The sequence below is a fragment of the Eleginops maclovinus genome, chromosome 22 (assembly GCF_036324505.1).
Source record: "Eleginops maclovinus isolate JMC-PN-2008 ecotype Puerto Natales chromosome 22, JC_Emac_rtc_rv5, whole genome shotgun sequence".
Classification (NCBI taxonomy): Eukaryota; Metazoa; Chordata; class Actinopteri; order Perciformes; family Eleginopidae; genus Eleginops; species Eleginops maclovinus.
In genome coordinates, this window is record NC_086370.1 from 3,271,113 (window position 1) to 3,415,291 (window position 144,179).

General features: G+C 40.3%; 5 protein-coding genes across 7 annotated transcripts; 2 read left to right on the plus strand and 3 right to left on the minus strand.

Moving 5' to 3' along the window:
* Window positions 1-1,302: 1,302 nt before the first annotated feature.
* piezo1 (piezo type mechanosensitive ion channel component 1 (Er blood group)) lies at window positions 1,303-95,931 on the minus strand. Its single transcript, XM_063874920.1, is given in 55 exon segments — window positions 1,303-2,739; window positions 2,880-3,021; window positions 3,197-3,380; window positions 4,521-4,600; window positions 4,688-4,810; window positions 4,933-5,105; window positions 5,302-5,394; window positions 6,031-6,219; window positions 7,397-7,544; window positions 7,669-7,827; window positions 7,957-8,018; window positions 9,268-9,420; window positions 9,575-9,722; window positions 9,925-10,060; window positions 12,635-12,893; window positions 12,971-13,174; window positions 14,184-14,372; window positions 16,324-16,582; window positions 17,594-17,770; window positions 19,564-19,670; window positions 19,757-19,929; window positions 20,212-20,280; window positions 24,261-24,405; window positions 24,529-24,623; window positions 24,737-24,805; window positions 25,236-25,318; window positions 26,670-26,759; window positions 27,116-27,281; window positions 27,487-27,583; window positions 28,929-29,172; window positions 29,390-29,546; window positions 29,703-29,807; window positions 30,906-31,110; window positions 31,286-31,486; window positions 32,142-32,267; window positions 33,746-33,922; window positions 34,707-34,873; window positions 35,325-35,419; window positions 36,317-36,475; window positions 37,277-37,425; window positions 37,693-37,874; window positions 41,341-41,446; window positions 44,934-45,114; window positions 45,833-45,912; window positions 46,064-46,170; window positions 47,037-47,109; window positions 47,316-47,414; window positions 48,501-48,672; window positions 52,247-52,460; window positions 53,326-53,547; window positions 53,550-53,595; window positions 57,630-57,771; window positions 57,953-58,118; window positions 66,991-67,086; window positions 95,566-95,931. Coding segments are annotated over 55 exon segments (7,836 nt in total). The 5' UTR covers window positions 95,630-95,931; the 3' UTR covers window positions 1,303-2,610.
* Window positions 95,932-98,023: 2,092 nt separating this feature from the next.
* On the plus strand, window positions 98,024-106,592 carry cdt1 (chromatin licensing and DNA replication factor 1). The gene is made up of 10 exons (XM_063874250.1): window positions 98,024-98,623; window positions 99,146-99,295; window positions 100,188-100,462; window positions 102,121-102,315; window positions 102,479-102,624; window positions 102,780-102,880; window positions 103,568-103,756; window positions 103,924-104,076; window positions 104,223-104,424; window positions 105,762-106,592. The coding sequence occupies exons 1-10, from the start codon at window positions 98,060-98,062 to the stop codon at window positions 105,923-105,925; spliced, it is 2,139 nt and encodes a 712-aa protein (XP_063730320.1). The 5' UTR covers window positions 98,024-98,059; the 3' UTR covers window positions 105,926-106,592.
* Window positions 106,593-107,647: 1,055 nt separating this feature from the next.
* Window positions 107,648-113,586, minus strand: aprt (adenine phosphoribosyltransferase). Its single transcript, XM_063874163.1, has 5 exons — window positions 113,400-113,586; window positions 112,593-112,696; window positions 112,166-112,299; window positions 109,546-109,624; window positions 107,648-108,481 (listed from the first exon to the last, which is right to left on the minus strand). The coding sequence occupies exons 1-5, from the start codon at window positions 113,486-113,488 to the stop codon at window positions 108,342-108,344; spliced, it is 546 nt and encodes a 181-aa protein (XP_063730233.1). The 5' UTR covers window positions 113,489-113,586; the 3' UTR covers window positions 107,648-108,341.
* A 1,656-nt stretch (window positions 113,587-115,242) lies between these two features.
* tk2 (thymidine kinase 2) lies at window positions 115,243-121,992 on the plus strand. Of its 3 annotated transcripts, none has more exons than XM_063875120.1 (10): window positions 115,244-115,504; window positions 116,610-116,647; window positions 116,865-116,939; window positions 117,330-117,383; window positions 117,835-117,924; window positions 118,314-118,387; window positions 118,735-118,823; window positions 119,577-119,656; window positions 119,766-119,846; window positions 121,272-121,992. In XM_063875120.1, the coding sequence occupies exons 1-10, from the start codon at window positions 115,324-115,326 to the stop codon at window positions 121,356-121,358; spliced, it is 849 nt and encodes a 282-aa protein (XP_063731190.1). In that variant the 5' UTR covers window positions 115,244-115,323; the 3' UTR covers window positions 121,359-121,992. The 3 variants fall into 3 exon arrangements, with proteins under 3 accessions (XP_063731192.1, XP_063731190.1, XP_063731191.1); XM_063875121.1 differs by having other exon boundaries at window positions 115,267-115,504; window positions 116,532-116,647; XM_063875122.1 differs by lacking the exon at window positions 118,735-118,823 and having other exon boundaries at window positions 115,243-115,504.
* A 7,074-nt stretch (window positions 121,993-129,066) lies between these two features.
* si:ch211-189a15.5 (uncharacterized) lies at window positions 129,067-139,861 on the minus strand. Its single transcript, XM_063875158.1, has 6 exons — window positions 139,499-139,861; window positions 138,307-138,416; window positions 137,804-137,924; window positions 136,940-137,080; window positions 130,943-131,462; window positions 129,067-129,908 (listed from the first exon to the last, which is right to left on the minus strand). Exons 1-6 carry the CDS (start codon window positions 139,823-139,825, stop codon window positions 129,463-129,465), a joined length of 1,665 nt encoding a protein of 554 aa, XP_063731228.1. The 5' UTR covers window positions 139,826-139,861; the 3' UTR covers window positions 129,067-129,462.
* Between the last annotated feature and the right edge of the window lie 4,318 nt (window positions 139,862-144,179).

Below are 144,179 nucleotides of genomic sequence, written 5' to 3' on the forward strand. Positions count from 1 at the left end.
AAGACCACGTTTGACCTGAAGGTGGCGCCAGAGGAGAGACCGTGTTTCATGACTTCTCTTTAACGTCATTATTTTAGCCGGTGTTCACAGTCTAATCTCTGCTTGCCAACATTTGAAATATACATAAAGTTACATTTAAACGGATACAAACTGTTGTGGGGAAAGAATATATATATGTTTTTGCTTCCACATCAGCGTTTAGTGAGAGTAAAGGGGTTCAGGAGTGTTTAACTGACACATACCATAATATTAAAGAATCAGGCAGGAGGAGTTTTCACCATCCTACACACACCTGTTCATCCCACACATGTTTACACACCCTTCAGCTTCAGTGACAGCAGCACGACTGAGCAGCAGGTGAGAATTAAACCCATATTGGATGTTAAGAGTTACAGAACAATAGTAAATGAATCCGTCTTACTGTGTGTAGCAGGAACACACACATTGTGGAACCTGTACCTGGGTGTTCCACATGTTCTGTGTTTCCTTTACAGCACTGATTTTAAAAGACAGAGTAGAAATGGAGATAGCAGAGTCAGCGCTAAAGAGCTGAGGTATATGTTGTAGCGATGTTTGTGAAGATGATGAAGACGTCTCCGGAGACACCAGCTTGTATATAATAAGGTGTATTACAACAGCACCAAGACGGGCAATACGAGGTTCCCAGAGCCAATTGTGGAAGTCCCCCCGAACTGTCGTTGTGCATACAATTTATAGAAGCAAGTGTGTGTGCGTGTCCAAAGTGTGTGTGCTCACAGGAGGTAACCAATGACAATGTATGCCTCACTAAACGACATGTGTCGTTCATAGGGGCCCCCTAACGTAAACAACCTCAGATTGCCCACCATATGGACCCTGAACAACATCTTCCCTGCACTCTCTATGACCTCAGAGAGTAACTAACTGATCAGATTTAATACACCACCGAGCCTCAGCTCATTTCCACAGGTTCATTCAGAGAGAGCTCATATGTTCAGAGACAAACACTGTCGTGGAACTGAGGCCCTAGAAGTGGAGAAACCCCTCCCAGAGATCAAAGTACACCTGGGTCTTTTTCAGTACATTAAGAAGTCTTGTTTAAAAATATTTGACAAAGTAAATAGTTACTAAGTTATTACTTTCTTATTTAAAGGGGGCCTTGTCTGCCTTATCACATGTATATGAAATGGAATAGAGATCAGAAGGTCACCAAATTGGGATTAGATGATCACAGAGGCAAAGCATTCAATAAAGGAAAGCTTTGATCTTAACTTTTACCTTTTGTGTAATATATACACTTAAACACACAGATTCTAGCAGGAATTGGAAAAAGAAATCCCATCGTAAAATGGTGTTTATTCTGAATTATAGAGCGACACCCTCCAAGTGTTGGTGCTTTCCTTTTTCTGCCCCTTTAAGATGAACCCTTATTATTTCCTGTCAGAGCAACAACAACAACAGGAGTGAAACAAAGCATAGAACTTATTGAAATGATTTGTGGACATTTTGTCGAATGAACTGAATGACATTTGCAGCGACAACTGAATCATATGATCACGAATAAGCCAAAACAATCTAACTACATCTTAGCTCCTTTTCATACCTGAGTTCAATAAGTTCATAAGACACAAACCATGGGGACAAATACAGTATATGTCCCAGCTATGTGCTTCACTTTTAAGTGTTCCCTGGAAACAGTTTTCTTTCTCTGTATGCAGCTATCAACATAGTGTTTCTTATTTGCTTGTGTTTTGTCTATTTGCATATGTTTTATTTACAGTGCATTGAGCTCTCAGGGCTACTAAGATACATTTCTTCAAAAGGTTCCACACCACCAGGTCTGCGTGACAGACGTTTCTGAACCTGGAAGTTAAGTGTTCATGCCATATGTTGCATTATTTTTCCTGTAGGGGCCGGGAGCTGAAAGAGCTGCTTATAAATATTCCAAACTTAGAATATGGCTACTTCTTGAAACCTTAAAGGCACTTAAAGGCGGACATGTTTGGTTAAACCTCGGTTCATGATGTTAAGTCAGAGTAACTTGGCTTTTGCACACACAATACTTTTACAAGGACTCATGATTTCAAAGAGATTTGTAAGTTTGATTGACAGCAAAGTACATTTTCAAATCAGCATCGACAAACTCATACAGTATCTGCAGACGGTGTGACCTACAATTAGTTTCAAGCACACAGTCTCTGGACCTGCATGGCTCCAATGCAGAGGTCTGACTTCTGTTCTGTTTGACCTTTGACCTCTGCCCATTGACACAGCCCAATTTGACTGCTAAGTTGGCCTTTCAGGGGCGGTATGTCCAAATCCTGCAGGACAGACATCCAGCTGCTCTCCATCTCACCCACAGAGGGACAGCACTCTCAATAGTCTGGAGTGTGAGGTGGTTTGATGAACATGCTCAGGCAGCAGAGAAGTTGCTACAGCAACAGAAGGCCAGCAGAAGAAGATGTTGATTAGGGTCTCCTTTCATGTGTCTCCGAGGCTGTAAGGCCATGCTGGTACGGAGTGTTCTCTAGAAGCCCTGCTCTTGTCGTCCTCTGGACATCTCAATGTGCTTCAGATATCACTGTGTTCTTTTACAACCCAACATGATCATTCAGTCAGTCATTCAGTCAGTCAGTATCTGTCCTGCTCTCGACTGTACATGTCCCTGGTCCATTTGATCATAGTCTCTGGAGATCGATACAGGAAGATCAGTTTGGAGTAAAGTTCCTCTTCCAGCTCCAGCTCTCCTGTCTCACGCACCTGGATCACACAGAAAACAGTTTGGTGAAGATGATATCAAAGAGAGGATCTTCCAGCGCACAGCATGGCAACAACAGAGTTGATTAAAGAAGAGTTTGAAAGTGTGTCCCGAATGTGTGTGTTAATGTGCATACACTGACCAGGAAGATGTCTGTGCAGAGTTTCAGGATGCGGTCCACACAGGGCAGCTCCTCAAACATGATGGAGTGTGAGATCTCGCTGAAGAAGCCTCGCACAAATTTCCCAATGACTAAAACCACGGACACATACAGACCCATGATCCTGGAGGGAGGGGGAGAAAAAAAGGACATTTCATCCAAAGTGAAGACAGTGATTGTCAGATTACATATTTGTTCTCCGTTTACATCACAAGCAGATACAAATATCCAAGACTATGGAAGATACTAAAAAGGTTATTTCAAACCCATGTTTCTATTTGTGATTGTGGATTCCTTACCCATATCCAGCCAGGAAACCCAGGCTGGGGGGGCTGACTTTGTCATTGAAAATGACCATGGGTAGAACTCCACATGGGGAGGGGGCACAGTCTGCAATGGCAATGTCCCACCACTCCATGTTCCCATTAAGGGACCTGTCACTCTTCAGGGACAGTGTGATGTTCAGGAAACCGTCTTCAGTACCTACAGGACAACATGTCAGTGACAGAAGAAGAGTGTGAATAACACGTACTGTACTGCATTGTACTATAGTAACCTGTACTGTAATGTAGTATATTTTACTGCATTGTACTGTACTGTGCTGTAATGTAGTATACTTTACTGCATTGTACTGTACTGTACTGTAATGTAGAATACTGTACTGCATTGTACTATAGTAAACTGTACTATAATGTAGTATACTTTACTGCATTGTACTATAGTAAACTGTACTGTAATGTAGTATACTTTACTGCATTGTACTGTAATGTAGTATACTTTACTGCATTGTACTGTAATGTAGTATACTTTACTGCACTGTACTATAGTAAACTGTACTGTAATGTAGTATACTTTACTGCATTGTTCTATAGTAAACTGTACTGTAATGTAGTATACTTTACTGCATTGTACTGTACTGTACTGTAATGTAGTATACTTTACTGCATTGTACTGTACTGTACTGTAATGTAGCATACTTTACTGCACTGTACTATAGTGGAATGTACTGTACTGTAATGTAGTATACTTTACTGCATTGTACTGTGCTGTACTGTACTGTACTCTACTGTACTGTAATGTAGTATACTTTACTGCATTGTACTATAGTGGAATGTACTGTACTGTAATGTAGTATACTTTACTGCATTGTACTTTGCTGTACTGTAATGTAGTATACTTTACTGCATTGTACTGTACTGTACTGTAATGTAGCATACTTTACTGCACTGTACTGTACTGTACTGTACTGTACTGTACTGTACTGTAATGTAGTATACTCTACTGCACTGTACTACTGTACTGTACTGTACTCTACTGTACTGTAATGTAGTATACTTTACTGCACTGTACTGTACTGTACTGTACTGTACTGTACTGTACTGTACTGTACTCTACTGTACTGTAATGTAGTGTACTTTACTGCATTGTACTTTGCTGTACTGTAATGTAGTATACTTTACTGTACTGTACTCTACTGTACTGTAATGTAGTGTACTTTACTGCATTGTACTTTGCTGTACTATAATGTAGTATACTTTACTGCACTGTACTCTACTGTACTGTAATGTAGTATACTTTACTGCATTGTACTTTGCTGTACTGTAATGTGTTATAACCTCTGACCTTTATAAAGCTGAGAGACTGGTTTGGCCTCAGCTCCATTGGGGGCTCGGATGTAGTTAGGGAACATATTAGGAACATGCCTGGGGAAGAGGCAAGATACCGTCAGAAACATCTCCACTGTAACATTAACTAAAGCACAGGAGCTTCCTGTCAGACAGTAAACCTACACAGGCTCAGAGCGGTTGCCAACCAGCAGTGAGGCCAACTCTGCTCTGACTGGGTTCCCAGGTTCCAGGTCTATAGAGTGTTTGTCAAATGTGTGTTCCACTGTCCCTCCTTTACCGAGGTCCCTGTCAGAACCAGAGACATTCAGAGAGAAAGAGGGGTGAATAAAATCAGCCTTTAGAGACAGGAAGACACACTAAGACACTCCCAGAGAGAGGGGTGTGTTATTAGAGAGCAAAGGCTTCACCTCTGGAAAGTCCAGGCCAGACGTAGTGTTAGGTCCACTGGACTTCCAAGAAGTTCTTTAATGACTTCCTGTCTGCTGGGGGGGCTGATCCTCCACACGGATCCTGAACTACCTTCAATCATGGCCGTCACAATATCGTCATAACTGTAGAGCGTGATGAACTGCATGGCCACCTACAAGCACACACACAAGATGATTCATTAAAAACAGGTATACAGAAAAGCAGGACAAACACACACACGCCCGCCCGCCCGCCCACCCACCCACTGATCTGATAATTGTTTGTATTTACATAAATGCTCAAACATCAGGAAAAACAGACAATAACAGTGCATACAGAAATGTCAATGAACGGAAATCTGTACGCACCGCATTGCCTCCAAATTTCTGGGTCAGCTGGTCATATTCAGCCTCTGTGAAGGGCTGGATGGACTGCTGCTGCACACTCATGGTGAACAGGGACTAGACATACATAGAGGAAAATAGAGGATTATGCAAATTGTATACAATGTCAAGCTGTGTCATTTGCATTTCACATTCGCAACTTTATTCCATGTGCCTGTCTGTAGACTATAAAGAGTCATTGTAACTGGATTGATTTCCACCTGTGAATCTTTGCACACTGTAACCCTACTTCTATGAGCACTATGAGTGTTGACAGTATAGGATCTATTGGATTTCCCGCCTTCCTGGCAATTGTGCATGCCTATTGATCAAAACAAGTACAGCCTAAAACATACGAACAGAATTAAATAACTGTGTCTACTTTAAACGCCAAGGTCTTCTCAAGGCCTCCAGCTTTAACACTGACTTTTTTATTTTCCTAATTATGTATGGAAATGCATCACATGCCAGTTTAAATCGCTTAGTAGAAGTAAATTCACTTATTGTGATGCTCACCAAGATAAATTATAAAAGCATCAAAAAGTCTTGTCAAAAATAATCCCTGTATGCTGTCCATTGAACACACTGCAGACTATTTTATCAAATATAGAATGTATATGCAGCTGCTCTGCCACAGCTATAGCTTTAAAATAGTCATGTTTCTGCTGCAAAAAAAAAGAGACAGCAAAAAAATCTGCTATAAAAGTCCATTACCTCGTATCCTCCCAGCTTGACGGTCACTGTGACATCGATGGGGTGGTTGACCACACCCACCACTGATCTGACCAATGAAATGAAGAGTAGAGGAAACCAAATGATGCAGATCAGAAAGAAGATGATGAGTCCACCCATGCCATATTTCACCATCTTCTTCTTCTTCTGTCCTTTGGGCTGTGGGTATTTCTGAGGGCAGAACATGTTGTATAACGATCAGGCATTCTGTTAAATGACTAAGTGCCCTGCTTTCAGCTTCAAAAAAGAAAGTGATGTGGGAAATAAATTCATATTAATCAGTGATCACAGACAGGTGTGACATAGTATGAAACAAGGTGGTTATTCCTAGAATAATGTGCTCATTATTTATTCCTTTTCTGGCTAGGTGAACAAATCCACATTTTGAAAAGCTGAACATCAAAAGTCCCGCCCTTCTACTTCCGACCCGTGGGACCTTATTTCGGAAAAAATATGTATGGTAGGCAAATCCCATTTGAATTGTGCCATGAATTACACATATGATGTTTGTCAATTTAAAAGATAATTTTGCAAGTCAAGAAAAAAAGAATTGTCGTAAAACTGTGAAGTAACACTTATTTTTGTGAGAAACCGCTCAATGAACTACATCTCTGGTCTCGCCCAATACACGTCACCAACACCAAAAGCGAAAGAACGAGCAAGACCCATTGTTGGTACGCCTACAACTTGGTGCAAAGCACACAGGCATCTTGTTAAAGTTATCTTCATATCTCTTATGTTTAGTGGAGGGAAAAAATGATGACATCAGTTCTGACATCACTTACGCGACTCTTGGATATGTAGTATTTCTAGTTGCGTGTTTTCATAGTCTTATATTTCAACAGTTTTACGACAAACTGTGATTTTCTTGGAAATTATTTTTAACACTGACAAACATCAAATGTGTAATTCATGGCACAATTCAAAAGGGATCAAAAAACTACACTACATATTTTTTTCAGAAATAAGGTCCCATGCTGGTCCACCGGAAAGGGAGGGACTTAGGCTCTCTATTGGCCTGGTGCCATTTGATTCCATTAGAACAGGACACCCATGTTAATGTGATCAGTCATAGGAGCTTCAGTTGAAGTGAATGAGTCTTTATGTTGACAGCAGCTAGCGTGGCCAGTGTACTCCTGATAAACTACGGAATTATTGTTTGTGTACACTACTCATGCAAAAAGCATGTAAACCCATGTTACGTTTTTAGCAATGAAAAATAATGTTGCACATATACTGTATACCACTTTAGTTTGGTGGGAGCTTTTGCCCTTTAATTTAGTTTCATTTATGCAATCCTGAAAGTCATTTGATCTGCTCTCATATCACTTTCCTCATCTCTTCATACCTTCTCTGTCTCACGGCTGCATTTGATGATGAAGATGTTGGCATAAATGTCCTCTACACACATCCAGTTTGACAGAGACAGAGTGGTGTCGGTCCAAACCCAGTCCATCACTGCTCGCAGCTCCACCAGAAACGGCACCAGACGAAACCTACACACACAAACACAACATCCATATCAGACTGTAAATACACTTCATGCTGATCCCTTATAACCCCCTCCCTTTCCATTGGGTCATCGTGTGTGTCAGGCAGCAGGTGGCTTTGTGTCCGTACCCTTGGAAGAGGAACAGGTTGAGGTGGTTGTATTTCTTGGTGAGGAAGTTGCCTAGGATACGAGTGGGGTATCCGCAGCGGATCTGATACGCTGACAGGCCGAAGTAAATACACTTGACAAAGTACCAGAGCTGGGCCACAAAGTTCTGATTGAACTTCCTAAACAGAAACAAGGAGAAACAAAGAAAAAGAGAGCTTGTTAAATCCACTTGAACTCTGTGATTTAGTGACAAAGGAATACCATGAAGATCCAATAATACAATAAACACGTGAGTAATTTTCCTTCACCTTTCAGTGACAGCAGGCAGGATGAAGAACATCCACAGGTGGATCCCAAACACAAGGATCACCTGAAGGAAGGGAGAATGGAGAATAGGAAGGGGATTAGGAAGAAGAAGAGGATATACTTTATTAATCCCCAACAGGTAAATTACTTCTCACTCAAATTACACACATTGGTTGATATACTTGAGCACCATGTGCAGGATAGGAGAGGGAGAGTGAAGGGGAAGCCAGTTCGCAAGTGCCAAGAGCAGCAGGGGTCTCAGTCAAGGGCACCGTAGCAGTGGCCCAGGAGGTGAACTGGCCCCTCTCCAGGTACCAGTCCACACACTGTATTTGGTCAGATCCCAAACCTAGTTAAATGTATATGCCAAGTTTTGATGAAATATAGGAATCATCAGCAGTTATGTAAGGGCATGGACAGGTGTGTTACTCTATGAGATGTGATACTGGCTGGTAGCGGACATGGCAGGATTTCAATGCAAATCTATTCGCACGTTTACAGGTCAGAGCAGGCGCTTAACCAAATTAGGGCCAGGCTGAGAGCATTTCCACAGAACTGCTGGTCCAAATAACTTCATACACAGCACTGCACTGCCTCGGGTCCTCAGCAACACACACACCAAGTGTGAAGTAGATCAGTGAAAGGGCGGAGGAGATAATCGAATCTCAGATACACACGTAAACACACAGAGATGTCTATTATAATAGAGTGATGTTTTTACAAAGAGGAGCAAGGTAACTCTAGACATCTTGACAAATACTGCAGGCCTCGCTGGGCGTCCTTAAAAGTAACTGTCTTTCTAAGAAGTAATTGAACGACATGAATTTACAGATCAAAACTTTCAGGAACTAGATTTACAAAGGTTGGGGTAAATAATTGATACAGCATAGTATGGCGATACTTAGCGTGGCGATATTGTATTGAAACACGGACGCCAAGTATCGATATTTTATTTTATAAACGATATTATTGTAAATCCAAATTAAAGTTTTTGGTAACATTTGCTTTTTCAATCCAGTAGATGGCCATGGATAAAGTCAGCTGAGAGGGAAATCAGAAATGCTCCATATCGCAATATATGGTATGGCAGTACTTAGCATATCGTAGAATCGCAATACTATCGCATCGCGGCTTCAGTATCGCGATAGTATCGTATCATTGGGACCCTGGGGATTCAGACCCCTACTATTTACAAATAACGCTTAAATACAGGAATTAAAACCCACAATCCACCTCCTGATTCCTCAATGGAAGAACTTGGAACACAGAGATAAAAGCATGAATTGTAATATTCTGAAAAGCATGAAGTGAACCTGGAAGATGAGTTTTCCTAACACAGCCTTGCGCAGGTACAGCGCTCTGTCGATGATCATGGTGCTGAACTGGATGAGCAGCATCACCAGGAAGGCCTCAGGAACCTGGTCCTCTGACAGGGTGGAGGCTATGTCGGCTGCTGCACTGTGTTTCTGAAGAGGGGGGACACAGATATTTGTTGATACAAATATGGAATTTCACATAGTATTTTTTATATATAATATACAGTATGTATAGACTTTATGTTAACATGACTCCCCTGAAAGGGAAGCCTAACATCTCCATCCCTGCCCACCCATTTCTCACCCCAAAGGCCCAAAAGCCAAAGACGATGATGATGAAGTCGATGACATCAGTAAGGAACATGAGCGCATAGACATCTGTGGCAGCCCGGTACTCAGCATGAAGGATCCCCCCGAAGAAGATCTGCGCCGGCCTGTACACACTCTGAATCCTGCCGAAGGAACACCATGGCATCATTAAACACTGCACTACCGTCTTCATTCTTCATAGGAATGCAATTAAAATATTTGAATAAATCTGAACCAACATTAAAAACAATGAACTAGTTCATATGAGTCGTTATCGGTTAAACTATGTTCTTAGATGGTGAGTGTGGTGACTCCTGTTATGGTGACATCTTATCCCCCGCTCACCCAGAGATGCAGACATGTTTTATCTTGTGTCCCATAGCCAGCAGTTTCTGACTGGCTTCCTCTCTCCTCCTGCCTTTCTGCTTCCTCTTCTTCACTGGTTCCTCAGAGGGATCTGCACTCTCAGCTGTGGCCTCCTCTGAAACACAAAGAACCACAACCAAACAGAATTAGCACAAACAAAAAATAAAGTCCACATTTTTGAAACCCTTTTCAGGAACCTTTGGCCCCTACATGCTATGGGACACAGCAGTAAAAGTGAAGAGATAAATACCCATTGAGTGGAGCCCCCAAACTGGCACATATACTGTCAAACTTTAAGGATGACCTTTCTTATTTGTGACAGCAGAAAAACCTGTGAATTTAAATAATACTTTTCCCTTCCCTCTCTTCATAGAGTATAAATTAAATGCATATTCCATGCGTTTTGGGTGGCTGTAAAGTGTTGTGTCTTGGAAAGTGCTTAGTGTTGTAGCACAGTTGTGACACGTTGAGGTGTGTTCTATTTCCATCTCTACAATCAGTTGTGAAAATTCTTGCAGCCAACAATGACAACATGCATGTTAGCTGTCAGTGTTAGCTCCAGGAACCGATGAACGTGGCTTACATACATTTACAACCAGAGGTGGGAAGTAGTGGAGTACAAATAATTCGTAACAGTTCTTAACTACATTTTTCTGGTATCAGTACTTTACTCCACTACTTATTTTTACTTTTACTTCTTACATTTTTAATGTAAATACCTGTACTTTCTACTTCTTACAGGCTCATCACTTTAGTTTTAATCTGTGGTTGGGGGGTGATCATTATTATTTAGAGTCATTGTGTGCCTAATGATTTTAACATGGTCCATTTATCCATCATTTCCTGGTCTTCTCTAAAGAAGAGGGAGCAATGAGAACTCAAGTCTATTCCCATCATCCTCTGAACTGGAAGCAACCGCACCATTTCGCAGCTAGCAGAATAATGGCGGACGTAAGGGTAGAAGGGCAAGAGCCATAGAATGGGGAGGAACTTAGTGAAAATACAGAGAGCAGCGGAGATATTAATCCCCCCACCCATGGCCATACATGAGGGAGATGTTCGCTATTATCGGCGCACAAAACCATTCATGGCGAATGCGATGCAAATTGTGTCGACCCAAAACCCAGGAACTTTAAGCTTTCATCCCTTTCCCCATGTTGGTTTTCTTTGCTTGTGTTCTAAATGACGGTTGTTCACCGTTGAAACATTCATTAGCTAACAATGACATGATTACAATTTGTTATAGAAGGTCTTTGATGTTGTATTAAGGCAGGTCCATTTACCAGGTACTCTATAAAACAGGTGGTAGTTATCTGTACTTTTTACTTGAGTACATTTCAAAGCCAATACTTCTTTACTTTTACTTGAGTAAAGAAGTTTAGTCAGTACTTCTAATTTTACCAGTGTATTTTTAAACACGAGTATGTGTACTTTTACTTGAGTAAAGGATGTTTGTACTTTTGCCATCTTCATTTACAAAATAGCCACACATTTAGCAATCCGTGCAAAGGCCTGTCCTGGTAGAGACTTGTAGAACATCAAACAAGCAACGACATCGCAGGTTATGCAATCATGATCATTTTCATCATAGATGATTTTCTGCAGGTTAACACTGATGTGCATCTACCAATGTCAGATGTAAGAGTTAATCAGTAAATAAATGAAATATGATATGTACATTTTTACGTGTTTATTTAGATTTGGTTGACATGTTAATGAAACAGGACTATTGTTGTTGATCGGCTATTATGTATTTATTGAGAGCTTGCACCTGGCAGGCCATTACTGTAGCTGTGTCCCAATTCATGGGCTGCCAGAGACCCATGGTTCCCTCAAGTGCTCTTTATGAACAGAGGTGTAAAGTAACTAAGTAGATTTACTCAAGTACTGGACTTAAGTACAATTTTGAGTGACTTATACTTTACTTGAGTATTTCCATTTTATACCACTTTGTTCTTCTACTTCACTACAATTCAGAGGTGAACGGTGTACTTTTACTTTTTACCTTCAGTTACTTTACAGATTTGGATTACACTCTGGTACTTAAGTTCACAATCTGCGTACTTCTCCCACCTCTGTTTATGAAGAAGGAACTTCCAAAGAGACTATGACCATATAAACAGTCCTGGGTAGAGACAAAAGGCTTTTCCAGAAATATTAAGTTATAAACTTATTTTCATGGCTATTGAGGATCTAAATGTTCAGCTTGTTACATTTAATCCAGTTTGTACAAAAAGTCATCTGAACACGTCTCAAGGCGAAACTGTTCCTATCTGCTTGAAGAAGAAGATCCTTTATTAATCCCCAAAGGGAATCTCAGTTTTTCACTAAAAAGCCACACAAGGCGCAGTGAATAGCTGGTCATCACGTAGAAGGGCAAATCATGATGAACATTACAAATTCACCCAACTGGCAGTGATGTCCGATTGACTTTTATAAAGGACCTGATTCCAAATTCCAACATTGGAGAGAAGGTTTCCATCCCTGTTAGATGGTCCAACGAGCATTTAGGTTGACACATACTGGACCTTATCTTAGGGAGGATGTATTTTGATCAAACAGGCAGAATGATTGTGAGATTAGAATTGACTACAAACATCCATCTTTGATTGTGTTACACCTACATGGCATCATTAACATCACGAGTCACAGATCTACCCTCTCATCCACACATGATGGAGCCGCTCACCTGTGCTGCGCTGGTTCTTGGGTTGTTTAGCTTTCCTTCTGAAGCGGAGACCGCTGCTTTTCTTTGGGACTTCCTCTATAACCTGCTCACTGTCTGCCTCCATCTTATCCTCCCTTGGCCTGCTGGGAAGATTCACAATGTCCTGGGGCCCAGACGGAGGCTCCTCTCCGTCTTTGGAGCCACTGGGAGCTGCTTCAGCTGCAGGAGGCTGAGAGGGAGCAGCAGAGCTGGTACTGGGCTCAACAAAGTCCCCAGAATCCTAAAGGGAAAACAATTGATCTTTAAAAAACTAAGAAAAGCTCTCTAATGCCTTTAAAAAAATGTGTTTGCACCAACCTTTTCACTTTGATCACGTTGAGTGATTTCCAGATTCTCCAGTGTGGATGTAGAGCTCACTCTGCCCTCCTCCTCCTCCTCTACTCTCCCCTCCTTCCTCCTTCCATCTTCCTCTCCTTCTTTCATTTTTCCTTCTTCCTTACAGCTCTCTGGTGAGGGGCTCTGCTCCTCCAGGGGGCCTTCGTGGTCCCAAAGGCCGTAACGCTGTACACATAAACACACATAAACACACACACACACACACACACACACACACACACACACACACACACACACACACACACACACACACACACACACACACACACACACACACACACACACACACACACACACACACAATGGAATTATATTGAGCAGGAAAATTCCTGAACATTAGAAACATCAGTCTGAGCACAATTTTCCAGATTATACTAAACTAAAAATGAGGGCTAACTAGATCTACCTACAAGAATAACGATCATCAGTAATTGGTGAGTAAATGCTCACACACTTTTTTTACCATGAACAGGGTGCTTTAATCTCAAGTCTCTGCATTCTTAGCAGTGTGGAAAAGATCATTAAGGTAATAATAATAATAAAAAATACATGTCATTTACAAAACGCTTCACACAGTGCTAAAAGACGCTTAAAGGCGCTAATAAAATAATGAACTGCAGGATTTGCCCTTAGCCAGCCATCTCAGCTACTGATATCAGTTCATAGTATCACTTAAATAATCATTTGAAGTCCTCTTTAACGTTCTTTTACAGTCATTATTATGCTTGCAAAACATTTTATTTCACGCTATCATTGTATTTCGGCTGTGTTTCAAAAGAAACGTATATGTCACATGCGTGTTTTATTGGTTAAACAGAGTAAGCAAATTCAAATCACATTCACACTTCAGTCGTGATATTGATAGATAAGCTACTTACATAAAATGAAAATAAAATGAAAACACAAAAGTTAAATGACAAGCCTGCTTTGATTAATTCTGTCAGAAGTCGTGAGAACTGAACTGTATCTGTAACCGCTGTGAGCTCTGTCCGTTGGCTGTCTCTAGAGTCAGGGCATTCTGTCACCTATAAGGGTGGATTAGTAGGAAGAAGTCTTATTTTTTTTACTGTGAAATGTACAAGTGGGTATATTTTGAAAGGTGGAAGGTGGCTAACCCCTGTTGTTGTTACCATGTACCACAACTTTAACCACGCTGCGATGACTCTGAACTGACCATGAGCAGGGACCTGTGGAAGAACAGCGCCAGCAGCTGCAGCAGGTCATATTTGATGTAGTTGTCCGTCTTCTCCAGGCCCAGGATGCAAGGAGGGAAGAACGGCTTGTCTTCATTCAGATTCATCTCATAAACACTGTTCCACGGGAAGAATCCAAACTGGAACAGGTACTTCACCACCACCATCACCTGGAGACAGAATGGCAGTCAGAGCATCAGTAACCATGGTGACCCCGTCACAGCTGCGAGCAAATGTCATACTACTCTTTCAGATCATTACTGTGATCAGATATTGAGTGGTGGGAGTTCTCCCAGTAACTTATCACCAGTAATATGACACACTGCACTGTGAGGAACAAACAAGAAGAGATGCTGGAAAATAATGACAGTGAGGTCGAGAGTATGGTTGGGTGCAAGTATCAGAGCAGGCTAGCCTAAAAGCAATCTTCAATCTTTATAAAATAAGATAAGATAAGATAAGATAAGATAAGATAAGATAAGATAAGATAAGATAAGATAAGACGTACTTTATTAATCCCAAACCGGGACATGTTTTTTTTTTTTGCAGCATAAAACAAAACAATGCATTGCATATAATTAGAAATGAAAGAAATTAGAATACAATACAAATAGAAACAAACCGGCATTAGAGAAAAAAATATATATATACAGTCGACTATGAAGGTAAAGAACCTATAAACTGTCTGACAAATAAACACTATTGAAGTTAACACAATAAAAAGCAAGATATTATATACATAAGAGGGAAATCTCACTTCCTATGGTTATTATTTCATTGCCAATATTGTTAAAATGTATTATAAATCAAATATATCTATTAGCTATTTTTTGGGTTACCTCCTAAATCTGTCTGATTTTAGCTTCTATATGTACTATGATGTTGAATGATACTCATTAAGTTTCTCTGCATGTTTTTAATGTGAAGCAGGTAGTGTAAAGTGCATCTGCCAGAGCTTCTTCATTGAAAACAGCCGTCTGCTGCTTCAAGAAACGATCCAAGCGAGACCGAAGAATAACAGTAGATTTGTGCTGCCAGATAGCTCAGCGGTTGGAGCTGGCAGCCCGTATGAGAAGTCCACTGCCAACATGTCAAAACACTGCGGTTTGGAACCACACTGCTGCATTGCTGCTGTTGCAGCACATGACTCACTCACTCAGAATTATGTGTCCTCTAAAACCAAAATATGAACTAAAAGACAATCAATATCTCAGTGGAGCTGAGGAATTTGAATGGTTAGTTAGATTTTATGTGATTGGTGGATCTTGGGTGACTCCAAAAGTGTCACAGAGACCAAAAGTAAAAGTACTAAAACCACATTGTAAACTTCTCCATTACAAGCAAAAGTCCGGAGTTGAAAAGTGAAGTACAGAAGTATTATCAGCTAAATGTACTCAAGCATCAAAAGTAAGTCATTAAGTAGTCATTGTGCAGAATGCCTTATAACGGTGCTGTATTAATATATGACTCTGCTTTCATCATTAGAATATACATTTAAGAGTTTTTAAATTATGTAATTCGTCCATGTGGAGCACATTTTGGAAAATACTGAGTAAATGAGTAATACAAATATATAATTTAAACACATGTATTAAGTAACTTCAAGTGTCAAATAAATCTAGTGCAGTGAAAGTACAATATTTCCCTCTGAAAATGTAGTGAAGTAGAAATGCAAAGTAGAAGAAAAGTACACCAAAATTACACTTATGTACATTACTAAATGTACTCAGTTACAGGCACCTTAAATGTACATATATTGAACATACATGTTGCACTCACATATCTGTTCACACGTATGTACATTCACCTGGTCTTAGTTTATTTCTATTAATACTGTAAATACATGTTTATCTTCATTTAATTTGTTTTACTTTTATTCTTATTATTCCCGTGTATTTTCCATGTGTACTATCTGTGTTTCTTTCTAATTCTGCTTGTTGACACATGGATTTCCCTACGGGCAATACATCTGAATAAAGATCCATCTTATCTTTTCTTGTCTTATTCCACCACTGATTCTCTGCTTTCAGGTACTGAAACATTTAACACTATTCCCCAGTTTCTTTTCAAGTGTTCAAAATAATGAACTTTATTTTCTGGAGTGTGTCGGTGATTCCTGACCTCTGTGTAGACTATGGCAGTCATCCAGAACCTCTTGGTCGGTCTCGGAACAGACAGCATGGCCCACAGGAACACCATGATGGGGAGCACCAGTGAGATGACGGAGGCGCTGACGCCGTTGTTCAACACGATGATCAGGTAGCAGACCAGCTCTGAGTTGGCGGCCAGCAGGTTGTACAGGGCGAACAGCAGCTGCAGCACGCGGCTCTGAGTGCGGTAGAACTCCCTGCTCTGCTCAAGCTCCTCAATGAAGAACTGCCTGCAGACAAAAGGGAACCAGGAGTATGCATTATTAATCATTTCACTCATCACCAGTCTTCCAGAATCATATATATGTGCAGTGTTGGTATGACAGGTGGAAAGCCGGGCCGGGCTTTATGTTCAATGTCCAAAATTCCAATAACTGATTAACCAAAATCCAGAATTATCATCTAAAACAAGTAAAAAAACTTACATCATTTTCTATCAAGACATTCACTAAACAAATATGTGTTATTACTGCTGCGAGACAAAACACCTAAGAAACCTCTGAAACCAGATGTTCCTTTGGACCACAGTCCACTTCTTTTGAGCTCTATATATAAGTATACAGTATATTAACATAATTAAACATTAGACCTTATACCTATTTCTATTAGGGCTGTTACTGTTAATGCTTGCAATTATTCTAGAGTCTAGACGATTAAAAAAACTAGTAATGTAAAAATAGCACATTATGAAGTTTGACGCTAACTACCTCCTGTAACTGCAGTGTGGATTTTTTCAATAAATTGCATGGCAGCGAAAAGAGAAAGGACGTGGAGAAATTGGCAACAGCCACATGTATTTGTTTTATTCCCCACCAAAATGCAAGTAAATACTAGGATTTTAGACTTGTGATCGATCGATACCACACATTTTCAAGTCCTTTTTCATACGAATCCTTTAAGTAGGCCTTAAGTCACACCAGGCAGATGTAAACAGCTGTGAGGTCCATCTTAATCTTGAGGTGCCATCGTTTCTGGAGTGTAAGCATGTTTTGACTAGAGGCAGATATATTTATGTCCAAAATTCTGTTAAATATGCAGACCTGAGGAGAGTTTATCAGATGATATTGTGATAGACAGTTTGACTGCATACTTGTATTCGCTTCTATCGTTAAGCTTCTGTTGCCCTTGGACACGCTTTCATTTAACTTTCCGTATTGTCAGAATTCAGTTCCAGCTTCCAGCAGTCTCTTTGTTTTTCCAATACTATTGCTCAAAAATAATTTCCATCCCTGAGATCCTACCTGTCTCCCAGCAGCTCACTGGCTGTTCTCGAGTGTCTGTTCTGTTGTTTGCTCGGCACTGGTATCAGCTCCATGCTGCTGGAGGGGGGGTCTGGACTCAACAGGTTCCCAGAGCTGTTCAGCCTGGGCCTGGGGGTGGAGCGGCCCATCACATCTCTGCTGTCCACCTCCAGGCAGCTGATTCAACACACACACATACACAACACATTATGGATAGAGAAAACTGAGAAACCGAGGATCCAAAGCCCACCTAGCTAGTGGTGTAAGAAGTATTCAGATCCTTTACTTGAGAGAAAAATACTAAGATATTAGTGTCAAAATACTCCATTACAAGTGAAAATACTACATTCAAACAACTTCAGTCAAAGTACAACATTTTCTGAAAAAAATTACTTAAAGCATCAAAAGGTAAAGCACTCATTCAAAAGATAAACAGCATCCATATCTGATATATTATTATATTTATAACATTATTTATTGAGTAATATGGCTGTTTCCAGTAGCATTTAACTGTTTTAGAAGTTCTGTTCAAGTTTACAACTTTCTTTCCTCGCATTTTGCAATATATTGAATCAATTGACCTCTATGTACCTCAAACAGTTATTCCAAAGGGTTTAATCTTTGGAGATTCAAATATAAAAAAGCTTATCACATGTTTTTTAATACAAAATCTTCATTTAAAAAGTAACTTTGCTTGAAAATAGTAGACACACAGTGGGGCAAAAAAGTATTTAGTCAGCCACCAATTGTGCAAGTTCTCCCATTTAAAAAGATGAGAGAGCCTGTAATTTTTATCATAGGTACACTTCAACTATGAGAGACAAAATGAGAAAAAAAATCCAGGAAATCACATTGTAGGATTTTTAATGAATTAATTGGTAAATTCCTCGGTAAAATAAGTATTTGGTCACCTACAAACAAGCAAGATTTCTGGCTCTCACAGACCTGTAACTTCTTCTTTAAGAGGCTCCTCTGTCCTCCACTCGTTACCTGTATTAATGGCACCTTTTTGAACTCGTTATCAGTATAAAAGACACCTGTCCACAACCTCAAACAGTCATACTCCAAACTCCACTATGGCCAAGACTAAAGAGCTGTCAAAGGAGACCAGAGACAAAATTGTAGACCTGCACCAGGCTGGGAAAACTGAATCTGCAATAGGTAAGCAGCTTGGTGTGAAGAAATCAACTGTGGGAGCAATTATTAGAAAATGGAAGACATACAAGACCACTGCTAATCTCCCTCGATCTGGGGCTCCACGCAAGATCTCACCCCGTGGAGTCAAAATGATCACAAGCACGGTGAGCAAAAATCCCAGAACCACACGGGGGGACCTAGTGAATGACCTGCAGAGAGCTGGGACCAAAGTACACACTGAGAAGTGTTTCACAACATAATACTGCGTTTAATCACGGCAGCGTTTAGCTGAGTATCTCCGTTAGAAACTTCTCACTTCACAGAGGAGAGAGAGCTGCATGACGCTCCAAAGGGGCGTGGCCAGCAACAGAATCAGCACTTCAGGAACAGGGCTGAAATAGAGGGGGATGAGGCATGCTACAATGGGGGATCTGTTTGGTATTTTGAGCAAAACACTTCAGACATGTTTTGTATAGATATGGCCCTACAATATATTGTTAACATATATATAATAGGAGACCTTTAAATGTGGTGAAATTAACCTTAAAGTGGCATTATAGAAGTACTCAGGTGAGTTAAAAATTAGTACAGCACTTGGGAAAATGTACTTAGGAACTTTCCAGCACTGAGTGTCAACTTCACTAAGACCGACAAACTATTATAAGACCAGTAGTGACACTGAACATGTTAATAGAATAAAGACCGGTTCTCATTACATCCCCTGAAGCTGTGTACGTCTGCCAGGTCATATTTACATGATGTGCTTAAGGTGTGGTGTCTCTCACCCATTTGTGGATGGTAAATAAAAGACACACTCTTTCTCCAACACTCACCTGTATCTGGGGAAGTCTGCATCAGTGTCATCCAAACAGGTCTCCAGAGTGGGGCTCTCTTCGTCCTGAGAGAGCTGCTCCTCTGTGGAGTCTGCTGTGGTGTTCTGCTGTGGAGGTAGACACACCTGAGTCAGAGTGTGTGTGCTGAATGTGTAACTCTAAATTTTTGTGTTTGCTCGACTGTTGTGTGTACCTGCTGTATCTTGTGTATGACGAAGTAGCGTTCATTGCACAGGACAGTGGAAGTCTCTCTGTACTGTTTGGTCAGCAGGTTCAGCCACTCAGTCAGTCCATCCACCATGGCCAGAACGATAGCCAACAGGAAGCGCAGGATGTCCAGGATCCTCTGAACCATCTCCCCGTGACCTGCAGCGACCGGACAGAGACAGGGACCAACTGTGATTGACTGTGGATTATCATCTCTAAAGTCAGACTGTGCTGGCTTTATGGTGCCTTATAGAATTATACTACATTTATCTGGCTTTTAAGTGTCCCATCCAACACACAACCATCCCACTTAAAGTATTTGTTAGTTTATCTCATGATCACAATACCTAACTACACACAGGAAGCCATTCATTTAATACACACTGTAAAAACAGGTTGTGAGGGTGACAGGTTCAGGAAGCAAAAACAATGTGAACCTACCAGACTCCTGTTCCTCTGGCTCCTCCTCCTGAAGGCAAGGGTCCTCAAACACATCACTGTCCCCACAACCTACACACACACACACACACACACACACACACACACACACACAAAAACAAATGTGGGAGGGTGAAGTTGTGCTGCCTGTAGTGGAATTATTCCCCAGTATATCTTAAGGGAAATTCCATTCCTCTCACAGTTTCTGTCCTGCACAGTACACTCAAAGTAAATATTAATATACTATATCTTTCTCCTGTCTTCTTCTTTTTGCAAGTTTTTGTGAGCCTATGATTTGTAAAGCGTATATGCATATAGGTTGGATTTATTTATTGTCATTTAACCATTTGTTGTCTCAGTATAAATACTGAGTTGCCGTTGCAGTAGCATCTAACTATAGGTGCATGAACTGTGGTGCCTAGTGAGCTTTCTTGACCTGGTTTGACATGTTGATACAGGAGAGGTCCTTCATGATCTGGCCCCAAATCTTTTTCTTTTCTTTTAGATATTATTTTGAGCCTGAGGGTGCCTGAAAGTTCAGCAAGCCAGATTCAAACCTGCATACTTGGCCGCAAGCTCTTAACACAAAGCTATCGGCAACCCAGAAATGTCTAACTAGCGACACGATCATGCCTTTGGTCTTTATTAAATCTCATTGGGCTCTTGCTCTTCTTGTTGTTAAGAGTGCAGTAAAAAGTAACAGAGGTGGTCTTCAAACAGAAGTCTCTAAGCTGGGTGATCAGTTTGGAGGGGATGATGGTGTTGAAGGCTAAACTAAAGTTGATAAACAGCATTTTAACATGCATGTTGCTGTCCAGTTGTCATTGACTGAAAGTATCAATAATTGTCTGTCCCAATCCTTTTTTCCCAGGTTATCAAACAATTATCAGTTGTAAAAGTTTGAATAATTTTACTTAGTGACCTTAACTATGTAGCTAAAATGATGACATTATAGTAAAGGTCAGTCTTTGGGGACTTGGCTTGGGAGCCAAAGGGAATATTCAATACTTCCTCACATTAACATCTTACTACTCATTGCCCCTCAAGCTACACAATAATGTAGACTTTCTAGATGTGTTTGTTGTCCATCCACATAACAGGGTTAACAAATGATTGAAAGTTGTAGTCCTTTTATACTGGACAACAAACAAAATAAATCTTACCACAGGGCAGTAATTAACGAAACCCTGGAGGTAAAGGGACGATGATGTGTGTCTGGATCAGATAGGAACCGTCTCCTGTGATAGTGAAACGGTATACTGTTTGGCACATGTTCTTTGTAAATATCCAGAGATGTCCTCAGGCCCAGCAGCTTTACTAATTTTAAGGGATTTTTCTCACAACCACTGTAGATACTGACAGTGGAGGGGGAGACTTTACAGCTGACTCACAGGTTGAGGGCGCTCTTGCATTTGAGTCAGCGATCTCTACATCAGCAGAGATGCACAATGGGTAACACTTTATATAAAGGCATATAAATTCACCATCAACTAGTTGTTAATTAAGATGCATATTAGCAGTATATTGGCTCGTTATTAGTCATCATAAAACACTTATTAAAGCCTTACTGTGTATGACAATATTCTACAAGTAATAGGCCATTAGTTAAGAGTTTTTCCTCGATAACCCTCTAATTAGTGCTTATTTTTTGCAAGTAAGGAAGTTGTACATGAGTTTTGGTCTTATTATGGTCTGCTCAATATGGGCCTAAAAAGGCCGTAGTACCACAAGAATAGTCATTCTCCCATAATAACACCAAACAAATATGGTCTATCCTTATGTAACAAGACATGAAACTAAAAGTGTTAATTGTGTCAAATAACTCAACATTTGGTATTTCTAATTTAGAATATGCTCCCTCTTTTAAAGCTTTGCATGACCTTAGGAACAAATATAAAGTCTGAAGCCTGTGAAAGGTAATTGCAGATAGCAAGTTAATAATTACACTCAGTCAAAGCTTTGACAGTATTATTTATCTAGAAAGCTCAGTCTGCTAGAAACACTGATAGAGAACGAGTAAGCGGTGAAAAGTAGGTCTTTGTACATGTAACCCAGTGACAAAAAGAGGGTTACAATAGGTATTAATATAGATTAATAATGATTCTGCCTCATTTAAAACAAGCAGAGGGATCAGCCACTCAGAAAAGGTGGTTTGGTTAAGTCCCGCCTCTAGCAGTGATTGATTGACAGGTCATGGTGCACTTGCATCAGTGTGTGTGACAGACGGAGAGGAGACATGCGTCTCCTTTGATGAGGATTGGAGTAAAAACATTGAATGAGCAATAAAAGTTAAGTTAGCTAAGACTAATGTATCTACAAGCTACTAACACATTAAAGGAGACCAAAAGATGAAGCAACCAGGAGCTTTTAAAGTCCCTCTTCTCTTCAACTATCTTAGCTAGCAGAATGATGCTAATGCTGCTAACGCTAGCCTGAGTCTCGCGGCATACTGCGTGCTTTGTTGTCTGTACTTTCATTTGTGGTTATCACTGTCTATTTTCCATAGCTCCTTACGAACCTGGAGTAGATGTAAATTCCTAAGAAGTGTGTTAAATACAGTTTAATGCTAATTGGTATATTTGTTCTGAGTCTTGATGGTTGAGCTACCAAGAGCAAGGTGATATCGATCTGTATGTTTCATATTTGCACATTTATATTTTTGTAAAATGTGTATTCAACATTTTATTGACCCTTTTCAAATGTATGGCATGTTCATACCATGTTAATCTTGTCAGAAACACAATAATCACCTTTCACCTATTGTGTAAGTATATAAGGTCACACAGAATGATCACCAACACATAAACATTGTGTATTTTATTAAAAAGTACTGACTGCATATGTGTTCTCAGCCTTGGAAAACTTGACAAGTTTTGGGATGTGATTGACCATCTCTTTAGTGGTTCATAAATAAAAGATATTTTAATGTGTGCCTACTCTGTTCATGTACTGTTGAGGTTCATTTCCGTAGTTGTGTGCTATAATGTATTTACAAAGTGTGAAGAGGAAGCAACTTTAGAATAGGGAACCTGTGCAGGCCAATTAGAGTCAAACTAATAGCTTATTGGTTGTAAACAAGACTTCACTTTAAAAGAGGGAACATATTCTTCGTTAGAAAATACCTAATTTTGAGTTATTTGACACAATTAACACTTTTAGTTTCATGTCTTGTTACATAAGGATAGACCATATTTGTTTGGTGTTATGGGAGAATGACTATTCTTGTGGTACTACTGCCTTATTAGGCCCATATTGAGCAGACCATAATATGACCAAAAACCCATGTACAACAACTTCCTTACTTGCAAAAAATAAGCATTAATTAGAGGGTTATTGAGGAAAAACTCTTAACTAATGGCCTATTACTTGTAGAATATGGTCATGTAGAGTAAGGCATTAATAAGTGTTTTATAATGACTAATAAAGAGCCAATATACTGCTAATATGCATCTTAATCAACAACTAGTTGATGGTGATTTGTGTACCTTAATATAAAGTGTTACCGAACAATGTCACTGTTGATGTATTCTTCTAAATATATGCTTGTGGTTCTGGTTGTGGTTTGGTTGGAAGAATCTCTGAACAACTGCAATTTTGAGCGTTTACAACTGTCCTGTAAAGCGGCTGTAGTTTAATTTTTTCAAATGTATTTCAACCCTTCCAATCAGCTGGTAGTGAGTAGGCTAGTGGGCAGCAGGAGCAGAGAGATCTGTTTTGACGTGTGGATGGGGCAGGGCTTTGTAGCTGCCAGGAGAATTAGTTGTAACATGTTCAGCTGATGATATCTTCATCTGGTAGGGGTGTGGAATGGCTGCTGGAATTAAGGAAAGTCTGATTTGAGGTCAGCTGCACTAAAAAGAACATCCGGTTGCTTTGTCATTTTAATGGTAAATCCCTGCAGTGGATTTTTTAAATTCTCGTCAGGAAGAATGTAAAGGCGAAAAGACAACAAATTAAAACAAAAATGTATCAAAGGATCATGGGACCCACTGCTTGCTGCATCATCATGCACTGCAAACACCATGGTATCGACAAGTGTGTAAATATCTCACCTATGGCAGAGAAAGCCTCCTGTTGTGGATCCGCTCTCCCTTCTCTCTCCTTCCCCTTCCTCTCGATCCTCTTCATCTGTCTCTGTTGTTTCTGGCGTTCCTTCAGAGCGGTCTTCACACTGCTCACCCACGCCTTGTACGCCAACTGAACAAAAACATCCAACAAAATTAGACTCTTAACTGCTGGAATTTGGCATGCATGATGACAAACATGTACCCGTTAAGGATTTATTTTCCACAAAACCTTTGTAAATCACTTGTATCTGACCTGAGAGGCAGTCTGTTTTTGAGGCTTCTGTTCTTCAGACTCCTCTTCATCCTCACTGTCTGACTCAAACAGGTAGTACTCCCCTGAGTGGAGCACTGTGAGCAGAACACATTACAGTCACTCTCAGTACACTATATTTTATAGTTCATTTTGGTTATCAGTAGCGTATCCTGTTTGTAATCAAAGATAAAAAGTGTTTTTGCATCACCTGAAGCATGGTCCAACCACGGCTGGTGCCACTTCTTCTTCCTGGAACTCCTCTTGTCTCTCTTGCTCTCTGGAGGAAAACAAGAGAAGGTTACGATGGGGGGAAGAGGATTCATCACCGGACAAACCTGATAATGGTTGGTAGAGTTTTAAAAACATTAATGTAACAGTTGGGTGGTGCTAGGTGAGCTTTGGAGTTCTTCTGCAGTCTGGTAGTTTAATATTGATTCATGCAGTTTTACGTAAAAGCAGAAATGTATTATCATTAAAATATACTCGTAAGAACAAGTGGTATGTGTAGTATGTGTATATATCAATTTGAAAGCAGTCCACTGTCACAGTAGTGTTGTATCTGCAGGTTTTGCTGGGTTATGTGTTTCAAAGCTACACTGACAAAACCTGAGGGGTACATACTCTGCTGATAGAAACAAGTTGATAAACGGACAGGCCCAGAGATCTGTTGGGTTTCCTAACAACTTTTAGTCAACCTGTTAACCTACCAGCAGTAGGTTTACTGGTAGAGCCTTCACTTGTTTTGTGTCCATCTCTGTACTTCTGCTGCTTGGAGCGGATCCTCTGCATCCTGAGGGGAGAGGACAGAATCAATTATATAATGGGAGGCTGTGGTGCAGTGGACTAGTGCGCTGATCTTCAGTTCGAACCCCAAAATCGCTCCTCTGGGAATTGTCCACAGTATTGAGTGTATGTAGTTCGCTTTAGATAAAAGCGTAAGGTACATCATAATTATTTCTTTGGCCTGATGTAAAGCTACATCTTCCTGGTGTCAACTATGGTTCATCAGGTCAAGTGCTACATCAAATCCACTTACTGACAATTGTGGGGGGGTTTTGGTGCGCAGGGCTTTATTTTTTTTTCTATAATATATTTTGAAGTTGACCTTTTATTTAATTGGGCGCTATAAATAATTGTGCTCAAAATAGAGCCAACCTGATTGTCACATCCTTATTTATGAATGAACTTATAAACCCTTGGATTTTAGTAGCTCGTATGTTTTGAATATTTCTGCTAAACTTTCTACACATTCCCCAGGTACTGTATCTGTAATCTCTGAGATTAAAGACATAATTTTTCAAGAAAAATCCACCAGACCGATTACTCTGTTGTTTTTGTATTATCCCGTCCGACTGTCTGACAGACACAACGGTTTGGGGTCAAAACACTTCTGACCAGACTTAATCTCCCAACTGTTTTGCTTATTGTCTTCATACTGTACATTTTAACTTCACCATTTCCAATAAAGTGAAGCTCACAGCCTCTTTCGTGATCTCTTCAGTTAGAAGAATCCTGAAGTAGAAACAGTCCCAAACAGATCAAATCTGTATAAGCGCGCAGGAGCCAGGACAGATGACCCAATGCTGTCCAAACCTTTTTAAAATGTAGATAACTGCAGGTTACAGTTTGATTAGGTTTCAGTAGTCTATGAACTGTAAGGAAACACTGAGGAAATCACATCTTTAACGATCACAAATCAGAACAAAAATAAGGTGTCCATAAGCTTTAAGCCAGACAACATAACAGTCAGAACCCATACAGCCTACAGTCATGCTAGCAAGTATGTGAGCCTGCACTAGTGAGATGCTATTTTATAAGGAGATACTTCAATCAACACCTAAAACCTCAGCTGCACAGTAACACAGGGAACAATCAGAGGATCACCGAAGTCAGAGCACCACAAATGTCTGTACAAAAATACAAAACAAATGTATTAAAAAGAGGTGGACTGACCAAAAATGCTAACAGAGCGTTAGCCTGTAACCAGCCTGTGTTGAAGGCAACTCAAGTTACTGCTCTTTATTTCAAAAAAGGTCATCATCCAGCTTTCCATTTCTACTTTCCCTTGGTCCACTATTACTATGCGTCTCCTGAAACAATGTTCATCAGCTGCCCCTACTGTACTGTACTGGAACACTTACGATCTCTTGAGTTGCGACAGGGACTTCCTCTCCACCTGTTGGTGGAACTTGATGTTCTTCACGATGCTGGCTCTGAAGAGCTCGAACCCCCTGAAGAGAGAAACAGAGGTCACAGCATTTGGTGATGCTCATGTTGTATTGTCTCATTGTCATTAGCCAATGAGGTGACATCTACAACATTATTTGAATGGTTAATGAATCTTTGCAACTTATTAAAATCGGACTAATTTAGATCTGACTCTTCTAAAGTGTATTTCTTATTTTTAGCAGAGTCAATGAAGCCACTTTGAGTCTACTTTGATACAATGTTGTTAACAATTAAAACCAAATACTTCAGAGTGGAGTGAATATTTTCTGTCACCTTCTTCTGCGTTATGCAATAAAATGTCCTGTAATTATCTGGGGACCCTTTCTAACCCCCTCACCAGTCACTTCCTGTGTGTTACCTGAAGGCCTGTTTGGCAGAGGCCTGCAGCTCTGCGATCACATGCAGGAAGTAGAAGCTGAGGAAGACCCTCCTCTGCAGCAGCAGGCAAAGGAAGCAGATGCTGTCCCAGATGATCCCCGCCTCCTCTACAGGGAGGCTGCACGTCTTATCGCTCACTGCTTTCGCTGTCAGAGAAAAAACAAACGATTACACATTTGGCATTTTCTGATAAAAAAGGATGTGGACGCAATATTGTACCATGCATCAGTAATCTGACACACAGTCAGAGCCTTAGATGAACAAAAAACATCTCAATTTGAAAGAATACATCACCTTTGTTAACTTACCTGGATAATAGTCTTAATGTATTCATATTAATAAAGCACTTACGATCATAGTATCCTTTGACTGTGCACACTAGGCTGAAGAGTTGAATCACCCAGCAGAAGCTCTTCTGCATCTCAAACACAAACACACACGCCAGGATCTGGAACACACACACACACACACACACACACACACACACACACACACACACACACACACACACACACACACACACACACACACACACACACACACACACACACACACAGAACAAAAATGAATATGACATCTATGAAGCTTTAATTTGAGCAACACTTCCTGGCTGAGTGTGTTCAAAGTATTTCAATATGTGTGAGGGATGTGTGAGCCAGAGCTGATGGTTGCACATTCTTCAAGAGGAATCATCCACAGCGGGCACATTTCTAGTCACCGGATGACTTCTCAAGGTTCATCAAAAGACCTCAAGGTGTTTTTAGATCCTCTTCCTTTCTGACAAAGGTCTTTTTTAAATCTTATTTGTACTGTAAGTTTGTGTTAACTGTCGATTACAATGTCCACACCATTAGCACACATATTTGTGATGCTGTGTGTGTTCACATCGTGCCGCTGACAAAAGCAAGTCTTCCAGGAAAAACATCTGTTCATTTGTATCGCAAATGTGGCTCTGCTTCCTGTGATTGGCAGGTGGGAAGTAACTAGGTACATTTACTCAAGTACTGTACTTAATTACATTTATGAGGTACTATAAGTGAGTGCTTCCATTTTATGCTACTTTATACTTCTACTCCACTACAATTATTGAAAAGCTTCAACTACTTTTAACACAATACATCTTAAAAAATTAAACTAGTGGACTCACACAAAAGAGCAAAATTATTTAAATATTTCACAAAAAATAGTTAATCAGAACTTGTTTTTCCACAACAGTAAAACGCTACTTGATCCAACAATATTATCAAGTAATGTCACATACTGTATATACATAATTATATATACACAGAAAGGCACGATGAGTACTTATACTTCAGTAAGACTTTGAATGCAGGACTTTATGACTTGTAATGAAATATTTTGTCAATAATGTATTGATACTTTTACTCAATTAAAGCATCTGACTACTACTGCCAATACATTTGCTCAGCTCTTTCAAAGCTTTGAGACCAGTGATGTGACTGGCTGAGAGTGTATTTATTAATCACAAAACTCAGATTTATTTTCCTCCAACAGCCCTTTGCACTGCTGCACGTACTGTAAATGAATCAGAACAGCAAGGTTGCTAAAAGACGACCACAAAGCCCCCATGCTTTGTGCTAGTCATTAGAGAGGTAGCTGTTAATATAATCACCTCTGAATATTTGATTTGTTCGAACACATGCTGATAGCTGAGGTTTCTGTTTGCTGTAAACGTGGCATATATCTTTTTAATACAAAAAAAAAAATTCAGAGGAATCGATGTAAACACCAAAAGCTGCCAACTAATAAGACAGGGTGAGCTTTATACTTACTGATAGCATGTTTTTAGAAATGATAACGGCCACGTTGTACATGATGAGACAGTCCCACAGGGCGAGGCGGGTCCTGGAGGATTTGACCAGCAGCCGGGTCCCGAACAGCAGGAAGAAGAAGCAGGCCAGCAGGTAGCCCAGCCCAAACACAGAGATCCTGGTCGCCCCGGTGATGAAGACCACAGACAACACGAACCAGAAGAGATGGCGGAACACCAACACCTTAGCCATGTCCAGGTAACTCCTGGGGGGGTGGGGGACAGGTAGAGAAAGACTGCATGTTCAAACATTTCATCTTTAACGTGCAGTTCTACAACTTCCTTATTATTTCATATTATTATAAAGATTAAAGTTGCTCCTCTTCATCACAAGTCCATAGTGATTTCAGACAGACAGACAGACAGACGGACGGACGGACGGACAGACAGACAGACGGACGGACGGACGGACGGACAGTGTACCTGCAGTTGATGAAGTTGGGTGCGGGGTTGAACAGTCGACCCTCCATGGGGTTGGGTTCGTCGGTGTTCTCCCCGGCCAGAACCATCCAGTCCTCCGTGGTCTCACACTCAAACACCTTCCACTGCTGAGACGCACACACCAGCAGCACGAAGTCCGCTGTGACACACACGCATGGAATCAGTGCTGTGTAAACATTCACTGTACTGAATTACACACACACACACACACACACACACACACACACACACACACACACACACACACACACACACACACACACACACACACACACACACACACACACACACTGACCTATGAGGTTCTTGGAGTTGGGCACGGTGTAGAAGTCGGGCAGATGGATCCATTTGATGAGAGCTGAGTTAATCAGCACTGGAGTGTCCCACCTCCACGGGTAGTCTGCAGGAAAAAACCCAGGGAGACAGATAAGAAGATGGAGAACATGCACTATTTAAAACTATTTAACTTCAACAGTTCTTCCCCTTCAGCAGACTTTGATAGGATGATGATATTTATTACCTGAAGGCTGTAGATTTTGTAGATCACCTGATATTCATTTTTGACTTCATTAGACATTTGCATCTTTTTGCCCAGAAACTGAAACAATGCCTCGCCGGAAAGCCAGTATTTGATTCTATACCTACACAAAAAACAAATATACTATGTGCTCTGTCAACCAATCAATATTTGTGACCTGCTTGACTCAGAGACATCATTTTCTCTTCGATTCAGTAACTATATGACAGCATTTGACTAATTATGGGCCATGATCAGGTGAGGACATTTTTAGGCTGCAGGACGCGCTGATAGTCATTTTTTCATTTATTTCTTTAATAAAAGACAAATAATTGCAATCTTAATGTAGATCCAACTACAAAAAAGACCTGCCAGAACTTTGAAAATCATTTTTAATCTCCCTGTTGATTGCAAGTTTGTGATTATTTTTATCATGTAGATGTACACAATTTAGAGACAGTAATAACATATGTATCAAATCTCTTTACTGAACTAAGTACAACCCAGTGTAAGTGAAATAACACCAAACCAACAAGAGCAGGACCCTGTGTGTGTGTGTGAAGTTATGGCCCCATACACTTTTGGGGGATTATGTCATTTGAATGGCGGTAAATACAGATTTTCAAGTTTGCGCCAATCACATCAATGGCGGGGCTGTTATTTCCCCCGGAAGTGTCGCATGTGTCATCATTATGTACAGAAAGTATATTTCTATTTGACAGATGAAAGAAACAACTCTGAAGAAAAGCATTGAGAAAATCTAGTTGACCCGATTTGATCAGGTCTTCAACTCTTAAAAAACTTGAAAGAGAAACACATTTTAAGTGGCTCCTGTACTAGTTACAACTGGGAGATGGGCATATTATAATATAAACAATATTGATGTTATGCCCTGACAGGTCCTCTAGAGCTACACCAGCAATATCAGAACACCCTGTTGTTGTGTATTGCAGTAGTTCTTGTCTGCCAATCAGCACTCACCTATACAGATAGCAGGGGGGATGCCCACACACAGCAGGTACTGGTAGATCATGAAGATGGACAGGAAGAGACAGTATTTGGGCCAGATCTTGGCCATGGCTGCCCGCCGCCGCCTCACCAAGATGGCTACCAACCAGCAGCCGTGGATTATCACCAGGAAGTTCATCCGCTGGCCAATCACGTTCACCGTCATCAGGAAGCAGATCTTTGAAAGGACGGTTTGAGTTTTAAATAAAACTGAAATAACTGCTATTTTCCAGCTTCATTATCATTTTGCAGTTAAAAATGTGATGTTTTGGAAGACTTTAATTATGTTTTCCTTCATTTTCTTTTTTTTTTACTTATATATCTTGAACAAAATAGTGATCTCTTCCAACTACCTCTAATCCGAACTTGTAGAAGGTGTAGTTGAGCAGGTACTTGAGGCAGGGAATGATGCCCTGGTCCAGAGTGTCCCTGGTGGCGGAGGGGAACAGAGCGGGGATGGTAGGGGGGGAGCGTTGGAGCTGCCGGTAGTGATGGGCCTGGTGACGGTACACTGTCGCCTCAAACACCAGCAACATCAGCACTATCAAATGGTTCTGCAAAAGAAAAGAAAATCAGTTGGGACCCTCAGTCACTTCAATACAGTGGTGAAGGGAAACAGTAATTGAGTTAGCACATTAAATCTACGGGTTCTCATGTCTCAAAGTCAGTGGCCTGAAACAACGTCAGTGGAAACATGAGAAGATGAAAAGTTTCCCTGTTTTGACTAACATATAAAATACATCAGTGAATACCCTGCTGGTGAATGTCTGAAGCTTCTATGTGTCATAAAAACAACGGTTGCTAACAAGTGCCTTAATGAGACTGCTGAACGCCGAACATTAGCCTCCTTTAGCCTCCTTTAGCTTAGCAGTGTCAGGTTACTGTGACATGGTTAAACTAGTGCCAATAAGGGGAGAATTTCCTGCTGAACAAAAGGGAGGGAACATAATTATATTTATAGTTTTACAAATCTTTCCTCTCGTGGTATCTAGTTTTGGTTTTATTCAGCAAAGTTGTATAAAAATAAAACACATTTCTGCCTCTACCCCAATACAATGGAGGTAAATAGAATTTCAAGTTTCCAGCTTACAGCACTGAAAAACAGCACATTTAAAGCAACATCCGTGTCCAAAAATCTCAGAGACAGATATCACAAAATGATATACAGTATATAAACTGGAACTGGAGCGTTGGGACTCCTGAACATACCTTGCTGTATCCCAGTACAGTTGCATCTTTCCTGATTCCAAACCATTTGGCTGGATCCACTGGGTCTTTATACAGGGAGGAGTTCATCATCTCTTCTGGAAGCAGGTTGGTCTCATTTGATAGAGGCTGAGAGAGAGAACAGGAAAGAAACACATTTATATCAACACCGTACAACCCCAGCTTCCGATGGATAACATTTTTACCCTACAATGTTGAGTTCCTCTCCGACGCCGGCAGCTCAGCCTTGTTGGAGAAAAATCTTTACTATTTTTTGTATTTTACACATCTAGTGCAGAGCGGCCTATTGAATAAGAAGCAGGGTGTGACATTCCCCTTTTGAAAAGCTGAACAATGCTACAGTCCTCTCAGTGTTTGTCTTTTAATATAATAATTAAATATATATCATATATAATTAACTGTAATTATACAAGATAATCACATATCTGTGTGAGGCCTATAGATAGCTTATGACTGATGTTGATTAGAAACAATGACACAAACACTTCAAGGGTAAGATGCTGACTGTTCCGGTTCAGCTACAGAGGTAAAAAAAAAATAATAGTAATAATAATAATAATAATAACACATACTGATGTCAAATATGGTCACTGTAGCTGAAGGGGTTGTGTTTGGACAACTCCGCTTAGAGTTTTGGAATTTCATATTCAAATAAAATACATTCAATGTTTAAATAACCATAAGCCAGGAAAGTGTTCCTTAACAGAGAATGTATCAGTCCCATTGTCTTTTTATTTAATTTACCCTGTCTTTTTGGTGGAATTAAAATATCTCACTGGTGTCTGTGAAGTTAAATCACGCCTTGTGTTGGACCTGGTATTCAGCCCTAACCTGAACTAATTTCCAAGAATCTGAAGCATCTAGAGTTTGTTTTTTTCATGATAGAAACATGATAAGAGGTGTTGTCTTTACATTTGAGTCCCATCCTTTCTTGTCTTTTGAATTCCATGCATTCTCTCTTCTGTGCAACCAAACTGGCCTTTAGTTGTTCAGATGTCTTACTGTGCATTCTATATTTACTGTATCGACATTTTGAATAGAATAGCACCTCATAACAATTACAAAAATATACTTTAGACTCAGAATTTGAAATATTACTCTATGCCACTGCAATAACATTTCAACAGCTAGCCAGCCTCCTCAGCCGGCATGTGTGTGTATTTAACAGCCAACAGTTTTGATCCTCCAGGACTGTTATAAGTATGAATGAATTACTGAAATATAATACTGTATATAATATAACATCACGACTGTTGGAACAGATGCTGTGTATGCAGAAAGTGTTTGTGTGTGTGTGTGTGTGTGTGTGTGTGTGTGTGTGTGTGTGTGTGTGTGTGTGTGTGTGTGTGTGTGTGTGTGTGTGTGTGTGTCCAGGTCCAATGTGGACACTTCAAATTATAGCAGCAGTTTTTCATTATGACATACAACAGCTTTATTTGGATGATTTAGGTTTCTGTTCTGGTGTGTGTGTGTGTGTGTGTGTGTGTGTGTGTGTGTGTGTGTGTGTGTGTGTGTGTGTGTGTGTGTGTGTGTGTGTGTGTGTGTGTGTGTGTGTGTGTGTGTGTGTGTGTGTTTGTGATTTTCACCAGGCTGCAGTTACTGGAGTACTCAGCAGGGTTGACCACACTGAGCTGGTACAGCATCTTGCACATGATGATGACACACACCCAGGCCGTGGACAGACAGGAAGCCATGGGCCCGAAGCGAGAGAAGGGCATGGCCAGAGACCAGAGCACCACCAGCACCAGGTTCATCACCGAGGGCTGCCCAAGGAGGAATCACAAACACTTAGGTTATAATAAATCCATTATGGAAAACATATAGATATATATGCAGATCATTGATCTCTTAGGCTCTGTGTTCTCAGGTACAGTGCTTTAAAAAAGAGCCTCGTTCACCTTCTTTACAAGTTGCTCATCCAAAGGAAAGATTCAAGCTGTAGCCAGAGTTATGACTTTCATTTTTCTTGGGTACCTTACTTAATTACAATTTTAAAACAATTGGACTTTACTTCAGTATTACCACGTTTTGCTACTTTATACTTCTACTCTAAAATTGTAATTTTCACCGTGCTACATTTATCTGAAAGTTAATTAAAGATTCAGGTTATTTGCTAATAAAAAATACAAATTAACTAATAAATAAACACTGATATATAATTATGGTTAACATATAAAGCAGCTGTGATGAACACATTAATGCATCAATAATTTAGTATACATAAATCAGATATGAGCAGAAAATAGTTTTACTTTTGGAATGTTAGGTACATTTTGTTGCCACAGTTTTGTATTCTTACTCAAGTAAGATTTTGAATGCAGGAATTGTACTTTTATCAGAGTACTTTTACAAGTTTGTATTGCTACTTTTTTGCTCAGGACATTTTCCACTGCAGGTTGTACGATATGCTGACTGGATGACTTGTATATAGAAAAACGTATAAGTATGCATGTTAAGAAGATTAAGAGGTATCTGATTTTCTGCACAGTGTTTGATTATTACTCTGTCAAGCTCCTCCACAAACACTCAGACTCCCCCTGTCTTTACCTCTTCCAGTGACACCCACACAGAGAAGAAGGCCACCATCTTGAAGATGTGGAGCTCCAGCAGCCTCCAGATAAACACCTGAACTTTGGTGAGGTTGTCAGAGAACCTCCTGGACAGAACCAGTAACCGGTCCATCACCAGACCCCACTTACTGGGGGTCAACTCCACTGATAGGGGGGAGAGAGAGGAGGAGCAGAGGCAGGGAGCAGAGGAAAGGAGACAGGAGGAACATAAACACATAAATCAATGGAGGAGAAAGTCAATAAAAAAGAAATATTTTCACAAGAAAAATACAACTCAGTTCACTTCTTACTTAAAATTCCTATGTCAAATCCACACTATCTCCACAACAACCAGCTGCCTTTTTTGTTTATCACTTGTTTTATTTTCTTCATAGCTTTATTTGACGAATACAAATCTGAAGTGGCTGGAGGCCATTCCTTATTGTTTTAGATAAACACCAAGTCTACAATATAAAGGGTTATCAGTGAGCTGATGGATAGAATTAATGTTCAGATATTCAGGCTGTGTTTATGTCCACACTCTGTAGTAAATATAATTACTGATTTGTGTCAAAAAGGGGCTTTGTTTTTTTTTTTAAAGTTTCTCTGAATTCACCTCCGTCTTCAGATTCCTCCTCCATGTTGGTCACAAGCTCCTCCTCCTCAATGTTCCCCGGGTCAGTCTGCTCAGACCTCTCACTGCTCTTCTTCCTGGAGGAACATGCGGTCATTAGTTTCTTTTAAGAGTAAACATTTGAATTCCTATGGAATACATGATGATGGGAATCGTGAGCACACAAAGCAGAGGATCTGAGTATAGATCTCCATCTGTGGCTGTTAGCGGGAACATGGTGACCACGTTCAGTCTGTCATATCGGCCATGAAAGGAAATCATGATGTTTGAAATACGGGACTATGCTATTCAAATTCCTTGACTTTCATTCAGAAAAAATGTAAATCAACAAGAACAAAATTCAGCTCAGATCAGATATTAACACGTTTTTTGAACACATGCAGCATAACATAAAATAGTGTTTCAATGTCTTAATAGTTAAAACATTTGATATAAAAACGATAAAACAGATAATCATCCCTCTCAAAGTTATAATAGAAATAAAGGAAGACAAAATAAACATGTATACACAATAAAATAATAACAATGTAAACGTATTGATAATTATAATAAAGGACAAACCATTAACAGATTAAAAGACCCATTTAAAAAGAAATGTCGCTGATAAAACGAATAAATAATATAAGTTAAAACATATAAATCTTTTAAAATGAACAGTATACAACTGTATTACACAAAGTAAATAATAGATACTAAATAAGTACATTTTAAGGAGAAGTGTGTCGCTAATAAAAAGATAATGTGTTTTTAGCTGTCATTTAAAAATAAGAAGGAAAATTCTGTTTCTGCTTTTAGCTGGCAAAAATAAATTCCCCAAAATATGGTTGAGGTCTCATTTCTCTGTCCTCCTCCTAATGTGATACTGCTTCAAATCTCATTTACATCTCACACACATCATCAGTTATACAGAAGTTATTGGCAGAAGAACAAACATGCTGAAAAGACACAGTGTGAGGAGTGTTATGGGGTGTTACTTGTGTAGGGGTAGTACGTGCTCCAGGTCGGTGATCCTCATGAAGGGCTTGTGGAAGTAGTGCAGCTGCAGGATGCAGGCCAGCAGGAAGAACCCGGGGATCAGAATACTGCTGAAGAGCTCAGAGAGAGCGAACGTCTCCAGACCAATCGCTGCCAGCCTGAGGAGAACGGGGAGAGATTTCAATTGGACATTTGTATCCATCTTTTTCCTAAATGACTGTGTTTAGACAGCCTTAATTTACTTTGTGGGGATGTCTGGGATGTTATAGGGCATTTAGTCTAAAAGCAGCTAAAGCAGAGGTGATGTTAACACTTAAAATAAATATCTGTCTGCTTTCTATTAAATCATAAACTATAAATGAATGACAGCAGGACAGGGAAGCAGCAGCAGTGTAGAGGACGGTCTCTTTTTTTAGACAGAGTCAATATACAAATGAACATAATGCATATACATTTTTAATAGTGTTTTATTAGAATAAACATCAATTGATTGAATCTGAGTAGATGTACATTCAGTAATATCTCAATAATTGAAGTCTGATGAGTGTTCAGCTGTTTTGAGGCCCTGGTTCTGGTGCATTCAGAGAGAAAACACATTAAAGGGTGGTTATCACTCTGGCTGGTGTGTTTGTTTTGTAACACCACAGGGGACAGGATGAGTGTGAAGCCTCAGAGAAGCTTTGGTTTGTAGACTTTCTTTATCACCCTCTGTTGCGGTGGTAACGCTAGAGATACAACGTTTGATAATTGTGGTGGTGTGCGTTTAGTGTTATATTTGACGGGCCGATTGATTTGTTTATACAGGATTTTAATGCCGCTTAAAGCAGGTTATTTAGCAGTTCCATTTGGGTTATCTGAGCGCCCAGTATGAGTTAAAGTGTAGCATCATTTATTTAATAAGTTCAACTTCAGGCAGACATTGAGAAAGAGACAGAAAACCCAAAGACCCTGACACGTACTGTTCCTCTGTGAAACCGGTGAAGTTCCTCCAGTATCCGGGGAAGTCTTCAAACTGGTAGGTGTAGATGGAGATCAGCACCAGCATGGTGTAGGCAACCACCAGCCACCAGAAGATCTTCAGCAGACGCCTCCACAGGGAGTAATACACCTATGAAACAGGAGCAAGTCACTCAGAGAAAAGTCACACAAAGTAGCTGCCAGTAATTACAATAATACATTGGACTATTATTGTAAGAAAGTACATATTGTGAGTAAGTAATACTACAGTGTAATTGAAAAACAGTGGGGTTACAGTCTCTTTCTCTGTGTGTGTGTGTGTGTGTGTGTGTGTGTGTGTGTGTGTGTGTGTGTGTGTGTGTGTGTGTGTGTGTGTGTGTGTGTGTGTGTGTGTGTGTGTGTGTGTGTGTGATCCTACCTGGTAGAGGCAGAGGCAGAGCAGGAACAGCAGCATGTAGATGATTTTATATCCAACTAGTTTTCCAGCGAAGGAGACCATGATGAACATGCCTCCACACACGTAGATCCAGTATTTGGCATAGCAGCTCATCACCATCCCCCCCAGAACCTTCAGAACCGACTCATTAGAGGAACCCTCCTCTGAAGGAGATCAGGAGAGAAGGGGATGTTATACTCTGTCCTGCATTCAAAATCGTACTTAAGTAAAAGCACAAAGGAACTGGTGTTATGGCCCATTTCAGAATATACAAGTTTATATTTTTACCTACAATTATTTGACAATGCTTATTCATTAATTAAAGGTCCCCTATTATACTTACAATATATATACAGTGGTATGCAAAAGTTTGGGCACCCCTTAGGAAAACCACTGCATCAGTTTGTCACTTGCTGAGCTTTTGAAGCAGCAACTTCATTTTAACATATGTTATACCTTATGGTAACAGAAACATCTCAGTAGTGAAATAACTTTTATTGGTCAAACAGAAACATGTTTATGTGCATTCAAACAAAAATAGGCATGTGCATAAATTTGGGCACCCCTAAGAAATAATTCCATTAATATTTAGTATTGCCTCCTTTTGCTGCAATAACGGCCTGTAGACGCCTCCTGTAGCCACAGACAAGTCCCTTAAGCCTGGCAGGTGGTATTTTGGCCCATTCTTCCACACAAAACGTCTCCAGTTCAGTCAGGTTTCTTGGCCTCCGTGCATGGACAGCCTTCTTCAAATAAATCCATACATTTTCAATGATGTTAAGGTCTGGGGACTGGGATGGCCATTCCAGAACATTGTACCTGTGCTTCTGCATGAATTCCTTGGTGGATTTTGATCGGTGCTTAGGATCATTGTCCTGCTGAAAAATCCAACCCCGGCGTAGCTTCAACTTTGTGACTGACTCTAGAACATTCTTGTCAAGAATCTCCTGGTACTGTAAGGAATTCATGTGGCCCTCAACTTTAACAAGTTTTCCAGTACCTGTGCTAGCCACACAGCCCCATAACATGATAGATCCTCCACCAAATTTTACAGTGGGCAACAAGTTCTTTTCATTGAATGCAGTGTGTTTTTTTCGCCATGCATACCTGTTCATGTTATGACCAAATAACTCAATCTTGGTCTCATCTGACCACAGTATTTTGTTCCAAAATGCTTCTGGCTTGTCCAGATGTGCTTTTGCATACCTCATGCGACTCTTCTTGTGATTAACACTCAGGAAAGGCTTTTTGCACATCACCCTTCCAATGAGCTCTTCCTGGTGCAAAGTACGCTGGATTGTGGAACGGTGAACAACTACACCATCAGCAGCCAGATGTTGTTGTAGTTCTCTGGAGGTGGTCTGTGGCTTCTCTGTGACCATTTTCACCATCCTTCGTCTGTGCCTTTCCCCTATTTTTGTCGGCCTACCACATCTTTCCTTCACACGGACTGTTCCTGTGGCCTTCCATTTCACAACTACGTTTCTGACTGTGGAGACAGACAGTTTAAACCTGTCAGATAATTTTTTGTACCCTTCTCCTAATTTATAATGTTGGATTATCTTAGCTTTCAGGTCAGTGGAGAGTTGTTTTGAGGTCCCCATCTTGCCACTCCCTAAGAAAGAACCTAGGCCAGGCACAGCCAGCTATTACCTATGTTAAATAGCCTTTTTCATGATTGGTTCCACCTGTCTTTGTAATTGAAGGTCTAATGAGCTAATCAAAGCAATTTTGTGCAGCAACCTGTCAGCTATAAATCCGTACAGGTGTTGAAATGAATGCTATTTATAAGGGTGCCCAAACTTTTGCACATCCCATTTTTTGCATTTTATTTTATTATAATAAAACTATGTAATGCTACCCTAAGAATTTTGGTCTGGAAAACACTAAAACGTCTACATCTTTGTAGGAAAACAAATGTTGTTGCTGTGATCTTCTATTATAAAGGAAAAGCAAATTGTCATGAAATCTCAGAGGGGTGCCCAAACTTTTGCATACCACTGTATATACACAATATATTACAGGTCTCAGATATACACAGAACATGTCTCTGATTGGCTGAAACACCAAACAGACGATTGCAGCATCCCATAATCCCCTGTGCTTCAGCCCTGTTCCAAAAGTGCTGATTCTGTGTCTGTAGCTTTAAATGCTAATGAGCTGCAGCTGGCCACGCCCCTCAGAGAGATGATTGGTTTAGGAAAACACAATGGTGCTCTAGGAGGAGATCCAGGTGATAAGGTGTGGGGGGAGGGGGGGGGGGGCTACCTTGGTTGGTTATTGGCTAATGGTTGCACAACCCAATAAACATTGTGACATCACCAAGTTAAAATCAGCTCATTTTCAGACAGGTTTTTATGTAGATGGATCATGACAAAAAGAGAGAGGGTCTTTGTTCCTGAAGCTTTCTGAATCTCTTAACGCAGAGGGGACACGTATATGTAGAAAAGACGTGAAAAGTGGATTTTGCATAATAGGTGACTTTAAAATATATTTTGTACAAATTACTAATCTGAATCTGTAACTAGCGTCTGTCAGATATATAAAGCAAAAGCATTAAACGAAAATACTCTGATTACACTTTATTTAGGTTAATATATTTGATTATTTCTACCACTGGTAAGAGTGACAGGAAACAGGGATTCACAAACATGCCACTGCAGAATGGGAACATATTTCATGTGTAGAACGTCTACAGTCTATACTACAGAGTTTTTGAAAGGGCTTAGTCCTCTGGGGTGGATATAAGGAGGCTAGACGTTTATCTTGAAGCCCTCTCTGACCTTCTGAGCGACTTTTATTCTTATTTCCTTTATTTAAATACCACATTTGATTTTTGTTATATTTTCAAGAATAATTACTTTACTTAAATTATAGTAAATACAATTAATGTTATTTATATAGTTCAAGTTATAACAAAGGGGCACACTGTAACTGGTTTCAGTGTGTTTTTTTCAGTTTGAAAATGTAGTTGTTCCAATCAAACGGCGTGTTCTCTGGAATATCAACAGGGGATTATTATTAGATTGTTGTTGCGTGTGAACTTTGTGCAAACTGTCCCTTCATGATCGTGTAAACCCCAGACTGAGTCCACTCTCTGGGTTTGACCTTTCCCTGCGTTGTTTTGTACTGAAATTCTTCAATGACATCCAACTTCTGTGCAGCTAAAATCTAAAGCTTTTCATCAGGAAAACATTCTTTTGGCACAAGTTTAAAATGAATTATTAAAAAATGTGAAAACACTATTTGGTCCTTTTTATGTTACTAATGATATGATGCAGTTTGAGATTGCAGTCACAGTTTATTATTATTATACAGACCACCCCTTGTTATGGGTGGGGGCTTGTGTGTATAAGGTGGGCGGGGCTTGATGTCGGTGTTGGGGGCCATGCCTCACCCCTTCCATAAATTACAATCAGCACACAAAAGTGTTAACAGGATTTATCATGACGATGCAGGCCTCCAGTTAATGTTAGTTAGTGTTGGTCCATGTTCGTGATGGAAGAGTGTGTGTGTGTGTGTGTGTGTGTGTGTGTGTGTGTGTGTGTGTGTGTGTGTGTGTGTGTGTGTGTGTGTGTGTGTGTGTGTGTGTGTGTGTGTGTGTGTGTGTGTGATTTATAGATATCTGACCTCCTGTCATGACCTCCTGTAGTGGCGTGGTCATTTTCCTCTTCCTGCTGAAGTTTTCCTTCACTGACTGACGCACCAGCAGCCAGAAGGTTAGAGTAAACAGGAGCTGGAGAGAGCCAGAAAAAAAGAGAGGGATGGAAAAACACAGAAAAAACTCAGAGAGCAAGAATCCAGTTCACTGTGTTTCTGAAAGGTGGAGCATTAAATGAACCCTCCCTGCACTCAGCTGTTCAGAGCAGTACAATATCATAGAGTAGATGAATTTCATCTCGAGCAAATTAACACGAGGGAGATCAAAACGCTGCATTACTGTCCTTTTCCTTTTGTTGTATAGGAGTTGAACTAAATGTACTGCCATTGTATAAAACCAGGGTTGGGAGGGTTACTATCAAAAAGTATTCCATTAAAATAACTATAGGTACCTGAAAAAATACTGTAATCAGTAACGTTATGTAAGTAACACAATATAAAAGTAATGTAACCTGATTACTTTCTGTTACTTTTGGATTACCTCAATATAAAATGCTAAACAAATCAAAAAAAGAGAAAATAAATATCAATAAAATGTGTTTTACTTCGTGTGTTATGGAAGACAACAGAACAATGTGTCATCTTTAATTAAAGTAAACACAGTTGTTTTTGTTTAATAAATCTGGTATCCATCTACTGCTAAAAAAACAAAATATAAAAATGAATGAAGTATCCAAAATGAAAACCCATAAGAAAATTCAGGCAGTACGTCTACCTAGAGGTGGGATTTAAATGTTATGATTTTGTCAGATTGTTGTTTTTTTGTTTTTATAAATTAGGTGCTCATCTTCTGCATTTAAAAACATAATATAAAAAAGAATAAAAGTATCCTAAATGACAACCAAAAAGAAAATTCAGGCCCTACCTTCAAGTCTACCAATAATATATACAGTATATCTTTATTTTGAAATGTATTGCAACATTATCATCCTGCTAGTAATCCACAGGTTAAAGCATTTACCAGTAATCTGATTACATCTGTTTTTATGTAACTCTAAGGGAATACAGTTACCTTTATTTTTATCCTGATTACAGTATAACACCTGAAGACATAGTGTGTGCATGTGAATGTTTTATGTTGTTTAATTTGGAAAAGAAAGCATACTTTTGGAATTGCATTCTCTCTGCAAGCATGAATGATATTTGTAAGACAATATTACTTTAATAACCAAATACCAGCACAACTAAAGTACCAGTGATTTATTTCTTTGTTTCTATTATATGATTTTGACCTTTAAAGAAAGGTTTATCAGCTCCAGTGCTGTAAGAAACATGTACTGAATGTGCTGTAATACTGTACGCAATCTGACACTGAATGTTACTTGGCACAGCTGGGGGTGTAACCTATGATATATATAGTCAACAAGACACGTGCTGCAACTGAGCTCAGGACCCAGGGCTGCGGAGAGCGGAGCCCTTTACTAAGTGGCCGACGGGGACCAACACGCTACAAAGGCCCAAACCACATCAGGGGAAGAACTTAAAAAATGATGCAAATATAAAAACACATATGAACCAACAGACATGCAAATGAAGAAACATCTTGAACAACTTCACAACAACTGCGCAGCGTTTAATTAAAGCGCTGCATAAATAAAATGCTGCAAATAAAATAACGCTGCAAAGAATCCGCAAATAAATAGAAAACGGCAGTGTTTTTTTGCTTTCGACTTCATTCATGCAGCGCTTTATTTTAACACTGCACATGTGTTGTCAAGTTAGTAAAGACGTTTCTTCATTTGCTTGTTTTTTGGCACTTTTGTGTTTTTATATTTGCAGCTGCAGCGCATTTCTCCTGATGGAATTGTTTTGCACTGTTGTAGCGCGTTGGCACCTGTCGGCCACCGTACATTCAGCCAGTGATAAAAATATCATACATAATCACTAGGCATGGCACGGTTTTGGTGAAAAAACCGAACCGTACGGTTTGCTTGCCACGGTGCGGTGCGTCTGTGCACCGTACGGAGTCCACGGTTTTTTTTTTGTTTTTTTTTCTCCAGACGTTCGACGTTGCATTGTAGCCTAATGCCCGTATGTTACCACGTGGTTTTCATTCGCGCGAAAGAAGCGAAAGCTAAGAGGTCGAGGTGTGTCAGCTGTACAAACATGGCAAGTGGGAGTGGAGAAGGCGGGCCGCCCAGGCCGGAGATAGAGGATGCTCCGGGAGCCGCGGTACGTCATGCCCTTTGGCATGCCACGTAGCTCTGACGACGGATGGATGGACTTCTAGGTCCACGGAAAGTTACCAGACAGTGACTGCCCACCACATTAATCCCCAATGGGAGTTACGAAGCTGCGTATTACAAACGCGCCCAATATACGACAGCCACACAAGCGAATTTCTTTCCAAAAAGCTACGATTTTTTTACAACACAGGCAAGAAGCACAAAGCCTTTCCAAGATATAATTCGTGAAGAGGTCACTTCATACAAGGAAACAGGCTGCATCTCTGTGGATGAAAATCCCCTCGCATGGTGGAAGACCAACGCACGTATCCCCATGTAGCAAAGTTGGCACAACGTGACCTGGCTGTCCCAGGTACATCTGTGCCAAGTGAGCGTGTTTTTTCCACAGCAGGGGACATTGTAACTGCAAGTAGGTCTCGTCTCTTGCCAGAAAATGTTGACAAACTCATTTTCATGCAGAAGAATATGAGAATTAAGTGAAAGGGGGAAGGCTGTTTTAAACAGTGCAGTGTTTGGTTCTATTGCAATATTTTATACTGATTGTGTCTGTGTGTATTTTGTTCGAAATTTTGTTAATATAACAGTGGCACTGGCACTTTAAGTTTAGATACCAAATCCAGCCATATGTTTCAAAGCACTGCACTTTAATTTCAAGTGAAAAAAATACATCCTCACTCTCAGGGATTAGAAGAGTTGTTGATTTTGTTTTCTGTTAGGCTGGTTGGATGGTGGGCTCATATTATGTTTACGGCCTCATGTTCTCATAGGCAATTGTGTTTGCCTGTTCAAAGGACAGCAAACATTCCTGACACTTATTTTGAGTAATAAAGTAAAACATGTTGAAATCATACATGTCTTCCCTCTTGCTCTATCAAAATACTACCTTTCTGAGATTGTTAAAACAGTGTGCTTAGAGTCAATTGAAATTCAAGTTTGTGCATTATTGTTACATTATAACTATAATTTTATACCCTTTTAAATGCTGTATCCTAAACTATGGTTAGTAATAGCATCTGCCTAAGAATATTCTCAGAGACAGGGCTCCTGTTATAAACTGGCTGTTACCAGAATGGCAAGGACCAAGTTGTAATGCATTGCTAAAGGCACTGTGTAATGTCATAGAAGTGTTGTGCTGTGGTAGTAAAATCTTTTCAGTGACTATTACAGTGTTCCACTGGTGTAACGGCGTGTATTATGGGGCTACGATAAAAAAGTAAAAAAAACACCAAGAACCGTACAAAACCGTAAACCGTGGACCTCAAACCGTGATACACCGTGAACCGTGAGTTTTGTGATCCGTGCCACCCCTAATAATCACACAATAGATCACAACCTTATACTTCATCAAGACACCCAGAATCTCTCCTCTCCTCTTACCATGGCTCCCAGCCTCAGACAGGGGTACTGGGCTCGGTCCAGCCCCAGCTGACGGAGGCTCATGGTGCCCACAGTGGTGGGCAGCTCGGGCTGCAGCTCCATGGCCCAGACGTACTGCAGACAGCACAGAGCCAGGCCGTACAGCAGGATGAAGGGAGAGCACAGCGTGGCCGCATGCCTCCTGCAAACACACACAGCTCAATGAACACACAGTGGGGGCTCAGAATGTAACCTGGGAAATCTACACAAATAGGAAACTATACCATAAGATGTGCATTGTTTAGTTTATAATATCTGTTAATAATAATAAATAATACATTTTATTTAGTGCGTTTTTCAGGACAGCCAAGGACGCCTTACAATGCATCAAATAAATACTTGAAACATGAAAAATACACCAGCAGGGCGAGAATAAAACAAGATACAGAAGGGTTTACACTACAGTAAGTAGGCTAGTCTGGACAGGTAGGATTTAAATGTTGTGATTGTTGGAATCACTGAATGCATTCACAAAGAACCAATTGTACATTTGGAGGAGTATGTCTGAGAATGGGGATTTTTTATGTTTTGGCATTGGTCTTTGTAAATGAATGTTATTACTTATTATTTCTGGATCAATCATGGGTTGGATTAGTTGGGTTACATGGGTATGGGAGGCACTGGTAGTAAATATAATCAGCTGTTCACCTGTCTGAGATGTGTGTGGAAGAGAGGATCACTGTGTTTTTTGTTTGTCAAATGTCTTCATAGCTGGATTATTCAAATGATATGTTATAATAAATTGATCCTCAGCCCCTCAGCAACTTTTGTTAGTTCCTGAAGTCGCTACAACAGTTATTATAACATTTAAAGATAATCAAGTTTATCAGAGTCTTGAATAATACTGTCGGCGCGGGTACCTGGCACGCAGGATCCAGATGAGGCAGGCCCACAGCAGCAGCACGAAGGTCAGCCAGCTGTGGTACGTGATGCTCCACACCTGAACAGCATGGAAACAGCTCATCACTATGTGGACTCCATATTGTTACAGGCTCACGGACACATGTAGAAACTCAGTGTGTTCATTGAGAGGACAGCAAAGGCACTGGTCACACGTTCATTTATGTATAAAATCATGATTCATTTGTTACCATCATGGCTATGAGAGCACAGACATAGCTCTGCTGCATGACCACCTTCCCCAGCAGGAAGAAAGGGCTTTCACTCTGTCGGGGGCCACTATGGGGGCCACTTTCACCTGCCAAAAAAACAATCATGTCAGATTGCAGATCATAACAAGAACAAACCAAATGAGGAGGGTCATCAGGACATATCATCATAGACTGTTTAAATACAGTATATGGTTAAATCTCAGAAGTGTAGTTTTCTGTGGAAATGAACTTTAAAGAACAATTTCAGTGAATTGCAGCTTGGCCAATTTTGATATAATTCCCAAGGCTATTTATATTATTAAGTTACTGAAACCTTAAATAGCTTAACTCTAGTAGCCTGATGACATCAACACCAGGTTTGGGGAGTAACAGATCAAATATACAGGGGTACGTGATCAGGATACAAATAAAAGGTACCTGTATTCCTTTGCAGTTGCATACAAAAGGAGACATAGAGAGACGTAATCAGATTACTGTTACATTTCTAAAGAAAATGGGGATTACTATCAGGATTGCAATATTAGTAAAAACCAAAAGAGATCATATAGTGTGTGTTGTAAAGGATCACATGTTCTCTCTCCTCTGTCAGCTGTTCTGATCTGTAGGCTAATACTTTAAGAGTGAATCTATACGTCTACTGCCTGATCTGCTTTATGGTTTCTCTTTCTTTGGTTCATTTGTTCTGTTTTAATCCAGCAGGTAAACCTATATGTTCATAAAATAGTGTGTGTGAGCTTAACTGTGTATGTACACAAACAGAACCTGTTACTTTCGGAGAGCGCAATTTTAAAATGATGCCAAAAAATAATATTTCTGTTCGTCAGAAACTCTAAAATATGAAAATTGTGTACAACAGATCAGAGATGGCAGAGACAGCTTTGTTTTTAATTTATCATCCGTATATTCCCGGACAATAAAAAACCCTGATAGATTCAGATGAAAGCATTGATACCCAGATCTGCCGGACTCTCTTCAGCCATGGTTCCTCCTCTGCTGCTCTCTGAGCCCATCGACAGGAGCATGAGCTGCAACAGAACAACAAACACATAATACTTTCAGATACGCAGCTGTTCAATATGCTGGACATGTGGAAACTGTTTTGTTAAAATCAATATTTAATTCAATTTGATATCACTCCTGATATGATGAATATGAGGCCTTTGTTGTACCTCCATTGCAGTCTGTTTAAACGGTCGAATGGATTACTGAGACATAGAGAAATCATATTTACCTGTGTCTCATCTTCAGGGTTTTCTTTCTGTTGGTTCCACGGCCTTAACTCAACCATCTCCTCCTCTTCTGCTTTCTCCTGCTGCTGCTCCTCCTTAACCTGCAGAACATACAAACAGCATCTCATAAAATAACGCATAAACAGCATCTGATAACATAACGCATAAACAGCATCTGATAACATAACGCATAAACAGCATCTGTTTTAAAGACAAAAATCCAACTATCAAAGTGTAGATTTCCTGCAGAGTCATCATAGAACAGGGGTTTCCAAAGTACGGCCCGGGGGCCAACTGCAGCCTGTTGTCCATTTTGAATTGGCCCTCAGCTAATTCTAAAAGTGGAATGGAATATGGCGCACACATGAAACGTGTGCTTTCCTTATATTGTACTTCTTTAATATTTGTGTAAACATATATTACATAGTAGGATTTGTGTGTGTTGTGTGCACAGTTTTCAGTCAATTATAAAATCATAAAGTTCAAATCATTTTCTAACAAATCTTAGTTGATAAAACAAGTCCAATAACTTATTTGCACATCACGCTTTATATATTCTTCATATTTCACTTTGTTATAAGCAATCTGAGGCTTCTGTTTCAAAGAATGAGCTGACAACACTTTCTGTAACAAACCAAAACGAAAAAAGTGTGAGCACACTCAAAACTACTGTTTAACCAATACTGGATAATATTAGTTATTATTAATATTATTAGTCTCAAGATCAAAACAGTACTTCTTTCAATCAGAAAAATCCTCAGATATACACGTAGATAATTCAATTTACTGAAATATTTGACAATTTCCCTTAAATCAGGAACTGTGATCAAACAACAATGAAACAGTTAGTATTCTGGCTGTTACACTGATTTACAATAGCGCACCAAACCACCCAGGATAGAGATTTAGGGGTTACCAATCCATCCAAACATTAAAGTCAAACTTAGTATTTATTTTAAATATCATGGAATTTAATTGACGTTTTCCAGAGTCGACTAACATACATTTCAATACGGCTGGCCTACGAATCTAATTTGTATTTCCCGAGGACACTTAGAGATTGAGACTTCAGGGGCGGGGCCCCTATGATTCTACCCCCTCAGCCCCAGCCTCCCCTGTGCTTGGATTCTCTCTGCTCCGGACACATTTCAGTCTGGAACAAAGGAGGAGAAGAAGAAGTTTCAGACCTGGTTAGATGTCCCGTGATATCCTGTCTTGAGAACGGTTGCTACGGTGATGTAGAGTAAGAGCAGTATCCCTGGGTTGACGTAAACGGGCCAGTCATGATCAGCGTTGAGGTTCAGGTCGTAGGGAGAGGAGCAGTTCCCGGGTATGATGATGTCCTTCAGACCGAACAGTCTACACAGGAGTAGAGATAGAGACTAAAATGAACGGCATGATGAATAAATGCTTACTAATGCTGTGGTGACCAGATGTTTGTGGGTCTAGGGGGGACTAATCACAATAATGCCACTCATATACTATCAGTTAAGACACGTGAAAGCCCTGTGGAGCTATTAGAAGACCAATCTTTAAGCCAAGAAACACACAGTTCCCTTCCAAAATAAATAAACTAAAATAATAAGACCCCACCTTCCCAGGACCCCCAAGGATTGGATCATGTGGCAACAGGCAGCAAATGGTGTCAAATCACATATGCACACACAAAAAAGGGAGAGAAAAAGTAATCAGGGGCGACTTTTCAATGACTCAGTCGCTGCAAGCCTCACACTAACATCATCCTGTTCGCCCCATTGATACGGGCTGTTGACAGTTCCAAATTGACAACATCGAGAAAAGTTAAATCCCATCGCTTAATTGATAAATTATGTGGAGGCTTCCAGCACAACACAATCACTTTCTTCTCAAAAACTCATAGTTCTTGCGTTTTTGAGAAGAAAGTGATTGTGTATATTATTTAAGAATGTGAAGGGAAGAAATGTCGTTCATATCAGAGTTGATATGGTCGCACTCGCAGGCACTGTCACTGACACCAACATCGTAAGCTCTGAGGCAACACTCTGCCAGAAACTTGAAACTGGGGGTCATTCCCAGAACATGTGCATAAACGTTCCCAGGGCCTTTAATGGGCACAAGGAACATGAGCCATCATGTCATTTACCTTCATAAAATACAGTTTGCGAGGGGTCAGGTAAGCTCTGTGCACAAAATTAAAATGAATCTGTTGATGATCAGGATTCCTTGAAGCCAATTTAGCCTTTCATTCTTTTTGCTTCTGAGCGAAAGCAACAAGCCTATTGTCTTCTTCCTCATGCTGATCTGATCTGTGATCTCTCTGTTGCTTTTAGACCGTAGACATATTTAACCAACTTGTAAATCTAACACCATTCAAAATCAATAATCCTCTGAGAAATCTGATTTAAAAATTGCTCCATGTGTTCTTTTTTCATTCTTTCTTTATTCATGTATTCATTTATTAAGGTGCTAGTTTTTAATCCACATTTTAGCTCTTTGTGTACTGTTTATTGTACATGAATATACAGTCTGTTACCGTGTTTCTCTGTGTTCAAGTTGATTGTGACTTATTGCCCTTTGAGGGATTAAAAAAGCTATTTTGAATTTGAACAGCCACAACATCCAAAAGGTCAATACAGCGAGTTAAAACATGACGGGGAAGCAGAAGAGGACATATTGAATCAGCTCAGCATCATCCATGACCTTAACCCTCACTATTGATCAATGAAACCGCAGCTACCACACAGATCTAGCTGCGGTTAAACCATTACAGGTCGCTGTCAGCAGATCGTGCTGGAACTACTTTCACAAAGCCAGCATGGACTGAAGTCATGGAAGCTTTAAAACTGGTTTGAAAATTAGGACATTTAAGCAGACCAATTCGTCAACCGCATTCCTACTATGAGTAACTAACATCTTTTTTCTTCCAAAACTGCACAAAGACACATCCCTCAGGTACGGATACAACGAACACCTCACACCTTTTAATCTGACACTTTTTCCCATGTAAATCCACACACAGCAGCGAAAATAAGGCAGTACCTGCACAATACTACTATTCAGAACAAAAGAAAGATCACAACAAACATGTGTTTTAATTATTACTTTGTTCTCACTACTTTAAAAAATGTTACGTTGTTTTGTTTCGCCTTGATTGGTTCCCCTGTTTAAATAAAAACCTTGCTTTATTTATACCTGCCTCCCTCTTTCAAGGTTCAAGGGTTTTTAGTGTCAGATGCACAATAGCTAAAGTGCAGTTACGGCAATAAAAATCTTGAGGCCCTGCAGACTGAACAATGTGTTGCTGGGGTGATGGGGGTCTTTTATAATCCTGTGTGCTTTCACTGCTTTTGGTTCCAACTTCTTGCTAAAGACTTGACAGTTTTACTCTACCTGTGCGTCACAAATACAAGGATGGGTTACGTAAGTATGGAAATATAAACTTTCTCACACACACACACACACACACACACACACACACACACACACACACACACACACACACACACACACACACACACACACACACACACACACACACACACACACACACTCAGGGACACACTGACAGAGACCTGGCGGAGCCTTGTGGTGATGACAGATGAGAGAGAAACTGAGAGAGCGATCGTACTAATGGAGGAATGCTGCAGCGCTTGCTCATCTTACTGCGACTCAGCTGCTGGGGTGAGCGGCTGAGATGATGAAGCATCAGCTGAGAGCTTCTAGAAAGTCATTCCACACATACCTGAGCAGGAAACACACTCTGCTCACATTCCCCTGCTCTGACACACATTCACCTTCTCCTCTTTGTCTCTAATCTCACACATTCTCTTAGGCACCTTCTGTTTTCCCCCCACATAGGTGTCACATTGCAGGCACTCTATTAATAGATATTTATGGTTTCCTGGGAGGAATATTAGCTTCGAACCCTCTGCCTAATGAATCTGTCATCTACTTAACTGTGAGGCAGTAGGTGCATTTTTTTGCGATGGTGGTAATGAAGAGAACATTCTAGGTCACTGAGGAAGAGAACATGTAGTGAAGCACCTACTAAGGGTTTTTGGAGATATGGAGGTTACTTAAAGTTCAACCGTTATTGCATTGATAATATAATGTTTTATTTGGCGAGTTCCCTTCATACTACAAGGTGAACATGCCTGCAAAAAGGATCTGCACCTGGAGGATCAACAGCTGTTTTTCCCTCAGGCCTTATGAGCCACAAAAACGGAGCTACATGTTTAGGTCTATAGGTCTAACTGCCAGTAGCCGAACAGACATGCGTGGGGTTGAGTCACAGATGAGTTGACAACAAAAAATATACAATAATCTACACACAACGTGATCAATAAGGAAGCAAATATGAAAAGGATATATATATATAAATATAAATCCTGTAACCACACCAACCAATGAAGCTTGCAATGCTGTTTTTTAGCAGCAAAGTCCCAGCAAAATCCAAATGTACACTCATGAGTTCAAATAAAAAGCCTTCTGTACTATGTCCCCCTATATTTATATATTTTGTATTTAAGTTGTAGTGGTATGGCATATTTATGGTGTATTTTGATCTTTCTTTATATTGTATCCGATATATATTTATTAGCTATATAAAACTTTTCTAGTGTTGATATGTGTGTTTGTATTGTTGTGCAATGGCTAGATAACATCCTAATTTGGTACAGTGCAAACATACAGCTCTGGAAAAAAAAGAGACCACTCCACATGTTTCTTAAATCTTTATCTCTACATGTCTGGCAGCCATTCAAGTGTCTGTTGAATTCCAACACAGAGAAATGATACAAGAAAAAAAACTAAATTGAACTCAAAGAAATACCTATAAATAGTAAAGGCGGGAAAAATGATAATGCTGAAGTGGTCTCTTAATTTAATTTCTTCCGGGGCTGTATCTAACAATCTGTCTATCTATCCGAGTGAGGGATGTGTGCTGCAGTCTCACCTGGCCCACAGGCTGTGGGGGGGGAACATGCCCTGGGCCAGCAGGCTCTGGTAAAGGTACAGACACACCATGTGACCGGCGGTGAAGAAGCCCACCATCACACACAGAGCGTTGAAACCCAGGTGACTGATGGGAAGGTGGCACGCCCACCACGTGCACACGCCGATGAAAAGCAGGAAGTAGATGGCAGAGAAGGCAGAGGGCAGGGTGATGCCTTGCGGGGGGGGAGGGGGAAAGGGAGAAACATCAATATAGACAGACACTTAATCGTCTTTGATCAAAAGTACTTAGTGTTTGACTGTTATGGACAAAATGGTTGTTTAAAAAGTGTTAGTCATGTTTTGCATATTTTAATAAACAGTCCAACAATTTGGGAATAATGCTTATTTCCTCTTTCCCAAAATACAAAGTGGAGATCCAAGATGGCGGAGCATGCACTAAGTGAGCCTCTATGTTTTCTCTAGTTTCTACGAATCAGTAGTTGCCTGAGTTCTCTGTGTCCATTCAACTCCTCTAACAACGTTCAAGTACGGCCGCAGATAGCCAGGATCTGGTTGGATGCAACCTGCATTTAGTTGTACTGTGCAATGATAATAAAGTGTAAACTAATCTAATCCAAAACAAATATAAACGTAATATTTGCGCATCCAGCACAGCCATACCTTGTGTTTGTTTTCCTAAGGCAGGAATCTTGGGGAAAGATGTCTTCTGACAAATAAAAACCTGTCTTTTACACAGTGCGGTTTGCAGGCAGTGCCCATTTTCCCTACCAAAGAGTCAGTATTATGCCTTTGGGGGGTTTCCTTCCCTGTAGTGTGTTTTATAGGTTTCTGTGCATGTAAATCGACTGCAAAGGCACAAGGTACAAATATGAACCTGAAAAAGAGCATAATAAAATGCAACCTTGTCACCAACACAACTTTGTCATGTTTTTTTGTGCAGGTCTGGTATAAATGATGGTGCCAATCTAAGCATTGTCAGAGGCCTTAACCCAAACTAAGTGAAGGTAAAGTCTCCTCAGCTACATCCAGCCTGCTGTGGAAATCAAACCAGTGATGTCAAGCTGTCACAGATCCTACCAGCCAGAGCCAGCAGGCTGATGGCTAAGATCCTCCCCAGGTCCCGCAGGATTTTCCGGGCCTTGGCCTTCAGACGCTCAGCCAGCTGCTTGGCTCTCGTTGCTGTGGAAACCTCCTCGTCAGGGTCACCAGGTAATGACCTTTCCTCTTCGTCCTCATCTCCTGATGCCTCCTCTTCTTCGTCCTCCTTCTTATCCTGCTCCTCTTCCTCCTCCTCCTCCTCTCCTCCTCATCATCATCAGTGTTTTTTTCTGTTGTATCGTCTTCAAGCTGATGTGGGAAAGTAAGGTTAGAGTTATTTTAAGGTAAAATACAGTCAAACATCAAATCCACATTATATTTGTCTTTGTTTGGTTACAGTTTCAGTTGCAGTGATTGAACCAGTGCATATCCATGTAGATGAATCTTAAAGGGGCCATATTTCCCTGTGTTCCCTCTGATGGAGACATGTTCCAGTAGAGACACTTTATACAAATATGAAACTGAAAATGAGCAGAATAGGGCCCCTTTAAGTTCCTTTATGTCAGGTTCCTGCCTCCTGTGCAACATGCTTACATTTATCTTCGCTGTTGTTTAACTTCAGTTGGATGTCTTGTTAACTGCTTATGGAAATGCTTACTATGTTGAAGTCCAGGTTTTATAGGGCCCCTGCTTCTAAACACACTGCTTATACTGCAGTATATGTGCTGTTTACGGGCGAGCGCAGCAGCCCCGGGGTGGGATGCTGCATTTAACACAAACACAAATTGTACCACTTTTCTTTACTGCAAGTTGTCTCTCCTCAACGTTAAAGACTATAGAAGCTAAATCCAGGCCTTCAGGTTTCATCACCTGATTACAACATGGGCTGACTAAGAATGAAACTGAAACCCCTCCTGAAATACACACAGGGTGGTCTTAAATCCCTGTCCTCAGGATATAAATAAGTAGCAGCAAAACTATTAGTCGTGATTTACAGTAACAGGTGGCAAAGATCTCATGTGTCTTATTACTGGGTCAGGAATACAGAAACTCCTCCTCCTCATACTGTACAGAATGTGACTTGGGGAGGTCAGCCAGGGAACCCTATGAATTATGAAATATGATATATGACTCCAGAGAGAACCCCAACACATCCAAGCATTGATTATACCTGTCACACATGATAGTTTACAGAAATACTGATACAACTACTGACAGGAAAGATTTTAGCACCATGGGAGCCAAATATGTTTCTGTAGTTAAAGGAGAAAGAATATTGGACAGTTAATTATCAGGTTGACACAAACCAAATTCCAATGAGATGATCATGGTGCTTTGTGTCTGACAGATGTCCAAAATGTAAGGTAAAAAGCTCAGAGATAGAGCTGAGGGGAATATATTTCACTTCCCACACAGCTATTAAGTCCCGTCTTCAAATACAACTATTCATCATCTGATAGTAACGGCACAACGGTAGAGTGTAATACTCCACCAGTGGTATTTATACTTCTACTACACTACATTTTAGAAGCCAATGATGTACTTTTTACTACATTACATTTTCCAGACAAAATAAACCACCTCACAGATTCAGATTATAAGCTGGTATATATCCTTTATTTAAGCAGGTTAAAGTCTCATTGAGATTCAAATCTGTTCTTACAAGCGACCTGAGTTTCAAATAAAAGAAACTGTTATAAGACATTAAAAACTGGCACTTCATTTAGGGGATATAGGAGCAGTCACATCGACCAATGGTTTTTTGTTCCCTGTCCTTTAAGATGGACTTCCAAATAGTGGTGAAATCTGAACATTTGAGCTCCTTCTGTACATTATTCCAGGCAGACGGTTGTCCAAAATCTAAACCTACTCATTCATGAACTATGACATACAGTATAATTATGGGGTAAGATATAGAGCAGCAGCATATAAAGTGATTAAAATAGTGGCACCTTTACCAGCTGCGATGAACACATTAATGCAACAATAATATAATGCAGTAATTTAATATATATGATTCTAAAATGGGACATTACACACAGTAAGTACTTTGACTCTTGCTACTTTAAGTATATTTTGATGCAAATACTTTTCTACTTTTACTTAAGTAAGATTTTGTATGCAAGTCTTTTGCTTATAACAGAGTATTTTTACACTGAAGTACTACTACTTTTACTCTGCTTGTTATGCTTTGACAATATTTGACAATTTAACAGCATAACTGTGTGGGATGAAACAGTGGTTCTGAGGGCGTCGGCTAACCGAAGGTTCAGCCACAGTAGACCATGAATATTTGGTCTATTTTGAGACATTATCAATAATTAAAAGGGTAATGTTGATTTGACAATGGGTCAAGAGGTCACCAAAATTCAGACAAAGCTTCCTCTGGGGGACATAATTATCTAACAATACAGCCACAAGTACTCAGATATCTGTCTCAGGACCAGTGATGGGCAAGTTACTTCCAAAATGTAATACAGTACATATTACTTATTACTGTCTTTTAAAAGTAATAAGTTACATTATATTATTACTGTCTCTGAACTGTAATGCGTTACACTACCTTTGCGTTACTTTGAGTTACTAAAATGTAGTTTATGTCAGCTCATTAATTAAAGCTATCTATGGCAGTATGCTGAAATTAAACGTATGCTCCCTTTAAGCGGGCTGAATAATATTTGATACCGGTAACATGTCGTCTCTGTGTGTTATTAATAACATGTTAGTGGAGCCTCTGCACGGCCCTGTAACCTGCTGTATATGAACGGGTCTCTATTCAACGTTAGCTCACCTTGTCATTGGTGTGTTAACGGGGATTTTGCTGACAAGCTTTCTAAAAGCCGGCGACTCCACAGAGGACAGAGGCTGCAGATCTTCAACACTCTGCCACGAGTCTCTTTACTTCTCGCGGTTCAAGAGGCATGCAACCCGATAGAGAAAGTTACCTTCTGTTGTTTTGGCCTGCACGCACTTGTGTGTTTTTCTTTTCTGTTCTCTGAGCCTGCAGCTCTGCATTGTGAGCCTGCAGCTCTGCATTGCGAATCTGTTTCTGCAGCCCTCTTAACCAATAGTAAACAGGCTTACTGAGTTACTATTCCACCTGCACAATTATTCTTCTGGTGTCAGAATGTCTCGCGATGTTTGTGATGTCATGAAACTAACACCACATCATTTGGGTTAAAATGTGTTGTAACTGCATTACTGAAAATTGTAACGGGTATTATATTACCCAAATTTCAGAAGTAATGCGTTATATCACTGCTTTACAGCATAAAGTAATACATTACTGTAACTCCGTTACTTTTGTAACGCGTTACACACAACTCTGCACAATACACACCAAAAGTGACACCGAATGACAAACCAAGAGCCATAATGAGACACTGCTTGCAGGGTTAAAACAAAAAACTATTTTTTTCATGTATCTAATTTGAATGTTTATCAAATCGTCATGGAAATCCAATAAACAGAAGTCAATAAATAAAATCTGATACATCTCCCTTCCCTAATGACTAACCATGTCACGCAGAGCAAGTTCACAGAGCTGTTAAATAACTGCAGTTTTGAGTTAAAGGTGCATTAAATTAATATTTCTACTTTTCCACCAACTAAACACATCAGGCAAACAATCATCATCTCTGAAAGGGAGGAACATTGTTCACATAAAAGTGATAACCTTTTCCCTATATTAAATAAATGATGTCAGAGGTCAGATATTTAAAGAAACTTTTCCAGTAAGACGGAGTCCTACATTTTTTATCTGCTCTTTTAGACACAGAGGGGACATAAAGAGTATCTGATCAGAGTGTCTTGTGAGAAAAGGATGAATAGTTTGATATTTAAAGTGAATGCATTTAAAATTGGTACCATTGAAATTCATTTCTTATATCAAAATGCAGTTTTAGATAGAATCGGAGGATGAAACCCTCTTTATTAGTCACATACATGCACACAGCAGAGCACACACAGTGAAATTGGTCCTCTGCATTTAACCCATCCTAGTACTAGGAGCAGTGGGCAGCTATCGTGCAGCGCTCGGGGAGCAATGGGGAGGGGGGATTGGAGGTGTCCGGTGCCTTGCTCAAGGGCACCACAGCCTAGGAGGTGAACTGGGACCTCTCCAAGTAGCAGTCCACCATATTTTGTGTCTGTTTGGGGACTTGAACCGGCGACCCTACGATTCCCAGTCCAAGCCCCTACTGACTGAGCCACTGCTGGACATTAAATAAATGATTGGTGCTTAAACCAGGTCCTGTAACTGCAAACGTATCTGATTATCCTGTTAACTCACTTCATCAGTGACAGTGACCCTTCACTCATCCCATCCCGACACACTGACTCACCGACGTGATGTTGGCAGCAGCCACCATTTCTCTGTTGCTGACCAATCTACTGCACAGGATCATTGTCACCAAGGCAACCACACACACACCCAGGTCAGGACACAGAAGACGTATCATACTCCAAGGATCCTCCAACGGAAGCCTACAAATCACACATAAAAGAAGAAAGGTCGACGGAGGTCAATCATTTTTCCATCTACAAACACATGCATGGGCAGATAAAATGAATCTGGTTTGGTCTTACTTCCAATGTGTGGGTGTATCAAATCCTCTAAAATCACTGACGTTGGCATGGATACCTGGTGCCTACACCTGTTACATACCTGGACAGTCCTATGTGTCTGGTTATGATGTCCCATTGTGAGCAGTTATCCCCTATGGCGATGTTGAGAGGGGGATATGTGTATAGAACTGTGTGGAAGCAGATGTGAGCCAGAACAAACAGCAGACTGGTGCAGAACACCGCCCTGATGAACCGACCCGTGGGACCTGGAGGACGAAGCAACAGAGACAGAGGGAAGGAAGGTCAAACCTGAGGTACCATGAACAGTCAGAAATAACATAAGACATGATTCCATTTTAATTCATATAGAGTGAAAAACATTTAAGGAGAGCATTCTGGCATTCTGATACATCCTCCTGTTTACCATCTAACCCAGAGTCAGATGAGAAGGCACAAAGTGTTTAGCCTAGCTCAGCACGAAGAAAGGAAGCAGCTGGAAACTGCTAGCACAGCTCCATCAGAACTGCAACAACAAACTTAAGAACCAGAACACCTTTATTCCCACAGAGGGACATTTACAATAAGCCTATGTTTATACATGCATGCTCAATAACAACAATGAATGTTTCCTACTAACGAATATATGTGTGTGCGTCCAAACTATGCTATATATATTTCCTCTGACAAATAGAGCTTCCTTGTTCCATCACACGGCCCCAAACACTCAGAGCTCCATATGTGGATTAAGCGCCTGAAAACAGTTTCCTCCTGGGAAAGATTTGCAAAAAAACACTAGTGTGAGGCTATGGAAATGACTTAGGTTTAAAAAAAGGAAACTTCTTATACACAAGATGTTGTTAAAGATGTAAATGTTCAGTAGGAACCACTGGTTGTTAAACTACATACAAATCAGGGAGACGGTTGTTTGGGTCTTTTCAGATTTGTTCATAGCAATACAAACTGAATTACAACAGCTTTATTTTCATTTATTTTTCAAACAGAGCAATGACAAATCATCATGGGATAGAAGGTCCATGAACTTTAACCTCTTTTAGGTACCTGTACAACAAATAGAAGTGGTGTGATCCTCTGAAGGCTAGTAGGAACGTGAACATTGGTCTGAGAGGCAGCTCTGCACTGTGTCAAAATTTTCTAAGCATATAACTGTAATAACAAGTTTAGAGTGAATCAGGGCTTACCACATGAAGATAGGTAAGTATTTGATCTCAATCCCCATGCTCTATCAAATATGTTGTCAAAGCAATATTTGGTTGTTACCATTTGTTACAAGAAATTGCTGCTAAATGTAACTATTTCTTTCAAATCAAGAATGTATATAAAAACATAACCCTTCCAAAATACCACATTAAGACACCAAGACTAAGAAGAACAACTGATTGAACAAAACTAATGCTCTGAATTGAAGATTTATCTTTTCTGTAAGAACTGCATTTTTTGGCTGATTGGATGGCTAGCAACTCTGTTCTGGTATCTGCTCAGAAACCCCCTGACTGTTCTAGGTAAGCCCAACATCTTCTGAATGCCTTCAGTCTGTAGATTGTTCTAGTTAAGTTTAATGAAGTCACAACCATTCAGTAACCCTAACCCAAGCGTTCAGAACTTTGTAAATTGGGATTAAAATCACTCCATTATTCCCAGAGGGCAAATTCAGTTCTTAACTCTGGTCTAATTTACAATTACATACATGCACAAACAGGACCTTTACACACGCACTAATAGAGAGGTGTCAGATGTGGCACCTCTCCAGCTACCAGTCCACATCTCTACTTTTGGTCCAATACGGACATGAACCAGCCCTCCAGTTACCAAGTTACCAAGTCCCTACACCCTAAATAAGCAAAAGATTCCTAAAACAACAGCCTCAGCAACTCAGTGTGTGTGTGTGTGTGTGTGTGTGTGTGTGTGTGTGTGTGTGTGTGGGCTTCATAAAGCACACATAAAGAAGATCCCTGGAAATGCTTCATGACTACATTGTGCTAGGGCTTGTCGTATCTACCTTCCCTACGTCAGACGACATGTCTCTGTGAGGTCTGATGGACAGGTGGCAGCGTCAATACTGAGCTGCTTCCCTGTGGTGGAGTCACTACAGCCTCAGCTCAGAGCTGCATATCTCTGACCATGATAAATTAGGGAATCAGATATTAATAAGTCCACTGGGAATAGTAACTGTCATGTCATCCTCAGCGGTTGGGAGATATGCAGTGTTAGGTTTAGTGGGGCGAGGTGTTGGGAGTACTGTGATCTACTATCAGCTGTGATGAAACCTGTTGATGCTGCCATCAGATCCACAGTGAGGAGGCTCTCGTAAATAAAGCGTGCCCACAGTCAGTCCTGACACATTTGTTGCATGTCGGCCTCACCGTGGCAGCTGCATGGCTATAAACACTGCATGCTCAACAATTAACATCTAAAAGCTGTCAGAGGAATACTTTCACAACACAGACACAAAATAGTAATGGATGTCTTCAAATGTCCTCCAACAATAAATCAGTTTACTATCACATAACACATCTTTTTGTTCAGAAGCTGCATTTAGAGCAATATTCTCCTTGGCCTGAGGACAGTGTGTAGGGTCACAGTGCACCAGACGCAGCAGGAGCTGACACCGCGTGTGCTTGTGCGTGTGTGTTTCCACTTTCCAGCAGCTTTAATAGTTGGCTGCATGGATTTCCTGATTTTTTCAGGAGGCAACATCTGTGCCTTTGGGCTTTTTTTGCACTTTCTTTGCAACTGGTCAAATATACATTTTTCAATCAATCAATCAATCAATCAATCAATCAATCAATCAATCAATCAACGTTTATTTATATAGCCCAGTATCACACTTTTTTATTTTTCGAAGGTGTCTTTACAGTTTATGCAGAATCGGAGTACAAATCTTTTTTTTTTATTTTAGAATTGAGGTTTGCAGGATTTACTGAAGTAAGCTTAGACATTGTTTTAAGTCACAGAACCAATTTCCCCATAAAATGACGTATTCTGAGCCTGATTCTCATTATATTGAATCTCATTATTGACAACACTTATTTGAACATACGCTAACGTGATAAAAAAACCTCCCAAAACAACAGAAACCATTTTTGGAGAAAAAATATTTGGTGAACTGTGACTTTTTTTGTGTTACCCAGTGACGTGCGGTGAAGTTCATGGCTGGTGAGGCACTGACGTCATCACAATCAGATTTGAACCTTAGAGCATCTTATTCATTATTTGAATGGCAGCAGTTAATGGTGTTATGTTTAAAATCCCAAATCAGCAGTCTTCACATATAAAAAACTGTATCACTCAATAAAGCACATGTAATTAAAAACGTTATTGCGATATTACCTTTATTTATAAATGAAGTCCATCTTAGAAAATTGTTTTAGTTTGGATATGCAATCCTCCATTCTAAAAGTAGGGTCAGGCGAGACGAAAAAATAAGCAAACGACTGCACTTGACTTAACTGTAAATTTTAGCTCGCTGTCACTTATTCTGCACGCACGAAGAATCACTGGACTCACTAGCACCCCCTGCCATGAGGCAGGAGAACTGCGTGCCTCACCTAGTCTCTCTTCGCAGCGGTTTTGCTCAGCACAAGAGACACGTTACAGACATACAGTTGACAAAAAACACTGTATATTATATACACCAGCTAAAGTATGGAAATTAGTTAATATAGCCAGAGTGTTTGAACATTTTAATAGCGACATACAGACAGACAGCAGTTACAGTCTCACTGTATAGCATGTTTGAACGTGAATATGAAAATTCAGCGATTTTGGATCAAAATAATGTAAAACTGGTGAAATTACCAGCCTCACCTGCCTCCCCTCACTGCACGTCACTGGTGTTACCTATGTTCCTTTCAGTGGTGGCAAAAGTATTCAGATTCTTCACTGAAGTAAAAGTACTAACATCACACTGTAAAGATACTCAATTTCAAGTAACAGTACTGCATTGAGAATGGTTATACTTATTAAAGTATTACTTGTTAAAGTATTTAAGTATGATAAGGAAAATGCACTTGAAGTATAAGGAGTAAAAGAACTCTTCTATTGCAGAACAAACATTTAAATATAATAAAATACTTTAAAGGAAATGTTCACATTTAAAAAACCTAGAACAGAAAAATATTTTGAAAGAAAGCACTTCTTGGTAATTAGCAAATAAAGCCAGCCAGCCTCAAGGGGGCGATTGGGATGTTTTGGCCTCACTAGCTGTCATGTTGTCAATCGTTTTTTGTTTTGTTTTTTTTGAAGAAGAATTTTTTGGGCAAGCAGTGCCTTTAATATAGTGCAGATGAGAAGTAGGGAGAAACACGCCCGGCAAAGGTACTCAGGCCGGATTCGAACCTGGGTCCACCGTATATGGCCGCCTGCTCTACCCACTGAGCTATACGACGGCCATGTGGTCAATCTTTAAATACAGTCAAATACTAATTTGCATAATGTGTTAGGTATAGTAACAGGTAATGCAAATAACACATAATGCAAATGAGTACTGTTATCCAGCGTGGTCCTGACTTGGTATTGACTTGGACTCAACTGGACCTGGTCTTGGTTTTGACTGGGAGTCCTGGCCAGAGAAACTCAAGAAGATCCCAGGAAATGTGGTTGTCATTGAAACGTTCACTAATCACTGCTGAACCAATATTCCTTGTGTTGGCAAGAGGTGCTATGCATTCAATGTGATGGAAACTGGAAACAAGCCCCGAAAAAACACCCACAAAATCCCTGATCAGAAGCCCTATTCAAACATGGAATCTGGACATTAAAAGAGTGGCTTTTTGGGATTGAAATGTATGAGAAAATGACAGGACTGCTGCAGACCTAATCAGTGAAGCAACAGCAGTTCATGGATAGAGGAGGAAGTTGTTCAAAGTATCACGAGATCACAATATATGTTCAAAGATCGCAGAACAATACACGATTTACATTTAATTTATTATTCATCATAAATAACAACCTGTTTGCTATCATGGTAGCAACAAGTACCTCAAACTTTATGGTGAATAATGAATATATTGCCTTGCTCCGTTACAGGTTTCATGTAATGTATTACCTATTCTTCAATTAAACATGTCCAAAATAATACAGGTACTATTTAATTTGTTGGCTTTAAATCTTGTTGACCAGTCAGACTGTCGTTGGTGGCTATGCTAACATCACCCATGTTCAAACAGACTCTCTCTTGTTTTTAACCAACCACAAAGAGCTCTGTAGTGAAACTTTTTGTCCGTATCCCAATTAAACAAGGAACACTAAGACTCTAACCTACACGGTATGTATATTCCATCAACCTATAAATCGTTAATGAGTGAAGTTTAGTGCCTTCTCCACCCAGCAGACTGAGCAGCAGAGCCTCCCTCCTCTGCACTGAGGACTCGACCCTCCTTCAGACGTGTGAACACATGCAGTGCAAACAGCCTTCATCTTTTATTCATAACATAACCATGTCATCTAAACACTGTCTGGTAATGTGTCAGTGTGTTTATCTGAGCGAGCGTCTGCAGCTCCAGTTAACGTCACAGAACTATTGAGACTACAGTATATAGTTATCATAAATACTGGTGCTCACACCCCTTTTCATTAACAAGCTTTGGATGTTTAACACAGAGGAATGTGTGTGTGTGTGTGTGTGTGTGTGTGTGTGTGTGTGTGTGTGTGTGTGTGTGTGTGTGTGTGTGTGTGTGTGTGTGGGTGTGTGTGTGTGGGTGGGAGTTGGCTGTGGTTGATAATTATAATGTAATTGCACATCTTCACATTAATCAAAGTAACGGATTAGGGCATTTTATGGGTATATTCATGTCCCACAAATGTGGTCTAAATGCTGCTATGAAGTATATTCAAATATTTATTTTGTCGCTTAAATGAATTAAACTCTTTTGTCACATTTAAAAAAAAACAAATGAAGGAATCTGCCCACATTAGTCATCTCTGACTTTAAAGACATAATTGGAGCAGGATCTTAACACTGAGAGCAAACAGATCAAGTTAGAGCATTACAATAAGGGGCAGGAGTTTGTGTTTTAACATGAAGCAAGTCTTCAACAGAGTAAAGAGATTCACTCTGACTGTAAAGTACAACATACTCAAATTCAGCAAATGGGAACAAATGTTGCTGTTTCACCACTATAGTTGCACTCAACTATACAAAATAAAACAAATACAACTAAATACTAGTAGAGGGAACTGCTCCCAAATCTAAACGTTTCTTATTTATATCTTTGTTTAAGAATCCAATCTGATCAGCTGTTGATAGTAGCGGGTCAGCAGTCAATGACAGTATGAAACAGTGCATACAATGTTTTGGGTCTTTTTTATTGAGAAATTGTCAATCAGTGCAACCACAAGAAGTCCTAAATTCCTACAAACAAATGTATGCTTATGGGTCTTGTCAAATGCTTAATTGTCAGTGGACAGACAGATCCACACAAGCATTCACATACATGCACAAATCGAACCAAAAGCATGATCAAAAAAGATAAACTAAGAAAAAAAGACACTGGTGGAAGTGATATTAAGTTGAGTAAAAAACGGACTTTTGCTGTGACACTTGTAAATTGATTGATTGATATGTGTTGTTTCATAACAGAAAAATGGTTTCTACAATATTTAAGGATTGAAAGATAGTGGTCAATATACAATAAGTAATGTCTGACAACAATCATGCATTTTATTCTCCTGATTTCAAAGATACAATCCTTGTTTTTTTCCCAGTGCCCCATCACTGTGAACGGTGTAACATTAAACGTCAAAGCATTACTGAGTTTATAGAGAACTCTCCTCTGAGGGCCGTAAAATCCATTTAAGAACTTCCTGACATAACCGTCCTCAGACTGAGAGAATCTCACTTCCCTAAAAGTATAAATAAGTTGAGCAGTTTATTAGGAACTATACAAGGATGATTGAATATTTGAACATGAGCCAGTTGTTGAGTAATCTCCAGCTCTGACTGACTTCAACTGTCTCCTGATTCTCCTCAAAGCCAAACACTGCTGCTTCCTATTAGTCGCATGGATGTGTTCCATTGAATGTGTGTGTGTGTGTGTGTGTGTGTGTGTGTGTGTGTGTGTGTGTGTGTGTGTGTGTGTGTGTGTGTGTGTGTGTGTGTGTGTGTGTGTGTGTGTGTGTGTGTGTGTGTGTGTGTGTGTGAGGGTCTTGGCAGGTCACCAGGTTTTCCTTTAGGGAAAGTCCCCATTTCTCTCTGTACCCCCCTCTCTCCCTCTTTACTATTCTCCCACCAAAATAAAAGCCTCTCTTTGCTTTTGGATCACCAGATCAGAATGACTACAGGGGCAAACCCCCCCCCACTCCCACCTGGTGGGAGCTGGTACATCACTGCATTAGATTAGCGGAAAGCAATACTATTAAGTTCAAATAAAACATTTGGTTCCACTTAATATCATTAATTTCAACTAACCTCATACAGTTATGTGAAATCCGTTTACACAGTACATTTATTGAAGCCAACGTTTCAGTTTTTTCAGAGCAGAAGAGGGGACTGGAAAATACGGCAAACATCTTTAACTTTAGCCCCACTTGTAACTGTGTCCAATAAAGAAAATGTCAGTTGGCAAGCTCACACTTTCATTTCAACATTGTCTGTTACTTTCCCAGTGCATGATGGGTATGTTCACCAAGGATGGAGCCAGCTAGGCCAGGCGTTTTCATTTTCAATCACATTGTGTGAGCCATGTTTGTGCACTAAGAGTGTTTGAGGGGAAACAACTGGAGTATTGAATTACTGTAGTCTACTCAGTCTGACAGACTCACACACACACACACACACACACACACACACACACACACACACACACACACACACACACACACACACACACACACACACACACACACACACACACACACACACACACACACACACACTCCCCACACATTGTGAGCCAATGAACAATTCCATTGGCTGTTTGTGCCCAACAGACAGACTAAAAACATATTCCAGCAACCCAAATTCTGTATATAAGTAAGGAAAAATGACTGTGTGAGTAATATAAAATAACGGCTCCACTTTTCTGTCGGAGATTGGCTACTCATCTCACATTCTCTAAGACTCTGTCATCAGAGGCTTAACTCGTTGATGTAAACTTGAACTTGTCTCTGTGTTGGAAGTATTGGCTGGAAAACGTTGTTTCCACTACACTGTAATGAGGGAACAAACCCCCCCATTGTTGAATGACTTGTGTGAGCATAATGTATTTTGACCAGACTATAAGTCCTACAGATGATGTCATAACTCCTACCAGCTGTAATGCAGGCAGGCAGAAAATAAGATACTTCTTAGTACCATTAGCTTGTTTATTCAACAATATACTTAAGTAAGAAAGACACATTTCCTCGCTTTGCTTACAATATATATAATTGATATGGTTTGGTTATTAGCAAACGAAAGGTCAGTGGTGCTGGAATGTTACATGAAAGAGGTGTTATTTTGGTTAGACTTTCTTCACAGTGTACAGAGCTCAGAGGGCTCTGCAGAGGCGGGTTCATAAATCAACTTTGACATCTTTAAAGGGCTCTCTGTATGGGATGAACCTGAACTGGACACAGTCCCCTCTTCTCATAGCATCCATTCAGTGTTTAGTTTGTAGGTGCACCCGCCGATAGCTTCCATTAACTACATTATTGTCTTAATTGTTGTCTTGTTGTCTATGACTGGAACATGTATGGCTTATGACATGGTGATTTTGAATATTTGAAACAGATACTACTCATACTTATTTTGCAGAATCAATACTTGGGTACCAGCTGAACTTTCTGCTCTCCCTTGTCTCTGACAGCATTTTGACATACAAACTGTTAAGCCCTAAATTTTCAATCAAAGTTAGAAACTCAAGTATCGCAACAACAGAGTATCTTGCAAAGATCAAATATAACCTGTACTGAAGGGAGGCTGATGTCGAGAACAATTACTGGTCTGGGCAAAATCAGGCCTCCACTGCTCAATGTCCTGACAAACCTAAATATATACACCACCTTATCTCCAGACAAACACAAGAAAATCAAGTTGATTACTGAAAGCAAAGACAAGCAGGAGTGACAGTGACTGGAATCACATTACATTTGACAAACTTTGAGTTAAAGCCATAAGAGATGGGACACAGATGGTCTTACCTCTGATGGTGTGCTTGTTGGGACACAGGAACCATGGCAGCAGCAGCAGGTAGAGGAAGTGAACCAGGGACAGCGCGTTGTAGCGAAAAAGACAAGCTGCAAGCACAGAAACACCAGAGTCAAAGAACAGCAAAGAGAAACATTTACACATGACATTCTAACCCTTGACCAGATACATGAAAGGCATTTATTATACCATGCAACATGATTAGGTCTGACAAATCACCCAGCATGTATAAAAATAAGAAATAATACAGTATGATACCTGAGATAAATACACAGGGGAGCACATTTCTAAAACCGAATTTGTTTCACATTGCACATTCACGCAAATATGTGTAAACCCAATCAAGTAGAGCCTTAGTGAACATCAGTTAAAACAAGTATGTCAAAATATGAGACATTTGCTTTCAAATATGGCCATTACAAAAATTTTTCTCCTTACTTAAATCATGTTGTTTATATGCCTGAACCAAACAACACCTCACTAGAAAATGGCAAATCAGAAAAACATTTATGAGATGTCATATTGGAGGTGACAAAGACTTTGTTGTCTGGGAACAAGGACTTTGTGAATTAATGTATTCATAGGATTTGTGTAAAGAATAGTCTGAGAGTATGTGAAGAACTTTGTGGCGCTGTTTCTCTATTTTTAACATATCTATAAAATGTATTTTCTGAATCGGACTCTCATCTTCCTGAGACAAACATTTATAGTTCAATTGGTCTCTCCAATGCTCTGCAGCTCAGTCAGCTTTCATAATTATCATTTGAGGGACAAGTGTATTTTATAACATTATTAAAATCCACTACAGAGCCCAGATGCCGTCGCTTACACAATGTGTTTTTGAGAGTCCACAGAGAGGCCTTATTGTCTGGCTGAGAAAGCTTGGTTAGCTTCTGCTGCACTTGTGGTACAAAGAGAGGGAATTTATGAGGTGTTGATGGCTTAAAGGAACTAAGAGGATATGCCAGTATTAAAACCTGGAAATAAAGGAAATTTGCACACTTATTTGTCCGTGTTAGGCTCATGCAGTGATAATTAGTAGCTCAACTAGGGTTAGTGTCTGGACTAATCTCAGCCTGTTGAGATCACAGTATACTCAGGGAGGTGAGAGCTTTACTGTGGCTGTCTGGCCATAGTGAATCTAACACAGGCACACCACTAAAGGGCTTCATGTAACAGTTAGGGCTGTCAGTGTTAACGCTCACAGTTAATCTGGAAACCTTAGTGGGTGGGAAAATAATGCAAATTAATCACATGACCAAGTTTGACGCCCACTTCCTCCTGCATTTCCAGTGTGAATTTTAACTTTGAATTGCACAGCATTGAAAAAGAAAAGGACGCGGAGGAAAAGCTGAATGTGTTTCACTGACTGGAGACCACTGACACGGCTTTGAAAAAACGGAAACATTGACTTTAATGAAACGTTTTATGAAAGCAATACTATTAAGTATTTCTAAAAAATTCGAAAATACTTAATAACAAAACAGTTTTTTCAGTGTAGCTTGCTGTAACAGCACAGCTGATACATGACAGATGTTCTGCACTACTCCTTGAAAACGGATGAAAGGCATTTTGCACAGCAGTGTGAGATAGTGGACATGTTCACCGCTGCAGGAACAGATAGTGCTTGCAGCATACAGACCATAGTGTATATCATAACTTGTGTAGCGCACATTGTACAGGGGGATCACAGTGGCTTTGCCTGACGTGAATATCTTTATTACCACACCCCCTATAATCCCCTCCCAAAATACAAGTAAATACTAGAATTTTAATCTTGTGATTCATTATAAATGAGAGATTATTATTGATGCTAACCACAATTACATGTTTTAATTGATAGACAGCACTTGATAGGATTTCACAGACTGCATTGCCTCCTGATCAAATGTGGTCCAGGGCCAGATATCTGAACAACTTTTTGTTCAACCAGTTTGTTTAGTTATTTCCCATGAAGTTCAATCTCCCCAGAGGATGACTCACAGAGCATTGGGATTCCCTGACAAACATTTCTTTAGTTTTTGAAGATTTGAGAATTATTTTTGGATTCTTAAAGAGAGGTAGAAGTCAAGGTGAGATCCCGACTTTTCCTTGTGCCTTCATTCGGCACAAATATTCACCTGTACACAAGAAATATCAGCATCTGTTACGTACACTTTTAAATCTGTAAGCTTTTAGTATATTTACACCTGTTAGATTGAGTTTAACTGGTGTTGGTTCTATAGTAACACTAAATATGTTCAATGTGGTATTAAGGGGATCTGAAGGTTAAATTACTTTTCGTAATATATACTGAAATGTACTGTCATAGCATTCATTTCAAAATCCTGACAGCAAGCTTAACTGTCCATCGGCTGGAACTATTTGAAGCTAACATTCTTTTTGCCTGGCGCTAGCTAGCTTGATATGCTTTGACTCTCTAGTATTCAGCATAGACTGGAGCGTTTATGCATTTATTTGGACATTAGCACAGCAGCTAACACATTGCTAAGTTGTTTTGACAGTACGTTTTTTTTTAATATTAGCACAGCAGCTAATGCACTGATCCTCTCAGTAGCACTCAGCTAACTAGGATGGACCCTAACTTCCCCCACACTTAAGGAGGTGGAAGGCTCCAGGGCTCGACTCTGCATTTGCGGTAATAAAATATTGAGTGGAGACACAAAGCAGGTCCATCGTGCTGCCTGGGGCTGAAACATCACACACTTTTGTGGGCTGTGTAGACATTACAGCCTCTAGGGGCAGTAGCATGGCTTTAAACTTTAACTTTTGCATTTATTTCTATTATCCTATTCGATTACTCAGTAGGCTACGGTTTCGAAAGAAGGTCAATATCATTTACAAGCTCATTCTCTCATTTTTATATCTCCTGTCCTTCTCCCTTCCTGAATCCCTTTATGATGGAGTTATTCTATGACTCGTACACTAACTGGAACACAGACAAAGAGTCAAACACACAAGCACTTTGTTATTTCCTCCCGTTACTAAAGCATGAAACATCTTGCAGGATAGACCGCACCAGAGGGAGTTAACGTCATGAGCAGACTGCCTTTTTAATATTTCCATCTCTTTAGCTTTGTCTCTCTCCTTTGGACCGTAAATCAAAGGGAGAAAATCAATGACACAAGTTTGTTTTGTAAGGTGGTCAGGACTGTAAAACAGGTATGTGGGTATGAGTTCCTATTGAACTTTTATTACATTTCCCGCACAAAGTAGCACCATGGATAAGAAACAATGGACAGACAGGGGATTGTTTGGTGTCCACCGAAGCAGTCTTTTGATGACATGATTTCACAGAAGGCCAAAGGTTGTTCTGGCATGTGGTGCAATCTGTTTGACAACACTGACCAAACAAACCCAGCCCTGAAAAACCACAACTGAAACTCCCGGAGAGCTACTGCAGTCTGACTGTGTGTGTGTGTGTGTGTGTGTGTGTGTGTGTGTGTGTGTGTGTGTGTGTGTGTGTGTGTGTGTGTGTGTGTGTGTGTGTGTGTGTGTGTGTGTGTGTGCGTGTATTCCTGTCCATACCCTGGAAGTGATGTCACTGACACATGCCTTTCTCTTTGTCTCTCTTTAAGGGTTTCCTCTTCCTTATATTCACACTATTTCATGCGAATTCTGGCCATGGCACACATGGAACCACACAACAAAGCTAAGAAAAGTCTAACCAAATGTTTTCTTTGCACGCCTCCTTTCAGCCTGTTTATAGCTCCACCAATCTAAATCTCAGCTAAACCTTTTTTACCTAGTACATAAACTCAAACTAAACCTCTGCTTTATTCCACCAGCTCTTATCTTGTTTAAATTAAGACATATTAGGAACGTTAAAAATAGAAGCATCAAAAACATTTAAGCATGAAATGATTTTTAATTTCATTGTTGTATATCCTGCTGATCCACATTCAATGTATGTGCTGAAACTGATTGAGAATTATTTTTAAACATGATTTTTTCTTTTAATGTCACAGTTTTATTGAAACTTTGTGGAAGGGTAAAGCATATGACAATCATTTCAGCATTTTTAAACAGTGGATACAAAACTAATTGACCACAAACATAATAGATCAAACTAAGAACATTAAGCATTTTTTGAAAGGAAGTGATTAAATCCCCATCATTGCAACACATTTTCTAAATGCAACCTCTTCAGTTGAAAAATCGTATTTTGTTTTTGTTAGTTATTATTCTAGATCATTTACATGTTGCTTATCCGCCATTGAGAAGTTTTTTTTCAGTTCCTCTCTGAGCGGAGGGGCAGAATCTCAGGATCTGATCCAAACACAGACTGAAACACCCCTACAACATTGGAATATGCCTTCAGCAGCACTTTTTGTTATTTATTCTTTTAAGTTTTCTTTCCAAGCTATTCCAGCTGACAGCAAAGATCATCTTACAAATTCTAACAGCATTACGTAACAACTTCTCACTCATCCACCGAATGCTATCTGAAACGTTGCAATTATAGACGGTGTCTTAAGTTGCAATCACTACTTTAATCCTACTAGGCTGTATAAACATGCCAGCTCTATATAGCAATATCACCACCCCGTTTGTAACTTTAGCTTTATGTTGTACATTTCTCCAGGCCTAAACAAAAAGCGATATCACTTGAGTGTGAATTTAATTTATGTATTTATCTTTTGGCTGAGTGCGACTTCATAAGGTATATATACTGATCTTCTTATGTAAAATCTTGGAGGGCTCACAATGTATCCAACAATACAGCATCAGCTGTTCGTTAAATTACGTCTTTACTTCCCCTTGAGTGCCAGAGATATTTTAAAGGGGCCCTATTTTGCTAATTTTCAGTTTTTTATAAGAATGTTGTCCGTCTACAAAAAGCTCTTTATTTTTCTCATACTACCTCTTTTCACCCTCTGTCTGAAACCAGAGCCCAGTCTGCTCTGATTGGTTAGCTGGCCGGCTCTGTTGTGATTTGTCAATCTCTTAGAGATTGTGTTGGGGCGCTAGCCAATAGGAGCACGAGTTTTACATAGTGTGTCACTATAATCCAGATGCAAACACAGCTGTCCAATGGAGGCGTTTCAGGCAGGGGGGGAGTGTGTGTACAGAAAATCCCCTCTGGAGGGAACACAGGGATTTTAGCCTTTGCACACTATTTACATGCACAGAAACCTATAGAGCACACCACAGGAAAGGGAAACCCTGAAAAAGCTGAATAGGGCCCCTTTTAAAGAAACACTGTAACCTAATTCCAGTCATTTGTGTGTAAAAATAAAACTAAAAAGTGAAATGTTTTCAGTAGAAGTACTTCAAATAAAGAAACAGTGTAGGAAAACAGCACCAAAGCTGCTGACAGTGGATTCTGTAGTTATACAGGGGCATTCGGACTTTTTAAACATTAGACTTTGCTTAGAGCACATTTTTGGATACCTGGACAAACAAATCACAAAAGTATCTGGATGAAGAGATACTTTAAGGCAGCGGTTCCCGACCTGTGGTCCGTAGACCCCAGTGGGCCGCGAAGGCATTGCAAGTGGGCCGCCAAATAATTAGCAAAACATTATAATTTTGAGTTTTTTTATAAACGTAATGGGGTTTTTTCAGAACTTAAATTGAAAGTTGTGGTCACACTTTCCCGCAGGACCACATTGATAATGCACCTGATTGGTCGGTTTTGGTAAAAAAAAAAAAACATCCAAAGATAAAACTATCCAAGTGTATATGTAAGGGATAATGTGCAGCGAGGCAGTCATTATGGGGAAAAGAACACCAGACAGGCTGATCAGGGAGCCCGACGCCAAGCGATCTCTTGCTCCTGGCTGAGCCTACATGCTACATTTACAGCATTTTCGGCCTATTCATTTAATGCACTTGTTTTGATGTTTGGGTTCTTTCTGCACCATTGTATATGTGATTTACCTTACTACATCTGATGCATGTAACGTGCAATTGTTATGTATAAGAATGCATTTCTCAATTCCTGAATGAAATCGTTATTAATCTGCCTTGTGCAGACAGCCCCTCACTTTTTAGTTTCTTGTTTCTGTTTGTAACTGATGGGCAGCTCCTTTTATAAATGAAATAAAGAGTAATTTGAGAACTTTATTCATTGTTTATGGTTGAATGTGGGCCGCGGAGAATTTTGGGATTCTTAACTAGGCCCTGAGTCGAAAAAGGTTGGGAACCGCTGCTTTAGGGAAGATGGAAAGTTAACGTGCTCAAATGTAATTTCATTTGGCTTTGTTTTTTTGTTTGGGCTTTGTTGTTCAGCTCCTTATTTCCTCTTCCTGGTGTTGACAGGAGAAGCCTTGACACTCATCCCATTGTGACCCACTGCAGCTCAAACAAACACTGCACATTGTTGGCCTGGAGACGGAGAAAGCGTTTCCTCTCCTCCATAATGTGACTCATATGGTTGGTCATCTGACGTGGAAATGCCAAGTCACTGACCATTCACACTGTGGTGTTATTGTAGCATGCGAGCTCTGCCGCTAACACTCTCACACAGCCCATTGTTCTCCAACAGGTGGAGAAGTAATCTATCACGTTTAGACTCTTACATCAGCACTAGAATCTTAGCCTGTTTGAATACAAGACATAACCAAATGCTTTTTGAAAAAATAGGCTTTTGGTGGAGAAAAAAATAAAGAAGGGAGTACAACGATACTAAAGTTAAACACATTTTAAAGCTGGCATCTTTTTACATGTTTATTGACCTTTATACAGTCTGTTTGACCACAGTATAAAAGTAGACCTAGAACACATAACAAGCTTAAAACTGTAAATGATGATGGCAGGAGAGTCATAGTTTGGAGCAGACAAAAGGGGATTTTTATTATTATTAAGAAATGGCCCGAAAACACAAAGAATAGTCATTCTGTTTTTAGCGATTTCTGAAAAGACAGAAGCCGGTTTATGTGTAAAGGTTAGGACTATTACCGGACTGAGCAAAGTCATCATCTTCAGATACACAAAACTTTAAGGAAGTTCAAACACTCAGCACCGGTCCTCCCCTCAATACGTCTCTTTGTAATAATGAGTGACAGGCTGAAAGTAACACATCAGGGTTATCCGACCTCAACTAAATATAAAGTGTTTGCTATCATAATATTAAAATATGATCACCGACAGCAGAGGCATTACAACAGGCGATGTGTGTGTGTGTGTGTGTGTGTGTGTGTGTGTGTGTGTGTGTGTGTGTGTGTGTGTGTGTGTGTGTGTGTGTGTGTGTGTGTGTGTGGGTGTGTGTGTGTGCGCGTTTCTTGGAAATAAAGACCTACACTCAACAACTTTCCTCGCACTTTCCCTGAAAAAACCCTCCCTGTGCTCGATGCTACTGGCTTAAAATGAGTTATGATATTCAAAATGACAAACAAAGATGTCAGAATCACCGTTAATCTAGTTGTAGTCTTAATATTAAGCCTTTAGGACTAACTATTGCTGGTTAGTCCTTTTTCTCAAAAATCATGTTTTGGTTTGAGAACAAAAACAACAATGGAGAGCTGAGAATCTCCTCCTTCCAAGACTGTATAACTCGAAATGTGTTTCGGGTCGATGTGACTGACTTTGATAGAGCAGGTCAAATATTTTACCAATGTCTTTATGAACCATCTTTAATTAATGTCCCACACATCCCTGTACTGCTGCCTCTGCTCCCGAGATGCAAACACTATAAAGACCAGCGGGACAAAGCTCTGGACCAGGCGGGACAGGGCCTTTCTCACTCCCTCTGGAATGACCTCCCAAACAATATCAGACAATACACCACCTTTCAATCCTTCAAACAAGCTGTAAAAACCCTCCCTTTCAAGTTTGCTTTCTCCTTGTGTTTTTTTGTTTTTAAATGTCTTTATTTTATTTGTATTGAGCGTTCTTACATTCATTTCTTATATCTATATGAATGTTCTTACATTTGTGTAAAATATATCTTTTATTTATTTTTATTTGTAAAATAGAGCATGTGTCACTAACTAGATACCTGATTTAAGTACTTAGAAGAGCGTTATACCCTGCCTGGCCAAAAAAAAGGTCACACTCTAATATTCGTTGGACCGCCTTTAGCTTTGATTATGGCACGCATTCGCTGTGGCATCGTTTCCACAAGCTTCTGCAATGTCACAATATTTATTTCTGTCTTGCATTCATTTTTTTTAATCTTGTATTGATGACGGGAGATTCAGACCACTGTGCAAAGTCTTCTCCAGCACATCCCACAGACTCTCAATCGGGTTCAGGTCTGGACTCTGTGGGGGCCAATCCATGTGTGAAAATGACGTCTCATGCTCCCTGAAGCACTCTTTCACAATTTGAGCCCGATGGATCCTGGCATTGTCCTCTTGGAACATGCCCGTGCCATCAGGGAAGAAAAAATCCATTGATGGAATAACCTGGTCCTTCAGTATATTCAGGTAGTCAGCTGACCTCATTCTTTGGGCACGTTGCTGAACCTAGACCAGACCAACTGCAGCAACCCCAGATCATAGCACTGCCCCCACAGGCTTGTGACCTTTCTTTTGGCCGGGCAGTGTATTTACACACACTGATCGTAAACTGCCATATCATTCACTGCTGGTTTCCATAAAGTCATTTATCTGCCACTCCAAAGTTTATGCTTGGGACATACTGTAAACATTTTGGAACACGGATATTGGTTAGGGTTTTATATAGTGTTTACACAGTCATCAAACATGCCGGGTCAGCCCTGATCCAGGTCCTACTTCCTTGATAAAACTATAATTCTCAGCACTTTATATTTTAAACTACAGAATCAGCTCCCACAGAACAAGTTGTTGTAGAGGAGCTCCACCCTGCTGCCCGGTTAATCATCAAACCCACCCAGAATGCAGTGTGTGGACAGTGGTGATAGCGCTGTTCAGGCAGCGCAGCACCTATCTGTCTGCAGCACCCCGTTCTGTTCTTCTGCAGGTGTCATATTCAGCATCTGAAGCCGCAGCTGGTACGGTTGCATTTGTTTTTCACATCTCTCTTTATTGGCAGGCGACGTTAGGAAATGTGGAAACACTTCATTCCAGTGCTCTCTGTTTCTCTTCCTCTCAGAGCTTTCACTCTGCTGAGGTCTTTCTCTATAAAATGCTCCTGAAAAATAGTTGCCCACAGCGTCTTAACCACGAAGTGTTTTATACAATGTCCTGAGGTGTCATTGTGCTGTACTTTTAACAAAGTTGGCAAACCTTACCAAAACTATTGACCCCACCTTTTTAGTTCGTCTGTTATCTGTTTTAGGATCTCAGGCCTTGTCAAAGTGTAGGGCTCAAAGAAAATGCAAGTCAGGACAGTTTCATGACATCATCATTCCAGCAAAAGTTGGTGTTCTTCATTACCTTAATGTGCCCTAAAGTCCTTGTATAATTAAATGATCATTAAAACTTGTATCTCGTCAGTTCCATGCAGGACGCTGAGCTCCTCTAGAGGACCCCCAGCGGCCTCTCTAGAGGACCCCCAGCTGCCGTCATACAGAGAGTTTAAGAGAGAGCTGCAACGTCCCTACAGGTGCATATAACCGGTCTATGAGATATTCAATATTGACGTATGATGTAATTTGGAACCAGGTAGGAATGTGAAAATGTTAGCTTGCAGAGAACTACCAGCTCTTTAGTTTCTTTATATTTTCAACAACTCTGAACTATTTGCATATTATCATGCATTCATCACTGCATTTATATTAAGTACTTTACACACTTTGCATATAGTGTCCTATGTTTATACACTTTTGTTTTAGTAGTAGATTCATCTCATATTCTAACTTATTCTGTATATTTGAAATTGTGTACTTTTACAGCCTCAAAAGAAATTAAGAGACCACTCCAAATGTTTCTTAAATCTTTCTCTGCATGTATGGCAGCCATTCCAGTGTCTGTTGAATTCCAACACAGAGAAATGTTGTCAGTAGTTTATAGAATACAATAAATTAATTAATTAATCATTTAACTCAAAGACATGTCTATAAATAGTAAAACCGGAGAAACTGATAATGCCGAAGTGGTCTCGTTTTTTTTTCCGGAGCTGTATATATTTAATGTTTTTCAGATATTATCTTATCATATTTTTTACTTGTGTAATACTTGTTAACGCGCTGCTGTGACAAAAAAGAAAATCCCAATTTGGGATGAAGAGCGTCTATCTTATCTACCCTAACTTGTCTGCTTAATGAAAACATCACTGAAGTTGGCATCAACCTTTGTAATGTTGTTATTCACTGCTGGTGGTTATGAGTTGACCTACCTGTCCATAAACCCAAATGCACCTTATTGACACTGATGTTCTACTCTACTTTATATTTGACCAAAACTAAAATGAATGCTATAAAATTGGAAATGCCTGTTAAAAAGATTTCTGTTTGGGAGTTACTACAAACTGTACACACTGCACCTAGTACTAGGATGGGTTAAATACAGAGGACTAATTTCACTTTGTGTGCTCTGCTGTGTGCATGTATGTGACTAATAAAGAGGGTTTCATCCTCCGATTCTATCTATCTACAGGTGAGGACGACATCTGGAGGAGCAGAAACACCCTGACCTTAGAGCTCTGACAGAGCAGCTGAGTTCAGGCAGAGTTACAGTCAGGAAGATTTCATATGTATGTTAACACAACAGACCACATCCAAAAATACTTGGAGAAGCCCTAAGGAATGAGAGGGTGTCTCCAACAAAGCCCAGCGTTTATATAAACGAAAGAAACTGCCACCAATAAAAGCAAACAAAAAGAAAGCAGTCTAAAAGCATTTGTGTGCACAGACGTAATATCTATGACGTGTGATGAGAAACAATGTGGTTCACTGTCTTCTGCTGTTTTTATTGGTGGGTTAGGCCAATAGTCATGCCATGAAACAGGTGTCATCTCATTCCTTACACACACACACACACACACACACACACACACACACACACACACACACACACACACACACACACACACACACACACACACACACACACACACACACACACACACACACATACACACACACAGACAGCAGAGTCATACACAGACAAATTGACATCTATAGTGACTCACAAGTCGAATGGTGACTGAATGCATTATTCTAATTATTCAGAGGTGTTTAATCACTTAAGCAAGTGCGTTAGTATTTAATATGCTCATTCATTGTCATTACTTCAACTGTAATATCATATGTTTACTTCCAGTTTTCTGTGGGGCTCACCTTAAAGATATAGATTTTGTGAATGAAATGCTGAAAAGACAATCTACAGAAAGTGGTGACAGATATTGAAACTTGGCCTTGTAACACCGCATTATGTAATAAAACCGCATTATGTAATAATGTAATAAATGTGCACGCCATTATGTAATAACTGCCACATTATGTAATAATCTGCCGCATTATGTAATACAATTCTTAAACGCAATATGTAATAAATTATGCCGCATTATGTAGTAAGTTATTACATATTGCGGTTGTTACTACATAATGCGGGTGTTGCGATTTTTTTTATAGTAAAATGTAACAATTGGTGTATTATGTAATAACCAACCGAAATTGACATTTTCATTGACTAAAAACAGCATGATAATGTGTATTTTACTCAAAAATAATAATTAAGAGGACAGTATGACAACTATTGCTCAGCTTACATTGTAACAATCCACCTTTTAACTTTGGTTGTGCTCATTTAAACGCACAAGGGGTTATTTTCGATTCATATTTGCAGTTAGATTAGTCATGAGACCAAGTTTGGAGGTAAGTGCTTCTGATAGTTAACCAATTTAGAAAAACTAAATCTCTGTCTATGGTCAAGCAGCAGTAAAGAAAAGACATACAGCACCAAATAATTAAACATGGGCTTTGCACAACAGCACCATGTAGTCTAGCCTATTCAATAAATGTCATGTTCCATGTAACCTTAACATTCCTTCATGATGCATATTTCCAATAACACAGTAATAGTACCTGCATTAATGTAGCACTGGCAGTGTCACAAAATTATACTAAGTATTATTCTGACACAAAAATGTAGGATAGCCTATATTAGGCAAACCCAGAGTAAGAGACAAAAAATAGTCGCAGAACAAATGACGTCGAACAGTTAATTATTTCAAATTATTTATTCTCTAAATGCCCAATAATGCCTTGTTTAGACAAAGAACAGATACCATCCTGTAGAGGTACAGACATCATGGATGAACAATGTGTAATGAACAGCAAATATTATGGCAATCTTTGATAATAGGCCGAATATCTCAATCAACTAAATGAAAAACAATCCAGCCACAGCATACAGCCTAACACACACACAATGGAATTGTAGTGGATAATAAAGTGGAAACGTAAAATTTAACAATGTTCTAGACATATTACAGTCCATGGCACACATATAACCACACAACTAACCCATCTAAAAATCTGCATTTGAACTAGGGAGACTCAAGAAAATCTACCTACAATGCAAAACAAAATGTAGCCCTAAGGTTTCCAAAAAATGTCCTTGATATTAAAATGACCATGGCCAATGTGCTTAATCAGAAGCCAGGCCCTCATCCACCTGCTATTTTGGCTGAATAGCTCCCTCAGTCTAATAGCAAGACCACTACTGCGTCCAGTGGATTTATAGAGCCTCATTATGCTTATGGAATTGTCATGATCATAATCCAACTTTAGGGTGTCAGCTACAGTTTCTCTGATGTAGATTTGCGGATGGAACGGATTTGCAAGATCTCGAAAAAGTTTAGAAACTCTATTGAATGCCCAGAGCATTGAGGAGTCTGCATTAAGGGTCAACTGGATGATAAATGACAGCAATTCTGTAGGCAAGATGGGTGTGCCATGCATTCTGTTTTCCGCATCATTATCACACAACTGGACATCATCTTGGTCTCGTTGAGCATCATCGTTGGACTGATCATCTAGAAGATGGACATCATTTTGGGGTTCATCTAGTTGGGAATCATTGTGAGGTTCATTCAGTGTGGCATCATCATGTGGTCCATCAGTAAGAGTTTCATTGTCTGTGTTGTCGTTTGATGTGAGTTCTTCATTTTCACTCTCTTGGTCTGATTCATTTTTATGTTGAATTATCCTTTCTCTCTCTGCTTCTAAGATGTTTTCAATAAATGAAGAGACTGATCCTTCCAGACTTAAGTATTGTTCTCCATGTCCCTCAGCAATGTGTCCAAGGACTAACAAAGGACAACTGTCACAATATCTATTAGACTGAGATATTATGGAAGATGCATCAACACCTAGTGAGGAAACAATGAGAAACTGAACATTGAAAATCTCAGCAGCCCTTTGTAGAGTTATGTGGTCGCCATAGGTCCCACATTGTGACATACTATCCAAGTAGCCATCCAAGTCATTCCCATCAACAAAATCTAACAAAGGTGTTCCGTTTGCAGAAATCGGATTAGATCTGAGATCTTGAACAATTTCATCTCTTAAATTTTCTGCTGATCTGAATATTCCGTGTGTGGCTAGCTGATCAGATATGGCTGAGAACTGGCAATTTCCGTCTGGTGCTGGGTCAAACCGTATCCTCAATTGCATTGACACAAATTCCTCCAGTCTGTCTCCATGTGTGTACGGTATCAAACATGGATGTAAAGGTTTTGCGGACTTTAAAGATTTAGAGCGTTTTCTTTCTTGTAATCGTGTTGTACTTGTCACATCAGACACAAAGAACCATTTCACTTGTATTTTGGGGTCACCAGGGATCTGAAACTGAACTTTGTATTTTGGAAACTTTAAATTTCGTTTCACAACTGTGCCAGTCAATACCCGAAACCTCTTTGAAACTCGATGGGCACCATCTTTCACCCTGACCAAAACAGCATCACCAACATAATAAATAGATGGTGGATTTTGTTTAGATGCATTTCTGATCATCCGATTATGACAGTGCTCAGTGGCTTTCTTTGCCTTTTTTCTCAGTCTCCTCCGCTTAGCCTCAAAGTTGCCTCGCTGTTTCAGGGAGGGTACATTTGGTTGTGGATTGTTTGTAGATTCCTTTCTGACAGTGGATAGAGACCCTGCTAAGGGATGCACTACTCTATTGCTTTTTCTCCCATAATAAACATCAAATGGAGACATCCAACCTAACACTTCCTTAGGGTCCTCATTCATCACTCTTGAATATTCTGGTAGATGCTTAACCCAGTTAACCCCACCTTTCTGAAAATTCACCAGATCATACATAATCTTTTTTCTTAGTATTCTGTGTGACCTCTCTACCTTGCCTTGGCTTTGGGGATGGTATGGTGAACTCTCTATTATTCTGACTTGCATGGATTCCATCAGCCTTCGAACTGCTCCTTTAAATTCTGCCCCTCGGCCGTGTTGCAAAACTTTGGGAGGGCCATGTTCCAAGTAAATATCATGAAGATGTTTTGCAATCTCTGCACTCTCTTTGCCCTTTAGTGGTCTCAGGCCCGTCGCGTTCAGGTAGGCATGGTAGGCAATTGCCTAGGGCCCCCCGAGTAGGAGGAGGCCCCCCAAAGACGACAGGTTAAGATTTTTTTTTTTTTTTTTTTTTTTTTCACAAAATTCAAAAAAAGTCTGATCCCCAAAAGCAACCCCCTGATAAACAACATGCATCCAATAAAGTCCAATGTAATTTCCAACACAAAATGACATTTAAAATTTTGCTTAAAAATTTTTTAATAATTCAGTTCCATTCTGGGAATATGGAAAGCTCTGCTGCCGGGACTGCACCGGCAAGCAACCCGAGTCTAAGAGCAGCGATGGTCCGAAAGCCAACAAACGACACATTGTGTCCAAAACCCCGTAGGGGGCCGCGCCCTTCCCAATGGCAAATTAGCGCGGACAGCGTCCATGCAATTTTTTAAAAGTTAAAAAATAAAAAGAGTCCAATTAAATCTCTTGCTAAAAATCCAAAAAAAGATAAAGAAAAGGAAGAGGAAAAGGAACGAACAGGAAAACAAGAACCGTGTAGATATTAAACCCAAAATTTGCATGATTTGTTTCAAAAACCCCCGGGTAACCAATTTTGCTAAAAGCCAGTTTTAACACGACTAGCTAAACCAGTTTTTGCATCCTTTTTCATGCTAAAAACTTAAACTGTCCTTTCCATCACTATAAGTATAAACCGTTAAACAGACTTTTGGAAATTATCCAAGATTTTAATTCCTCTTAAATCCTAAATAAAATTCCCCCCATAATTTTTTTAAAAATGTTAGGCCTTTTGAGGTAAAAACCCGTGAAAATTTCCTTTATTTTTCTAGCTTATTTTAAACAGGAACGATTTAACAGGGATTTACTTAATATTTTTGCCTTAAATACCATTTTTGGTTATTTTAAAAATTCTTTTTATTTAATTTTTTTGGTTAACAAGGCCAGTCAGCCCAAAAAAAACAGCCCTTTGTGTCCCCAAATTTAAACTTTTCTAAAATTGGGAAGGGTTTATTTGGCGTTCGTGTTTATTCTAGCGGCAGTTATTAAAAATAGCTGTTAATACCATTTGGAAAGTATTAAAACTTAGCGGTTTAACTTTTTCAGGGAAAAAAAGACAGCCCAACCAAACACAGAACACACCCGGGGCGGGGTGGGCTTTGATCACAAATTTATTTTAAAACAGCTCGTTTGGTGGACTGTATTACTGTTTTTCAAACCAGTGGAAAAGATTAGTAAATTTTATTAAATATATTTTTTTTACTTTTTTTTGGGAAGGCCCTTTCCCCTTTAGTTATAAAAAAACCCCACTAAAACCCCTAACCCAAACTTCCCCAACCCCTCCCAATATCCCATTTACACACAATACAACCTGAAAAACTGAAAAGATTCCCCAAAAATTGAAAAATATTTTCAATCTAAATCAACAACCCCCCAAACACCAAACCACCACCCCACACCACTCCCTTCTTGTTCCGGTTTCCTTACGAAAGGGAAAAATTTTTTTCCTTTTTTGCTTAACAAAAACCTTTGTTTATCAAATGAATTTACCTTTTTTTAATTAAGTATAAAATTGGGGTATTATTAATTCCACTCAATTTTTCTACATATTCAAATAAATAATTCACTATCTTTATATTGAGGGGAAGGCCACCCAGAATAGATCACTGAATTAAATTAGAATTAAATCACTACATAATCCTTACGCATGAGGAGGACTGAGCTTCCCGCTTTAAAGGGATCCTATTCTGCTCGTCTTCAGGTTTCATATTTATATTTAATGTCTCTCTCCTGGGACATGTCTCCATGCTTTAATGTTCAAAGCTCTTTATTTTCCTCATACTGCCTGTGCTGCAGCACCTTTTTCCCCCTCTGTCTGAAACCAGAGCCCAGTCTGCTCTGACTGGTTAGCTGGTCGGCTCTGTTGTGATTGGTCAAGTGCTTCAAGATGTCCCGCCCCCTTAGCCTATCACTTACAATGTGTTGAAGCGCTATCTGATCAGAGCAAGAGTGTTACATAGTGATAGTGTTATTTGTTCAAATTTCAGTTTACCTTATGATACTTTTTGCTGGATCATAATGACTTGTGACCAAATTAATGAAGTGTTACATTTGTTTTACTATATTTGAGAGCAGTGGGTAAATATTTAGTGGCATGATATCAACTCGGGTGCATTTACTCTTTAAAAATCATCAAGGTGTTGTTCATTTGTGGAGAAAATCCAGCTGAACAAAATGTTTAAACGTGTTTGCCACAGACCTAATTTTGCAATATTCCCAAAATTCAGTATTTTATTTAATTTCACTGTACAATATTTAATTGTACATTCTGTTCTTGTATATATCATATTCCATTTACATGTATATTGACTCTTCTTGCACTATTTTATTTCTATTGTTGTTTCTTTCACTATTTTTATTGGTTTTACCAATTTTTACCATAAAGTCTTTGAATCTTGATTCTTAAATTGATGGAAAATTCCCATTCCCAATTTTCAATCACTATTTTGTAGATTATCTATTTGTTTGTCAAGCAGCCCTGTGATATTATTGTGAAATGAACCCTGACCAGAAGCTATTCATTATCTTTCACATGTATACACTCCAAGGAACCAGTAATGTGAAACCAGTCAGTCATAAAATACAAATCCACACACCTTCCACTTCTCTCTATTGCTATTCTTAACTGGAATGCTGACATGGCAAACAACTACCGTATATTTACGCTTTGTTTGTGTGTGTGTGTGTGTGTGTTTGTGTGTGTGTGTGTGTGTGTGTGTGTGTGTGTGTGTGTGTGTGTGTGTGTGTGTGTGTGTGTGTGTGTGTGTGTGTGTGTGTGTGTGTGTGTGTGTATGTGTGTATGTGTGAGTGTGTGTGTGTGTGTGTGTGTGTGTGTGTGTGTGTGTGTGTGTGTGTGTGTGTGTTCTCCTTTAATCATAGTGCAGAAGCAGTCCTCTCTACCAGCCTGTTTAAGTGTGTACTGGTTGTTTACAGAGCTATTTAACCAGTGTAAAAAAAGGACTAGGCAATTAACAAATTACCCTTTGAAACCACAAAACTTCACTTTCCCTTTCCCTACAATCAGTGCAACTGTGCACATAAGAAATACAGCTTTTCTGCTCTTTATTAATAGTACAACATGAATAACTATCAAACTCTCTATAATTACCTAAAATGTATCCATGTAACTGAGGGAAGCCAGTTGTGTTTACAATGCAGCACAGTTTGATGAAGGGTCACAGCTAAGGAGACAGTAGTTTCAGATGTATTAAAATTCTCAAGGCCTAATGGCATATAGCATAGATGACTCCAAATGTAGGAGAGTGCATTTACAATTACAAAGTTTGATGCACTCGACTATAATCCAGAGTCTCTGCCCTGCTAACACAGACTGACTCATGGTTAAGTGCAGACCTTACATCTGCCCAGAGAGATGCAATTACTGTTGTTACCACATCACAAATGACGCCAAGCACAGCAGCAAGCTAGGGATTGAGGAGTACTTCAGCAACACAACTGTCCCAGGTCGCAGGTCGGAAGGCCTCCAGGCCATCACGCACTTAAACCAAAAAACACCACCCGAACCACCAGTGACGCCTCCTCCTCTGACAGCTGATCAACTTTTGTGAACCCTTGAGAAGAAGCCATGAGGCATGCACACTGAAAAAAATGAAAAGTTGACTTTATTTAAATGTATTGTATCAACACATTTCACATAACTGTATTGGGTTAGTTGAAAGCATAATATTAAGTTGAACCAAATCCTTTTTCTTTTTAATTCAACTTAATATTATTGCTTTCAACTAACCTAATACAGTTATGCGAAATGTGTTGATACAATACATTTAAAGAAAGTAAACTTTCAGATTGTTTAGTGCATCAAGGCTGTGCTACATGAAAACCCCCCCACTCCTCACTGGCATGTTTGCTGCACTGAGCAGGATTGATGCATGTAAGGGTGCTGACACGCTCAGGGAGGGTGCTGCATAGCTGACTGAGCACTTGACCGACTTCTTCAACCTGTCAGTCGCCCAAGCACCTGTCCTCATGTTCTTCAAAACATACTTCCTCTTGAACTCTTCCTCTGAACATAACATTGGACTCGCTAAATCTTGAACCGACCGAACAGGTGTTTGGAAGACGCCATCTCCATGTTGCTGGCCAACAATAACAACACCAACATAAGGCTGTCAGTGAGGTGACATTTGCCACTCATTATCACAGAGGGATTGCTAAACTTGGATTAACAAGTTGGACGTGTGCGTTCTCCAATAACAAAAAACTGATTTTTTGATATATCCATTTATTTTACAAACAAAAACAGCATGTGTATGGAGAAACGGTTTGCTCATCACAGCCCCAATCGCGCACACCTGTACTGGTGACGTCACTGAAATACCCCATTGCACCATTTACATTATCCAGTGTTAAAAATAACAGAAACATACTGTTTATTTGGCTGCAACAATCAGTTCAGCAATCAAAACTGTCATCCTCTCCAAACTCATTGACTTGCGCATCAACACCTCCCTCTCTAACTGGATCCTGGACTTCCGAACCAACAGACCCCACTCTGTGAGGTTTGACAGCCGCATCTCCTCAACCCCTCCCCCTAAACTGAGTGCTGAGTACTCTCTCCTCTCCTACTCTCAGCCCAGCCACAGACAGTTTGTCCTGGTTTTCTGGGAGGAAAAACAGGACTCTCCGTGACAGGACCAGGAGACTCAGGAACACACTGAAGACACTGAAACGTTGACTTTAATTTAATGTGTTATGCCAACATAATATCTCAATGTTGAAAGCAATAACATTAACTTAAAAACAATATTAGTTTCACCTTAATATTATTATTATGTTGATTCTGTTCATTTAATTCAAGTAAATATTTCAGTATTTTCAGTGCAGCTTCTTCCCAAGCAACTCTTAAAACTCTTAAATGTGTCTCCGTGAATCCTGCAGAAGCGATTAGGCTTTAACAGATGAAACCATGATATGCTGTGAACTGCAGGGAAATGTGGATTTCACATTCCCCTTGTCTATTCCTCTTAAGATGAGGGAATCCATAAAATCGTATCCGTACCAATTTACCACTTGCAAAGTAGTCCTGTCAGAGAATCTATCATAGCCAAACTTTACATCCACTTATAACGCAGTCAGTTATTTTGTATTCCACAGGAAATACCAAAAGCTGCTGTGCAAATCATCAAAAAAGACTGAATGTGATGAAGGTGTGTGTGTGTGTGTGTGTGTGTGTGTGTGTGTGTGTGTGTGTGTGTGTGTGTGTGTGTGTGTGTGTGTGTGTGTGTGTGTGTGTGTGTGTGTGTGTGTGTGTGTGTGTGTGTGTGTGTGTGTGTGTGTGTGTGTGTGTGTGTGAGTGTGTGCCTATTTGAATCCATGAGGCCCAGTTTTCCTGTTTTTGTGGAAAGAAATAGCCAAACAGACATTTATTATTACATTCATTCTCTCTCTTTTTCTCTCCCTTACACAAACAAACAAACAAACAGACACACACACACACACACACACACACACACACACACACACACACACACACACACACACACACACACACACACACACACACACACACACTGTCTAATTACACAGTGTGTTACAGAGGTGGTGCTGTAGGTAATTTATGGGTAGTTGATGTTAAAATCATTGGTCCCCTGCGTGCACAATGCACAGTTCCCACCATGCCCCTGTGTTCATATCCACTGCTTCCATGACAGTGAAAACAAACACACCAGCCATGGACATGATGATTACAGGAGCCTGTAATTACTGCCAGTGATCAGACAGCATTCTGACAGCAGCTGCAGGAGCAACTGAACACTCAAGATGTTGAAGGGAAGATGTTTCAATTCACTGTCACTGAAGGACCAAATGCATGCAGAAAACTGCCAGTTAGACTTTAACATTTAAAGAGCCTAAGCTGAAATATGAGCTGATTATCAAACCTAATGGAAAGCTCACAAAAAACTCAAACATGGTATTAGTTGTAAGGATATTCAAATGTATAGTATTGTTCATGTGTTCTTTCTTTGAAAATGTGCTAATTTGTAAATGTCTTTGTGGGCATTTACATTCACTAATTAATACACTCATTACAACAATGACTCAACACATTTTGAAATCTATGTTGTACACAGATTTTAGATTAAGAAATTAAAGCGGACATACACATATTCTGCTGGACATACACATATTCTGCTCACTTTCAGGTTCATATTTGTATTTTGAGCCTGTAATGGGACATGTCTCCATGCTTTAATGTTCAAAAAGCTCTTTATTTTTCTCATACTGCCTGTGCTGCAGCACCTCTTTTCACCCTCTGTCTGATACCAGAGCCCAGTCTGCTCTGACTAGTTAGCTGGCAGGCTCTGTTGCTTAGAGATGTCCCGCCTCTTAGCCTATCACGTACAATGTGTTGGAGCACTAGCCAAAACAAGCGCCACACAGTGATAAGAATATAATACTTTGGGATTTAGCCTTTGGAGACCATTGACATGCACAAAAAATGTTATAACACACTTCAGGACAAAAGCCCATTAAGGGCTCGTTTAATGCTTACATTAGTGCACACAGAACTAAAATTAGGTAGTAAAGAGTAAGAAACAAAACACATCAACCACCCGTTTGTTCTGGAGCTTTGAGCTGTATCAAGCAGTTCACACCATCTACAGTTTCTGAGAGAAAAGAGTGGAATGCTTAACAACAAGCGAGTAAGAGCCAACTTTATTTGATGTGTTTGCATATTGGCTGAGGAAATGTACAGATAAAGTTCTGTCTTGATAAGGGACATTGAATCACTAGCTGAGAAAGCTGGAAAAGTGACGCCCACTGTTTCAGTCTCACTGTAGCCTGTGGAAACACCACTGTCAAATAAGAAGCCAGTGTGTCATTTATTTAGATAAATAAACCAAAACTTGCTTAAAGGGGCCCTATCATGCTCATTTTCAGGTTCATATTTGTGTTTTGTGCCTTTTTACATGCTTTAATATCCAGGGCCCCTGTAAGTACAAAAGCACACCACCGAGCTACTTATACTGCCAAATATTTGTTTTCCTGTAAGTACAAAAGATGCTTTCCATGCATTTCACATTCTCTCTTATAGCAACAAAAGGACAACAATCCCCTCATTTCATATACTGTGGAAATGTGTTAGTTATTGGTTTGCCCCACATCTTGACTTTTGTTAAATGTATGACGTCAACACATTTCACATAAAGGTATTAGGTTAGTTGAAAGCAATACTACTAAGTTGAACCTATTCAAACTTAATATTTAATATTTAATATGTGAACGTTTTTTCAGTGTGCCAGTAAGTATTTATTAGGAGAGCGCAGTACAGTAGATGACAATCGTTGGCCCTCATTGTTCCCTACAGACCTGGTGTTACGCACAATACACTAAATGACGAGTGAGATGAACTGGCCAACATCTGATAACTGTTCACCTATCCCCTGTCCAGTGTTATTCTAACTTTTGTCCTGTTTCACATATGTATAACCTCTACATTTCCCATAAAATCCCTTTGTGGTCACATATTCCATGAGTTAATGCTCCATTACAGACTGGCAGTGAGCGCAGAGGAGCAGATACTGTCCTGGCTTTGAACTCTCCAAATGTGCCACGCTCTCAGCAGGTTGGCTCAAACATGCAACAGCACGTCTTTACCATTAAATCTGAGGCGGAAAAAGAAGGCAGCATTTAGGAAAATCTGACTTCGCTCTGCAAAGTCAAGAAAAGGTTGAGGAGTTTTACAGTCGGCAGTGGCTCCTTCTCCTGACACTGCCGAGATAAAAGCCCAAACTCTGCCCCTGATTTTCTGATCTCTGCCTTTCCCTTTTTCTAAAGAGAGAAAAATTCCAGACCATCTGCACTCCTCGCTCTGGATCACTCCCACACACCCCACAGCTCACACACACTCTGAGTATTTCTCAGTGAGCCATGAAGGCTTGTTGAAAAGCTATGATGTGCAATGACTCACTGGCTTAGCAACACTCTTACACAATACACACAGCACTCCCTCAAATAGGAGAATTTTGTTTTTTATTTAGTATTTCAGGGAAGCAGATACCAATTAATGTTATCATTGAGCGCTGTGTGTACCATGCAATGTCATGACAAATTGACAGCTGTGAAAAGGTTCTATAGTGGTGCAGTAATGATGTTCTTTTGTAGGCTGACCAAGAGGTTAGCATCACAACGGCTCCCCCGACAAAAACAGGGGGATTTTTTCGTTAGGTTTCGAAATGTTGCATTAGCACAAATGTTATTGGACTTTTAGAGCGTAAATGCACTCTCCAGAAGTAAAAAGCTAATGTGAGGCTATGAAGGAAGTACATCATGATCACCACCGCTAAGCTAACGGAGGCTAATGTTCAGTGATGATGTTTAGCAGACTTTTTTTAGCCACTTGTTAGTGACCACCATTTTTACCACACATAGAAGCTTCAGACGTTCAACAGTGGGGTATTTACTCAAATATTATATTTAGTAGAATGAATGAAAATCTATGTTCGGCTTTTGTTAGTCAGACGTTATTTCAGCCATCTAACCAGAGCTGGATAAAGTACTCAGATCCTGTACTTGAGTAAAAGTAGAATGGTCTTAAAATACTCCATTACAAGTGAAAGTCCTGAATTCAAATTGTTACTTAAGTAAAAGTACAACAGTACTCATTCTGCACAGTGAATTTCGGTACTATCAGCCCATTGTTCTTAAAGTATTAAAAGTAAAAGTATGCAGAATGGCTCTTTTAAAGTGTTTATAAAAAATATGATATTGTTTTTATCACATGTAGCCTATATGTCTTTGAATCTAGTTTGTCAATGTGGACAAAATGTGTAAAATACATGATTGGTAAGAAGTGAAGTGCTGCATCATATCACATGTGCCTATCATGTGCGTTTATATATGTAAATATATACATATATATGTATATATATATATATATAGGTTTATATACACTGCCCGTCCAAAAAAAAGGTCACGAGCCTGTGGGGGGCAGTGCTATGATCTGGGGTTGCTGCAGTTGGTCTGGTCTAGGTTCAGCAACGTGCCCAAAGAATGAGGTCAGCTGACTCCCTGAATATACTGAAGGACCAGGTTATTCCATCAATGGATCTTTTCTTCCCTGATGGCACGGGCGTGTTCCAAGATGACAATGCCAGGATCCATCGGGCTCAAATTGTGAAAGAGTGCTTCAGGGAGCATGAGACATCATTTTCACACATGGATTGGCCCCCACAGAGTCCAGACCTGAACCCAATTGAGAATCTTTGGGATGTGCTGGAGAAGACTTTGCGCAGTGGTCCGAATCTCCCGTCATCAATACAAGATTAAAAAAAATGAATGCAAGACAGAAATAAATGTTGTGACATTGCAGAAGCTTGTGGAGACGATGCCCCAGCGAATGCGTGCCGTAATCAAAGCTAAAGCCGGTCCAACGAATATTAGAGTGTGTGACCTTTTGGCCGGGTAGTGTATAAAAAGTAACTGTGAGTTATAATTAATTGTAGTGAAGTAAAAAGTACAATAGTGCCTCTGAAAGGTATAGGAGTTGAAGTACAAAGTAGCATAAAAAGGAAATACTGAAGTAACGTACAATTATATCGACAAAAAAACTGAAGTATGGTACTTGAGTAAATGTAAATGAGTTGCTTTCCACCACGGAAACCCATCAGCCAATAATAAATCTGTATTTTGTTATCCATCGTTGAATTTAAGATGAGGGAAGCAGACGTGGTTTAATGCGACTCATTCCTGCACCTCTCTATTGAGGCTGTAACACCCCTTCTTAACTATGAGTGATCCTGACCAGGATATATTGCTTTATGCTACTCTGGGTTGTAAATGGAGGTCAACAGGCCACCATCACAAGTGTAAAGCCACAGGAATGTATGCTTTTTAACATCTTTTGCCAAAATATATGTCCAGGAAATCCTGTGAAACCCACGTTACATGTTAAGGACATAGTTGACAAAAGAACCAGCTAGGGACTGCTAAACACAGGCTACATTCTTGGGACAATCCAAACCTCTCTGCTTTTCCTGTCAGTAAATATCTGTCAGTTCCACTCTGCCTCCACAGGATGACAGTGTCACTACAGAGCACAGCACATGCATCAACCGGCTTTGTATACAGAAATCTAGTGGAAGAGTCCTCCTTTTATGGCTTCAGCTTGGTTTGTTAATCCCTCCAATCAGTTTTTATAACATTTAGTTTTTAGACTTTAACTGTTAACATCTGGGTCATGGGGACAGGACTGTGCATACAAATGAAAGAGAACCCAACAGAAAAATCAACCAATGGCGTAACTTTTTCACTCAGGGGGCGTGTTTATAGGGCTGTCCCCGCTTCACTTGGGACCAGCCACAAATAAAACAAATACCACACTGCAGTGTATAACAGGAAAAGTCTATTGGACGATCTATTTATTTACATTACTTGACCACTTTACCAGCTGCAGACAGATGTGTGTGTGTGTGTGTGTGTGTGTGTGTATGTGTGTGTGTGTGTGTGTGTGTGTGTGTGTGTGTGTGTGTGTGTGTGTGTGTGTGTGTGTGTGTGTGTGTGTGTGTGATTAATGAGATTTGAGGCCTGTATCAGAGTGTGTGGGTTAGCAAGCTGTCTTGGTCTTAGCAAAGGCATGATTTGATGTTTGACAGGCATGTGCAAGCAGGTTCCCTTTTGCAAGGCATATTAAATTAAAAGGATAAAAATCCTCTAATTTGGCTTTCAAAATATTTGGACCCAAAGTAGCTATCCGTTGTTGCTTAGCTTTCAGATGATCTATCTGTACGCTTATGTTTCTTTTTTCATTACATATTTATTATGTAAGACTGTCTACAACAGGTCCACTTTGAGGGCCCATGTCTCTTGAATGGTCGGACACTCTGGTTAATCAAACATGTAAGAACAAATGTGTCTGAATAGAAAGGGATGACGTCAGCAAGTGATTCATTTTTGATGGAAAGCCCCTGCATGCATCAATACACATCAGATGGGTCAGTTTACAGCTTAACTACTCAACAGTCAAATCACAACGAAAAATAAAGTCATGATTTCTGCAAAACCCTGTGGTGTTAGTAAGTCAAAGACCAGGTATAAGAACCATTCAATCACTTCAAATGTTTCTTTTTAACATGGCGAAGCATGTTGACCATGCTTATAATGAGTTGGATCAACTTTTGCATAATCTAATTATTTTGCTAAATTACTTTTATTCCTGAAAAGGACTCATACAATATACACAGCCGTTATTCTGGAGAAGGAACATCAAATACAATGCTAATGAAATGCCTGCCATAATGAGATTGACATATATAATAATACAGCATGTCATCTCCTCACACCTCACAAGTTCCTGTAGATTGCACAAATTTACAAACATTGCATTTAACAAAGAATTATGGTCATATACAACCCACTATTTCACTGGTGTTTGCAGTTATATTGGTGGGAAAAGTAACACAAAAGAGGAATGCCAGAAAGATATGTTCTTATAAATATTTTAAAAACTGGTACATTTCCTTAACCATCACTACTTTTTCTTTGTTTTTCGACAAATCGGTAGCAAACTTACAGAGTTTGCAATTAATTTGTAATAGTGCAACTTTCAGCCACTGATTTTTAAACATCTCAGTTCAATGCTGCTTTCCTACAATGCTTCCAAATTAATTCCCTCATCCACAACATCCAAGCCATTTAGTCGAAAGCAGATTTAAGACTAAAACTGAGTGGGAAAATGTTCCAAAACTGTGGCAAAAAGCATTAAGGATAGGAAATAGCAGTCACACCTTGTTGGCTTTGCTGAGATTAGTTTTACTACTGCTATTCGCTGCCATTTTCATAGGAATTCTATGTGTCATGCAATCTGGTTAGAGCTGGAAATGTTGGATCTAAATGCTGAATATGCCAATTAAAAAAGCTGCTTAGTAGCCACATGGATAAATGGAAAGTAGAAATTGTTGTGGACATGAGCAAGTCACACACTTGCCTTGGCCCTTTTACATTCAATGGAATAGGGAGAAAAAATAAATAGGATGGCACCTTTAAATCTGCATTGGGAATTCATTATTATATCAGAATCAGAATACCTTTAATAGTCCCACAGAGGGGAAATATGCATTGTTACAGCAGAAAGAGCCAAAGACAGCTTAATGTTACACCCAAGATACTAAATATATATATATACAAGACTCACACAATTCCAAAATACATCTATAATATGTATTATATGCAATGTATGACCAAATTCAACCCGAACTGAATGAAAGAGAGTCACTGTAAAGGGGAAAATCAAAGGATGGAGGATCCTGTTACTTCTTCGACCTAGATAATTGTTTGAGCTGAAACCATTTGAAGTCAAGGCTTAGAATAACATAAAAGAAGACTGAGGTAATAACAGCAACACTGACAGGATGACAGGTCAGATGTTGTGAGTAATCTAAATACCAGACTTACACAAGACAATGGGCCTATTCTGTGAACAAGACCCACACCCCTGCAAAACTGTCACAGTTTTTATGAAAATTGAGAAAATCCATGCACTGCATAGCCTATTATATTGTTAAGTTTCATTAGCATCAGGGTTCACACGCGCTTATAGGCAGAGCACAGAGTTTCCCTCTCCAACCCTCACTGAAATATCCCACACTTTAGGATTTCTGTGCAACACTGGCAGAAGCTACCCTGTGACCAGCGAGTGGAAGAAGTACTCACCTGTTAACCTCACTGAAAAGACTGAAACATTGCCTTTAACTAAATGTATTATGTCAACAAATGTTCCATAATTGTATTAGGTTAGTAGAAAGCAATTATATTACGATGAATGTAATATTATTTACTGAAACTTAATATTATAAGTTTTAACATACAGTTATATGACATTTGTTGACATAATACTTTTAATTAAAGTAAACGTTTCAGTTTTTTCAGTGCTTAAGTAAAAGTAATGATAGCGCAGTGTAGAAATACACTGTTACAAGAAAAGTCCTACATTGAAAATGTTCAAAAGTGGCAGCATGTACTTAAAAGTACTCATTCTGCACAATGGCCCAATTCAGAATAATATCAAATACAGAAGTATTATCAGCTAAATGTACTTAAAAAACGTTTAGTATTGAAGTTGGTCCATGTGGATCAAATTCAAAGTGACCCTTTAGAATAATGTATATCATATGACAGGGTTACAGTACTGTGCTCATCAAATGAATCCCACAGCTGGCAAAGGTGGAGATACCTTTAATAACTCCTTAAACTGCCAAGCATTTCAACCCATTATAGTATTTTGTAAAGTATTAGATCATTTATTTTGTTTGATCATATTATACATTTAAAATACTTTAATGACTTTACAGATTTGGATTAATGATGAAATATAATCAGCCCTTAAATCAGACTTTAGTTCACCTGGAGTAAATTCAGCAGCTACCCTGCAGTATACAAAGCCATTAAAACTAGCTGCACCTTTACCAGCTCTGAGAACACTTTAATGATCAATAATTATAAAACATATCAGAGATATTATTCTGAAATGGACCAATCAAACAATGACTACTTTTACTGTCGCTACTTTAAGTACATTTAGATGAGAGCACTTTCTACTTTCACTGGAGGAACATTTTGAATGCAGGACTTTTACTGTGACAGAGTATTCCTACACTCTGGTACTTCTACTTTTACTAAAGTACAAGATCTGAGTACTTCTCCCAACTCTCAGTACAAGAACCTCGAATATGTACAGTACATGACTTACTTGAGTAAATGTACTTAGTTACTTCCATCACTTCTTGTGACCATGTAAATACATTTGGAGTCATGTTTCATTGGGCTTAAACTCCAACCCAAAAGAAGTGATCACTTAAACACTGAATCTTTTGTCCAGCTGAACTCTTCTCAATATCGCGTTTCACAACAACGTAACACCACGGGAGGCGACACTAACACTATTCCAATCACACTGTGATTGTATTTAACTTGAACTGAAATCCCTTAATGTGGCTGAAGTGTTAGCATGTGAGATCCTGTTTGCAGTAACGTCGAGCCTCCAGTAATCAGACACCACAGAGATCCTGGCACAGTGTGGCCAACTCTTTACAGTTTTCCCTCCAGCTGCTGCAGCAGTTACCACCCGGTAGGCTACGAGTTCAGGGCTTTGACACATGCTGATCCTTCCTTTAATTCAAGCCAAATGATAGTTAGTTACCTGTCAGCAGCACTGTGGGCATCAGAAGGCAGTAGAACAGCCACACGATCACCTGTAGATCCATCCGCGCAGATCAATAGGTCCCCGATAATCAGCAATCAATAAGGCTCAGAAAAACTTAACGCGTACGGCTCCATCGCGGTAGATTGGTCAATGTGACAGAGGAGTGAATACACCATCCGACACTCGCTCGTGATCTTCCATTAAAGAAAACAAAACTTTTGTGGAAAGTTCCAACAAAAGTTTCCGATCAGTCGAGAGTCCTGTGTGTAATCTCCGAGCGGCAGCAGCAGCAGCAGAGATCCAGTGGCTTCAGGGCAGTAATCGGGGAGGGAGAAGGGTTTGTGCATGTGCTCCTCCGGAGGGGCCCTGTCTGCTGTTACAGTTGTAGGTGGAAAATGTGATTCACAGGCAGTCTGAAGGGCGTTCATAGAGGAGCTATTCTCCAGAAGCTGCTGCCGGTCACCTCCCTGCACACTGCCACACTGCACACTGCACTGCTTATGACTGCTGCTTACTGCTAACCTAAGCTAATTACACAGATGTGGTATAAAGTGTGAGTACATGCTTAATAAAGACGATTGAAATACAAATACAGATGTATTATTGGCTGATGGTGTGTTGGCATGGGTTTCAAAATGTTTGGCATGTTTCAGTGGTGGAAAGTCATAGCTTGTGAAAAGTAGCAAATGCTGTTTAATAAAGGTAGCGGAGTAAAATTGCATGATTTCCCTTTTAATTGTAGTGGAGTTTAAGCATAACTAGCATTAAATACAAATACTCAAGTAAAGTACAAGTACGTGAGTAAACATACTTACTTACTTTACACCATTGAGTGTAAGCATATGCTTAATAAAGATTATTTTCATATTAAATACAGCTGTATGATTGGCTGATGGCATGGGTTTAACAAATGTTTGACGTGTTTATAGATTGGCATTTCTGTCATGACCATGTCAATCAATACTAGAGCTGGAAATAGGCGTCCCTAAAAAGCCACGAGACAGTATCTGAAAAATAAACACGGGCAGTTTGTGGGTCGTTGGCGCCCCCCAGCGTACAAACACACACTGTAAAAACATGGAACAAGTGAAGGCAACACTAGCACCACTTGTGAGTGTGGAATTATCCCAACCCCAGCAGTAAGGCTCCGGCTTGTGGTTAGGTGTGTTCAAGGGCTGTGAGAAAGTTAGTGGAAAGTCTGTAATAATATCCAAACACGAGGAACAGAGCTGCACACTTTTCCTGCGTATTCATTTGGTGACCCAACCGATTTGTTATGAGAACCTGGGTCATGACCAACATGTGGGTACCACTGTCTTAATTAAAACCATCAGGCTTCTTAACCTGTGATACTATAGTGGAAACATACTCAACCATGAGTTGTATTGAACAAGTAAAGAGTTAAATCACTTATTTATATCTCTTTAAACCTTTCATTTTAGTGATCAGCAGAGTAAGGTAGTTAATTTAACTGTTAAAGACTTAATCCTGTTACTCACTCTTGCTAATGGTGCATTTAAGAGCCCTTTGTGAAGCACAGAGAAGGCTGCATGATTTAAGGTACCCTGAGTTTATGTAAAAAGTATATGCATGTAGATTAAGAGATGATCAATACAGAGTAATGTAAAAGCCGCATTAGAACGAGGATATTGGTGTGTAAATGGGTGTTAGGGTTAATGGCAATCTGGTTAAATCAAACTAAATGTTCTGACTGGGAAGTTAAACTATATTGAAGTATCCTAATCTAGGTTTATTCTTCTATAATGTGTTAAAGTAAAATATTTGATGTAAGCTTAAATAAGTCAAATAATTGTTAATATTTTCTGCTTGGTTGCAATGGACATTATTATTTGCAAATAACTCACCAGACATGTGTCACTCAGAACTCAACAGTTGAAAACACTGGAGTGTTGTAATGGAATGAATATAATAAAGGGAAAACAACAAACTGAAATAGCTTGTTGATGCCTCTGTGTCTGCCATTGATCATTAAATGTGATGACTGTGATGATTGTCAAAAATGATTAATCAGGTTCTTAAACGTTTGAGAACAACATTTTGGGATACTTAAAATAAAATGACCTCAAATGTAAATCTTGAAGTAACATTTTGAGGATTTAAAAAACATTCACTGAATCTGGTGTGAAGTGGAAACGTCGATGTCCCTATTTTTCCAAATTAAGTCAAATTACTTTATATTCCATTTATGTGGGCTTTGTGACACTTGGATAAGATGATCAGTCAAAGTCGTCATACATACACATGTTATACAAAAATATACACATTATATATACATAAAAATATGTTGAATCATAACATTATGTGGTAGAAACAAAAAAAGAACACGTTTAAATGTAATGTGTGTGACTTTAAAAGGATCCCTCCTTTATTTTCCTAGGACGTGGACCGGAAGAGGCGTGGCTTAGTACATTTCGCGCGAATTTTCTTTCTTCTTCCTGCGAAGTTAAGCGTTTCCGGATATCTATTGTGGATGCTCGGTATTTATACCGTGTCGACTTCAGGTTATTGTAGCGACCTGCAGTGTTTACTACTTTGCAGTTCCGGTGACCGCCCGAGCAGCAGCAACATGTCTCAGGCTAGAGTAACCGACTTCTTCTCCCAGAGAAAGAAAGGGATCGCCGCGACTGCGAAAGCAGCCAAGCCGAGCAGGAGCACTCATGTCGGCCGTGACTCTACTGGGATCACTTCCAATGTTCCCAGGACTCGGTCACTACAAAACAAAGGCGCTTTATGTCTGTCCTCCTCAGTCCATGAAGAGTTTGTCCGAATGATCGACGAGGCAGCAGAACTAGACCATGGACCCTGTGTCGGTAACCCTGCAAAAGATTCCCCCTCCAGCCCCCGGACACCGAAGCGGACCTCGGCCGACACAGGATTTGATCTCGGGTCTGCGGTGTTCTCATCCACCTCCAACCACAGCACCGCTAAGAAGAGACGGCAGGCGGAGGTTGATAGAGAGGCTAAAGCTACCGTTCAGAAAGCTCCGAAGAGGAAGGCCAGGAAGAAACTAGTCCTCCCTCAAGACTCCCCTCAGGTAATGTTGGGCTTCTGACTCCGTCTTTGGGACAAATGCATGTAAGCCACACGCCTGAGTGTCTTTTTAAAAAGACAAACAAAAACCCAGATTGTAACGCGTGATGGAAAGTAACATTTGAGGTACTTGTACTTTACCTGAGTATTTCCCTTTTTATAATACTACTAATTTATACTTGTACTCCACTATATTTATTTTACAGAACTGGGTTATTTAAACATTCATTTGATAAACAATACTAAAACCAGGAGTATCTTAAAAAAACAGGTTTGCTGTCAATTGATTATTTTTTTCCAAGATGTTTCACAATTCCTAAATTCCTAAATGGGTTTTTTGTTTGTTTTTTTGCAATGAGTACTACTTAAGTACATATAGCTATTCTTGATGCAGTAATTTTACTTGAAATGGAGTGTTTTACAGTGTGATATCAGTACTTTTACTCGAGTATAGATTCTGAACAATTTCTCCATCACTGACTGTAATGAATGGCACATATTGAGTGTTTGGTGTCTCTTTGTCCAGGCTGCAGCCCAGCCCAGTGAGGAGACCCAGCAGCTCTCAGCCCGACCAGCCCCTGTGTCAGGACGCAACGCAGAGAAACACCTTATCCTCCAGGCCCCTCCACAGAGGAGTCCAGTCCACAGCAGGAGCACTGGAGGACAGGCTTCCAAGGTAATGCACTGTGCCTGGATAGTCTGACAGCTTCACCAGTGTGCAGCCAACACACTGTTATCTGTGCAGTTTGTTTACTTCTCCCTAATTATTGAATATGTTTAAGCATACTAAATAAATAGACATTTCGAAGTTCAACCCAACCCTGTGTGGGGAATGAAGAAACCTACCCTCTATCAGCCGACAAAAGATATTTTTGTGTTGGCCATGGCTGTGTAAAGTCAACATTTTGATTACAGCCGACAGAAAAACAACTAGCAAACGCTTTGTTGATAGAAACGCAGTTAGTGTTTTTTTTCTAGCAGTGGTAGTGAAACAATTCCAATATTCCCTGATTCTGACCCTGAATAAGAGGTTTTCCTGTTTTCCTACATAATGTTTCATTATTAACCAAATATATTTTGGGGTTTCGGTTTTTGGTTTAAAAAAACCCAAGCTATTTGAAGATGTCAAGTTGGGCCCTGGAGCAATGTTGGATTTTTTTGGGGGGGAATTGATGAACTAAAATTTCAAAAATCATGCGACGCCCTCATTTTGATACTGACCTAGTGTACTTAATTCAAATGATAGTTATGGTGTTGTTCTATTTTGGGCAGCATGGCAGTATTTCTTGGAATTATTCTAAATTATTTTTAGACTGTGCTTTCATGTTGTTAAAGGAAGTCATCCAGTGCAACACAGTGGGTCATTGGGTTTTTTTAATGTAGTTTTTGGCCAAAAATGTAGCTCTAATACACAGCGGACTAGAAACACTCTGTAGGATACACACATTCGATGTTGGTTTGGCTCTGTATGTAGGATTAGTTCAAAACAGGAACAACGTTATTGTCACATTTCCATTGTGAAAGTCGGAAGTAAGAAATTGATCCCCATGGTAATCCCTCTCTGTCAGGCTCTGGGTAAAGAGGACCTTGCCGCCCTCAAGTTTCGTCTTCAGAGGATCACGAAACACGCAGAGAAAATCAGCAGCCCTGCTTCAGCCTCCACACCACCCTCTCCAGCTGCTGCCGCTGCTCCCACCAGCACCCCCACACCTGCCACCTCTGATGCCAAGACCCTCAACTCAACTATAGCACAGGCTAAAGAGCTAGCCTCTAAAGCTCAGCGTAGGAAAGCTGAGAGAGAGGCCAAGGAGAGCAACCTGAGTGAGACACAAACCCAGGACAGGTGAGCAACATGAAGCATATCTAATGTGGCTTTCAAAAGTATTCACCCCCTTGGCATTTTTCATGTTTTGTTGCCTCACAACCTGGAAGTAAAATGGTTTGCTTGAGGGTTTGCATAATTTCATTTACAGAACATGCCTACAACTTTGAAGATGTGTTTTGATTTATTTATTGTGAAGCAAACAACAAAAAGGACAATAACAGAAAACTTCAGCGTGCTGAACTATTCACCCCCCTAATGTCAGTACTTTGTAGAGCCACCTTTTGCGGCAATTACAGCTGCAAGTCGCTTTTGATAAGTCTCTATGAGCTTGCCACATCTTGCCACTGGGATTTCTGCCCATTCCTCATGGCAAAACTTCAAGTCAAATCAGAGATTCTCAATTGGATTGAGGTCTGAGCTTTGACTAGTCCATTCCAACACATTTAAATTCTTCCGGTTAAACCATTCGAGTGTTGCTTTAGCAGTATGCTTTGGGTCATTGTCCTGCTGGAAGGTGAACCTCCATCCCAGTCTCAAATCACAGGCAGACTGAAACAGGTTTTGCTGTAGAATATCTCTATTTGGCACCATCCATCTTTCCCTCGACTTGGACCAGTTTCCCAATCCCTGCTGCTGAAAAACATCCCCACAGCATGATGCTGCCACCACCATGTTTCACTGTGGGGATGGTGTTCTTGGGGTGATGGGATGTGTTGGGTTTCCGCCAGACATAGCGTTTCACTTGGTGGCTGAAAAGTTCAATTTTAGTCTCATCTGAGCATAGCACCTTCCGCCATACATTTAGGGAGTCAGCCACATGCCTTTTTAGCAAACTCAAAACGTGCCTTCTTATTTTTAACACTAAGTAATGTTTTTTCTGGCCACTCTTCCATAAAGCCCAGCTCTATGGAGTGTACGGCTTATTGTGGTCCTATGCACAGGCACTCCAGTCTCTGCTGTGGAACTCTGCAGCTCCTTCAGGGTTACCTTTGTTCTCTCTGTTGCCTCTCTGATTAATGCCCTCCTTGCCCGCTCTTGGTGGGTCGCCCTGTCTTGGCAGGTTTGTTGTGGTCCCATGTTCTTTCCAGTTGAAGATTATGGATTTGATGGCGCTCTGGGGGATCATCAAAGATGTGGATATTTTTTTATAACCAAACCCTGACTTGTATTCCTCAATAACTTTGTCCCTGACTTGTTTGGAGAGCTGCTTGTTCTTCATGGTGTGATGCCTCTTGCTTAGTGGTGTTGCAGCCTATGGGGCCTTTCAGAAAAGGTGTGTTTATACTGAAAGATCATGTGACTTAGATTGCACACAGGTGGACTTCATTTCACTAATTATGGGGCGTCTGAACGTAATTGGTGGCACCAGAACTTTTTAAGGGCTTCATAGCAAAGGGGGTGAATACATGTGCACATGCCAATGTTCAGTTTTTGTTTTTTATTTTCTGTTTTTATATATATTTTTCTCATTTCAATTCACCAACGTAGACTATTTTGTGCAGATCCATCACATACAACTCAGATTAAAAAACATTTAAATTACAGGTTGTAATGCAACAACATAGATAAAAAGCCAAGGGGGTGAATACTTTTGCAAGGCACTGTACCTCCAGACAAATGTGTGCATTTTGAGAACATTTCCACTAATTATTCTCCCCTATCCTCTTGTCCTTCAGTGCTGAGCAGCCAGCCTACCAGCGGTACCACAACCTCGCCCAGACTGCCCTCCCGGGGTTATCACTGCCATACCAGTACAAGGTGCTGGCTGATATGTTCAGGAGCATGGACACTGTGGTCGCAATGCTGTACAACCGCTGTGAGACAACCACCTTCGCCAAGATCAAACATGGAGTTCAGGACATGGTGCACAAGTAGGTGGACGGATGGAGGAATGGCTGTACTTTCAGATTTAAATGTGGATGAGTGATTTAATCAATTAATCCACATACGTTGGGATTGGACAGCATACTGGAGGTAGGAGCCGGCTGTCAGGCTGCAGAAGCTAATGCTTGCATTTCTATTCCTCCCCTGCAGGCGCTTTGAGGAGAGCCACGTTGGTCAGATCAAGACGGTGTTTCCTGAGGCCTACACGTTCAGACAGGAGAACAACATCCCAACCTTCACCAGCGGCATTAAGAAGGGCAGCTACCAGCTCACCGTGGAGCCCGTCGTCCCCTCCGGTAAATCACTTTCCACAAAGCATTCTAGCTATTACAACTTGGATCAGTACACCATTCAATGGTGTTGGGATATTTAAACTGTGGGCCTGATTGCATGTTCCTGTGTCCTCTACCTTGTGTTTCTGTACCAACCTGTGTGCCGCTGTCCTCCTCAGACCTGAATGAAGCGCGCCCTGTCCTCTCAGCCACTCGCCTCCTGGAGAGGAGACGCATCTTCCACCACAACCTGGTCTCCATCGTCAAACGGCACCACAAGGTCAGCAGCTGCTTTTGTACTGCTTTTAATAGTACGTGTCGCAATAGTGGTGCAGGAATGAGTCCTACAACCTGGAAATGAGTCAGCATTTTTGCACGGTCCGCTTGTCAATTTAACATGTTTTTTGCTAAGATGCCTGAAATAAAGTGTTTTAATATTTAAGCTTTGTTCTAAAACATAAACTAAATCAGTAAATACCCAACTGGTGAGAGTCTGGAGCTTTTACGTATCTTTAAAATGTCATCACGCCCAACATTAGCCGCCCTTAGCATGTTGACTTTAACTGTGTCTGTGCTGTAGTTCCCTTATAGCGTAACATTAGCAGTTTAATTCTGCTGATTGCATTTATGCTTCCTCAGTTTAAAACGTGCTGTTAATGTGGAGATTATCCTGTGTATCATGAACGTGTCTGTCTCAAATCTTATTCTTTTCATAATTCAAAAATGTAAAAAATATTTTTCAATTGGAACTTTTTTTTAAAGGGAGCTCCTGTGAACTCTTTAATACATAAATACATCATCCCTGCGCCACTCGTTTTGCCTAATCTGGAGGAGTCTCAACCATGGCCATGTCCCACTTTTTCGAGTAGACTGTGTGGGATGAGCTGGGATTGTTCTCTACACTAACAATCAGAAATGACACTTTGGACTCTGAATGACAGATTTCCGTTTACCTCTCTTTCTGCAGGACTTTCTTTCCTCGTTGGTTCCTGTGGTGATGGTTCCAGAGGACAAACTGACCCGCTGGCACCCCCGCTTCAATGTGGACACTGTTCCCATCATCTCCACCAGCTCGCTGCCTCAGCCCCCCCACACCGAGAGACTGTCCACCGCTCAGGAGGTGCTGGACAAGGCCCGCGCCCTCATCACACCCAAGGTACTGCATTTGTGCTAAAAGGATCAATTAAAGTATACTCATTGGGTTATATTGTTGAAATACTTGACGTAATTGAATAGAGCTGGCTATATTTCACTATCGGTGTTTTGATTGCAAGCATTGTTCCGTCAAAGTCAAATGGAATTTTCCTCTCTTCCTGCGTTCAGATGGAGAAGGCTCTGGTCTCTCTGGCTCTGAAGACTGAAGAGAATAAAGAGCCAACACCCCCAGAGAACCAAACAACCCCCCCAACCCCAGCTCCATCAGAAGCTCAAGCCCCAACTGCCCTGAAAGGAGTGTCCCAGTCCCTGCTCGAGAGGGTAGGTGCACCAGGAGGGGAATATTGGTGCTGGGGTGGGCATTATGAACCGGACAGTGCTTGATGGGGACATGCCACGTCAGAAAACCATGTTGTAATGTGTCTTGTTATCATCGTATTGATTTGGGTGCTCTGTTGGTGTTTCAGATTCGGGCGAAGGAGGCCCAGAAGCTCCAGGCAGCCATGACAAGAAACCCCGTCCAGGAGGAGCGCCTGCTAATGATGTCACGGCTTCCCGAGCTGGCCAGGATTCTCCGGAACGTCTTTGTCGCGGAGAAGAAACCAGCTTTGATAATGGAGGTGGCCTGTAACAAGATGGTGGCCAGCTTCAGATCTGCCCTCAGCTCAGGTCTGTAGTAATTCAAAATGCACTTCTACTGGAGAGCTCTTGTTTTGTCATTGACTACATTTCATACATCCTCAGTGCCAGGTTTAGACAGGAAGTGCCCCTCTGGTTTTAAAATGACCTACTTATTCTACATTTTCTGTGTGTGTGTGTGTGTGTGTGAAGCAACACAGTAGACACACACAGACCTATTCAAAGAGGGAAAGCTACAGGTTGTGCCTAATTGCATGACATAACAAAAAAAATGATGAGCCATCCTTTTGAATGGCTTGGTAAGGAGCCACTAAAGAGTAATCCACATCACTACTTGTGGGTATAGCTGAGAATTAGGGCTGCTCCCAATTAGTCGACTAAACGGTAGTCTGCAAAAAAAACCATTTGTCTACTGATTTTTCATTAGTCGAAAGAGAATAAATAAAATATGTGCTTTGCTTTGTCAGCTGGAAACCCCCTCAGACTTCATTCAGATGTGCCTGGTCATTTAGCTAATGCAGGAAATCCAAGTGTGGATCTTCCTAGACATAAAGGGGTGACATGCAAACCCTGCAGGCAAAAGGTTGCCTGCATATCCCAGCCATCGGCGCACAGCTTCTTTGAAGCCAGCATCATAACAAAACACGGAGCTTAATTATTCCAGACAACGTGTGTTCCTTTCTCAGTCTCGAAAGAAAACAGCAGCAGTGAGTCAGGCAGCAGTGTAGCATGTAGCAACATAAATAAACCTATAATATAAAATCATTTTGAGCTCAGAAAACGATAAATTCAAGCTCTCACACATATTTGTCGGTGTTTCATGTGTAGTATTTGTTGGGTTTTTATATTCAGATATGAATTATAGAAACTAAAACTCAATGCTCAGTGTGTGTACTCGCTGCTAAGAATCTTTACCGGAGCTTCTGCTGTTTGTAGCGCTGACGGGCGGTCCGTTCTGTGCGCTGTGACTCGTGCGCTTTCTACATCCACAATTTAATTTATATTTCAAAGGTTAATTTTTCCAGTTTTATTTTATGTGCAGCCAACGTCCCATGTGTTTATAATACCCTTCTTTATCAGCCTTTGAAACTGAAATCATATTTGGGGAAAACAATATGAAGTAAAAAATATATATTAACTCGCCTGAATTGACGAATATTGGTCGACTAGAAAAAGCTTTATTTGAAGGCAGTACTGATGAGAACCAACCTGCAAGTATTGTTTATGTATTATTCTTAACTGTAAGGAATCTAATTGAGCACGTTTGAAGTGACTAAGCTGCATTTCCTGTAGCCCTCCCCATTTTGTTGTCTTGTATCGATGATAAAAGAAATGTTACTGATCGGCTGTCCCTGTCTCGTGAACAGGTGAGATGGAGAAGCACATCCGTCTGCTGGCAGAAGTGGCCAGTGATTGGCTGAAAGTTCATCCTATCAGGAAGGACTCTTACCTGAAGTTGAACAAGAACATGGAGATCAACATCGTCCTGGACAAACTGAGCAGCCGACTGCGAGAGGAGGAGAGGACCTGAGACACAGAGGACAGAATAATGACTGATTAAACGAGTGATGTGGTGACCTCTGGGACCCCGCTCAGGTCGCTACTAAAGGACCTGTAAACTGAAGACTAGCTCCCTTCTGAAGGACTTCTCTGAATAACACTGGTTTGTGAACGGACGGAACATGTCTGATGTTCTGTGGAGTCATCGTCTCTCAGCTCCAGGAGATCCTGGATCTCCGGTCCTGGTATTCCCACCTTCCCCGTGTGTTTTAAAAGAAAAGGTTGTTTTAACCCATATGACGATTTGCTTTGTTTTGTTTCAACCATGAACCTGTTGTGTTGCTGTTCCAGTCTTTTTCTAGCTCTATTTTCTACAATGTAGAACTGATGAAAGTTTACATTTAAAAAAAGTCACTAAATACAAGATGTGTCAGAATATCGTGCCTTTTTCTGTGAACTCAGTTAATTAAACATGACAATGGTAAAGCAAAGGTGACTTTTTACTTCTTTTTTTTTTAAATAGTTCCACTTGTATAAAATGCTCATGCTACCTCTAATTTTATTCCCAATCATTAGGGACATCCAGAAAGACGTACTGCGTTCAGACATGATTTCTCTGTTCTCTATGATACATGACCTATGTGCACATAAGCTGACCTAAACTTGAAAAGAATAAACGAGGACTTCCTGCGGTTGTATTTGTGTCTCCTGACCTTTTGTTTTTGATGTTTCTCTAACAATATATTTCCCTAGTAGTAAAGAGGCAACTGAATTAAACAGCTTGCTAAATGGTCAAAGCACTAATCCATGACGACCTTTTTTCACACCAAGCTTTACACCTCATAGTTAGTATAAATATAGATGCTCAATTATTCAAAATGGTGCATTACCTCTTTCGGAATTGGCGTAATGAGATGATGCTTCCGAGGAATATGCAGGGAGGGGCATCCCATAGTGAAACATTTCAATCATGCTACTCTGAGAACCAGAGTTACACAAGTGACTTAACGTGGTTAAAGTAGGGAACGTTTACTTTTGTTCTGTATATCATAGTGAATCTAACCTCACAGTTCAATTGTTATATTAAATGTTCAGTGCTTGTTATAGTTAGGTTATAAAGTGTTTGGTTATTAAAGTTTTTAATTAATTAATAAATCGTTTTTATTGAGATAGAAACTAAAGACCCAGGACTGCGTTCTCACAATTTATTCAAAACAACACAGGACACACCAGAGACGGGTTGATGTACCTGACTAACATCCTAAATAACTTTTGGAATTTGTGTGAAACGTTGTACATGTTCACGTTCCCCAGATGATGTTCCTAATGACCCCTGACCTTTGCGCTATTTCCATAATGTGGTTGGCATGGTATGTCTTATGTTATAGTGAATAATCGATAACCCTAAACTATATTTCCATAACCTCTAGTATCTATATTAATGGGTATTTTTTCAAAAAAGAAAAAAGCCCACTTACAATAAAACATACAATAATAATCTCTGAAATGTAGAGAAGTATAATTATGAGTATTAGAAAATATTGAAAATAATTTAAGACCACAACTTAGGAGTTATTTCAGTTACTATAGCTACAGAAGCAGAAACACATGGATCATTGCTCACATTAGCTTATGGAAAAACTTAAAGACTAGCAGGAGAATCCCTGTTTGTATTGAACAGAGCAAGGATATATCTGATTGATGAGCAAGGCTTATTCTTTCAGACACATTTGAAAAATGAAATACACAAATGTGGCAGTTGATCAATTAGTTCAGTCTGTAATGTATAAATACATATGGTGAACAGCTTTCATAAGTGCAATAACATCAGTCAGATGATTATTATCCTTACAGATATCTTATATCAACATGTGTGTGACAAAGGTTATGCAGTAAGAACAAAGGCTTTGGAAATTAAAATGACACAATCACAGAACAGTGGTCCCAGTCAGACTGCAGTACGACAGAAAGGCTAGAAACAAATCCACATTAGCACTTTGGTCTCAATACAAACAAACTTAAGCAATAAATGTGATTATAAGTGGCCTTTGCTAAGCTCTAGTATGGCTTTATTGCATAGACAATGTGTGACAGGTAGTTGGAAAAGAGTATAATGATTTAAAACAGTCCAACAAGGCCATGTTTGGATATCTTGTAAAAACACATCTCAAAACCCTTTGAATCCCGTCAAAGAAATATAAAAAGCAAAGTTACAACAATAATTTGCGGATGTATGAATAAATGACCATTCAAAATATATATATTTTAGTGCTTAATGGAATTGCAAACAGTATGTGATTGAAATGGACTATTGTGAGAAGGAGAGATGTCCTGCTAGTACCTGTCTTTGAGTAAAAACCAATGTTAGACACAAACAACATGTTGTCTCGTGCAGCCGTGTCGTACACTGACAGTAAGTGACCCTGGCTCTAGGGCCGCAGCGATCCTCAGTACTGGAGCAGGGAGAACAGCTTGTGTGGTTTCAGTTTGTCGACGCCGTTCAGCTCTTTGAGCTCGATGACCACCATGCAGCCCAGAATGTCAGCCTGCTGCTTCTTCATCAGCTCACAGGCTGCATACAGGGTCCCTAATACACACAAAATAAATATCACTTTAACATACAAGATGGTTCCCACAGTGGGGGCTAACAATCAGTAACAAGTTGGAAACCATTCAGATTTGAGTTTAAAAATTGCACATTTATTTAAAATATAAATAATATTCATATCTTAAAGACTGAGGACTAAAACTGAATTGTAAATGGAAAATGAGGAGAAATATATTCCAAATTAATAATTGTATTATTGGTTTATTACATTTTTATTTTAAATGTATGCTGCTATAAAAACAACCCAGAGACTAAGTCCAAGTCAAAGAGGCTTATTGGAATAAACTGTCACACATGACTTCTGGTTGTACAGTTACCAGAAATATTATATACAGCCATGGAAAAAATTAAGAGACCACTTCAGCATGATCAGTTTCTCTTGTTTTTATAGGTACGTCTTTTAAGTTTTTGGTTTTTTTCCTATTCTATAAACTACTGGCAATTTTTCTCTGTGTTGGAATACAACAGACACCAGAATGGCTGCCAAAAAATTCGAGTGGTCACTTAATTTTGGCCGCGGCTCTATATACACTATATAATTAAATAACTAATTGCTTTTAACTGTTGCATGAATTACTCTGTTTTAGGAAGGAGGGTTGCTCGGCATCAATAACTAGTGGCTTTTCATTTAGCTGTGATACCTGCGCTGAGAGAGAGCTGATTTCCTGCTGCAAACACGGCCCAATTGTTTTCCATGAAACAATACAACTGCTATCTGTTACACTGATCACATGCTCTCAGAGTAGTGGAGGACGGAGGAGCTTTAAGCAGAGGCTGCACAGAAACCCATGTGCAGCCTTATTATCCCTACACGTTTGTTGATGCTCTACCCCCAGCTCCCCAGCCCACAAAGCACTGGTCACCAGGAGCTGGCTATTGATGCTGAATTGTTTGCTGATGACCGTCAAAGTAAACCTATAATGTAACTAAGTGTCAGTTGGAAGGAATTTGTGACATTTTTACCATTTCTGGTAGTTATAATGTGCTTTTGTAGTGAATCCTGTGATTAACACGATGCATATAAAGCTGATGGGATGTCTCACCTCCAGTAGCCAAAAGGTCATCAATCAGTAGAACCTTCTGTCCTGGGGCCACGGCATCCTCCTGCACCTCTACCTCTGCCTGCAGGAGAGGAATAAGACTTTTAGAAATATTGTTCATAACATTACTGCCTGAGGTCATGACCTTTTCCAAATAGACCCTGACACAGATCAGTACAGTGTAGAGGAGGAATCCTGTTTCTGTGGGGGTCCTTTCTGATTGCAGTCTTGCTAATCAGTCCTCCACGGTAGTTTTGTATGATACTATATTATACCGTATGTTAACTGTTTTGTGGCCAGTGAAAGATAGAAGCACGAGGAAGCTATTTGTAGCTCTTAAATGTATTATGTCATTTGAAGCAAAGGAATCTTGAATGGCTGAGTTGTAGCTGGGGAAGAGAAAATGTGATGATGCAGCAGTCATGAGTGGGCCCACTGGGGGGGACAGCACCCAGAATTTCCTATAAACCTTGTGTTATGTCACATTTTTAAAAAGAAAACTGTGTGGAGGCTGCAGGAAGTGACAACTGATCAGCATTTTCATTTCTCTGTGGATCAGCATAATTCTTTTATAATAATATCTTGAAAAAAAAGCTGACAAGCATTTTAACCGTCAAGTCTAACCTTTTAGTGGACAAGTTTACCCTTAGATAAGAGAACATCTGCTTTATCAGTTCTGTTTTGCTAACATGCTGTCCAACAACATCCTTGTACTTTATTTGTACACAGTGTACAGTGGGGCAAAAAAGTATTTAGTCAGCCACCAATTGTGCAAGTTCTCCCATTTAAAAAGATGAGAGAGGCCTGTAATTTTTATCATAGGTATACCTCAACTATGAGAGACAAAATGAGAAAATAAAATCCAGAAAATCACATTGTAGGATTTTTAATGAATTAATTTTCAAATGATTGTGGAAAATAAGTATTTGGTCAATAACAAAAGTTCATCTCAATACTTTGTTATATACCCTTTGTTGGCAATGACAGAGGTCAAACGTTTTCTGTAAGTCTTCACAAGGTTTCCACACACTGTTGCTGGTATTTTGGCCCATTCCTCCATGCAGATCTCCTCTAAAGCAGTGATGTTTTGGGGCTGTCGCTGGGCAACACGGACTTTCAACTCCCTCCAAAGATTTTCTATGGGGTTGAGATCTGGAGACTGGCTAGGCCACTCCAGGACCTTGAAATGCTTCTTACGAAGCCACTCCTTCGTTGCCCTGGCGGTGTGTTTGGGATCATTGTCATGCTGAAAGACCCAGCCACGCTTCATCTTCAGTGCCCTTGTTGATGGAAGGAGGTTTTCACTCAAAATCTCCCGATACATGGCCCCATTCATTCTTTCCTTTACACGGATCAGTCGTCCTGGTCCCTTTGCAGAAAAACAGCCCCAAAGCATGATGTTTCCACCCCCATGCTTCACAGTAGGTATGGTGTTCTTTGGATGCAACTCTGCATTCTTTCTCCTCCAAACACGACGAGTTGAGTTTTTACCAAAAAGTTCTATTTTGGTTTCATCTGACCATATGACATTCTCCCAATCCTCTTCTGGATCATCCAAATGCCCTCTAGCAAACTTCAGACGGGCCTGGACATGTACTGGCTTAAGCAGGGGGACACGTCTGGAACTGCAGGATTTAAGTCCCTGGCGGCGTAGTGTGTTACTGATGGTAGCCTCTGTTACTTTGGTCCCAGCTCTCTGCAGGTCATTCACTAGGTCCCCCCGTGTGGTTCTGGGATTTTTGCTCACCGTTCTTGTGATCATTTTGACCCCACGGGGTGAGATCTTGCGTGGAGCCCCAGATCGAGGGAGATTAGCAGTGGTCTTGTATGTCTTCCATTTTCTAATAATTGCTCCCACAGTTGATTTCTTCACACCAAGCTGCTTACCTATTGCAGATTCAGTTTTCCCAGCCTGGTGCAGGTCTACAATGTTGTCTCTGGTCTCCTTTGACAGCTCTTTGGTCTTGGCCATAGTGGAGTTTGGAGTATGACTGTTTGAGGTTGTGGACAGGTGTCTTTTATACTGATAATGAGTTCAAAAAGGTGCCATTAATACAGGTAACGAGTGGAGGACAGAGGAGCCTCTTAAAGAAGAAGTTACAGGTCTGTGAGAGCCAGAAATCTTGCTTGTTTGTAGGTGACCAAATACTTATTTTACCGAGGAATTTACCAATTAATTCATTAAAAATCCTACAATGTGATTTCCTGGATTTTTTTTCTCATTCTGTCTCTCATAGTTGAGGTATACCTATGATAACAATTACAGGCCTCTCTCATCTTTTTAAATGGGAGAACTTGCACAATTGGTGGCTGACTAAATACTTTTTTCCCCCACTGTATATACTGTGAGTTGTTTAATGAACATGTGTAGAAAAAGAAAGGGATATACAATCATTTCTGGCTTTAGGGGCACTTTGAGTTAAGATATATATCAATGAATACATTAATCTCTACATGTCTGTATTCCCCAATTGACATTTTATTCACAATATAAAAACTGCATAACCAACATTACAGAGTAAAGCTTTTAACAGTATCCTCAGTGTGTGTGTGTGTGTGTGTGTGTGTGTGTGTGTGTGTGTGTGTGTGTGTGTGTGTGTGTGTGTGTGTGTGTGTTCTTCACCTTGCCATACTCCAGATCATACGCCACAGACACAGTGCTTCCGGGCAGTTTGCCGATCTTTCTGATCAGGACAAAGCCAACACCTAGCCTCTGGGCGAGCAGAGGACCAAACAGGAAACCACGAGCATCCAAACCTGCACACAGACACAGAAGGACAACTTAGGGCAGGATATACTGTATGAAAAATGAAAACACCCCCCATCAAAAGTGTTTACATCTTAACAATGTCAGATGTTGGAATGGAAGTCTTAACCTGAACCACAGTACAACCAAATGTTTTTATGAAATATTGAACATTTTTAAAACAACAAGTCTGCCTTGTATGAACCCAGGTTGGTCTGCTCACAAAAAAAAGGCAGTTCCTTGAAGGCTCGTCAGCTAAATCATACTGGTATACACTAAAAAGGGGATTGCTTTGGTTCCTCACCTACGATCAGATCCACCTGCGGGTGGTTCTTCCTCACATGTTCTTCAAACAGGTCGGTCACAGCTGTCAGAGCCGCTGGATCCTTCAGGATCGGACAGATATCCCTGCAGCAAATACACATTACATAAGCAAGTGTTCAGGACTCATTTATGAATGATAATCAATAATAATTTCAGCACTTAAAACAGAGGCCTACAATTAAAATTTCAGCAATGTAAAAGTTACATAAGGCTTCTGCTGAGGGCTGATAAAGTCACTGCCTGCATGAAAAGCACAATAGCTTTTCTAATTTATCTCATAGACATTTGTTCTGTATTGGTGTGTAAGATGAAAATGGGGAGGGGGCAAAGAGGTAGAGTTATTTATTTGACTTCAGGCAGAACTGACAGAGTATCTGACTTACAGATAGAGCAGCAACAGGTAAACAGTGTACTGACTAAATCCCTACTAACACGGTTTATTATGTGGCTGCCTGAACAACGTGTAGGTGAGGGGTGAGAGGAGAGGTGTAGAGCAAGCAAAGCTGTCAGACACCATCTCAGAATGTGACAATAAACTTTTCCCTAGACCTAAGTCTTAAATATATATCTTACATATCCTCTGTAGTGTGTGTGTGTGTGTGTGTGTGTGTGTGTGTGTGTGTGTGTGTGTGTGTGTGTGTGTGTGTGTGTGTGTGTGTGTGTGTGTGTGTGTGTGTGTGTGTGTGTGTGTGTGTGTTTGTGTGACTGCATAACTAACATGTGAGTAGCCATAGATCAGAAGAGTCTGGAGCTCTGAAAGCAGGTGAAGGGTTAAACACACTCTTACCTGAACAGGATGCCTTTCTTCGGGAAGTCCGGGAAGGCTCGGATATGTTTGTGGACCAGCTGTAGCTTGGACTCTGAGCTGGCTGCCATCCTACCTCTTTGAATCAATCTTCTCCTTGCCTTCTTTTTCTTCTTCTTCCTCTTCTATGGTTTTAATGGCGGATCTGAATTCGCATGCTGACACCTACTGTACCGGGGTGTGTTGCACTTTATGACATATTTCTTATTTAAATTGGTGTCATTTAATTGAATACTTTTTGAATAAAACATACTACGAAAATCATTCAAACTATATCAATGATAACTTTTAAAAATAAATTATATTCTGGATATCAAAGCTTCGTTTCCACCAGTACATTAACCCTACTGACGGTGTACACAACATTACGCATTAGCGCCCTCTCCTGGGCTGGAGTGAGCAGCTACACCAGAAAACCCCGATTTACACATTTGACCAAATGTGTATTTCCCTCTCAACATTAATGGAAAGACAATGCACGTGTATTCATTAAGCTCATTTTATAACATATTAAATATCAACAAGGGAATTCAAATTGCTTTACAAAAAACTTGTAACATTACATTCAAATTTAATAGGAAGGGACAAAAGTTGTCAGTTTTGTTTTAAAGGAATAAATAGTTGCAACGGTCCTGCTGTTTTGTGGGATTCCCCCCCAAATATGTAACATAAAAATTAAACACTGCTTCTCCGTGTTTGACTGCAGACCTGAACCAGAAGCCCGGAAAGCTCTGGATGGTTCAGAAAAATAATACACTATAAATTAATTTGGCCATAGTCAAGGTGCTTTTATAAAAATAAAAACAATCATCAACAGAGAAAAGTATTTTACCTTCCAGATCAACTCTTTACAGTTAGGCTAGGTTGGGTTGTTTATTGTTCACACTCAATGATTAACATTTAATGTTGTCTCATTTGTGATAAAGTTATATACTTGTATTCCCTCTTTATAGTTTTACAGCCATGCTATCAGCGTGCTAAACAGATCAATATGTGTGTTTGCGCTGGTGACGCTGGTGACACGTCCCCACCACTTTGAAATGGCCAACTTTGTCCCCATCACATAACCTATAAATGCACAAAGAAATATAATAAACAAGAACACTGTTTTGGTGTCAAGATGTGCAATTTGGCATGTTAATACACTTTTAATAGAAACTGTATTGTACGTATTCCTCCTGCTTTGCAGCAGCAGGCCACACAACATCAACTACAAATAATTCCTCCTTACTCTACCCAAAAAGAGAAATTTAGTTTGGCCTGTTTTCCTGAAGCAAATGTTGTCTTCTTGGTTTATTTTCTTGTCAGAGAGTTCCAGAATATCAATTGAATTATATTGTCACCCAGGGACAACTTTCCCCGAGGACACCAATGAAACAATCAAACCATTTTGTGGTCACGTAGTGCTTGTGTGGCCTGGACTTCATTGCATTTAAAGGTGTTTCTGACATTTCTTGTTTAGTTGTTCATCAACAAAGGTATTGCTTTACAGGTGCGCCTAACAAAATGTCTTCTCTATACTCTTTACTAGACTTGGTGCGTATTTGTGATTTACTTTTTTGCGTAATACATTTATAATAATACATGTTGGTGATAAGGAGAACGGTGGGCTGGATACGAAGGTAAGAAAACACCTTTATGCAGGTCTCATGAATGTGTCATATATTTATTTATATAGTAGACTATATTTTTCATCCTTTATTTTCTATCTTTGCAATTAATATTGAGATAATATAACACTACACACTCCGATACAGTAGTACGCGGTATGCACTGCAAAGTTGGTTTGAGATCCGAAAATAAAACCACAGAAGAAGAAGGCGTTTCTTCCTGTTTACGATCTATTCGCTGTTGCGTGCTGCGTCCGTGGTCACAGAGGTCTGTTCAGAGGTGTCTGTGCTGCGAGATGTTGGCAGCTGCAGGTCTTAGTGGAAGGTTATTGGTAAGGGGTGTGCGAACATTACCTCCGTATGCGGTTTCTCCTCCGTCCCTCTGTGGGGTCGCTTATTACAGAGGAAAACAAACACCGGCTAACAGCGGCACTTTGATCCCGAGCCGAGCACTAAGCGGCAGGCAGCAGGCGACAGGTGAGTGCGCTGCCTGCGGGTTCCTGATAATAACTGGAGGATAACACTTTAATGTTTAATACCGAGGGAGAGAAGTCAGCAGCATACTTTTGACAGTGTTTCAGTCAACCAATTGCTATTAAAAGAATACGCAAGGGCTATTTCTCAGGTATGTCACGTTTTTTAAAATCTCTACTGGGTTGGAAAACGATATACGCTTCCCGGAATAGCATCCTTTTTATGTTAGACATTTAATGGTTTTGACGACCCCTAATAATACACCCAGCTGTAGCTTTTTATGTATGTCCATTTCAACTTGATTTTGTATTTACATAAACCGGTTTCTCTTCCTCATAGCTTCAGTGGTTTAATTTTCTCACTTCCTTAGTTGTGTGGCTTCAAAGTAAATGAAGCTATCCCTGCTCTAATACTAGAACATAACCCCGTAAGTGACATACTACAATGTGAAGATTTCTTTTACCTAAGGTTAGAACTTCATTTTCAAACCTTGTTATTAGATACTATTACATTACATCTCATTTAGCTGACACTATTATCCAAAGCTTCTTAGCATAAAAAAACCGTATAAATTATATTACACTTATAATTGCTTAAAAGAAGACAAAACATTGGCATCAGTTTCAAATCTGGCAAACTTTTGTTTTTCAATTCAGTGGCCAGGTACATTCGGTTTCATTTTACAACGAAGGATATGTAGACTTTCAGCTGTGCTGATGTCAATATCTTTGTACAGAAAAGCTAGTAATTAATAAACATAACCCCTAAAGCATGCTAAACAACTTGCTGAACAAGTGTAATTGGTTGTGGTGATCTCAACTTTTATTTTCCTGCTTTCTGGCTTTGGTGCCACCCAAACTGGCTTGTTTGCTGCCTTTTAATGTTCGGGAAACCCTGGGAGCACTTCAACCTCATATTTGCATTTCCAATTCAATGCCCTGGAATGCAGACCCAGAACTACTAACTAACACCCTCTTATACTAACACCCTGCCTGTTGTGCATGTTTCTTTCTGTCTGACCTCGCTGTAGCCTTCTGACCTGAGAGAGGCCAGCGCTGGGACTTGTGGGAGGTAAAGTCTTGTCTCACTATGTTGCCTTTCTCCCAAGGGAAGCTGGTGCGGAATGGCGAGGATAAGAATGCAGTGGTGAGCCCCCATTCATACCTCACAGTAAAGAACACACTTGATCAACACTCCTAATTTTGGATGCAGAGTCTACTGTGCCTTCCAAGTATTACATTTTTGTGGAGTAAATGCTAATCGTAAAGCTAAAATACGAGACCCTACCTCATGTATTCTCCTTTTTCTTCTCCATTGGTGTGGACCGGCCTGTCATCATCTGTCCCTCTGTCGCTGTTTTCAGATCTGCATTGAGGGGAACATTGCCAGTGGGAAGACGACATGTCTGGAATATTTCAGCAATACAAGCAATATAGAGGTACGAGTAAACAAAGTTCTACACCAAAGCTGTGCACGTTGTTGTTTTCTGTGCATGTGCTCCCTCCAGGACGTACCACTGTAGGTGTTACACAAACAGAGTTTTAATAAAGTTGACATTTGTGAGTTTCTTTTGCCTTTTAAAAAAAATGTTTACTACCACTTCTACTATTCTACCATTCTTTACTTTCGATTAAAACATTAGGTTTCTTTTGCCTTCATACACATATGAAATTAAGGCAACTAAGGAAAGATGAGAAGGCAAATAAAAGAAGCAACTGTGCACTCAGTTTTACATTCAGATGACAATTCAATTACTATACTGAAGCACGGGACGCTGCCAGCAACAGTGCTGTTCGTTTATGAAGTTTGCCTTTCTGTTTTGATCCAGGTCCTGACAGAACCAGTCTGTAAATGGAGGAATCTCCGTGGACACAACCCTCTGGTATTGTAAACGACATAATTGCTATCATTTTGTAATTTTGTGATTACAGCATTACAGAATGGCCTTTACACACCAATCATCGTCAGTGAGCTGTTTGTATCCTACTTCATAGGCTACACAGTCTGACTACCTACATGACACTAGAGAGCAGTAGAGGAAGGAAAAACGAGTGTTTATCTAAACTTTGTGTGAACTTACCCTGTAAATTCATAGCAATCTATCCAGTTGATTTTTCATATTTTTCGTGTACTCTATGTAGGAGTGTTTTTTTAGCATTAAGGTGGCTCTAGGTTTTGAAAAATCACTTTGAATGATCAGGCTCCATCCTTGGGGGACCATGAATATCCAGCTCAATCCCCATGAAGATGCAGTGTGTCTGTGCAGTAGTTGGATACATGTTCTGTATGCCTGCCATGCTGGCTGTGTCAGCAGTTTGTTTCTGTCCCTTCAGGGTCTGATGTACCAGGACCCTGAGCGCTGGGGCCTCACCCTGCAGACATATGTTCAGCTCACCATGCTGGACAGACACCTGTCAACCATAGTAGGTCTACTGTTGGCTAAAACTGTTATGGTGCGTTTACACTGCATGGTACAAGACATCCTGCACGTTGTGGCAGCTGGCCAAATTATGCAACACAGCTCTCCCTACAGTAGGCAAAGACCTTCTCTGTTTGGTTCTTGAAGAGAGGATTCAGGGTATGTCCTGTTTACACATGAGTCTCAAGCATTGCTATGGTGAACAGCTGATCTCCTCGCCTTCACTAAGGAGCTGCCCCCTAGAGTGGAGACAGACAAGTAAAGCCGTACCATGCAATGGAAACATGGCTTTATTTGAAACCAATTCATATTTACTGTGTCAACACAAGGTAGCTGTGCTGATGCACACATTAACAGGTAATCAGCAGTTTGTGCTTATTCCTTTTGTTCCAGTCAGCCCCTATCAGGATGATCGAGCGCTCCATCTTCAGTGCCAAGTACATCTTTGTGGAGAGTCTGTTCAAGAGGTATCTGTGTTAGAATTTCCACTCATGTCCAAAAGACTAGAAGAATAGATCCTCACAGATTATCATTCTAGCTTTAATAGTGCTGGTTTCAATTCTTTATGTCTACATTTCTCTGTAAGAATGAGACGAAGTAAGAATGTTTATGCTAGGAAACAAGTGGGGGTGGGCAATATGAATTCTCTTTCTGTCATGGTTTACAAATGTTATCACGATATATTACATTTCATACTGTATAGATACATAACCAGGCTGAATGCATGTTGTTTTGGCGAAAAAAATAATACCAGCAACATGAATAATACAGAAATATATCAAATTAAATCTGTGATTTTATAATGTGTTTTCAGCGGTAAAATGCCAGAAGTGGACTTTGCTGTCCTCAGCGAGTGGTTTGATTGGATCACTGCTAACATTTTCATTCCTGTTGATCTGATTGGTGAGAATACAAACACCCAGAAACTAAAAGAAACATGGAGAATACATTTACATTATTATATGAAGATTGATTGGAAACTAAACATATATCCTCATCAATTACTAAAGATAATACAGATTTGTATCTTTATGTTAGGTGTGGTGGTGTTTTATACTTAGGGAATGTAGATTGGGGGTTTGTCTTGTTTTAGCTTTCCCGGTGGACAAACCCTCTGACTGAGGATAAACATCACATCACACACTCTGTTCAAAAGAACATCTTTAACATTAAACAATGAATTCTCTTCGATATGTTGCAGTAACTGGCAGATGAAAGTCCTAATGTTGCTTTATTCCATGTAGAGGAGGATTCCTACCCTGATTTCAAATGAAAAAAAGGAGTGCTCATATCTAAACAGGATAGATCTCAGGCCTCTCTGAATGCACAATATGCAAATAGGTAACATGTGATAAAATATATGTTTATATTCTTTTTGTAAGCAACCATAAACTAAATTCCTAATAATACCCATTTCCAGAACAATGTTTGGGTGTCTAGGTGTGCCCTCCGCTGTTCAAAAAGGCTACATTGATATTCTTTGAATATATTGCAGTCACATAAATCGCAACAATCTTTTAGCAATCAAAGCATTGAAAAACCTGTCATTTCCCATGATGCCACAAATGAGTAGTCCCAACATTCAGTCCTGAAGCATGATAAACTCTCCCTCCCTCTGTGAATTTGAATTTGTTGGACCTTCTCCTGTGGCTGCAGTGTACCTGCAGACGTCTCCTCAGACCTGCCACAAGAGGTTAAAGCAGAGGAGCAGAGAGGAGGAGAAAGTCATTCCACTGGTGAGGATGTTAACAGTCACAATATATGGTTTACAGTACAGACAAGCTGCCCACCAACTGTGAGTGTGTGAGGATTATCATTTTTTAAATGGCTCACCCTGTCCTCCAGGAGTATCTGGAGTCCATCCACCAGCTGCACGAGGACTGGCTCATCAGGAAAAGCTCCTTCCCTCTTCCTGCTCCTGTTCTGGTGAGGGAGCGCAGATCTGTGTTTGTGTGTGTGAACAGTCGGCTTCCTGAGCTGTGATCAAATACACTTCCCCTTTGTCCCTCCTTAGATGTGATGTTATAGGATCGAGAAGTGATGACATATTTTTGTAAAATGACATGGTTAACATCGCAAGGCTCCCTAAAAAAAACCTCAATAGGATTTTTCCTTTGGGTTTCGGAATATTGGAAAAAATAAGCTGTCTGGGAAACCCAGAGGATAATCTCCACATAATAACACTACTTCTTTGAAGCATAAATGCTATATTTATGCTAGGCTGTAAAGGAGCCAAATCACTTCACCACCGCTAAGCTAAGGTAGCTTATTTTCACAAAGGTGACGTTTAGACTCAATTAGACATTCACCAGTGGGGTATTCACTGACATATTTTATCTTGTAGAACAAAACTCAAAAATCCCTTCATCTTGGGTTAACCACAGACCTTATATCATCATTTAACCAAAAACTAGTTAAAAAAAACCAAAGGGCGTCAGGAAAGTGCTAAAAGGCTAAATAATTTCCAGGTTTTGGGACTTGTTCCTGAATCACTCTATATCATGTCCTGGTGTCTCAGCAAATATTAAAGGTCTGCTATCATGCTATATTTCAACAATCTATTGTAGGTCAGTATCTATACAGAACATGTCTGAAGTGTTTTGCTCAAAACACCAAACAGATCCCCCATTGTAGCATGCCTCATCCCCCTCTATTTCAGCCCTGTTCCTGAAGTGCTGATTCTGTGACTGTAGCTTTAAATGAACTAGCTGCTGCTGGCCACGCCCCTTTGGAGCTGCTGCTGGCCACGCCCCTTTGGAGCGTCATTATCGCTCCTCTGAAGAGAGTTTTCTACCGGGAGAAACTCAGCTGAACACTGCCGTGATTAATATTATGTTCCAAACCACATCCAGCATTATTTGTGAAACACTTGTCAGTGTTTACCACTAGAACAGAGACATTATATGTATTATATAAACAACAACTCTAAGTCCCTCTTGCAGACATCCTGCTGAATACACAGACACACAGAGGTGCTGCGGAGGGGATTCGACTGTTTATGGGGGACGATAGGTTGGGACGTGTCACGTGGGTGGGATGTTGCCAGGAGTTCAATTTAAAGCCAGCCCACATTTCGGTTATGACGTCATAACCGAAACTTCCGGATCAGCTCGTTTGTACCCCCGTTTTTAGAGATGTGGGTAAAGAGCAAAAGAGAGAGGGTTGTATTTTCTGACACTTTGTGAGTCTCTTTACACACCGGGGACACATATTTATGTAGAAAAGACATCAAAAAGTGCATTTTGTAATAATAGGGGACCTTTAAATGTGTCTCTCTTGTCCCCTGCAGCAGCTGCTGACCTGAAGTTATATATATTTATATTTTACAGGATGTTTTGTGTTTGTGTGCAGGTGATTCCTGCTGACCATGACCTCCAGGAGATGCTACACCAGTTTGAAGAGAACCGTGACAAGATCCTTGCAGCTAGCTCTCTCTGATTCCAAATTCACACTCTTCACTTTTTAATAACTTGACAGCAAATTTCTCTTCAATGGACAACTTAATTTCCAGTTACTCTTTATTCAGTATGTGTGCCTAGGGGCTATCGCTTATTTTTAGGAGCTATTGTTACAAAGTTTACTCTCCAACAATTCATATCAAAGTTATTCTCATCTAAAGGGTGTAAATGCTTCAGAGGATTTTAAAATGTTACAATAACAGAGCACTTAAACCTTACTTAACAGAACCTGAAAGCACTCAATTGAACTGATTCATTCCTTGTGTGTGTGAAAATTTATGGTCATATATATTTATTTATTTATTTATTAGTATGCTCTATATTTCGCCAAATAGAAATGCACTTAGACGTTGCTGTTTGCAGATATTATGTGTAATGATTGGATTGTTTACCTCTACACAAGCACCATCCCACCTCCACAGATATGACATGTGAGTCATCTGTATAAATATTGAATTCATTGCTGGGACAGGCTTTCAAATGTTTTTCTATAACTCCTTTTAACAGAGGGACCTTTGCTCACTTTTACAGATTGTATTAAGTATGTTATGTATCTGCTCTTCTGTTGTCAATGTTCATTGAAGGATTTGTAAGGAATAAAGATGTTTACACATTGTGGTCTACTGTAACACATGATTTCTGATTATTTAAATGTATAAACTGATAAAAAATTGTACAACTAAAAGTATTATTTATTTATTTTACATGGAGTTGTTTGTTTTTTTGTCCTTGTGAGAAAAAGTTATTTTACTATCAATCAATACCAAAAAATTAAGTCTGTGTCCACTTGAGCACAGGCCACACAAAAACCCAAAATAAAAATAACAAAGGCGCATTGATTTTAATATATATATATATATAAATTATAGAGTTATAATATAATGTGGAGGAGAGGAGGTGGCAAATGAACTGGTTGTAAATGTCACTTAAAGTTCACCTTTATTTCAGCCTTTAATTCCTCATTGCATAATGGGTTATAGAGTTAACAAAATATACCAGGCACAGAGTAGGTGTACATTCATTTGAAATACATTACAAAATGTTTGGGGAGGACAAAGATCAGTGTTGAGGAGTTGAGAGGAAGCTCTCAGTTCCAGCTGTATGATTATTAAAGAATAATACTTGTAAACAAAAAGATGAACCTGCTGTTGACATGTAAATCACAGCATGCATCAGCTATTACTCTCAGACTGCCTCACAGACTAGTCATACACATTTTCATCATCAGCAACTCTTCAGTGACACACAGCAAGTAAATATACCTGCAATCCTATACTAAAAGCTAAAATGTGACAGAAAAATAAACTAGCCTCATGTTCATGTCCTTATTACCATCAGCTGAGTGGAGGGGGTCAGTTTTGTTAGCCTACTGGATGAGGTTTGGAAAAATCCTATAGCTACGATATTTACCACGTGAAAAAAAGTGTGACCACAAACTGGCAGTAACACTTGAATAAAATGCAATATTATTCATATTTTGTAAACAATTTAACCGTATTTATTTATATTTCTACATGGTTTCACAGAATATTAATCTGGAGACTCAACACACACACACACACACACACACACACACGCTTGTTGACTGCAGGCAGAGCAACTGCAGACATTCTTGAGTAACAGAACAGATTTCATGCAAATAAAATAGAGATTTTGCATTTTTATTCAATCTCATTCTGCTCTTTTAAAGTGACAACAGGCAAACAAATCTAACTTCCTCCAGAGGAAACTTTGCTCTCCTTTACAGATTTTACTATATTAAGAAGTGTATTATGTATCTGCTCTTCTGTGGTTTGGAGATGTTCATTGAACGATTTGTTAATAACATATCAGATGTTTACACATTGTGGGGTGTTAATGCACATTATTTCTGATCATTTAAATGAGTGAACTAAATCCACTCGGCAACATTGTTCAAACCACACTGTACATGCAGTGTAAAGCTTCTCCACAGTCCTCTTTACTTTGACCCAGATTATTTGAATCCCCGCGGTCATATCTTATGTCTTGGTTAGTGAGAACAATAATAATTGTTTGACAAAAAGATAACGCTGCATTTAAATACCAAAGATAGGGCTTACGTTTTGCCTATACTAAAGGTACAACATAATAACAGGTTCTGTAAGGCAAACTCTTGCATTGTAAACAACATTTTTACCTTTCACAATAAAAGCCCTCAAAATTCACTCATTGCTTATATTGTGTTCATGTATAGTGCTGTGAAAATGAATTTCCCCCAGGGGACAATCAATCTAATCTCAAACATACCTCTCATTTATATCATCTCCAAAAATGAGTTGATACAAACACAATTATTATAGGCCTGAATATACTTAATCATAATCATACTGAACGTCCACCAATCTATTATCTGTGACCGCAATATGCACAAAGAAAGGGGGGTGTCATTGGGCAAGAAGCAGGACACACCCTAATATTCAGTCTATGGGTACACCTTTTATAAACACCCTGGTTACATCTCGACACGTGCTCAATGGCGGGGATCGAAGAAATTTGAGCTGCAAATAATAAGTAGTACACAAAAAAATCCCAAGGTAAGACGCTTCCTGGGATGTTGGCAGCCCCGCAAGACGCTAAGGCTACCAGGTGAATGATGTGGTCCAGCTGTGAAATGGAAGAGATGAAGGGCAGATCTTGCTCTGATGATTCAAGGAGGATTTTCAGCCCATCCATCGCAGACTCAATCTGAATCGCTGTCCTCGGACCACCGCGGCCTCTTCGCAGGAGACTCCTCCTCCTCCTCGCTGTCTTCCCTGCATCTTTTTGTGGAGGAGTCTATGGACTCCTCAGAGGAATCTTCAAGGGGGACTGGCCCGATGTGTTCAACATCAAGGACAGGGAAATCGAGTCCGACGACATCAATCTCTTCATCCTCGTCCTCGGCCAATGGCTCGTCAAAGTACCTGCGAAAGAACTCCTCACGAGCATGGTTATTATCATCGTCTGAAGGATAGGCATCATAGGGAGGGTCATCGTAAGCAGGAGCAGCCTGAGGGTAAGCAGGAGCAGCCTGAGGGTAAGCATGAGGATCAGTGGAAGGAGAAGCATAGCAGTAAGCATAAGGGTTAGACCAAGGAGCATAGTAAGGGTAGGGAACAGCGTAGGGAACAGCATAGGGAACAGCGTAGGGAACAGGGTAATAAACAGGAGAAGGAGCAGCAGGAGGGGGCTGCTCACTATCTCCATCACCTCCCTGAGGCTCAGCTTGAGCCTCCTGAAGCCCGTCTGCTGCGTCCGCCTCATCAGCGCCGACCATGTCCTCATAGTCAGGCAGGACCAGGTCCTCGGCAGGAGCCGCAGGATCGGGTCGAGCGTTGGTCACAGGCCACAGGGAGCCACCTGAGGAACAAGACATGTATTTGAAAAAAAGTCACATTCTACACTTCTATGAAACAGACTCAATCAGTTGGTCTGAAGGCCTCACTAATCAGTTTGAGCAGAAACATTAAAAGCACTTTGTAGAAGCCACCAGTTAACAGGGCCCCCTTTGAGAAGTATTATCAAATTGAGTGCAATCCAGCTCCAGTTATTGGACACTATACTGCAGTCATGTGGACTCGAGTCACCCTTCTCTGTCTTTACTTGGGACTTGACTGCTAAGACTTGTGACTGACTTGTGACTTGCCAAACAGTGACTTGGTCCCACCTCTGCTATACTGTCATAATGACAGTATAGTAGAGAGATGTGATAATGCATGACCAAACACAGGTAAGGTGCCGGTGTTTAACCATCATGTTTTTCTAAAAGTTTTGTTTTGCAAGTTAGTGTGGCATATTTGTCTGCCAAATCATAAATAAAGGTTTTGAATTATAATTGAAAACAGCAAGGGGCAACTTTATTTAAGTATTTATTATGATATTTAAAAAGTGGAAATGATGAAAATACTATGTAGATTTAGCCAAACCATCTCATTTCTATCTTTCCTTTAATGAGCACAGTAGCAGTGACTGGGACAGTAGAACAAAGGTGATTAAGGTTGGGTTGTATTCAGTTAGATTTGGTTTTATGACCGACTATCTCTACTCAGTGATGCAATAGTAAGTCCATTAAATAACACAATAGTCCTGCTCTGCTTCTGAAGACATCTGAGAAAACATCTTGTTCGAAAACACTGACATGCGCGGATAGAGAGCATATGGGACCTGCAGTCACTGCTCCACAAACCTCTTCAGAAAATACCAACTATATATTAACTTTAGGATATTTAAATAACATATCTGAAAGTGTTGTTCCCAAATGTGATGTTGTTAAATTTAAGAGGACCCCAAAACATATCTCCAGATACATTTGAACAGCAAACTCATCTCTCCCTACAGAGAAACGACCTGGACTTGAACGTTCCATTATCACCATGGTGCTGGTCGCCATTTTCTTTTGTCAATTTCAGACACTAAATTCGGAAATTTCGCAGGCCGTTAAACAAAAATAACGGGGTTTTCCAATCGCTACACCTTCGTTTACACATTAAACAGCTGTCCTGACAAAGTCTGCCCAGTTCTATCGTATATTTTTCATTTCACAGCGTAAAAACGTTGAGCGACCCCAAATTCAGTTATTTCCAACTTTCAAGCCAACATTCCATAATGTCTAAATCTTTTCAACAATTTCCGTAATTAAATGCAAATGTCTTACTGATTTTAACTCTAATTTACTAACGGAGTATTTTTACACTATAGTATTGCTACTTTTCCTTAAGTAAATAATCTGAGTACTTCTTCCACCTCTTGCAATGAAGCATGGTGTTGTGGTGAGCGGTATTTGGTTTCTGGACTGGAACCGAGCTACCATGTCAATAATAACCAGCTGCGCTGTTGCATGGAAATAAAAAAACGATCTAGGCTACCTATAATAGTCTCTTGTGTATGATGCCATCCAACATTACATAAAGGGGGTGATTTGTACGAGTACAGGAATTCCAGGTGTGCACTCCGGAGAGCTATTAGCAGTGCGAAAAGACAATACAGGGACAAGGTGGAGTCGAACTACAAGGGCTCCAACGCTAGAAGCATGTGGTCTGGACTAAAAACAATAACAGACTACAAAAGGACAATGAGTGGTTCTGAGGAAGTGTCTGCATCTCTCAAGATGAACTGAACACATTTTATGCATGCTTTGAGAAGCCCCCAGCTGTGGAGGCACAGAAGGCTCAGGATCCCTGCTCACTGGTTTTAACCAGTGCAGATGTGTGTAGATCTCTGAAAAGGATCAACGCACACAGGGCTCCTGGACCTGATGGCATCCCTGGCCGTGCTCTCAAGTTGTGTGCAGTTCAGCTGGCAGATGTGTTCACAGACATTTCCAATAGGTCACTGCTCCAGTCTGTAGTCCCCACATGCTTTAAAGAGTCCATCATTGTCCCTGTCCCCAAAAAGACAAAACCCATCTGCCTCAATGACTACAGTTGCACTCACCTCCATCATCATGAAGTGCTTTGAGCGGTTAGTCAAAACTTTTATCACCTCCTCCCTCCCTGACTCACTGGACCCCCTGCAGTTTACCTACAGGGCAAACAGGTCCACAGATGATGCCATCTCCCTCACCCTCAACACTGCCCTTTCCCACCTGGACCAGAGGAACACTTATGTGAGAATGCTGTTCATTGACTACAGTTCAGCATTCAACACCATTGTGCCCTCCAAGCTCATCATTAAGCTCAGGGACCTCGGGCTCAACATCGCCCTCTGTGACTGGATCATGAGCTTCCTAACGGGCAGATCCCAGGCAGTGCGGATGGGGAACATCACATCCTCCACCTTGACCCTCAACACCGGAGCCCCTCAGGGTTGTGTGCTCAGCCCTCTCCTCTACTCCCTGTTCACGCACGACTGCGTGGCCACACACAGCTCCAACACCATCATCAAGTTTGCTGACGACACGACCGTCATCGGCCTGATCACAGACGGCAAAGAGACGGCGTACAGAGAGGAGGTCAGAGCCCTGACATCTTGGTGCCAGGACAACAACCTCCATCTCAACGTCAGCAAAACAAAGGAGCTGATTGTGGACTACAGGAAGAGGCAGAGAGAGGCACACACACCCATCACCATCGACGGGACTCCTGTGGAGAGAGTCAGCAGCTTCAGGTTCCTCGGGGTTAACATCAGTGAGGACCTGACATGGACACGTCACACCAGGGTCATATCCAAGACAGCTCGACAGCAGCTCTTCTTCCTCCGCAGGCTGCGGAAGTTCAACATGGACTCCAGGGTACTCTGCAACTTCTACAGGTGCACCATCGAGAGTATCCTGACTGGCTGCATCACCGCCTGGTATGGCAGTTCCACCGCCCTCAACCCTAAGACAGAGGGTTGTGAAAAATGCTCAGCACATCACCAGGACGGAGCGGCCATCCATGGAGGACCTCTACACCCAGCGGTGTAGGAAGAAGGCCGGTAGGATAATAAAGGACCCCCATCACCCCAGCAACAATCTGTTCTGTCTGCTGCCGTCTGGCAGACGGTACCGCAGCATCTGGACCAAGACCACCAGACTCAGAGACAGTTTTATACCACAGGCTATAAGACTGCTGAACTCCTGAGCTCTGTGAATGTCTACTCACATCTGTTTATAGTACACACATACTGTATATTATACACATCTGCCATACATATCTGTTTATAGTACACATATCTATATATTATACATATCTGCCATATACATCTGCTATACGTAATATATGCATCTGTCCATACCTCCTCATTCAACAGTGTAAAGTATTTAAATACTCTCAATGTATTCCAAATATGTATATATTTCACATCCTCAAATCTTTATTGTTGTTATTGTAAATATTCTTCTCTCTTTTTGCACTATTTTATTTATCTTATTTGCACCATGTATGTTGAGTTGTTGGAGGAGCATGGGACATAAGATTTTCATTGCCAACATATACGTTGTATATGCTGTGCATATGACCAATAAAACCTTGAAACCTTGAATAAGATTTCATTATAACAAAAGTCACCACATTCACCACTTAAGAAAACAGCTCACATGTTAACAACAAAAATATTCATCATTTGTTATGTTAGTTCAGATTCATACTAATATAGTTGCAATCATAGGAGGAGTATAATACAAAGTGTACTGTATTCTGAAATGTCATTACTCTTTCCCAAAGTGCAGTGTTTAATGATGCCATGGCTCCCTGCAGCCAGCCTCCAGTGGGCGGAGGCGACAGTGCTGTACAGTGTTGAGCTTGCTCTTGGCACTTCAGTGAACTGGCATCCCTCCTGGTACCAGTTCCTGCTTTTTACTGACCACCCTCCAGTTCCCAAGCCCTACAGACCGAGTTTATTCCTCTAAGGCGGCAGTACTTTGAATTTGCTGTCTCATCATTCTTTTAGTAACAATTAGTTGTGATATATTTGGATTGATCTTTTTAAGGAAATGGTCCACACCAAGTAGCATCAGAGGCAGAGGACAAAGAAGAAGGGTGATGAAAAATGTTCTTTCTACTAAGCCCCTATAGATCTTTTAAAGTACAAAAATGCTCTGTTTCCATTTTAAATATGTCCAGTTAAATCTTGGCCTATAGACTGAGTATTATTGTTATTAATCATTTTAATACATGTAAATCAACCTGAAGAGGATGTTCATTCTTGTGAAGCTAGAACAGGGATGTCAACTTCGCAAAGTATAAAACAAGATTAGACATTGAATGCAATTTTTCAACTTTTAGATATTTTGTATTTATACATTTACAAGGCAGAGGGATAACTTCTAACTCAAAGGTTCCCTCTTTAGTGTGTATGCATGGGTGTCAGGATTACTACACAGATGTGGAAATGAATGTACAATCACGAAGTATAACACTATACCGTTCAGTTTCAGATACCATAGATTAAATGTTTTTGTAAACACACTGTAATCTGTACGTTGTGATGCACATGTAAACGAGGCATAGCATTATTCAAATTGCAATTGAGTTTTCTTAAGAAATGCCAAGTTGTTTTTTAAAAAGATAGTTCAATCAAAAGGGAAGGAGTTGCGGTTATTTACAGGTTTTCACACTATGATGAGCTGTATGTCGGCCCCTGAACTAAAGTTTGACGGCTCTGTGCTAGAGTATAACAAAGCTCTGAGCCAGCTGCTCCTCCTCCCCTTGGCCCGTCTCTCCTGCACAGATCTGGCAGTTGGCTTTTCTGGCGCTCAGCGGGGAGTGGGGACACTCGGCGGGCTGCTTCTGCTCTTTCATCTCTGTGGGATGAGACTGAGAGGATCTACAGGCAGCGTGGCTCGGTGCTGGACCGGTCTCGATCAGAGGCTTCCCAAGGTTCTGCTCCTCGGCCTCCCCCTCTGCGCTTGCCTTTTTCTCTCTCCTCCTCCTCCTCCTCTCTTTGGTCGTATTCTCCTCTTCTCTTTTGTAATCCTTTCCCTTCCCTTCCTCTTTGGTGTCCTGCACACAGAGCTGGCCCATCCTCTCTTCAAGCTCTTTGAGCATCTTAACTTCGTCCAGGGAGCTCAGGGAGGAGAGCTTCTGGGGATCCGCTGTCTTATTCTGCAGCTCTGTGGAAATCAAAGTTTCTCGTTTATACTGCAGGTGTACTTCAGCGAGAAACAATACCACAGATTTTTGAGGCAAATGAAACTTGAAAAAAGGAGTCAGTAATGTAACAACATATTGAAAAAGATGGTCAGCCTTTATGATAATAAAATGACATTTTATATCCTGTGGTAACAACTCCTCAGTCCCGGTTCAATGCGGGTGAAAGAGCATGCAGTGCACTCTTAGTTCAGTATTTAGAAAATGTAGATTAATCTGTGTGGGCTTCTGTTTGTGCATTTACAAGTTTGGTTCATGTCTGAGCTCTGGTGAAAAATATTCAAGTACATTCACACAGGTACTGTACTAAGGTATACTTTTGATTTACTTATCCATTACCTGATTAGTTTCACTCTATGCTAAGATTATTAGCTAATACTAAATATAAATAAACCTTGACACACAATTACAGATTAAAGGGAGATATTCTGCTCATGTTCAGGTTCATATTTGTATTGTGTCCCTCTACTGTGACATGGTTCCCTGCTTTAATGTTCAAAAAGCTCTTTATTTTTCTCATACTGTCTGCAGCACCTCTTTACACCCTCTGTCTGAAACCAGAGCCCAGTCTGCTCTGACTGGTTAGCTGGTCGGCTCTGTAGTGATTGGCCACCCGCTTAGAGATGTCCCGCCCCTTAGCCTATCACTTACATGTGTTGGAGTGCTAGCCGATAGAAGTACAAGTGTTAAGTAGTGATGTCACTATGTTCTGGATTCTGAAAGGAGCCATTAAGCAGCAAGACTACCTTAACTTAAATTCTCAAGTACAACTTTTTGTACTTTTACTCAAGCAAGATTTGAATGCTGGACTTTTACTTGTAACAGTATACAATTTAGTATTGGTAATTTGACTATTTAGTAATACTTCCATCTCTGTGTAAGTTGAGCAGCACGACTTTAAAGGGGCTGGTGTAGGTGCAGATGGATCAGCTGGTGTGGTGAATATTTAATAAAACCTGTTATGAATTGTCATCCTACTCTTTAAATGGTGATTTACCTGCTGCAGTGTGCTCTGCTGGGGGCTCTGCTGGAGGCTGAGTGTCTCCGGGCTCCGGGCTCTGCCCTGCTGCAGATCCCGCTCTCAGTGAGTGAGTGAGGTGAAGGGAAAGAGGACCGCTGAGCTCATCATCCAATCTGCCTCCATCAGTGGTACTGCTGCTGGCGCTCCCACTGCTCCGGTCGGTACAGCCAGCGACTCCTCTCTGGTCTCCCGTTACGTCCTCAGCAGTAAGGCCATCATCTCTCCTGCGGACAGTGGTAGCAGCAGCAGCTGTGGGGCCTTTAACTGCTTCAGCCACATCAGAGTAGCTGGTGCTGCCAGTAGGAGCCTCTCTGCTGCCGCTCCAGCTGCTGTCTGCTCGGAGAGCTCTGTGCGGCACCAGACGGCGGCCCTTGATGGACAGGTCAGGGTAGGATATGTGCATCTCCATGATGGACTGATCCACACTGTTGAGATGGTTGCGGCGAGGCTTAGGCTGAGGCCTAAACTCCAGCCTGTTGTCTGAACTCAGAGGGGCCTGGAAAAATACACAGAGGTTTGTTAGCAGGTTCTGCAGCCTGTCAGCCTGGCTCTGCTGTGATATATTTGGTCACACACTATACACCTTCTCATTTCGCTCCAGTGGCATAAATACAAGCAGTGGGAGAAGATGTACTCATATTTCTTATTTAAATAAAAGTAGCAATACTACATTTTCAGTGTACTGTGTTACAAGTAAAAGTCTTCTTACTACAGTAAAAGTACAAACGTTTCGGGATCAAATATACTTAAAGTACCAAAAGTAAAAGTACTCGTTATGCGTGATGGCACACTTCAGAATCACATATATATATATATATATATATATATATATATATATATATATATATATATATAGAGTTACCGTTATGATTATTCATGTGTTTTTACCACAACTGGATCTAATTTGAATAACTTTATATATTGCTGCTTGATATCTTAACCAATAAATATATGTATATATGTACGTTTAATGAATAATTTATTGTTATTATGTATTAGCTAATAATCTAAACCTAAAAAGCATTTAGTAGCAAAAGATGTCGGATAAATGTAGTGGAATAAAAAGTGCAATACTGGCTTCTAAAATGTTATGAGTAAAAGTATAAAATAGCATTAACTGAGAATACTCAGGTAAAGTACAAGTACCTCAAAATTGCACATAAGTCCCGTACTTAGTTACTATCCACCGCTGAATACAGCTGCACTTCTAGAGTTGGGGACCCTTACAGAGTGCTCACAGTGCTAAATGGGTGAAAAAACGTACCTGGACCAAAGCATAATAACTAAACGGTTTCTGTTTTTCAAGAGATGTTGTAAGAGAGAAGAAACTCTGTACAGCTCAGTTATCCACACACGTGAAGAGGTTTGAAACTTTCTCTTTAAAAGAGCTGATTCCGACGAGGCTCTGTGGAACACGGAGGAGAGTAGACATGTCTCACGCCGCTCCGAGATAATGTGATTTGGATATACTTTTTGTTGCGCAATTTTGAGAAAAATTGTCTGGGACCATTTATAAAGAATTAAGACACATGTCCAGCTTAGTTAATTTGATTCCTGACCGACCAAAATGTATACTCGGCTAAAGCAAGATATGGCGAAAGCGGGCCGCAAAGCCTCATGTGCACACGCACTTGAGCAACCTACAACGGGGGATGCTATGGTTAGCGTTGCTAGCAGAACCCTAGATGCATCGCTGCTACAGTCCATGATGGACACTCTCAAGAGTGACATATTCGCAAAAATCGATGCTTTGTCAGTAAATCTGCGCTCCAAAATATCGTCTGTGAGACATGAATTAAAGGGTTTGATTGAACCACTGCGCGATCTTGAGCAGGCGGCCACCAGCAATAGCACTCGGATAGACTAGCTGGAAGCTACAGTTAGCATGCTAACTTCGCAAGTGAAACGCCTATGATAAGTGTGAGGATCTCGAGGGCAGGTCCAGGAGGAATAATATACGTGTGATGGGTGTACCAGAGGGACTGGAGGGACCCCGTGCCACTGATTTCGTCGCAGAGCTACTGCTTGACCTGCTGGGACTGGAGGAGAAGCCCCTACTTGATCGTGCCCACCGGACCCGGCGAGAGAAGCCCAAGGACGGGACCCCACCTCGGCCCTTTATTGTAAGGGTGCACTTCTTTCATATCCGGAGCCTGATCATGCGGTGGACTGGAGAAGCCTCTCCTCTGCTCTACAAAGACAAGAGGATTTCCATTTTCCCGGACTTTACGTCCTCCGTTGCCAAGAAGCGAGAGAAGTTCATCGCAATCAAGCGAATTCTTCATTCCCACCCAAACGTGAAGTTCCGCCTCCTCTTCCCGGCCACTCTCCAAATTACCGTGCCGAGTGGAACGTCACACGGGTTTGAGGATTCTACCAAGGCCACTGACTTTGTCAATAACAACTGTAAATAGAGTGCAGGAATGCAGGAATGAATTTTTCTTTTTTAAACATATTTAATAGCTAGTGACTGCTTACATTGAGGTGGACTACATTTCCCAGGTGCCTTGGCGGTCCACGTGATCTTTGCATTGTTTCGGCTAGGGGTAATCTATACAAAGTGGATTGTACAATGTTCATTTGTTAATATATATCACATTATCTCCGATAGCACTACTGAGCTTTTGCTAGAGCTATCTTGGAGCATTTAGGTTAAATTGTGTTTAAGAAGAGTTTTGCACGAGGCATTTCAATTGGGGAGATAGCTGTGCTGGGGTGGGGCTGGGGTCTGGGTTCTGTGTGTTTAATGTGCTCGCCTTATGTGTTTTTTGTGCTTTTGTTTTTATTATATTCATCACTGTACTTTGTTCTGTTGGTTGTACTGCTGGTCCTTTATTCTCCCTCTTTAACTTTAAATGGTCAAGCCCGGGTTAATTTAACACCCTGATGGGAGTGCGCTCAAGTTTGTTAGCTGGAATTGCAAAGGTCTTAACTCTCCAGTGAAACGCACCAGGGTCTTACGCCATCTTCACCATTTGGGGGCTCAGGTGATTTTTCTTCAAGAAACACACTTTAAACCATCCGCTCTTTCCAGAGTGAGGAGTGGATGGATTGGTCATGCCTACTATTCATCATTCCACAGCAAATCTAGAGGGGTTGCTATTTTGTTACATAAATCGGTTCCTTTTACTTGCTCTGAAGTAATCTCTGATCCCAAAATCCAAACAGCCTCGGACACCACAATCGACCCCAAAAAAATTAATGATGAGTTTAGAAACTACTATGCCTCTTTATACTCATCTGAAACTGATTCGGACGCAAAGGATTTTGACAATTTTTTCGGCACGCTAAAGGTTCCTTTAGTACATCCTGATATGATTGAAGAATTGGAGAAACCAATAACTGTCACTGAACTTTCCCCTGCTATTAAATCTATGCAGGGTGGTAAATGTCAGGGGCCAGAGGGCTACCCAATAGAATTCTACAGGAGATTTCAACATAAACTAGCCCCTGTTGTGATAGATATGTTTAATGATTCATTTCACTCCCTTAGTTTGCCCCCAACACTCAATCAGGCTTCTATCTCACTCATCTTAAAAAAAGAATAAGGATCCCCTTGCATGCTCCTCTTACAGACCAATCAGTTTGTTATGTGTCGATTTTAAATTGTTGTCTAAAATGCTCGCTCTACGTTTGGAAACTGTATTACCGACCATTATCTCCCCTGACCAAACCGGATTCATTCATTCTTTTTTTAACTCGAGGCGATTATTTAACACAATCTACCAACCTTCCACAAACTCTGTGCCTGAAGCTGTGATATCCTTGGACGCAGAAATATCTTTTTTATATGTTGCAGAAATTTGGCTTTGGTAATAAATTGAACTCATGGGTGAAGTTGTTGTATTCCTCCCCCCTAGCCTCAGTGAGGACAAACAATACCCAATTCCAATTTCTCTGTGTCTATCCCTGCAGCTCTCTCTATTCTTAATTCATTTGGTGCTATATCTGGTTACAAACTAAATTTAAGTTAAAGTGAACTATTCCTTTTAAATAAAGCAGCACGTGACCCCCTACATAATTTGCCATTTAAAACTGTGCCAAGCAACTTGACTTACTTAGGGATTCAGGTAACTAATAGGTTCAAAGACCTTTATAAAGCTAATTTCGCCCCTCTTCTGACCCCGTATACAGGAGGACCTTGACCGGTGGTCCGTGCTGAATCTGTCTCTAGCTGCCCGAATCAATTCTATCAAAACGAATACCCTCCCCAAATTTCTATATTTATTTCAATGTATACCCATTTTCCTCCCCCAAACATTTTTCCGGAAAATTGACACTATTATTTCAGACTTTATTTGGAACAAGAAAACCCTTAGGATACGCAAAGAACTTTTACAGAGACCAAAGGCGCTGGGTGAAAGGGCTCTGCCGAACTTGAGGTTTTATTATTGGGCTGCCAATCTGAGAATTATACAATCCTGGCTACACTCTGATGCGCTTCACTCCCGGCCTGTTTTGCTTGAAATGGAGGCTGCTTCCTGTAGGCCAGCATCTCTCTCAGCATTGGCTCACTTTCCCATTAAGAGCCTCCCCCGCTGTTTACACTAAAAATGTAATTGTCAAATCCTCCTTGAGAATCTGGAGTCAGTTCAAACGCTGCTTTGGTCTCCAAACATACTCTACGTTAGCCCCTATAACTGCAAACCCTGTTTTCCATCCTTAGTAGACGGTTCATTTACTATCTGGTCCAACCAAGGCATCAACTCATTCAAAGACCTGTATATTGACAACACATTTGTGTCCTTCCAGCAGCTATCTGAGAAGCTTGCTCTACCTAGGCAGCATTTCTTTAGGTATCTACAGATCCGCAGTTTTGTCAGCAATAGATTTCCTCAGTTTCTTAACCTCCCCACTGATTCGTCATTAGACACATTCCTTAAACCAGTACCCGCTCTGAAGGGATTGATGTCTAATATCTTTATGCTCAGATTTATTCCCTTCGTCTAGTCACCTTAAACTCCATTAAAGCTCTCTGGGAAGTAGATGTTGGTGAGGAGATCCTTGAGGATCTTTGGGGTAAGGTCCTTGCTAAAGTACACCAATCTTCTATCTGTGCGAAACATGGACTGATCCAGTGCAAAATTGTGCATCGCACACACTTAACAAAGGTCAGGCTCTCGTGACCCAACTTGTGACAGGTGTCGCCAAGCACCAGCAAGCCATGCACACATCTTCTGGTCTTGTCCGGCTTTACATTCTTATTGGATCAAAATCTTTAGATCACTGTCGGAAGTCATTGGAAAACCAATTGATCCTAATGCTATGGCTGCACTGTTTGGTGTTGCTCCACCCACACTGCCGCTCTCTTCCCTGGAGACAACCTATATAGCCTTTGTTACTTTATTAGCCAGACGCTTGATATTACTCAGGTGGAAATCTTCAATTCCTCCCTAGCATACCTTGTGGATAAAAGAAGTGTTACATTTTGCTAAACTGGAGAGGATCAGATGCTTAATGAGGGGCTCCCTGAGGACATTTTATAAAATTTGGGACCCATTCGTTGAATATGTACGGGGGCTGGACATGCCAGATATCTGCCAGGCAACTGACTGACCAACAGTGATTTATGATTTATGTATTCACAATGTTTATTTGTATTTATTTAATTTTTTTGTTGTTGTTTATTTTATTGTATTTTTATTATTTTATTATTTTTATTTGTATTTATTTATTATTTCTCGATTTATCTATTGACTGATTTCATGTCTTTAGTCTTAGTCCGGGATTATATTCTCTGTCTGCTGTGTTTGTCCTGTCCTGTCCTGTTTTGGTTCATTTAACTTGCACTGTTACTTTGTCACTTAGATTTACCAAATGTTATCGTATTGTATATTTGTTCTAATTGAAAGATCTCAATAAACAGATTGTTAACAGCATGAAACTGCACTGTTTGATATGCATGTATGTATCATCTGACTGATCTCCTCTCATTTCTTCTTCTAATTCTCATCACAGCCATCTCTCTCTCACCTCTTTTCTATCAGCCTGTTCTTCCTTCTTTACCTCCCCCTCCTCTTCCTCTTTTTCCTTTTGAGCTTTTGTTGTGTTCTCTTCTGGGGCGTCTTCCAGTTTCTGAGGCCCTGCTTTCCTCCGTAGAACACCCAGCCACTCCTGCAGTGAAATCACAATGGTCACATGAAAGCCCTAAAACTAGACTGGATTACTTTGAGCATGGCTGCCATTCAAACACATTGAACTGTTGGGTGGGGGCGAGGGAGTCACTTAGTATCACCATCAGTATGGTGAGCTGCCTGCGCTGTTTAATCATTGATCATGCAAAATATAATTCAACATTATGAACCACATGTATGATAGAAGTGTTTCCTTTTGGTTCTTTATGGCACTCTGGATTTGTCTCCTCATAAAGCAACTTACTGTCTGTTTTTATCTCATTTAAAACTTGGGAGTTTTTCCTTATGCGCGTAAGGGTTTATGGACAGAGGGTGTTGTACACGGTTCAGAATAAAAAACCCTTAGGCTAGTGTATCATTTGTGATATTGCGCTTTATGAATTATTCCCCTGGCGCCGTACATATTGCAGCCCACTGCTCCTAACGCTAGGATGGGTCAAATGCAGAATGTAGATCTCCCCTCAATGGGGTTCCTTCATGTGATCATCTTGTGATTTAATATGATTTTGATTTCAAAGCCACTTCGTCTGGGATTTGGTTTCAGTTTCTCTTTTTTCTTTAATTTTTTACAAACAAAACGTAACAAATCAGAATAATTTCAAAGGTTTTTCATTCAAATAGAAATCCCCAGAAGGACTTTATTATTTGATTGTATTAAAATTTGGCAAATAAGAAACATGCTGTGGATCCTTCCTGGTTGTACCTGTGGTCCCAGCTTCTCCAGGAGCTCGAGCAGGTTGTAACATTCCACCCTGGCTAGCAGCAGCTCGAAGCCCAGCAGCATGGCTCTCTGAGGGTCAGCATCCTCACTCAGTCTGTACTCACTGAAAAATATCCAACTGTGAGACAGACAAGAGACGAGGAGAGCAGACCAAGTTCTGAAGCTGGGCCTGAATCCAACAGTGGCTCTCTCCATTTGCTTCCAGATTCACTCCACTCCCATTCAACCCCAACCTGTACTCCACCTCAGCAATGACCCTTGCACAACTGACAGTGAGGTTTCCAGTTTTGAGATTTTGTGTTAATATGGGGAGACAACATTTGTCCACTTGTAAATAAGACTTATTAAGTGATGTGCCATTTTCTGGCAATGTTTGGCATGGACATTTTAAAAGAGGCTATATATGACATTGACACATTAACAATATCTGCATTGATGCTAATCAGTGCGAGTGTGTGAGTTATGTGTGTGCGTGTGTATCCTACCTCAGAGGAGTGTCAGTGTGGGGCAGGTAGCCAATAGAGGCCAGGACAGACTGAATGGTGGAGCTGCTGAGCACTGGCAGGAGGTAGTAGACAAACGGTCCTGTATAAGTCTGAAAGAGACACAGAAATACATTTAATCTATAAATAAAAGTAAAATAAAAGGTGTATTCATTAAGGATCTTTTAGTGTGATCAACAGATTTTGACCGAATTATATAGGTGTATGTTGTGTCTTATTCTCAGTGTCTCTTTGTTAAATCACTGCTTTCAGGTGTTTCCTCTTTCAACAACATCCTGCACATAAACAGGAAGTGGCACAACCCTATCAAACTATCTGGAACCTTTACAGTAGATTCCGTTTAAAATAAAAATAGCCGTGTACACAAAATGTTGCAAAATTCAAGGAGTAGCTCAAGGGATGGATTTCACAAGTAATTGTCTCTAAATCACAGTGAGTCCAATTTGTTTGTACAGAGTGAAACACACACACACACACACACACACACACACACACACACACACACACACACACACACACACACACACACACACACACACACACACACACACACACACACTACAGACCAGTTTAAGAATGTGCAAAGGGTTTTAAGATGTTTGAATGCTGGCTGATTTTATGGCTTCACTCCTTTACTGAACTTTGTAAAGTGCTTCTCTTTGTTCTTTGTCTCCTGAGATTGTTCCATAGTCTACATGCTTCCTCAATGCATTTGTCTGTGATGACATCATTCGTCAACGAACCTGGAGCCAGGTAGCATATGTGTGAAAAATCGTTATACTATAAGAAAGGATGGAGGCCCAACAGCTAATTTTTGCTCCAGGTCAACCTAGCAAAAATAATCCAGCTTCCTCTGTTTAGAAATCAAGAAGTGTGGCAGTGTTTGTTACAACTGTCTTTCTTCAAAGGAAACTTTCTTGTAATGCAAAGCAGAACATATGTGCCTCTGTCAGATGCATAATACCCTTAATTGTAAACTAATGTAATATATTTAAAAACGCAATTCAATCTGTGGCAATAGTGTTCCACTACGGAAATAAAGGGAACTCTGAACTTTGACACAGAGCAGAACACGCGAGTAATTACAGTTCCGTGAAAGGGAGCGGCTAGAAACGAAAGAAAGAGGAAAGAGAAATGAAGAGGAAGAAAGAGAATGAGAAAGAGATGAAGCCACCTTTAGAGTCCTGATTTCTTTCTTCCAGGGCTGCAGGAACAGATTGACACAGAGGGTTTCCAGCAGCTCGGCCGCCTTGATGACAGCGGACAGGTGTTTCCTGCAGTCAGTACTCAGGGCACGACAGCCCTGAAGCGCGGTCTGGTAGAACGGCAGCAGCAGGAACGTCTCTGCCGGTTCTCCTGTCTGCAGGTACCGGGCCGCCTTCTGCAGCAGCGGGGGGTCCCGGCACGGCCCCACCTCCTGACACAAATGGAGGAGGAAGTTCTCATAGTCCTCAAACACCCCGTGCCGGGAAACCTGCTCCTCTCTGCTCCCGTCCTTCATGACTGTCACACCGACACACAGCACTCTAATGAGGAAGTAGAGCTGTCCAACCACCTGATAAGGAAGTGAAGGCAGCGCTCCATTCCTCCTCACTAAACCTTTACTGACCGAGGTTAAAGAAGTACTCAGATCTTGTACTTGAGTAAAAGTTGAAGTACCAGAGTGTAGGAATACTCTTTTACAGTAAAAGTCCTGCATTCAAAATGTTACTCAAGTAAAAGTAGAAAAGCATTAGCATCAAAATGTACTTAAAGTACCAAAAGTAAAAGTACTCATTATGCAGATTGGTCCATTTCAGAATAATATGATATGTTTTGATTATAATGATTGAGGCATTAAAGTGTTATCAACGCTAAAATGGAAATACTCAAGTAAAATACAAGTATCTCAAAACTGTATTTAAGTACAGTAGTTGGGTAAATGTACGTAGTTACTTCCCAGCTCTGTTTACATAACAGTTTATTGTTGGTAAGATAAGATATGATGGACCTTTATTGATCACTGCAGGGAAATTCAGGTGTTATAGCAGCAACAGAATCGAAAAAAACGCAGAAAGTTCACATGGAATTTACATGTGGAAATTTAGAATAAAATACAGATAGAAAATAGAATAAACATGAATCAATGGTGTTAATAGAAACACAAAAATGATATGACTTAAACTCTGATCCGGTGAATGTACATATAAACAAATATGTGACCAGGGTTAAATATATACATTTAAATGTGCAGGTATCAGAGCGGCTGTAAGTTGTATGTGCATAGAGTAAATATTTACCTTTTAAAGTAGGCTTATTACTCAAACTAGAAAACGAATTAGCCTTGGCCTGCATACAAATATTGGGAAATATTGGAAGGATGCGCAAATACAGAGCTATTCTTCTTATTAACACAAGGAAATAAACAACTGAGAACTCAGAGAGCGTTTGGCCTGAGGGAGGCGCCAGAGGAACAGACATAATGATACATGACTAACAGGACTATCTGTAGTTCAATCTCAGTATGCCAACATTTCAAATATGCATACAATATTTAAACAGAAACAGACTGTTGTAGAACACATTATATTGTTGCTTCCATTCATCCAAATGACATTTTAACCATCAGCATTATGTAAGGGTGTGATCAGCAGTGTGAAACTGACAAATGCCTATTACAGAAACAAGCAGGAATCATTTGTATCATCATAGACACGCCTGTCTGTTCCAAAAACCCTCTGGAGAGTTTAAAAATAAACAATAATTTAGATTATTTTGCACAACTTTCCTAAATCCACACATCAGTACATCCGTCAGCTTCCAGCTGATCTACCTGAAACACCAAGTGCAACACATGTAGCCTTCAGGGACGGACTACCCGAAGCTCTATAATGTTAAAAATCCAATTCAACAGTTGCAATCCATTTTCTGTCATACATTTTTATATGAACAAGAGATATATTACACAACCCGACCCAGTGTTCCTGAGGACTGCTGAACACACAGTGTGATGAAAGCATAACATCAGTACAGGTGTTTCATTGTAATGACCTCTAGCAGCGGCTTTTGATGGAACATGATGGGGGATCAGGATCAATGCATTGCATCCTCATGGCTCACACTCTGATAAAACCAAACATTAAGGCAAAAAGCAAAACACTAACCTAAAAGAGTCTCCATTGGCGGAATATTACACACAGACACCCCAACCACTCTGATAGGATCAGAACACAGTTTTTAAGCCTCTTTTGTATATTTTGGTGGTCATTTAGAGTCTGTGAGACCACCCTATCCTTTCCACTAGCTATCTCTAAACTCTGTGCTTGCTGTTTGTGTTCAGCTCAGCCTGACGAGCCACACGGGCAGTTCAGATATTAAGGCTCCAACAGTCTGCCCCTCACTCTTGCTTTGGACACAGCTGCTCTTTGGTTTTATTTGTTGCACATGTTCACACTCAACAGTACGTGAATACTTGACTTGTTACTGACTTTTATGTTATATTTGGTTCGTTCAGTTTTTAACTTGTTCAGTAATTTATATATTGTAACTGATTATGCTTTCTGATACACGTAAACTAATCACCGTTGAGCCGTTGAGCCGGGCTGAAACGTTATTATTACTCATCTCTTTTCACAGTCATGGTGGATCTCTTTCATAGTGTCTCTGTTTGATCATTTTGTTTCTCCTTGTTCTCATTTTGTGCATCTCTGATGTTGTATTTCAATTAGTAATTATTTGGTATTTCTTAATTTGTTGTCTGTGTTTGTTTGTTTTAAAGCCATTTTGTTGCTCTTTGTTGTCACTTTGAGCATCCTGTAGCTTTGTGTCTCTTTGTATATGCTTTGGTTGTCTTTGTTGTCATATTTGGTCTCCTGTGGTCATTTTGTGGCTTCTTGTAGTTGTTTTATGTTTATTTGAGGTTGTTTCTGGGTCCACCTGACTCTTTATGCCCTGTTATTAAGGCCTGTTTTGTAATCCATCCATATCTATCGCTCTCCCTTTCACCGAAACCTAAAATCAATCTGCACAGTTTACCATAACGACCTGTGAAACTCTCAGTATTGAACTCTCGCTTTTAGGAACTCAGACTTATAACTCAACATCACATCCGCTGACTGCATTCTTCCTCTCCATAACAGCATCCATCAGGAGCGTCAGCACACTGTTGCAGCGTTTCCATCCACACACTGATCACACACACCAACACACACTGACACTCAGACAGCTGTGGTTGGATTTGTTTGTGCTGATGTGTAAACCAGCAGAACATTCTGCTACAGCGGAAAAATGGGGTTGTTTTGAAATGCAACAACAAACACCGGCTCTTTAATATCTTCTACCTCCACACGCTGCAGGAAAGTCTTCGGTGCACAGCTGATCATGCATCTGTTCAACCAAAGCATACATCTCCAGAGAATATTCCAACCAGATCTCCCTCAGTGAGGACGCATCAGGGCAGACATCTGACAGGAAATGGACTTACTGTACCCTCCATCCATCTCGGCCTGCTCCCTGCATGTAGGGAAATTGGCCCCGCTCCCATCAGTGTAATGGAGCTCTAAAATGTTTCTGCTGGAGATCTGTGTGAAATCACTGCAGCCTGATGCTCCGGCACGGCTGACCATGGGAGACAATGTGCAGAATGACATGTGGGAATTATTTTTGGCCCGCTCAGCTGGCAGAGCAGTTATAGCTTAAAGAAAGACACATTTTAGGGTCGATGTTGGAGTAAATGACTTGTTAGGGAGGATAAAGTTTACAGTGTGAGATCAGCAGCAATGAAAATTCTCTATCAATCTTAAATCGGCACAAGATGAGGAAATGAGTCCTGTGCTTTATTAGGATCCACATTAGCACTAGCACTATCATCAGCTGTTCTTCCTGGGTTCACACACATACAATCAAACACACATTTTCACACTATAACCACATTAACACAACACACACAACAGCTGATCTCATGTAATTAACACCTAAATATGGAAGTGAAATTAAAATGATTATCCGTCGAAACGTTTTTAAGCCAAACTAAAAAATGAACATTAAAACAAATACATAATAATAACACTTCTAGTACAAATAAAGAGGCCAAATAAAGTCCCTGTCCATAATGAGTTTTGTTTATCTATCCTGACAAACTAAATACCAATACAAATATAAATTATAAAACAAAAATACACTTACAAAATATAATTAATATATAAGATACATATTACATTCATATATTCAAAAATATAGATCAATTCAAATCCTCATGTCCACTCAAACACATTTTGACTTCTCCTTTGGTTCATGCTGGAGGACATTTGGTGAAATCGCTGCTGAAGAGCTGAGGAGACAGAAACCTGAACAGACAGTCTGTGTTTATTTACTGCACACATTTTGCTTAAAAAAGATAAATATATTTCCAAGTGTGCACACATAAAGCTCTCCTGGTTTTAAATGACACGGTGAAACAGAGAGGACCCCATGAGTAAAATGAAGGTGTGAAGTGGGGGGAATAACTATTTATTTAGGTTTTATTTGCACCTTAGTTGATCTGGCAGTTTTTTTACAATGAGAAACTTTTTATTTAATTAATTAATTTTTATTTTTCTCTCTCCTGTTTTATCCTCTTTTTACTCGACTGTGCTGCATGTCCTTTGTAGGTTGAAAGCAAGATATCCCCACCACAGAAATTTGTATGACATACCCCAGTATGGGGGGTTGAGTTTTTGGAGAGAGACCAGGGAATGTTGGCTCTTTAAGGGTAACCAGCTCATTGCTTTTTGGTAATAAAAGAAAACGTAAAGACAGGGAATGAGCTCCAAAATATATTCTTCCAGGAGAAATTGTGAAAGCTTTGCCAGAGAGGAATCATTTTGACAGCGTCGCTC

Bases quoted from the DNA above. Each gene is read 5' to 3' on its own strand.
- cdt1 (XM_063874250.1), top strand. From the start codon at position 98,060: ATGCTCGGTATTTATACCGTGTCGACTTCAGGTTATTGTAGCGACCTG. The intron at 103,757-103,923 runs GTACTGCATTTG...TCCTGCGTTCAG, and splicing joins GCGCCCTCATCACACCCAAG to ATGGAGAAGGCTCTGGTCTC. The intron at 104,425-105,761 runs GTCTGTAGTAAT...TCTCGTGAACAG, and splicing joins CAGATCTGCCCTCAGCTCAG to GTGAGATGGAGAAGCACATC.
- aprt (XM_063874163.1), bottom strand. From the start codon at position 113,488: ATGGCAGCCAGCTCAGAGTCCAAGCTACAGCTGGTCCACAAACATATC. The intron at 112,697-113,399 runs GTAAGAGTGTGT...TATTTGCTGCAG, and splicing joins AAGAAAGGCATCCTGTTCAG to GGATATCTGTCCGATCCTGA. The intron at 108,482-109,545 runs GTGAGACATCCC...TGTGTGTATTAG, and splicing joins TGACCTTTTGGCTACTGGAG to GGACCCTGTATGCAGCCTGT.
- tk2 (XM_063875120.1), top strand. From the start codon at position 115,324: ATGTTGGCAGCTGCAGGTCTTAGTGGAAGGTTATTGGTAAGGGGTGTG. The intron at 116,648-116,864 runs GTGAGCCCCCAT...CGCTGTTTTCAG, and splicing joins GCGAGGATAAGAATGCAGTG to ATCTGCATTGAGGGGAACAT. The intron at 119,657-119,765 runs GTGAGGATGTTA...CCTGTCCTCCAG, and splicing joins AGGAGAAAGTCATTCCACTG to GAGTATCTGGAGTCCATCCA.
- si:ch211-189a15.5 (XM_063875158.1), bottom strand. From the start codon at position 139,825: ATGAAGGACGGGAGCAGAGAGGAGCAGGTTTCCCGGCACGGGGTGTTT. The intron at 137,925-138,306 runs GTAGGATACACA...GATATTTTTCAG, and splicing joins CACACTGACACTCCTCTGAG to TGAGTACAGACTGAGTGAGG. The intron at 129,909-130,942 runs GTAAATCACCAT...TGATTTCCACAG, and splicing joins AGCAGAGCACACTGCAGCAG to AGCTGCAGAATAAGACAGCG.